Here is a 144,179-nt window from a genome sequence, read left to right on the forward strand (position 1 = left end):
GCTTCTTTATGAGCAGAAGGGGTTATTCTTAAATGGTGCCAGTTGCTTTCTCCTTTATGGGGAATAGTGAGAGAAACGTTTATTACTGAGCTGGGAAGGTGGACAAAAGAGAGAAAACAATGACATGGTCTCTTTTGTGAATAAGACAATCCCTTCCTATGATAAATATTTACATCAGATAGGTGTATGGATTCTAGGTATGCCTGCAACTTATCTTCGGGTATTTGGAAATGTGTGTCTATTATTGTTTCTTTGAAAAGGAATGTGTAATCTTCAAACAGAAAAGGAACAGAGCCAACAATGCATCATCTCTTTCAAGATGAGCTACTTTGTGCTTTTGTTTGTTGTTTGTTTTAATATTTAGTATGCCAACAAGAGAATACTTAGTTTTACTGCATAAAGGCAAAAAACTATTTGAGGTGGTTGGGCTGAATAACCATACTGCATACTGTAAAGGAAGGTATTTCAGTTTATATAGGAATAGAACTGCACCTACCTAAGATCTCTACCTTAAAGCCTTAACTCTGTGCTACATGCTGGGGTCTGTCATTGATGATAAAACCAATATATAGGAAGACTGAATGCTAATTTTAGATAGCTCTCTCAACTTTTATTTTTTGTTTCTTTAAAACAAACAACCCTTTAACTTAATTTAGGATGCAGGATTTGCTCATAATACCGGTTTCTAAACTGAAAACCAGAAGTCAGAATCAGAACACCAGTTAGTGGGCATTGTGACAGTTAAAGGCTTAGCTGACATTTAAAATACATATAATGCTAGATTTAGCCATATCCCATAGCTGAACAATAAATAGACATTTTCCAGAACCTGTGATCTTGTCTTGGAATAGCAAATAATACAATATTTTGATATTGGATTTAAAAAATGTATATATAAAAACCTGAAAAAAGATAAAAAAATAAAGCAATAGACCAAGCATTTCGTTGATTATTCAGAAAAATCTACTCCGTGTGAGTCACAAAGAAAAGCTCGTATAGCTTATAAGATCATAGGCATTTATGTTTCATTGGCACTGCTGTGGAAGTGTGAAGATATTCCACTAAATAAAAAATATTATTCATTATTTGTTTGCTGCCCGAATTGTGTTGGATGCTTTCCAGATATTCAAGAAGAGATGGTGCTTTTCCCAGTGAGCTCTCACTCTAAGGATGACAGAGGACAGTCTTTCTAGTTTGGTTGTAAATGAGTTCAGTTTTTCTATCTGCATGAGATATAAAATATTAGCTAAACCTGTGTGTATTAAAGGAGTGCTTTAATCCTCCAAAGGTTGAGTGTTTTGGTTTTGACAGGCAAATACCAACCAGAAGCTTGCAAAAGTCTTGTAAAAACACACTCCTAGATTGTGCAGACCATAGATATATTCACAGGAGGCACTAGGAAAGCTACAAGCCTGAACTAGTAGAGTTTCCAATCAGTTGGCCTTGCAGGTAGGAGGAGCATAGAATCATAGAATATCAGGGTTGGAAGGGACCTCAGGAGGTCATCTAGTCCAACCCCCTGCTCAAAGCAGGACCAATCCCCAATTAAATCATCCCAGCCAGGGCTTTGTCAAGCCTGACCTTAAAAACTTCTAAGGAAGGAGATTCTACCACCTCCCTAGGTAACACATTCCAGTGTTTCACCACCCTCTTGGTGAAAAAGTTTTTCCTAATATCCAACCTAAACCTCCCCCACTGCAACTTGAGACCATTACTCCTTGTCCTGTCCTCTTCTACCACGGAGAATAGTCTAGAACCATCCTCTCTGGAACCCCCTTTCAGGTAGTTGAAAGTAGCTGTCAAATCCCCCCTCATTCTTCTCTTCTGCAGACTAAACAATCCCAGTTCCCTCAGCCTCTCCTCATAAGTCATGTGTTCCAGACCCCTAATCATTTATGTTGCCCTTCGCTGGACTCTCTCCAATTTATCCACATCCTTCTTGTAGTGTGGGGCCCCAAACTGGACACAGTACTCCAGATGAGGCCTCACCAATGTCGAATAGAGGGGAACGATCACGTCCCTCGATCTGCTCGCTGTGCCCCTACTTATACATCCCAAAATGCCATTGGCCTTCTTGGCAACAAGGCCATACTGCTGACTCATATCCAGCTTCTCGTCCACTTATCCTTATTGAACCTCATCAGATTTCTTTTGGCCCAATCCTCCAATTTGTCTAGGTCCCTCTGTATCCTATCCCTGCCCTCCAGCGTATCTACCTCTCCTCCCAGTTTAGTATCATCCGTAAATTTGCTGAGGGTGCAATCCACACCATCCTCCAGATCATTTATGAAGATATTGAACAAAACCAGCCCCAGGACCGACCTCCCCTTGACACCGGCTGCCAACTAGACATGGAGCCATTGATCACTACCCGTTGAGCCCGACAATCTAGCCAACTTTCTACCCACCTTATAGTGCATTCATCCAGCCCATACTTCTTTAACTTGCTGACAAGAATACTGTGGGAGACCGTGTCAAAAGCTTTGCTAAAGTCAAGAAACAATACATCCACTGCTTTCCCTTCATCCACAGAACCAGTAATCTCATCATAAAAGGCGATTAGATTAGTCAGGCATGACCTTCCCTTGGTGAATCCATGCTGACTGTTCCTGATCACTTTCCTCTCATGTAAGTGCTTCAGGATTAATTCTTTGAAGACCTGCTCCATGATTTTTCCGGGGACTGAGGTGAGGCTGACTGGCCTGTAGTTCCCAGGATCCTCCTTCTTCCCTTTTTTAAAGATGGGCACTTTTCCAGTCGTCCGGGACTTCCCCCGATCGCCATGAGTTTTCAAAGATAATGGCCAATGGCTCTGAATCACATCCGCCAACTCCTTTAGCACTCTCGGATGCAACGCATCCGGCCCCATGGACTTGTGCACGTCCAGCTTTTCTAAATAGTCCCGAACCACTTCTTTCTCCACAGAGGGCTGGTCACCTCCTCCCTATGCTGTGCTGCCCAGTGCAGTAGTCTGGGAGCTGACCTTGTTCGTGAAGACAGAGGCAAAAAAAGCATTGAGTACATTAGCTTTTTCCACATCCTCTGTCACTAGGTTGCCTCCCTCATTCAGTAAGGGGCCCACACTTTCCTTGACTTTCTTCTTGTTGCTAACATACCTGAAGAAATCCTTCTTGTTACTCTTAACATCTCTTGCTAGCTGCAACTGCAGGTGTGATTTGGCCTTCCTGATTTCACTCCTGCATGCCCAAGCAATATTTTTATACTCATCCCTGGTCATTTGTCCAATCTTCCACTTCTTGTAAGCTTCTTTTTTGTATTTAAGATCAGCAAGGATTTCACAAAATATTGTTAAACACCTCTTAAACATACTTCTAACAAGTAATTTATAAAATCTTTATAGTTTTTTTTTAAAGCAATCCTGCCACAATGAAAAACAGTTAAGGGTCAGTGAAACTTTCTGAAAAGCTCAGCGATTACTGTCCAAAAATACTCATGCTGAGTTACACTTCCATATTTATTACTGTGTGTGACATATATTGTTTGTATGTGAAGATTCTTTCTGTCTAGCAACTCTGGAAAGTCAGAAAAGGCAGAAAATCTTAGTGTAAATCTCTCTTGATTTTTCTTGATTTCTCAGAAATCTAATATAGATGACCCCTGCTATGTTGAACTTTTCCACAGTGAATTCCTTAGGATTGTAAACTTTTCCTCAAGGTCTACTACCTTTCAGTCTATCCCACCAAATCACAAGCACTTTGTAATGAGATACTATTACAATGAGGAATCGTTAGCAACATAGACTCCTTGTCCAAGGAGTAATGGACAAATTACTCCTTAATTAAGCTTTTACCGTCTGTTCCATTCCCATTTAAGACTGCAAGAAGAACATATTTTACAATTACATCAGTAAGAAAATTAAATGATTGGAGTACACAGTATGGTTTATACGTATTCATTTAGACAGTGTAACATATAATGGTAATGGTGATGTTTTCTCCTTGCTCTGGGCCTCTATGAAGGAGAGCAGTTAATTTCTGACACAATAAATTTGGAGTTATTTTGATGCATTAAGTACATGACAGACTTTTTTTTCCCTCCAGGTTTCATTGGATGTACATCTTTGTCTCAGAGCATCCTGGCGGGATCCTGGAAGCAAAGCTTAGCTCGTTCTACAACACGTGGAGAATTAAAGGATATCAGAGGCATTAAAAACTGACAACTGCAATTTTAATATGCCAGGTAAATGGAGCTATTTTGTGTCACTTTCTAAAGTTGTTAACAGTTATGCCATGACCACGATTTACAGAAAAAGGACCTGCTTTTATTTAGAGGGAAAACAATGATTTTTCCTGCAAACTTGTGCCCTGGTAAATTACAGTAAAGACTGATAGAACAGCAATTAAATGAAAGAAAATCCAGTGGCATCATTAAAGGATGCAGTTGGGGAAAACTTTATGTGATAAATATGCAAGTAAATTCTTTTCCTTTCATTCTCTTTTTCCACTGTTTCTTCCTCTCCAGGCTTTTAAAGTATTGTTTCAGTATTTTAATAGCTATACAACATGTACAAAATCTCTTTGCTGCTGTTTTTGAGTTCAAAATAAATTAATACCCGCAGCAATAATGTACAGCAGATTTATCTCTGAATTAACTTCACAGTTACATTTGATCAGGAGAGCATCACTAGAACCAGGCTAAGACCAGTTGTTCTACTTTCCATGAAGATTCTCTTTTCTGATCAAAAAGATTGGGCCAGATTCTGAACTCGGTTACCTTGGTGTACCTTGATTGAAGTCAGGTGAAACTAAGATTCAAATTCTTCTTCTTGTAGCAACTAAGAGTCCTAGTCATAAATTACGACCCCATTGTGCTAGGTGCTGTACAAGCAGTATGGCCTGCTGTCTGTTAATTACCAATTCTGCCTAAGTGCTTAGTCATAACAGATTTAATACCACCTTTGTAGTGCTATAATGGACTGACATCAACCATTTGCGAGGGGAAGCTCTTCTGATGGTTTTAGGAGGCACTGACTCTAGAATGACTGGTTCAGCCATATGAAGAATAGAAATGGCAGGCTTAGCAGAACAAGACAAAATACATTAGAGAGAGATTTGTGGCAACCATGAAAACCACCTGTAACAGAAATGGAAAAGTGGAAAGACAATCAAACCAGAATATACAGAAGCTGATTGCTAGATCATTCCTACAATTTTTATCTTACTGAAGACAGATTTTAAAGATTGCCCAATATGAGCTATTTTCAATATTTTATGGACGTACTTTTGGCTAGTACCTTTCCCCTCAATATACATAAGTACTTTTCTTGGGGGGGTTGGTTTTCTTTGGAAGAGAGGTGCCACAGGGGCTTATGTGTTTAGTTTAGAGAAGGCAAGGTAGAAGAAGTGAGTCCTGTGCTTGGCAAAGTCTGTGACGGTCCTTAGATCCTGTAGGAATTTGTTCCACAGTCTCAGACTGGTCCCTGAGAAAACTCTGTCTCCTGTGTAGACAAACTTTATCCTTATGAGAGAAAATCCCACTGTGCCAGAGGAGTGGCATTGTCGACCACAGTCTTCATCCCAGAACAAAACTCTTTCAAACATCCCTTTCAAAACAAAACCTCCTGAGCCCAATTATTCAATTATTTTCTTTCTGTAAATCATCTTTTATGTTTCAGTCTGGGTCCCACAGACCCCCACCAGTGGAGGCTGCCTGACTGTTTGAAGTGATCGGAGGTTTGGCTTGTTAGTAGTCTGAGGAGAGATGGATTAGTGGGCAGAATGCCGATGAGGTGGTTACAAGTTCATGATAAATACAATTTATGATTTTGTTCTATAATTTATAACATAGATCATGGATATAACCACTGGATATAACCACTATGTGTGTGTGGGCACAGTACATATACATGGGGTATCTATAGATGTGGGTTGTTTATGTATGGGTTCTATAGTAAAAAAGAATTAAACAGTTGTAACTGGTTTCAGAGTAGCAGCCGTGTTAGTCTGTATTCACAAAAAGAAAAGGCGTACTTGTGGCACCTTAGTGGTAGCTGACATTTTGCTGATATAGTACAGAATCAGCTTGGGTGTCCTGTTTAGAAGTAGATAGCTTGACATAGGAAATACATCCCACAATTGGAATGAATGGAAAAGTCAGAAACTTTCAAAATCTTGAAAAGTTCTATTTTTTTTTTTTAAGAAACTTGTTTTATTTAACAGTGGTTTAAGTGTATAACATTGTTTATTTTGCCTAAGTGAAGGTTCTCTTCTAGTGGAGAAATCAAAGTTCTTCTCTTTTCCTGTGTCGATTTTATATTTTGTATTTAGGAGGTGATAACATTTGGGCCATACTGGCTATAACTATTCTTTACTGTGTCCCTTGGGAGTTCAAGCTCTGAAATGAAACCAGAGCTGCAGCTGTGGCAGTAACCATGTGGCTTTTCTAAGGAGAAACAACTTGCTGTTTTTTCCCCCTCAGGCTAAACTTGTGCTCTACACAAAAAAATAAAGACTCCAAATCATGGTTAGGCTACAGTCTTCTGAAATCTTTCATTTGGATCAAAGAATGTATCCTTAAATTGGACTTAATGACAACTTGGTGGGAGGGGGGAATGTTGGGCTATGAATGACACGTTTGTATGTTGAGATGCCGCTGTAGAAAAAATAACATCTTTTGTCTATTCTGTTTGTTAATCCCCAAACTTCCTATGAAATAGAAATATTTTTTAAAACAGTATTCGATACAAATACATCGTCTTTTTATACAAATTGTAGATATTTAAATAAGTGGATTTATTGGAAAAAAGTTTAAATTCTTCAGATTTAGCTTTGCGATAAAAAATTGGTTAATTTTCTGCAGAGTTTGAATACCACATACTGTTTAATTAATTCTAACACATCACCCATTGATGGGTTAATTTTATGTATATGGAATTCTATGCTAGACATAATTTTGCTTTGGCAGCTGTATTTACTCCAGTAGGCTAATTGCTGGGAATCCCAGTTGTTAAGATGAGTTTATGATGTGTTAGCAAAAACCAAAAAAACAGCTGACAACCACACACTTTGTTTTCAGGACAAAATTTATATTTACACTCATTTTTTAAAGTGATGTTGAACTATTAGAACACAGAAGAATTCACTTAAGAACAATGTTTTGTTATAAAATACTACTTTTTAAAATTTCTTTTGTACTACAGTTTACTTAATACTTCTGTCTATAATACAGCTAAATGGAGTAAACTAGGTAAACCTAAGATAATAGTCTATTTTTGTAGGTTCTTATATTGCCCTCATCACCATATTATCTGAACACCTTCCAGTACAGAATTAAGCAACATGACTAACATCTGTGATTATTCTCTCTCACGTCCTATCTTATACCACAAAGCTAAATTCTGATAGGGGCTCAATCTTTCAGGGAAAGGCATAACAATAGCAAGTGGCTGTGTAGCTCCTTCCTGGAAGGCCCTAAAACAGCCCTGGGAGAGAGCTGGGCAGGGGAAAAGCTGGGCTGATTGGCAGAGCAGCCGCAGCTGGGACCATGCCCAAAACAGACCCAGCAGGCCTTATAAAAGCCAGGGAGGCCAGGAGCAGAGGAACTCTCTCTCTAGCCCTGAGAGGGAGGGACCTGGCTGCACAGACCTGAATAGAGGACCTAGTTTGGAGCAGGGCTGGGGAAAGGCCAAGGGAGCCGGGGAGCTCGGGCCTAGGAAAGCCCCAGGCTGCAGGCCTGGGAAGGCCTGTTAGGTATGAGGGTTGCAGAGGCAGCAGGTCCAAACCCCCTCACCTGTGATGAGTGACTTATAGTGCAGTCTGCCCCAGGGAGCAGGGGCTAGTTGGTGACTGGCAGTAGCCCATGACTGAGGTGAGGTGGGGATAGTGGGGGGGGTTCCCCTGGGAGGCGGAGACCCAGAAGTGTGGGGGTACTGCCAGGGGGAAGTACCCAGTTAAAGGGGCACTGGGGTCCTGGGAGGGACACTGGAGCCAGCAGGAGGCGAGACACCGGCCAACAGAGGGCGCTCCGGAGTCTGGAATGCTAATTCCCTGAGACAACGAGCAGGAGGCGCTGCCGGTGAGTCTGCGCCCTGTTACAGAGTGATGGAGAATGCAGGCACGTGCGGTCTGCCCCTGATACTAGGGGCTGAGGCAAGGACTGTGGACTATTGCCCAAACATTTGAATTTGCCAAGAAAAATCATGCCAAACCAACCTAATTTCCTTCTTTGATGGGGTTACTGGCTTAGTGCATAAGGGGAAGCTGTAGAGGTGATATCTTAATTTTTAGTTATGCCTTTGACACTCCCATGTGATATTTTCATAAGCAAACTAGGGAAACATGGTCTAGATGAAATTACTATAAGGTGGGTGCACACAACTGATCAAAATACCATTCTAAAAGAGCCGTTATTAATGGTTTGCTGTCAAACTTGGAGGATGTGTCTAGTGGGATCCAGCAGGGCTTTGGTACTAGTCAATATTTTTATGACTTGGATGATGGAGTCGAGAGTATGCTTATAAAATTTGTGGATGACACCAAGCTAGGAGGTGTTGCAAGCACTTTGGAGGGCAGGATTAGAATTCAAAATAACCCTGACCAATTGGAAAATAGGTCTGAACTCACCAAGATGAAAATCAATAAAGACAAATGCAAAGTACTACACTTGGGAAGGAAACATCAAATTCACAACTACACACTGGGGAATAACCGTCTAGGCAAAAAAGGATCCGGGGGCTATGGTGGGTCGCAAATTGAATACGAGTCAACAATGTGATGCAGTTGCTAAAAAGGCTGAAAACATTGTGGGGTGTATTAACAGGAATGCCATAAAACAAGGGAGACAATTGTCCTGCTTTACCCAGCACTGGTGAGGGCTCCACTGTAGTTAAGTGTTCAGTTCTAGGTGCCACACTTTAGGAAAGATGTGGACAAATTGGAAAAAGCAACACAAATGATAAGTTTTAGAAAACCTGGCCTATGAGGAAAGACTAAAACACCTGGGCAAGTTTAGTCTTAAAGAAAGAAGATGGTGGAGGTATCTGATTAGCCTTTACCTATATTCAGGACTGTTATAAAGAGGACAGTGATCAGTTGTTCTCTATGTCCACTGAAGATGGGACAACAAGTAATCAGATTAATCTGCAGGAAGATGATTTGGGTTAGGTATTAAGAAATCCTTTCTATCTAAAAGGATAGTTAAGCATTGGAATAAGCTTCCAAGTCAGGTTGTAGAATCTCCGTCACTGGGGGTTTTAAGAACAGGTTAGAGAAACAGCCTTCAGGGATGGTCTAGATATACGTCATCCCGCCTCAGTGCAGGGGGCTGGACTAGCTGACCTCTGAAAGTCCTCTCCACCAATACATTTCTGTGAACATACATCAGAGAGGGTAACTTATAACTGAAACGCTTACCAAGCAAAGTGGCAAATTCATCATCACTTGGAGTCTTTATCATAGGCATAGTTTGACTGCTATATTTGTGTGGGGGAGGGGAAAGCACGGGTGTGCATGCACGCATGTTCTGTTGGTTCACTGGCTTTCTCCCCCTGCCCAGAGTGGTACCTGGGCTACCAGTGCTGGATGGGGGCGGGAGACAGACGACAGGCCGGATTCATGGGGGAGTCTCAGCTGCTGCTGTCTCCTGTGGTGACCTGAGCAGCTTGGCTCACAGAAATGGGGGCTGGGGAGGGAGTGGAATGTGACTCCACATGACCCTCAATGCTTTGCCTCTGTTTGGGGGAGCAATGCCTCCCCTGCACCACCCCCAAACTATGTCCATGGTCTGTATCTTTTCAAAAGACAACCAATCTTGATTTAATCTGTAGCTCAACCACAAGTTCTTGAGGTTGATGGTATTCTCTTATGGGCCAGAGAAGAAAAATTCCCTCCACTGCAGGAATTGCTGGGTGAAATTCTATGGCCAGAGTGGTGTAGAAGCTAGATTAAATGAACACACTGGACCACTATGGCCTTAAATATCTGTGAATCTATAAAAAAAAAAGTTCAGATATAAATCTAAGCAAATGGAGCAGTCTCTTGAAATGTGCAGTCACACTTTGGAAGCAGTTTGGTCTAGCAGTTTTTACATGGGACCATAAATCAGAAATTTTAGGTTTTATTACCTGATATACCATTGATTAACAAGACATACTAGAATTTATTATCAAAAGACAGACATACAACTGATTGCTTAATTAATACAAACAATTATAACTTCATTAGCAAATCATGCATGCAAGTTTAGGCTTTGGCCTAGATTTAATCATGATTTATTAATGCATAATCTGTCTCTACGTACTTATATGGCCCCCATTACTCAATCTAATGCATTTATCCTCACAATGCTTCTGAGATAGGGAAGTACTAACATCTCCATTTTTCACAAATTATTGAGGTTCATAGTATTCTATCAACTTCAGTGAACCTGGAGCTGAGGCCCAGAGATTAAGGGCTACATTCCCAAAGGTGTTTAGGCATCTAATGGGACTTTCAAAGGCACTTAAGCAGGTTAAATGCCCACTTCCCATTGGAATCAGTTTTATCAACCTGCTTAGGCACTTTTGAAAATTCACCTAGGCACCTAGCTGCATCTTTAGGTACCTAAATACCTTTGGAAAAAAAACACGACTGCTAGTTTAAATACCTTTGAGAATCTGGCCCTAAATCTGTGATGTTTGATTCTCCGATCTAAGACCCAGGCTGAAACCCTAACCGCTGTACCATCTTTCCGCTCTTACCACTCTTTAAAACATTGGATTCCTCCCCAAGAAAGTATGGGGTTTTCATTTCCTCATCTACAAAGCTAAATCTTTCAGAAACCATGATGGGGAAGGTCAGGCCTAGGAGCTGGAGCTTGGGGTCAGAACCAGAATCAGGTGCCCAGTGTGCTTTTGGAAAAAGGCTGGACCAGAAGCAGCACCGGAGCAAGAGCAAAGCTGGAGCTGGCTAAGGCTTGTGGAGTCTGCAACCACTAAAAAGCAAGGGAGAAATCCAGACCAGGGAGTGATGTTGAGCAGTCTGAGCTGCTGTTTCTCCTGTGAGGCTTATATACCTGCCCTGAGAGTCACCAGACTAGCTCTTGACTTCTGGATTGGCTAGAGCATGGCCTAGGAATGACTCATCAACACATGTGGCTTAATCAGGGTCTAGTTGCTTTTAAGAACAGCTTCTCACCTTACAAGGCCTGCCAATGTGTGTGGATTTGTTTTGTTTTTTTGGTCTGAAAAGATGTGGGAGGGTTGACAATAATATCTTCCCCAACCAGCTGGAAAAGAAGGGTTAACATTCTAATTAAATAATGTATTTCTTAGATTCCATAGAAATCTTAGTCTGCTTTGAAGAACACAAAAATAGTAAACACATGTCCAACCTTGAAAATCTGGTCCTACTGTATGAGTCTTATAGCAAATATTCTGATTTTCTAGGAACCAGATTTGAGAGGAAATAAGTGATTCTTACTTCCTCTACTTTCTTGCTTTCCACCCACTCTTTTTCCTTCCTTTCTTGCATTTTAAATAGTTTATTTTTATGACAAAATGAAAACTAAAAACGTCATCTTCTGTTTCTGAATTTATATAAATCGGATTAAATTAAATTTAAACCTACTGGTATGTGTTGAGTTGAAAGAGACTGAGATTATAAAGAGGAAAACTGCCTCAGAATAAAATAGGTGAATACCTCAAGGACCCCAAATAATTAGGAGAGAGCAAAACTTATTATTTCATGCAATCGCATTGACTCATGTCAACATTCTAATTTCATGACAACTGGCAAGAGATGTCACACGTTAATGTGAATTACTGTGTCAGCGGAACAAAATTTCTAACCTGAATAATGGCTCATGTTGCGTCACCCCACCGGCTTATCTGTTCCAGAATCTACAGATATAATACTGTGTTGATGAAATGAACTCTGTTGACATTGTAAAGACAAAATCAAGCACCTATCTCTAAGTTACCTTCCGCAGCTGTAGGAGTGCCATTAGGGCCCCGCCCCGACACATTGCTTAATACTGAGATGTGGAAATAATGGCTATAGGTCAGTATCTCCTCACGAGACCTCAGCAGAAGAATGTATAGCTGAAAACAACATTGAGTTTAAAGCAGGGCCCTAATAAACTTCCCATGCACCGGAATATCACACCAGGATTTTAGACATGCAGGATACAAACAGCAGATGCTGAAGTACTTAAATGAAAATCATAGTGTAGATCTTCAGCAGATGAATACGAAGTATCTGTAGGCATTTTAGAAGGAAAAAATAATTTCCCTCCCTAGTTATATCAAATTTTACTTGTTTTTATTTCAAAGCCCGCAGTTATAATCCCAATAACCATTACTAGGAGTTTACACTACCTTGCCATGTTCCTTCATGCAAGGATTTTTTTTCTACTTTTCCCCTTGCTAAATATAAACTACTAGCATTATATATATTTTAATACACATTTTCTACAGAGAATAAGTATAATAATGACTTGCACAAAATAGCATGGCTAACATGGGAGATATGCTTACATCAACTCTAGAAAATTAATGTTTCTAGAGATTTTCCAGATGCCACAACGATTTCTGATATCATTAGAAGTTTCTCCAATGCCTGCTAGTCAGACTATATAAATTAGAGCAGATGGGATTTTAAAATTGTTTCCCCTTAGTGTTGCATATTCTCTGAAAGTTACAGAACACCTCACCCATTCTTTTCGGATAAGTACAGTAGTTAATATGCCTTCCATCTGCCTCATTAGTGTAGCCTGGCATGTGATTTACAAGATTCAAAACGAATATTCCATATTAGTCCCATCTCATAAAAAATGTATTTAAAGTAAAAAAATACATGTTCTTCCTTTATAATTGATAATTAAACTCATATTTTACTTTGTTTAATCTTCTAACATTTCCTAGATATTAGTCAATTTGGCATATCTAATTTTTCCATGTTTTAAAACAAATGCTTTCATTAAATTTTTGAAGTCTTCCAGATTCGGAGGCTCTATTGATCTTGGTATCATTCTCTTCCTAACATGGGGTCAGATTGCCCCCCCACCTGCAAAGGGAGAAAAATAGTTGAAACTCAGAAATTCCAAGGTTAAGTGTTTACTATTGCTTTGCCATTTGTAAATAACGTGGCTATTCCATACTCATGACAATCAAACCTTTGTACCACACAACTCCTTTGAAGAGGGAAATCTAATTTTCATTTTAAAACATGCAATAATCTGAACTATATTAAAGAAATTGCCACTTGATGCCAGTAACCTTGCAAACTATCACCCAGTTTCCAACCATCGCAGCAAATTAAATGAGAAGCTAGCTAAAAATACCGTTCAACACCACCATCTGCATCCAACAGCCTGGATCTACCCCCTAATCAGGTTTCAGACCAGGGCAAGGTACAGAGAGGGCACCTGTTCTTTGGTGTCCACAATGGAAGTGCGTCCTGCTGGAACTGTCTGTCCCATTCAGTGGAATTGATCACCAAATACCTGTTGGGCCTTCAAGAGGCTGCAAGAATGAACAGAAATATTCTTCAATGGTTCAGGATCCGGTGCTTCCTCTCAGACCGAACCCACAGAGTTGTAATGAGTAAACTGTTCCTCCATGCCTATTGCATTCAGAACTAAATTTCAAACCCAGCTCTTTGAGTTTTCCTCCAATAGTACATACACCAGCTCACTCACACATTTAATATTTTAAAAAATTGTTTATCTCCATAGAAGGAAAAAAGAGAGAGACAGAGAGAGAAATGACCATTATGTCTTTATCAGGGGAGGCACTCAGATGGTATGGCTTTGGGCGCTAAGGTTTGAAACTAGGCACATAATTATTTTATAAAATCCTATAAGAAGTGACTACAGGAATTGTATCAGACATCAACAACAGATGTTAAAATATCCATCCATTCTTTTGAATATTGTCTAACACAGAGCCTATCTGGTGGTGCTGGGTGCCCTGAATTCAGTCTTCACTAGAGCTTGGGGGGTGCCTTATACCTCACACGGTCTGACCCTTAAATTATGAGCTCTTTGGGGCAAAGACTTTTTATTTGTAAAGTACCATGTACATCTAAAGCACTGCAGAAATAAAGGTAACTAATACTAATAAATACTTCCTGGTGTAACTACTTTGGTCAGGCTTGCAATGGACTGAATTCTGTAGCAGGAGACGGGCAGCTACTATAATAGATAAGGGATCCTGGAAAGACACTTTGCTGGATAAATTCTACAAGTTGTTCTAACTTGCAATGATACCTGTCAGAGACAGAGGTTTAATAACATACTCTTTTGTTTCCAGTTGCCCCTAACTTCTGTCTACTTGTTTGTCTGTCTTCAGAATGTTAGCTCTTTGTGGCAGCAACTTTTAACTTTTTGCCTGTCTGGAAAGAACTTAGTGCATAATAGGCAAAACCACAGACAAATAACAAACCGTGTCTTTCACTCTATTCATCGGGTAAGTAATTTGTTGTGGTTCTACATTACAAATTCACATGCAGACTTCCAGTCACAGAATGGACCATATCCTTTGTTAACCTGTGCCTCCATAGAATTCTACTGAAATCTCAGCAAAGTAAATGTATGAGTTGAGTTGAATATTGCGTACCTGTGCATCAGTATAATATTGCTTTAGGTAGCCACAGATGCAGAGCTAACAATCTCTCTCCCCTCCAACTTTAAATGGGTGACAGACAGCCTGACTACACACAGTCAAAAAAAAAAGAGGATGGCGTTCCAGATTCCTGGCTCCCTTAAACATGCCACAACCTTCTGCTCTGCAGAATTATTATATTTGGTTGATCCCTTGTATGTCTATAGACCATATTAGCTGGCCAAAAATTTGAAGTGCCATTTTGGAAACTGCAAAGATGCCTAATATTTTTCTTCTGCTTATCCCAGTTCGAGGTATGTCCCAAGGTGTTTGCAGATGATGGGAAGCTGCTTTGGAACCCACAGAATGGTTGGCAATGAGTGGTTCATTCAGATTCACCCTGGCAGTCCGACTCCCAAAAACTGATGGTGTTGCCAAAGTGCCTGGCAAAGGAAGCATGTAAATAATTCCCAACTGTGCAGTTACATCTGTGATATTGGGCTCAGCTTAGTGACACAACATACCTACTTTTACCCACAAATTACTTTGCAGAGTCACAAGTGGATTTAGCACGCTATTATTTTCACAGATGTAAGTGGTATGTTAATTAACTTTATTATGATGGGGGGGGGGAAATCATATCAAGCACAGCCATTTCCATATAAGTAGCACTGAATGCAGCTTCCTGTGCTTGATTATCATGGAAGGGCTACTTGGTTGTACAGACAGGGAAATATGTATTTTTATGTAACTCTATTTGTATAACTATTGGAATAGCCATTAGTGCAGAAACATTTATGTTGCTACTGGGGATGCTGTACAGCTTGAAAAAAATCAATACATTTTGAAATTATTCTGCTGTTTGTGTCCTGGTATTTCTGACACTTCCCTGAGGGAGTAATAGGCAAAAAGTCAGGGTGCTTCCTTACTTAATCTGATCCTCTGAAAGCAAAGGGCTTGGTCCTACATTCCATGTAGACACAAAACCCAGATTTATTTTAGTTGCAGTTTTTGAGTGCTCACTATCCCTGAAAATTAGGCTATTTATTTAGATGACTAATTTCAGGTATTTTAGGCACTCAGGCATTTTCATACCGCTGTACATTCATCTAAGTACTAGAGGCGTGACAATTACATGCAAGAGATTTTGGTACCTATTATAGTCCACACGGCTAACTGGGGAGGGGGTTGAGGAAGAGGGCATTGTGGATCATCACTGAAGTCTTTTTGTCCAGTCCTTGTGCCTATCCAACCTTAGCAGTTATTAAATATTAATACTTTTTTTCTAGTTATTCCTTTCCTTCAAGGATCTCAAAGTGCTTTCCAAACATTTAGAAAGACAAGGTGGGTGAAGTAATATCTTTTACTGGACCAATGTCTGTTGGTGAGAGAGAGGCTCTTTCGAGCCACACAGAGCTCTTCTTCAGGTCTGGGAAAGGTATTCCAAGGGTCACAGCTAAATGCAAGATGGAACACATTGTTTAGGGTAAGTAGTTAGTACCTATTCTAAGGGATCAGTCAAGATAGAGTGACCCATTAACACCTCTTCAGTCATAGGACAAAAAGGGGGATTAGTAGTTACAGATTGTTTTAATAAACCATAAATACAGTGTCTCTGTTCAGTCCATGATTTTTAGTGTGTAGCAGAGTTATGTGCTAACTACTTATGCTAAACAATCTGTTCCATCTTGCATTTAGCTGTGATGCTCTGAATACCTTTCCTAGACCTAGGGAATGCATCCGATGAAGTGAGCTGTAGCTCACGAAAGCTTATGCTCAAATAAATTGGTTAATCTCTAAGGTGCCACAAGTACTCCTTTTCTTTTTGCGAATACAGACTAACACGGCTGTTACTCTGAAACCTTTCCTAGACCTGAAGAAGAGCTCTTTGTGGCTTGAAAGTTTGTCTCTCTTTCCAACAGAAGTTGGTCTAATAAAAGATACTACTTCATCCATCTTGTCTCTCTAATATCCTGGGACCGAGATGCCTACAACTGCATTCCAAACATTTGTTAGGTAAGCTTCATAACAGGATATAAGTGGTAGGGACTGCATTGCCCAGCCATTAAAATGCAGCCACCTCTAAAGTGAAATGCAATAGTAGTTTAACAGTGTGTTCACCAACATTACCCAACAGGTTAGGTCAGGAAGCAAAAGAAAAAGAAAAGAATATCCTCTTTCATTGAATCTGCAGGAGGAACTCAGAGGTAGAATATTATCTAAATTACAGTTTGGCCAGAACAACTGATATTTAACATGTCTACTATACAGAAAAGTGATATGGAATCTTTACTGACAAAAGAAGTCAGGATCTCAGTTTTACATGTCATATGAAAGACAGCAGGCCAGATTCTGACCACCGTTACGTTGTTGTAATCCTCGGGCACCTCTACTGAAGTAACTATATTCATATCAGTGTAACTGAATATAGAATCTAGTCCTGCACCAGACAGGCACATTGATTCAGAAATGACTCAGAAGTAAGAACTACTTGGTAAGTTATCAGAACTAATTCCTGCAGCACTTGAAGTTTAATTTGGAATTTAAATTAACATCAGTTTCTACTTGCAATATATATAACTCACAGAGAAAATACATTTAATCATAAACCACTTTGGTAAATTCAGTTATCACTAATAGGCAATGCCATCTTAAAATCAAAGTCAAAATTGTCAGTATTTCATACTATTGGTGCTTAAGAAATATGTAATAATACAATAATGAGAGAGACAAGATAGGTAAGGTAATATGTTTTACTGGACCGTCTTCTCTGGGTGGAAGGTATAAGGTGGTCCAGTAAGAGATATTACCTTGCCTCTCTCATCCTTGGACCAATATGATTACAACACTGGAAGTGCAATAACAGTTACAAGGAATTATGCAGCCCACTGCTTTAATGGATAGTCCACCTTTTCTTCCATTTCAGAATTATATGATTTTTTTTTGGCAATAAATGCCTGGCATAAGTCATGACCTAGAAAATATGACGTCTCCTTTCACAGTCCCCTGGGTTTTGTTGGGAAGCAAAGGGCAGTAGGAACATTTTCCCCAGTCATTTTTTTCTGAAGAGGCGCAAGTTGTTTTAGCTTGAGCTGTTGGACTAAGATCAGAAACAATATTTAGTTTCTGTTACACAATACTGTAGTTGCTCCTCTTCTTTACCACTTCTAAGACCTTCTCATGCTTTTGAATGTATGGCATACCAGAGTTCCTCCACTGTCTTATTCAACTGATCTCTCTGTTCAGGATTAACAAATGCTCTAACTTTTCTCAATGTATATTGGATCATTTTCATATCCAAGTAAAGCAGTGATGACAAAATATATTTATATATATGCAGTATGTGAACTTAAACGCCCAACAAGAACCTCTCACATACAAAATTTATGGACTTTGCCTGATGCCTGAAGTTTTTTTTTCTTTTTTTTTTTTAAATATTTGTATATGCTCTAGGCCTTTGTTTAGTTCAGTTTTAATGTCTTAAATGATGTGACTACCATTGGCAGTCTATTCCAATCTAAAAACTCCAATAGGATATTGTTACCAGTTCTCTCAATTTTTATGAATATCAATATGAAAGAAGCTGATGTTACAGCATGTTAAGATGCCCCGGTCATCCAGTCTCATGAAAATACCTATGGGAGAATGCTGGTGTGAAGAAAATTTCCGCAAGGATTTCCTCATGAGGTTTCCCACAAACCATTCTGAGGGGATGGAATTTGTGTCTCCACAGAATGGGCTGTGGTCGTCCCCCCACCCCCTGTCCCCTGAGGACAAAGTAGATTCTGAGATTCTCCTGCATAACTCTAGAAAATTATGTCTCTGTTAGGCCCTCTGATCTCCTTGGCAAGTCAGGCCCCCTTTGCAAGTCATCCTCTGGTAATGACAATCCCCAGAATTACTCTGAGGGGACATTCCTTGGTGTGGAGAGGGCTTAAGAGAAATGTAATATAGATTACAGCTGAACTACCTTTTCTGATCTCCATGGAGCTAGCGGGGGAAAATGTTGGTCCCCCTGTTACTGGCCCAACCTTCCCCAGTCCAGGTTCACCCTCTATTCTGTATTGATCTTGATTCTTGAACAGGTACAGGAGGGTCAGTGTACAATGGTACATAAAACCCCTTTTATACATGGATTAGATCTGTTTCCAGATCCTGAGCCTATGAAAGAGTCAATTTTTCACAGTGCATTATTATTTGAGGTCTGAAACTGATTTTTTTTTTAATATGGATCCCTCTTTTCTATAATACTATTTAAGACTGGCTTTAAAAAGTGAGGACAACAAACTTAATTAGCCTGTAAAGCAAGAGACGTTCAGAAGTGAAATGTGTTGTGGTAATGAGTGGATTAGCAATATAGATTAGGTTTGGTAGTCTTGTGGAGTGGTGCCAAAGAAATAAAAGACTGGCATATTTTACTAAATAGCATATTTCATGTATAAGTGGTATTGTCTAATGCCTACTTATCCCTGCATAAAGGTTCAACAGCAAAAAGGAGGGTACAACATTTAACACAGAGGCTTACTCCATTTCAGCAAAGAAGTTTTTAGAAGATGAAACAGAAGTTTTCTACAAAAATACCTTAACTTCAGCAACTTTTCTCTGTGTGAATGATCTTGTTGTTTTCTGCCCTGTTATCTCTCACCACAAACTCATTTTGAATTATCTTTTTTCCCCCCAGACTATTCTGTAGAGTATTATCTCTGATGCACCTCATGAAATGACATTCCTGCCTTAGATTCAACTAGTGAATTTACAAACATATGAGGAGTAGAAAGAAGGAAAATCCATTAGCAAGATGAGAATGTGAGAAAAGGGTGGAGGGAAAAAACTGAACAAGGAAAACTAAACTTTAAAAACATGTTAAATGATGCAGATTAAAAGCCAAACAGTTACCCTCTTTAACCCACGTTCAGTGAATGTGAAAGCAACTATATCGGAATGGGTATAAAGTTTCCTTATACCATGCTGTTTGCCAAGTCCAACCTAGAAATTATGGACATGAAATAATGTATTAATCTTTAGATCATGTTTACATTATCTGGATGTATGGTATTTTGAGTATCATGTCAAGTTATTTAAATGAAGTTTCAATGCAAAACTCTGAATTCTGTCCAAATCTTTTTTCTTCAGTGAAGTGTGCAAAACACATCTCTTCTAGTCTTTCAAACACAGCAAATTAAAAAAATATGGAGATAGTGTCCCATTGATCTTCACTCAGCTCTGTAAGCTTTAGCTGATGGCTCTTTGGAGCCATCTAAATGTTCAGTTCATTTCAGAGTTTTTCTAGGTCATACTTATTATATAGTTCATTGAATCAACATTGTGGAACAGTCACGCCACAGATTAGCAACAGCACTGTGAAAAAGGTCTTGCCCCTAGAGCCCTGGTTGGCAGGGCAATGTGCAGACAGGAGAAACTGGGATCTACGCCCCCTCCCCTCCCACTGAGCTCTAGTAGGGTAGAGAAATGGAGGGAAGTCCCTCCCCATCTTCCTTTTGCAAGCTCTCCTGAGAAGAAGGGGTAATGTGGGTAATGGTGGTTGTGGCTGCTGCCACTGCTATTGTTACCAGGGACGCAGAAGGATGAAAACCGGGAATTCAGGCTGGGAAATAGGTCCAGGAAACAGTGAGTGTGGTCCTGGTGAGCCTGCACTGCATGTAAGGATCAGGCAGAGCCCAAAAGGAAGTTGGCCCCTGATTAGTGACCAAGGAGCTGATCCTAGAGGGGCACTGGGGCTATTTTTGATTGACAAAGGAGACTGTTGCTGATAAAGCTGACTGCTTGTTGCTGATAATGGCATTGGCATGATTTCTGGATGAATCCCGCCTCCCCAAAGGCTGTTGAAAGGTTGTACTCCCAAAGGTAAGGGGTAAGATTTTGGGAATTCGTAACCTGGAAGGGACTCCCCCCATCACAACATAATGCATGATCTCCTTTTCACATGATATGCTACTTAGAAGGCTCTAGTACTACACCACTATTTATCATACAAAAATATTCTGCTGCTTACGTCACTCCTATTGAGGTTTTACTGTTTAACTCAGACTGAAGGACTCAGATTGAACGTAAACCTTTTGGCATTGTTGAGTATCCATCATAGTATGTGTATCCATGGTAACTACAAGAGAAGGTATGGGTGTATAAGTGCTCTTTAAGTAATACAGATTTATGTTTCTTTTGGAAGACGAGAAATGCTAGATATTTATAGGCTTATTAAAACAGCTTGTGCACATTCAAGGATGCGCACACATTCTTTAGCAGCAAAATGGATGTCGTTATTGTAAATTTTTAATATGTGACAATAGTTCAGGAATATGGATAAAAACCACAAGTGGATTTCTCATTCTATTGCTTTGCATGTTGGCAAGCAAACAAACCTAAGAAATGGCAGATCTAATTTAGTCCCTGTTTCTTTATTTTCATCATATAATAAGCGTCATCATCACTACTTATGTCAGTCCTCCTGTTGCTTCTTATATAAGGGGTACAACAACGCCCTCCAGAGGTTCAGTTTACTTTGATCAAAGTAGAACTTGCACCCTTTAATGTGATCTGCAGCCAGGTAACTGAGGGCAGAATTGGCCTTACTATGTTCAGACATTTTTTTTCCATATTATATAAATTGATTGTTGAAACAATGACACGATATTGGCTATTCTTACAAAGCTATCCTGGATATTTTAAACTATTTTCTTGTTTTGTTGCTAGTTTAGGTTGGAAAAATAACCCCAATGGTTTAGAATTAAAATTATGACTAGAGTTTAAATGTTTGTTACAGCAAAGTCACAAATTATCCACACATCATTTGATCATGTATTTTTCCAACACTGATCTTGCAAAATCTTGTGTGAACAGCAGGAACTGTAACATTGCTGCTCTCCACCACCAGAATGAGCAGAAGCTGTGCATGGTCACATGTAAGCTAAAACACTAGGCATAGTCCTGTGTTGAAATAAACCTTAAACTCCTTGTGTGCCTACTCTCTTGCTATCAAGAACTCAGGGTAAAAAGAGGGCTGGATATGGATGGAAGCTAGGTATGCTGGAGGGAAACATCAGTTTAAGAAACAAAATACTTTTCTGATGCAAAAGAGGAAAGAAAAAAACGAAAATATTATATACAGGCAAAAGGGTTTCTAAATGGAAGATTTTTTACAAAGATTTCCATGAGGCTTCAGCTGCTCTTTAACTGGGCAAAAAAATTGAAAAAGGAATGCAAGCATAGGTTATGATCCCACAGAAATTTTCTTCTCCAGCTGCTGACCTACAGAAATTTGGCATGCGTGGCTTTCCAGCCATGAATAGTAAACCCTAGTCTTGAGTAGAAATCCACAATTTTCTGCAACTGTGGAATGCTGAAATAGGCATTGTGAGAGATGCCGTTTCACAAAGCTGGAAAGTCTGATTGTGTCTAGCCCAACTATTATTCAAGGGAATAAGACACAGGGACTCTATAGTCAACAGTCTCCTGACAACTGGAGGAGTTTTTCTCTGATTGACCAAACGTCAGTCACCAGTGTGTTGTTGTGTGTAAGAAAGATGACCATTTGTGTCATTGTTGCTACCACTGTTACACAATTACAACAAATCATGTACAAAATATGTCATATAAGGTGTTGATGGAAAAGTTATGATTTGCTAAGTATGATTATCCTGTGAGTATGTATGTATCATCATTGTATCTGAAGTTATGAATATTGGCTATGTGCTTGTATCTTACACATGTGTTGTATTCCTGGGTGACACTCCTCCAAGTAGATTTGCATCCAGGCTAGACAGCTATGTGTTGATGTCCCATTAAGAACACTTCACTCTAACAATGAAACTCATCCCACCCAGCAGTGTTCCCTCTAATTTTTTCCATCGTGTACGGAATTAATTTTGTTATGTGCACCAACATCAAAGTAATGTGCCGATGTGCACCGTCAGTAGAAACAAAAAAACCTAGATATAACATATATTTTTAAAAAGTTACTGTAGGGATAATTACTCCAGCCAGGACAGGTTAGACATTTTAGAACTCGCTACTCAAAGAATTAAATTTAAGCATAAAAGAGAAATAAAATTATGAAATGCATAGACAAGTCAAACTAAAATAATACACTTTGAAAGAATAAAATTACAGAGAATATATGTGCATTACAGGAAGTACCAAGAAGTAACAACAACAATAATACAAGTATGTGTTGGGAGGTGAGCGTGAGAGAGAGAGAGTGAGTGTGTGTGTGTGCGTGCGCGCTGGCTGCTGGGGAAGTCTATGAGAGACTGTGCACTGTCTCTTTAAGGCTCTCACACACCAGAAGGCTCAGACAACAGCTGAGCTCTCCTGCTCCTGAGCCCTGTGCCGCACTCTGCAGAGGTGGGTACATGGGTAGGGAGAGGTGCAGGAGGGGAACACTCTGACATCACCGCCCCTCCTTCCCCCCCACTCTGCACAGCAAGCAGGAGGGGCCCAGGAACAGCTGGCCAGGGGCTCCAAGGCAGAGGGCAGGAGCAATGTGGCTGTGGAGCAGTGGGGTGAGTACCTGAACACATGCCACCATGCATGGCTCTGCTAACCAAGTGCGCGGCACTAGATTCATTCCTGGGTGGCCGTGTGACCACGCACCTCAGAGGGAACACAGCCACACAGTAGCTCTTCCTGTAGATGCCTCAGACTCTGAGGGGGCCAGTGGCCACCTCCTGTAATTCAGTAAACTATGTATGGACATGTTATATGCTCAAGTGACACTGGACTCCATCTTGGACCAGTAATTCTCCACACCAGGGGCTGTGGACTTTCGTTGGGAAAGTAAATTTCCATGCACATGGCAGAAGATATAAAAAGGCACTTGAGACATCTCCATTTGGTTTTCATTTCCTGCTTCATTTCTCTGGACTGGATTTCTAACAAGGACTGATGACCCCCAATCTGTTTGGGTGGTTCCAGAGAGACTTTTGCAAACTAGCAGTTTATTCCATCTCTGCTACAAACCTGATATAAGGACTTTGCAACCACTTGTATGTATATGACTTGCAATCACTTGTATGTATATTATAATTCTCTTCTTTTCTTTTATTATTAAACCTTTAGTTTTTAGTAACTAAAGGACTGGTATCAGCGTAATAATTATGAGCCCCATTCCAGGCACCCAGTCACAGCCAGGTGGTATTTGGTAGTAGTTATAGTTTTGCCTGAGTGACCATTTTGTTATAGAGTGCAGGCACAGAGAGTAAGAAAGGGACCATAAGTCCTGCAGATTTTAACCCTTTCTGAAAGCCTTTTTAGTGTGGAGATGTGTCCCTAAACCTTTACAGCACAGGCTGGATAAGGGGAAACCTTCCTCACTCAGCATAAGAATGACAGGGGAGAAGGCCTCGAAACTACAGAAGGTGGAGGACTGAAGAGATGGTGAGCAGTGGGAAGAAGTCCTCCTGCAAGTCTTTCCAGTACTTGAGTGAAGAATCCATCCCCAGTTAATGCTGTAGATGCCCAATCATTAAAGGTTGGTCTGTATTCCAGTACAGAAGGAGATTTTGATGATTTAAGTCCCAGTACTACTGTTTGCTTAGAAAAGGTCAGTGTAGGAAGACTTGTAGGTGCTGGGGATGCTGCATGCTATGTTGACGGTGTCAGAAGGTCATCTGGCTGTAATATCAACTATAGCACCTACGTAATCCCAGTCAAATCCTGTTGCAGCAAAAGGATGTCTGGAATCAAAAGGCAAAGGAAATCTCATACTACTGCATAGACTTCCGGTGTCACTAGTACCAATAAAGTTTTGAGGCTGTGTTGAAGGTAGTGTGTCTAATACCTTAGCTGGAGCTGGTCTCAATGGTACATGCATCAGTACCAGAGCCTACAGCTAGCCTTCTTGATGTATGTCTGTCGTCATTTCTGGGGGGCCATGAGTCTCCATCTGTGCCCTAATCTCAGTCACTGGTTTTTGATGGACCTATCTTCCATGAACTTATCTATTTCTTTGTCTCTGAAAAATTGTGTATGTGGAGGCCCTGCCGTTAGAGCCTGCAGTTTGCTTACTCTCCTTGTGAATATTATGGCAATAAGAAAAGCTGTTTTTTGGCAAAAGGGACAGAGAACAAGTTGCTTGAGGCCCAAATGGAGGTTTGATGAGGGCAGCTAGTACAGTGTTGAGGTTCCACAATTGAACCGCTTCTTTCACAGGTGGAAAGAGATGGACAATATTTTTTTGAAATTGGACTACCATGGAGTTAAAAGAAATTGACTTCCCCAGGATTAGAGAATGGAATGCCAAGGTGGCTGCTAAGTGGACCCTCAAAAAGCTGAGAGAGGATTTAAGATGTATCAAGTAATCCAAAATGTCCTGAATGCATACTAGCATTGGCTGAATTCCATGAGACTGGATCAAACTAAAAAACACTTCCACTTGGCAGAATAGGGAAATATAGTAGCGGGTTTTCTATTGTTAAATAGGGCTAACTGAAGTGTTTCTGAACATCAACCTTCCTCCTCGTCTAACCATGCAGAGTCCATGCCACGAGGTACAGAGTGTTCAGTGTCAGGTGTCTGACCATGGTGTTGAGTCAGGAAGCGGGGGAAGAGGTGTGGGAGGCCGAACAGATAGACTATGACATTTGGAGAACCAACATTGTCTTGACCAAGCTGGCACAATGAGTATCCGTTTGGAATGATCCGCTTCAGTTTGAGAATAACCTGCAGGATGAGCGGATTGTGGGGGAAAGGCATATAGCAGTACTGATCCCCAGTTCAGATGGAAGGTGTTGGTGAAAGAGCCTAGACTGAGACTTGCTTGTGACCAAAACTGATGGCACTTCTTGGTTTTTTCTTTTTTTTTTTTTTTATTTATTGCAAACAGGTCAACAGACAGAATGTCCCATTCTCTGAAGATGGGCCTCAGAACACTGCATTTCAAGGGCTACTTGTGATTCTGGGAGAAATACCTGCTGAGGTGATCAGCCAACTGCTTCTGGCTCCTGGTAAGTGAGTCAACATGAGAATAATGCATTCCTTGATGCAAAAAAGCCACAACTTTATTGCTTCTTGACAAAGCTGCTTGGAGTGAGCTTTCAAAGTCTCTAGATGCAGTCTCCAACCTATTGTGGAGATATCAGTAACTGTAGTCTTGATCGGTGGAGGATGGGCAATGGATACATCCTATCATACATTGTTTTGATCTGTCCACCACTCTAGGGGCTCCAGGATTGCCAGTGGCACCCTGAGAAAGCTGAACTCTGGAGATAGATAGCCACATTTTAACCAGCTTTGAAGTGGATGAAGGCGCAATCTCTCAGGGTGGACTAAATAACTGCATGTGCCCAGGCACACAGACTGAAGTTGAATGACGAGATTGGAAGGACAGACACAGGTGATGAATTGTTTGGAATCGCTTGTGCAGGGGAAAAGCTCTCAAACTTGTAGAGTCTAGTATGGCCCCGATGAACTCAATTTTTTTCTGTTCACTTTCCCCTGTTCAAAATCAGTCCCAACAAATTGATGAGATTCAGCATGAAGTGAAGTTTAAAGACTTGGTCTTCAAATTTGCCCTCACTAACCAATCATCCAGGTATGGGAAGAGGAGAAAGGCTGTGGCTGCAGTCATGCATTTGGTAAATATGCATGGGGCTGAGGACAGGCCAGACGGGAGTACTGTGTATTGATAATGTTGATCTGCCATTATAAGAAATTTCATGTGGCTTGGGAAAATCACATGTGGAAGTAGGAATTCTCAGATCGAGGATGGCAAACTAGTCATTTTGATCCAGTGCAGGGAGGATTGTAGCTACATACAGAATCTGATATATGATGTACTTGTTGATATCTCAGTGGTCAAGAATAGGTCTCAGCCCTCCCTTCGACTTGGGGATCAGGAAATAACATGAGTAGAATCCTTTTTCCCAAAACTGAAGGGTAACTTCTTCTATGGCTCCTGAATCTCAGAGTCTGAATCTGCTGACAAAGCAGTGACTCATGAGAGGGGTCCCTGAAAAGGGACAGTGTAGAGGAGTGGGAAGAGGGCGGATGGACAAGATTCAGATGGCATTACCTGATCACAGTTCTTAGGACCCGTTTGTCTGTGGTTATTGTTTCCCAAGTACTGTAGAAGTGGGACAGCCTGTTCCCAAATGGAGGCAGTACGGTCAGGAAGTTGATGACTGGTATGCTGCCCTTGAGAGGAGAGTCACATTGGCAGTTTGTGCAAAGCTGATGGAGGATGAGCTGGTAGTTGGTTGAAGTTGTAACCAGAGGGCCTTCTCCTTTCTGACTTGTCTCCTCAAGGAGAAGTCCTGCTGCCTAGCAGGATAAGCCATCTGCCTGAAGTACTTCTGGGAATATTGACAATATTGCTGCTGCGGTTGCTGAGCTCCATAATGATGACTCTTAACTTCTGGTATAGCCCCCAATGAACATACTGTGGCCGGAGAGTCCTGAAAGGAATGCAGCGTGTCATTAGTCTTTTCAGAAAACAAGAACTGACCATTGAAGGGTAAATCCTTTATACTTTGTTGAACCTTGAGAGCTGTGGCAGAGTTCTGTAACATAAGAACATTAGAATTGCCCTACTGGGTCAGACCAAAGGTCCATCTAGTCCAGTATCCTGTCTTGCGACAGTGGTCAGTGCCAGGTGCCACAGAGGGAATGAACAGAACAGGTAATCATCAAGTGATCCATCCCCTGTTGCTCATTCCCAGCTTCTAGCAAACAGAGGCTAGGGACACCATTCCTGCCCATCCAGGTTAATAGCCATTGATGGACCTATTCTCCATGAATTTATGTAGTTCTTTTTTGAACCCTGTTGTGGTCTTGGCTTTCACAACATCCTCTGGCAAGGAGTTCCACAGGTTGATTGTGCGTTGTGTGAAGAAATACTTCCTTTTATTTGTTTTAAACCTGCTGCCTATTAATTTAATTTGGTGACCCTTAGTTCTTGTGTTATGAGAAGTAGTAAACAACACTTCCTTATCTACTTTCTCTACACCAGTCATAATTTTATACACCTCAATCATATCTCTCCTTAGCCGTCTTTTTTCCAAGCTGAAAAGTCCCAGTCTTATTAATCTCTCCTCATATGGAAGCCATTCCATACCCGTAATAATTTGTGTTGCCCTTTTCCAATTCCAATATATCTTTTTTGAGATGGGCTGATCACATTTGCACACAGTATTCAAGATGCAGGTGTACCATGGATTTATATAGAGGCAACGTCATATTTTCTGTCCTATTATTTATCCCTTTTTAAATTATTCCCAGCATTCTGTTTGCTTTTTTGACTGCCACTGCACATTGAGTGGATGTTTTCAGAGAACAATCCACAATGACTCCAAGCGCTCTTTTTTGCGTGGTAACAGCTAATTTAGACCCCATCATTTTATATGTATAGTTGGGATTATGCTTTCCAATGTGCACTACTTTGCATTTATCAACATTACATTTCATCTGCCGCTTTGTTGCCCAGTCACCCAGCTTTGAGAGATCCTTTTGTAGTTCTACTAGTCTGCCTGGGTTTTAACTATCTTTAGTAATTTTGTATCATCTGCAAATTTTGTCACCTCACTGTTTACCCCTTTTTCCAGATCATTTATGAATATGTTGAATAGGACTGGTCCCAGAACAAACCCCTGGGGGACACCACTATTTACCTCTCTCCATTCTGAAAACTGATTATTTATACCTACTCTTTGTTTTCTATCTTTTAACCAGTTACTACTCCATGAGAGCACCTTCCCTCTTATCCCGTGGCAGCCTACTCTGGTAAGAGCTTTTGGTGAGGGACCTTCTCAAAGGCTTTCTGAAAATCTAAGAACACTATATCCACTGGATACCCTTGGTCCACATGCTTGTTGACCCCCTCAAAGAATTCTAGTAGATTGGTGAGCCATGATTTCCCTTTACTAAAACCATTTTTTCATGGTCTGTGTGTATAAAAATATCCTCACTGCATTTTCCACTTTTATGCATCCGATGAAGTGAGCTGTAGCTCACGAAAGCTTATGCTCAAATAAATTGTCTCTAAGGTGCCACAAGTACTCCTTTTCTTTTTGCGAATACAGACTAACACGGCTGCTACTCTAAAACCATGTTGACTCTTTCCCAACAAACTATGTTCATCTATGTGTCTGACAATTTTGTTCTTTATTATAGTTTCAACAAGTTTGCCCAGTACTGAAGTCAGGCTTACAGGCCCGTAATTGCCCGGGATCACCTCTGGAGCCCTTTTTAAAAATTGTCACGTTAGCTATCCTCCAGTCATCTGGTACAGAAGCTGATTTAAATGATAGGTTACAGACTACAGTTAGTAATTCTGAAATTTCACATTTGAGTTCCTTTAGAGCTCTTGGGTGAATATTATTGCTGTTTAATTTATCACTTTGTTCCAAAACCTCCCCTAATGATACCTCAATCTGGGACAGTTCCTTAGATCTGTCACCTAAAAAGACCAAAAAGAATGGCTCAGGTTTGGCAATCTCCCTCACATCCTCAGCCATGGAGACCGATGCAAAGAATTAATTTAGTTTCTCCGTAATGGCCTTATCGTCCTTGAGTGCTCCTTTAGCACCTCGATTGTCCAGTGGCCCCACTGGTTGTTTAGCAGGCTTCCTGCTTCTGATGTACTTTAAAAAAAAATTGCTATTACTTTTTGAGTCTTTGGCTAACTGTTCCTCAGATTCTTTTTTGGCCTTCCTAATTGTAATTTTACACTTCATTTGCCAGTGTTTATGCTCCTTTCTATTTTCCTCACTAGGATTTAACTTCCACTTTTTAAAGGATGCCTTTTTGCCTCTCACTGCTTCTTTTACTTTTTTGTTTAGCTATGGTGGCCCTTTTTTGGTTCTCTTACTATTTTTTTAATTTGGGGTATACATTTAAGTTGAGCCTCTATTACGGTGTCTTTAAAAAGTTTCCATGCAGCTTGCAGAGATTTCATTCTTGGCACTGTACCCTTTAATTTCTGTTTAACTAACCCCCTCATTTTTGTGTAGTTCCCCTTTCTGAAATTAAATGCTACAGTGTTGGACCGCTGTGGTGTTTTTCCTGCCACAGGGATATTAAATTTAATTATATTATGGTCACTATTACCAAGTGGTCCAGCTATAGTCACCTCTTGGACCAGATCCTGTGCTCCACTTAGGACTAAATCAAGAATTGTCCCTCCTCTGGTGGGTTCCAGGACCAGCTGCTCCAAGAAGCAGTCATTTAAGGTGTCAAGAAACTTTATCTCGGCATCCTGTCCTGAAGTGACATGTACCCAGTCAATATGGGGATAATTGAAACCCCCCGTTATTATTATTGAGTTTTTTATTTCCATAGCCTCTCTAATCTCCCTGAGCATTTCACAGTCACTATCACCGTCCTGGTCAAGTGGTCGGTAAGATGTCCCTACCGCTATATTCTTATTCTTAAAGCATGGAATTTCTATCCATAGAGATTCTATGGTACAGTTTGATTCATTTATGATTTTTACTTCATTTGATTCTATGCTTTCTTTCACAAATGCCACTCCCCCACCAGCACGACGTGTTCTGTCCTTCCGATATATTTTGTACCATGGTATTACTGTATCCCATTGATTATCCTCATTCCATCAAGTTGAAAAAGTGGCTCTGGTCATATGTTGATAATACATATTATTATTGATTAGCCTGTTGATTAGCAATGGACATCTATAGTGCGGAGATAAAATAAATCTTCCTTCCCATTAAATCTAACCTCTTTGACTTCTTTAGGTGTAAACTTATACCTCCCTTTTTACAACCTCTCATTTGCCACTGTTACAACAAGAGAGTTAGGGGCCAAATGGGACTAAACACACTCATACCCCTGCATGGGGACATAGTACCACTTATCTGTATGGTTCACTATAGAAGGTAAGGAAGCTGGGGGATGCCACAAGGCCTTTGTGGGTTCCAAAATAGGTTTATTTATAGGGAGAGCTACCCTCCCTGGTGCCAACAGTTGAATAATGTCCACCAATTTATGGCTATTCTACTGAACAAACTCATCCTGAATGCCCAAGGCTGTAGCCATTTGCCTCAGGAGTTCTTGAGAACACCTACAATCCTCAGGCATAGGAGAAGACAAATCCAGCACTGTGGAATCATCTGGCGAGGAAAAAGAGGAAGAAAATAGAGCCAATCAGACCTCCTGCATCAATACCTGCTCTTGGACAATGGTTCAGGCTGAACCAGTTCAGATGGAGCAACATCAGTCTGCGTCTCCAGCCTGGGCGGCTTGGAGGCAAGATTACCGAAGAGTTCATTGACCTTCCTCTGGTCTGGGCAGAGGATTGTGACCTTGCAGATAGAGGAACATCCCAAGAGTTCCACAGAGGCCACTGAGGAACAGGATACAGCACTGGATGACTCGTAGGAAGTGGGCCAAGAGCCCTGACCCCTACTGTGAGAGCAGTGCCAATCCCAGTATCTATGTTGATCCCCCAGAAGACTCAAAGGCTTTCAAGAATGGTACTTGGAAGGAGAGGGAGAGGCAGAAAATGAGCTTGAGTGTGAAGAACATTCCAAGTAGTCTGATGTCAACAAAGGGGCCGTTCCTGGTGGAGTAAGCAAACATCCAAACTCAGATGATGTCCAGTAGGCAGGCTGTGTTTGTACCGAAGGCAACCCGTGCCTTCAGTACTAGTAGGGGAATTGTACTAACACTTGGCACCAAAACAGATGTCAGTACCGCAGTCAGAGTAGTACCAATCCTGCAAATCCCAAAATTGTTGTTGGTACAGAAGACAGTATCTGCCCCAACAAGCCCATTGGTACCAATAAAGAGTCCAATCTCAGCTCCATGTCCTAGCGTTTACACAGTGCTGAAGATGGTAACAACATATACTCTGCAACTAGTCCAGGTGGTGCCAAGGCTGCAGAAGAGACCACCATGGCAGAGTGCTCCTGATTTGAGAGAGTCAGGAACAGAACAAGTTTGATGCTACCTGATATATCTGTGGAGTTCAAATTTTTGATGCTGACACCAATGTTATTCGTGCTGGACACCACACGGATGGTACCAGAATGACAACATGGTGTTCGGTTGCTCTGGTCTCAGTACCAGAGAACAGGTAGATGGCTCAGCTCTATCCTGTGCATCAGAGGAATCCTGGTGCCAGCCTGCACTCCTCTTAGAAGAGGAGGAGGAATCTCTCTGAGCTGTGGAGTGGCTCTGGTTAGTTTTGTGAGTCCTTTTCCTTGGAGGGCCCAGTGAAGGAAAATGAGCTCTCTTTCTCCTCAGAGACGAATCAGACTCTGGCTGTGGAACAACAGCCAATGCCAGTTCTGAAGTTCTTTGAAGGGGCAGATGATCTGTGGAGGCCCCTCGTGCCAAAGTGGGCCACGCTGCCTGCTACAAAAGGTGTTGCTTCAAGCACAGGTCTCTAGACACCTGCATTCTCTTTTTGAATGACCTACAAATGAAGCACTTTTCTTTAATGTGCCCTTCTCCAAGGCACAATAAGTACCAAGTGTGTAGGGATAACCACCCTCACACAATAGGCAGTGCTTAAAACCTGGTGAGGGCATTGTACCAAGCTAAATTCTCCTTAACTAAATTACTACTAACTAAATACTAAGGGTACTACTGTAACTTACTATAACTATGCACATGCATTCACAGAAAAAGTACTGTGATAGCAAAACATGAGCTGAGCACTGGAATCGGTTGCCCAAGGAGGTTGTGGAATATCCATCATTGGAAATTTTGAAGAGCAGGTTAGACAAACACCTGTCAGGGATGGTCTAGATAATCCTTAGTCCTGCCATGAGTGAAGGTGACTGGACTAGATGATCTCTCAAGGTCCCTTCCAATCCTACGATTCTATACCACATGGAATGCTCTGACTCAAGCCATAGGTGGTGAGAAAGAACTGAGGGGAGTTGAGGTGGTGTGGCCCTTAAATAGCCATGGAAGAGGTTATGGAGTTCCAAGGGCACATGTGTCGCCCCAACAGATACTGCTCAGCAAAGTACTCTGGCTTTGGGCACACTAGGTGTGTGCATACCTGTGTGGAATAAACATTTGCAATCACTCAAAGAAGCACCTTACATGACACCCTTTGGTGAACTAGAATGTAAATACCAGATCCAGGGGATCCTTGTAACCCTTATGCACCTCTGTGCCCTCTGCCAGTCAGCATCAAGAGGTCCTTAGATCACACCATGCACAGATGGCCCTAGCTGCCAGTGAATTTCATGAAATCCATGTAAATGTTCAGGAATTGTGGGTACTGGTGGCTGACACCTCCACTGTTCAGCTGCCTCATTACAAACCCCACTCCCCAGACAGAATAATCTAGGTAAACTTCATGACATAAATCTCAGTTTTCCTCCCCACTTCCAATGGGTTTTCCATGGAAGGGGCAATCTGTCCCTAGTTTTAGTAATGCCTTTGAGCTAAAACTAGCTGTCTGGAAACCTCCTTGCAGAATATAAAATGCAGGGTTTAACCTATAAACCTATCATAACGTGGGGTTTTGCTAACTGAGAAATGATTGCCTTTGTCCTGTGCTCTAATGCTTGTGATCAGAGGAAATGTTCACACTAGATACCCCACAATTTCAATGGGAAGGTCTCCTGGAACGGCATTTTTCATGATGTGTACTTGACTTTTGAACTGACTCTTGATCAGTCACGCTTCCAGACATTCTAACAAGCCCTTTTTTCCTAAGGGCATTTGGAAAGGCAGTGGGGAAAGAATTAAAAATGAGTATTAACTGTTTAACTTAACTGTGCTTAATATTTATAGCTTTTTGCATAGAAAACAAATATGTTTAGTGATGTGAGTGTATGTATGTCACTACAGAATACGTATGATTTAACTACTACTAAGATTATCTAGGATTTTTACTTTAAAGAGTAGACAGCTAAGAAAAATCTTGAAGAAGCTTCCAAAAACCACTCCTTCCAAATAAACCACAATATTACAGAGCCCTTTCATCATACAGTGTCCAGTATTGTTGCCAATAAAGATATATACTGTTCTATTTTAAATTAATTTGTGTTTGCAGTGTTGATATGTGTGACTATATAAAATGATTTAAGTCTCTTTCCCTAGATTTGTTTAGCTGTTTTCACCTTCTTATTTGAACATGTACATATGGTATGTGAGAGTGAGAGCGCTCTCTGTAAATGTTTGGAAGCAGCATCTGTCAGACAATAAAACTTACTAGGAAATATGTTTCTCATTTAAAGCATTTCCACCAGAAAAATTTTAGTTTTGGACTCAGTTTATTTTTATAGCTTAGAAGCATTAATAAGATGTACAGAGAACTATACAGTCACCAGAAAACCTGAGTTGTTGGTAATAATCTAAGATAGTTTTAAAAAGCATTCTGTGTCTAGTCAGCACCACAGTTTCCCAATAGAAACCTGAAGCAACCGGCATCCAGGAGATTCTGGAAGTCCATAAAAAAAAATCAAGCAACAGTATGGAATTCATTTTGTTAAACTGGAAAGTCTAAAGGTTACGATAACTGTTGGACCAAACGGACCCTCTTCAGGCATAAATAGCAAGACTCCTACTGTCCTCTCTTGCAGAACAGCTCAGCTGCCAGCAAAAGCAGGTGCTCTCACCGTATATGAGCTCCAGAGGAAATATTTAGTGAGTACTCAAACCTCTCTTAATGAATTAATGTATTATACAACTATTAGTGTTTCAATTATGTTTATGCAGTTTTCTCTAAGGACAAAAGCATTTAAAAAGAAGGATTTTGAACAACTGAGTTTCAGTCCTATGCAAGGATGTTTGCAATTATGTTAATTTTTAAACGTTTTTTTCATAGCAAATATGATAGCAAAGTAACATATTATATTTGTAATGTATTTGACTTTAAATCTGTTCTAAAAATTCTGCTTCAACTTTTATGTTACTTCTCCATGATTTATTTAATTTAATTTAATCTTTAAAATAATAAATGTATCATTAATGTTTTTACAGCAACATTTACCAGTCTAATTAAGTCAAGATGTGATTCTAATAAGATTTTAAAAGAAAATCAAAAACATATTTCCTCATATTACCATGAACAAGTTTAAGATATTTTTTATTTTCCATTAGAAACAGTTGTCCTAGATAGAGTTACAGCTTTGTAACTTACTGCATGGAAACTTCAATTCTGGGAGTCCTATATGTTCTTAGATGCATTAGGTTTTTAAATGCTTTGGATGTATATTTTCTTTTAGTTCAAAACTTATGCTATATTAAATTTCATTGGGCTACAGTTATTCCGTCTTGAGTTTACAGTGACTAATAAGGCTAACATGGACACTTTTTTTTTTCCTTTCCATGTGTAGGGAAATGGAAAACCTGATGCTTGGCAACAGATCCTGTAAAGTTATCTGGACGCTGCTTATAACAATTTTAGGCTATACCAGCTGTCTGCCTGTGGGTGATGATTCTGTTTGCACAGCAGAGGAAGTTGCTAAGTACAGCATACTCTTTGTAGGGAAATGGAGTCAGGCTGCTTTCCCTAAGCAGTATCCCCTCTATAGGCCTCCAGCACAGTGGTCTTCCTTGCTAGGTAAGTGAAGTGTGCACAGTGTCAAGACCAGACAAAACTCTTTACAGTTGTGGGGGGGGTTGTTTGAATTTATTGAGAATTCCCTTTAGTAAAATGAAAGTCAAAACTAATGTAGCTTGACAGCTAAACAATAACATACAGAACTTGCAGCATTCAAAATACTTAGAGAATCTACAAATGTTTTCAATTGGCTTCAGTTTTCAATTGGCTACAGCTGAGGTAAACAGTGATAAGTTAAATGTTTTACAAAATCCTAAATGTTAATCCCCAAATTGTTCCACATCAGAAATAAAACAGAGAAACTGTATCAATTAAGATAATCCAAAGCAGACTTTTATATTGAGCAATGTGTTCCCTTAAATAGGTGTTACCCATAGTTCTGACTATAACATGTGGAAAAAGGATGAATATGCCAGCAATGGTGTGCGTGATTTTGCTGAAAAGGGTGAAGCATGGACATTAATGAAGGAAATAGAAGCAGCTGGAGAAAAAATTCAAAGTGTGCATGGAATCTTCTCAGCTCCTGCCATTTCCAGTGGTACAGGACAAACCTTCACGGAATTAGAAGCACATTCAAGACACTCCTTAGTACGTACATTTACATTTTCATTTTAAGGGTTGCTTACTAGTTTTATACTAGCAGGATGCAAAAGGAGATATTTGAAATGCCACTGATAACTATCAATATAATGCAAGGAATTGCTAAGAGAATCCAGTTTTAAAGAACTTTTTGAACATAAAATGAAATAAAAAAGCAGTCTGGAATATTTTCTTTTAGAAACCCTCAAATAAAATAGTCAGAAATATGTTTGACCCATTGCCATACTAGAAATCAGACCCTGATAGCCAAGCCTGTAGAGACTGGCAGGTGACCGTTATTTTTTATGATGTTTTTCTTTCACTTCCTAGGTTTCTTTTGTTGTACGAATTGTGCCCAGCCCTGATTGGTTTGTGGGTGTTGACAGTCTAAATCTATGTGAAGGAGATCATTGGAAAGAACAAGAAACAGTAGAACTTTTTCCATATGATGCTGGAACAGACAGTGGTTTCACATTTTCCTCACCAAACTTTGCCACTATTCCACAGGACACTGTTACAGAAGTAAGTGTATGTATGTTATATACATATGCATATGTATTATGTCATACCTGTATATTATGATTTTTTTCTTTTAAAAATAACTTATGAAATTATAACATGAACTTTTTTTTCTTTGCAAAATGATTTTAATATTTAGTGCTGTATCTGGATTTATGACTTAGCTGGAGCTCCACAGTGATAGCACTTAGCATTCGTTTGGTTGATGTCCGTTTATTTTCTGTGTGTTTGCAAATCCATGTGTCTGAAATGTTATTTGTTATATCTAGGATCATAATACTTCTATTTTGCACTGTCATCTAAAATTCTGTAAAACAGAAATGCATGCTTTTTTGATTACATGCTTTTAAAAAAGCTAGATATATTTATAAAACTAAAACAATGCTGAAAAGAGCTTGCTGGGTTGGTCTGGGCTAGATATTTATCTGTATTAGGGAATCTCTGGGGATTGCAACTGCCATGTGGCCTGCAGCGGGGGAGGGGAAGTTTTCTGAGAGAATTGCCAAAACTTGGCAGCTGCTAGCATCTAAGGGAAATGAGCTAATGGAAATGAAGAGGAAGCTTTGCTCAAACTTTTTTTTCCTATTGCTACTGCCCTTCCCCTGCTGTAAGTCTTGTCTGCCCTTTCCACGCTTGGTCTATGCCTTACTTTGTTTCAGGGAGCTGTTGTTTAAAGGTGGAGAGAAACGGACTACCTAGCCCCTACATCCCTTAATAAAGTCAGCACTCAGCCAATTCCTTCTCATGTTTAATAAGTGCTTTCCTAGAGCAGAATGTAGTGCTTACGGGAGTGGGAAAGAATAGAGAAGCTGAAGCACAATCCTCTGTGACCCCTTATAACCATACCACATCTACTACAGCACCCATTATGCCCCAGTCAGTAACCTTGCCACTGCCAGCATTCCCTACCTACAACTTCCTGTCTCCTCCATCAACCTGCTCCAAGTATTATTGTGCATGCTGACTACCCTCCATCCAGTGTCTCCATCCAAAAATAGCCACAATTTCTTGTGTGATCTCAGTCCCAGAATCCTTCCACAAAAGTTAGTGGGATTATCTTCACGACAAGAAATCACAGCTTTTTTGTGGGGCTCGGGTGCATAAAGGCTGTACACCCCCCGTTCATATACGTTTTACTTGCCCAGAAGCATAATTAAAACATGATATTCTGTTTAAAATTTCTATCCTTACTAACATGGCAATACTATTTCTATAAACTTCCTTTTATTTTTAATTCATAGATCACTTGTTCCTCTCCAAGTCACCCAGCAAACTCATTTTATTATCCCAAGCTAAAAAGTTTGCCACCTATTGCTCGAGTAACCATTGTGAAACTTAAAAGAAACCAGCTGGGTCTTCCTGGTCCTGAGCCTAACCTGACTGCTATAGGCAATGAAATAGATGACTCTGTCTCAGGTAAGTGGTTAGTACTTTGATCAACTAGATCCTTTTGTTCCCATTCACTGAGCAGCAAGGAGGGAAGCAAAATTTTAGAAAAGTTCAAATCTGGCAGGCCATGTGGAAGAGAATGTGGTTATGCAGAATATTCCTGCTCCAGGCAGCAGCAACTCTTCCCTTTAAAAAATCCTGCACAGAAAAGGGGGTCATGCCTAGTCAAATAACAGCTGATCATTATATTTCTCTGTACCCTTTTCTATGTGGAACAGCATTAACTATTCCTCTGTATTCTGGATCTAACTCTAATATCACTTACACTTGCATAAATTGGGAGTCATTCTACCAAAGCCAATGGAGTTCCACAAGTGTAAACATAGCGTAGGTAAGATTAGAATTGGGCCCTCTGTGACAGAGACCAGAGACCACAACAACAGTATAGGCAATAAACTAGTCCAGATGTCATAGGAAAAGGATACCGAAAGAAACACTGGGGGCTGGGGGAAAGCCTCCATGTCTGGCCAGGGATCCACAGGTTTGGGTTAGATCCACAGCATGTCTTATTCAAACCATAGAACTTCCACAGAACCACCAGTCTTGTGTGAAAGAGATTCTCTGTCAGACTCTCAGCTCCCCAAATCCTGTGCAAATACTAAAGAAAGGGGTTCCTTCCTCTGAGTTCTTACATAATGGAGCAAAGCGATTATACTTACTGTATTCTCCTTGGTAAGAAGTATTTTGATAGTGATATGAAATAAGAAAACAAAATTCAGTTCACCAGCTTGAATAGAATTATGATGGCAACTGATACCTACAGAACAAGATACCCGAGGAGAGTTTAAAATTTTTATTGAAATGTTCAAGTGAAGCCAAGATTTAATTTCAAACAATAATATATTTATCCCATCACAGCTTGCTTGCTTTCCCTTTTTTTTTTTTTTAACTGTCAGTGAATGTTAGTGCTCATGTAAGTGAAGGTTCATAGCACTGATTTGACCCGGTCTTAGTGACAACTTCTAAGCTTCAAACTCCGCATAAATGCTACATCTCCTCTGACTGGCGGAAAGAGGACAGATGGCAGAGAGCCCCATGCAGGTTTACTCTATGCACCCTCTGGTGACTTTCTGTACAGGAATGTGAAAAGGGGAATGTGGAGGACTTCTTAAGAGAGGAGTGCAGAGACCAAAATCCTGCACAGGAAAGATCCATGGGATACATTCCCTCATATTCTGTAGTAGCAACCATGGCCCAAGTGCATGCCAGCTGCTTCAGATTGGGATTGAAGAGTCTATTTCTCTGGCTTTGTCTCTGTGCCAGGAGTTTGGACCATAAGGTGGGCTTCACAAATTTCCTCACAATTAATAAATAACCATGGTAAGGTACGTTTTCTTTAATAAGGCCTGACTTGTACACTTAAAACGAGCAGATTTCTAGTTTAAAAAATGTTTTCTCAGTAAACAAGAGCTGATCATCCATCATTCAAATTGGGTGACACAGATTACATATAGAATAATATCCTTTCCTCCACAACATTTGAGAAGGGATTATTACTTACTCTGGCCCCAATTCAGGAAAGGAGCTTAAGTATGTACTTAAGTGCTTTCCTTACTGGGGTGGTCTTTAAAACATGCGTAAGTGCTTCCTGTACTGGGTCCTTAGTATGCTACTTTGAAGATATCATGCAGGATTCTCATTCTTGGGTCTCAGCTCCCTAGCCTAAGACAGATGGGTTTGTCTTGTCCTGAAAGCTTAAGATCCAAGAGTTGGAAGTCAGCCAATATGGTATTTTTAGAGACTATTTATTTATTTTATTTTATTTCCCCATAAATGTGAGTAACTGGAAGTGCTAGCTAGAGCAACATGCTGTATTAACTTCCCCACAAAGTTAATTAATGTGCCTCAGTGTAAGTTGTTAAACCCCTCTGCCCCCACCCTCAAGTGTTCCAATACTGGGCATCCCCATAGTAGATACTATAAATCAGTGGTTCTCAAACTGGATGTTGGGACCCCTCAGGGCATCACAAGGTTATTACCTGGGGGGTTGCGAGCTGTCAGCCTTCACCCCAAACCCCACTTTGTCTCCAGCATTTATAGTAATGCTAAATATATTTTAAAAGTGTTTTTAATTTATAAGGGGGTTCACACTCAGAGGCTTGCTGTCTGAAAGGGGTCACCAATACAAAAGTTTGAGAACCACTGCTGTAAATAGTACCAAACTACAACAGATTATGTAATATATTTGTAATACATTTGATGAGATAATAGTAATTGTTTAGCCAAACTACACATTTCGTTCTTTTAAGCTTTCTATACAAGTCCATTTCTCTAATCCATTAAAAATTTTAGTAATTCAGGAGATATTATAAAATAAGAGCAACACATACTGAATCAGAGCAATTCATTGTAAGTAAAGCATTTGTTGGACATTCATAGAAGTCCCCACTTTGTGTATATACCAGTACCTTAATCCATATAAAAAAAGTTACTCCAGAGGCATAAGGAAAGATTTAATTTCCAAAGGTCAAACCATGTTCCCCATCCACTCAAGGTCCATAGAGATCCGTGACTACAGACATATTTCCTCCCAACTGCAGAGGGAGAGAGTATCTGTATATTTTCTTTGAGAATTTTATAACTCGCATATCATTCATATTCCTATATTACTTTACAGAATTTCTGATTTATTTGGTTGTACTAAATTTACAGTATATTAGTGTTAAAAGGCTTTCAGTTATACAATATATTTTATTGGCAAAGGGAAGACTGTGTATAAAAGGCGCTTTAACTTTTCTTGCCAAAAACTAACTACAAGAAGATTTAGCCATAAAAAGAATTAGCATTTTCTTTACTCATGAGGAAGAATAGACTAGGACTTAAATGGAAAATGAAATGAATAGGAACAATATATACAAAGAAGTCCCAGAGTATATAAATAAACTTGATAAAAATCTTAATCCTGGTATTATCCAGCAAGCCATGCAAGGGCAAATGAGTTATTAGTAGTGAGATGACAGTAAAATATAATTATATTTTCGGAGCATGCTCATTTTAAACAGTTTTCCATTTAAAATTCTCAACTAAATAACTATTATACCATAATTAATGCAGTACCTCAAACAACCTCTACATTAAAGTAAAAAAGTCTACCTTTTCAGGAGCTGAAAACAGATGTCTTTATTTACTGAACATATGGCTTTTATTAAAGGAATGTAAAATTAAAATCACGTTAATTCATTTTTTTAAGTAGATCTTTTTAATATCATCAGTAATGATGATATTAGCAAAACAAACATCAGCCTTATATTTGTATAAGTAAGGACAATTTGATAATATTTTTGTACATTTTGCCAACTATGTGTTTGCCTTAAGCACATATTTCTGTCAAATCACCTCTTCTTATATATGTTACAGAAACACCACTGGACTGTGAGATTTCACTGTGGTCTTCCTGGGGTCTTTGCAGAGGTACTTGTGGAAAGATAGGGACCAAAACCAGAACTCGTTATGTACGCCTTCAACCTGCCAATAATGGAACTCCTTGTCCAAACCTGGATGAAGAAATAGAATGTGAACCAGACAATTGTGTCTGAAATCTCCTTTCCAGTGGAATAAAGAATAGACAATAATTTAGATCATTTAAATTAAGGTTAGATTTAGTTGAATCTATGCTCCATGTCAGTCACTATTCCTTATAATTCAGGTATGATGTAATGTTTTATTGCAGTGTTTAATTAGACTGGATGCTGATTCTATTGTTTGATATCAAGACTTTTTTTAAAATTAGTTAATTTTAGTCCAGCAGTTCTTGATCATTTACAGGGAAAACAAAACAAAATCCACTGAATCCATTCCTTCCTACAAATATTGTGTAAGTTCTTGCAGTACCATCTAGTGGCAGAAAAGAAATTTTTGGACATACTGCACAGTTCTTTTAAGTTAACAAATCTTTTGAATACAATCTAGATTATCATATACATTCTTAAATATTAGAATTTGTAGATTTAAATTTGTTTATTTATACCTATAAAGCTAATTATTATGTTTTATGTTTTATTATAATTTATTGGCATTAAGGTTGACTTCTTGTAATCATGGTTAATTGAGTACACTTCTTTGGAAAACACTTACATAAACCAGAGTGACCAGATGTGTAACATAGTTAGGACAATAAAATAACTGAGTAAACTTGTCTTGAATCCTATGCATGCAGAGGAGGAGGTTTGTTTTTCCTCAGACATTGGAAAAATGCCAACTACAAAACTATTCAGCCCACAAGCTTCATATAAGCACTAAAAAGTTTGGATACTAATGGAGAGCCACTGAACTCAGTTGAGTTGAATCTCTTTTCAGATTTAAAAACTGACTGATCTTTGGTGTGGATCCCTACATAAGTAAACTGACTGGGAAATAACTGGTGAAAAATTGTAAAGTCTGTTCAGCTGACTATAAATTTTACCATTTTCTACATGTATGAAATAAATGTGTCCATGTTTCTTTAAAAGCATATGTGGATGTGAATTATTTGTTTATGTAAAAATCACAAATATTTGAGGCATAAATGAGAAATTATAGATTTGTTTTTAAATGACTCAAAACAGAATTCTGTATGGATTTCATAAAGCATAATATAACAAAAACTGTTCCACACTGTGAGTATTGTTACTCAAATAGCTAATTGGTTGAAAAAATGATAGCCCGTGGATTATGCAGAGTTTTTAGTTATAACATAGGGAAAGGATTTTTGAAATGTAAGAGTTCAACAGAAAACTTTTAAGCTGGGTGTTTTTAGGTCTACAGTTCACTGTCCTAGAAAATGTACAAAAATAAGAAAGGCACAGATATGAACAAGAAAGATTTTGGATGGGGCTGTGCAGGTTCATTTTGAAACATGCCATCTCTGAAAACCATTTTTGGACACTAAAAGGGACACAGCACACTGCATTCTCTCTAGGTACAGGAACACTTAAAGGTTCTGACACTTTTTTTTTTATAGGACTCAGATGAGGATCCTGATGAGTCCTGAAGAAATTAGAACTTTTATCAGCATAGTACATACTGGTCCTCCAAACACTGAATAAACAATTAAAACAAACACTCGGCTACAGTCGAATACAGCTAAGTATTTTTAAAAAAACCCTAACTTTTGTCATTTCTGGATGCCTTGTATTCTTCTGATTATCACTCTCCTGTCCTCCATGTCTCCTCGTTTCACTTATTCTTGTTTATAACATCTTCGTTTTTTCTCCACGTTCCTCCTGTGTCCACATTCGTACAGGTTCATTAGCGCTCAAATATCCTGATTTTGGGGAGAAAAGAACTTTTCTCAGGTCTCTCCACATTCTGTATTATGTTTGTCCTTTTCCATTCTTTGTTTATTTTCTATACAGAAGTCTTCCTTATTTTCTGTTTTGGGTTTTTTTTTTTAATTTAACTGTATAAATACCTAGATAAACAATTACATCCAGGGTATAAGAACAACTTTAAAATGTTTTAAAATATACACGTGAAGTATGCTTTCTGCTTTTATATATCCTGTTCCCTCGCTCCTTCCCCAATCCATTTTCATTGCTCTTTGCCCCATTCATTTCATGGCTGTGAGACAGCCATGTTACTGCAAGGCATGAATTTAGCCTCCAGCACCATTCCTATTAATGGACAGAATTTGAACTGTTGACTGATAAATGGCTAAAGGCTCCAAGTCCTATTACTAGTCCATGTTCCTGGACTGATGATAGAACCCAAGTGAAAACATAATATGTGATAGTTACAAACACTAGGAATGAGAGGATAAGGAGAAACTTGTAATATTTTCCACGCGATGTCATGACGACAGCTGTAACTTATAACAACATGAAATATATAATAAAGGCCAGATTTTTCAAGTACTCAGCACCGCAAATTGAGGCTGGTTTTTCAAAAGCACTCAACCACTGCTTCCATTATGGCATTTATGTAACCCCCTTGGGGTTTAGAGAGCTTGGCCCTTTAAAACCTTGTCCGGAGGCAGAGGGAGTGCTGATTGTTGCAGCAAGAGGAAGTGTTGGTTGTTCCAGGGGTGTGGAGAGAGGTAGAGTGACAGGGTAGGTCTGTCTGTTGCTACAGAGAGAACGACTATAACAAGCAGGCCCTCGCATAATGAAGCAACCGAGAATCAGCCCGAAGCCTGGGAGGGACAGAATGACCAACCAGGGACGCCCCAGGACAGGAGACAGGAGGAACACCATGTTAAGGAGGAATCACTTGAGAAGGACAAACCGGACCTGGACGCAGTATCACAGTTGCCCAGAGCTGGATGGGGCCGTGAGTACTGGGGCATGTGACCTTGCATTGGACATAAGGAGGGAGGCTATAGCTAGCTAAGTGGGGAGGCTGTCACTCTGTGTGGGTTTGCAGAGAGTGGCAGAAAAGGGACCGGAGGGGTTTATTGTTGAAAGGTTACTGACACTGAAGACGAGCAAGAGCACCCAAGACTCACTGCTGTACTGGAACTCTGCACAGGATTCCTGGACTCTTAGTGTAGACACATTGCTTCGTGTCTGTCCTTTTGTATTGTGGTTCCACTGGACCTGTGGAGCCTTGTGTTTGGATGTAACACTGTTTTACCACTATCCCTATCTTCCCTTCTGTTGTTTTGCTTCAATCATCCTTCTGTAAATAAATATTTCCTTTTCCTATATTAATTGTACTCTTCCGGTGTGTGTGTTTACACCAGGGGGTTTGGAACAGGTGGGGGAGAATTTCCCTGATGCACTCCTGCAGATGCCTTTTGTTGGCCGGAGCTACCTGAAGAGCAGACTCAATCTTGGCCATGAGGGTGCATTTATAACCAGGTTTCCTAGCATGCAGGAGATGGTCACTTATTTGTATGGTAAATCTGCTGTGTTGAAGGTTTTGCTTTTCACATACATGTTGTTTGTATCCCCAGATCAGGATGAAGGATAGTCCCTTGACACAGGAGGTGGGAATCCTGAGGTAAATGCCTGTATTTGTCTATTAAACTCAGAGGGAGTTTGCCTGGGATCTGTCTGAGAGGAGGTATGCTAAGTGCTGCCTTAGGAGGGCTGTGTTGGTGAGTATCTGAATGTCTGTTGTGGGGACAGTTTGACCGTGTGCTTGATTGTTTGAAAAGTGTCAGTTGGGAGTGCTTTGTTCCAGGTGAGCCTTGAGTGGGCCTGACTGTTAAAGAAAGCCAGTCAGCTGAGAACCAGCTGAGCGGGGAACAGCAGAGAGGCTAACAGAGGGAGTTTGCCTGGGAGTTCGCCTGGGGAGAGCCCACTGAGGCTTACATCTTGCTGGCTTCTCTGAGTAGTTGCTGCAACTCCTGAGGAAGCTCGTAGAAGGAAGGTAATATGGATGGTGAGCATTCAGCTGTTGTGACCTTAATTGGATATGCCATATTTGTCTTTCTTCCAGAGGACAGAAGCGACTTTGTCTGTACAAAGTGCAAACTGGTCTCCATATTGGAAGAGAAGGTTCAAGGCCTGGAGAAACAAGTATCGACCCTGCGTTGCATAAGAGAAACTGAAGATTTCCTGGACAGACGTCAGGATATGCTTCTACAGACACAACATTCTGAAGATTCAGAGCAGGCTGCGCAGCGGGGACAGAAGGACGGTGAAGAAATTTGGCAGCATGTGACCTCCAGAAGAAGAAAGGGGAGCGTCCATGTACCAGCAACACAGATACAGGTAAGCAACCGTTTTCATGTTCTCTCCACAGGTACCATTGTGGGGAGTGGCCCAGATGATACGTCTGGGAGAAGGGAGCAGAAGAAGACTCCGCCAGTTGAAAGGCATGAGATGCACTGTCCTTGGGATGGGGGTTCCATGACCACCACTCCCAAGAGAAGGAGGCGGGTGGTGGTGGTCAGGGACTCTCTCCTCGGGGACTGAGTCATAGAATCATAGAATATCAGGGTTGGAAGGGACCCCAGAAGGTCATCTAGTCCAACCCCCTGCTCGAAGCAGGACCAATTCCCAGTTAAATCATCCCAGCCAGGGCTTTGTCAAGCCTGACCTTAAAAACCTCTAAGGAAGGAGATTCTACCACCTCCCTAGGTAACGCATTCCAGTGTTTCACCACCCTCTTAGTGAAAAAGTTTTTCCTAATATCCAATCTAAAACCTCCCCCACTGCAACTTGACACCATTACTCCTCGTTCTGTCATCTGCTACCATTGAGAACAGTCTAGAGCCATCCTCTTTGGAACCCCCTTTCAGGTAGTTGAAAGCAGCTATCAAATCCCCCCTCATTCTTCTCTTCTGCAGACTAAACAATCCCAGCTCCCTCAGCCTCTCCTCATAAGTCATGTGCTCTAGACCCCTAATCATTTTTGTTGCCCTTCGCTGGACTCTCTCCAATTTATCCACATCCTTCTTGTAGTGTGGGGCCCAAAACTGGACACAGTACTCCAGATGAGGCCTCACCAGTGTCGAATAGAGGGGAACGATCACGTCCCTCGATCTGCTCGCTATGCCCCTACTTATACATCCCAAAATGCCATTGGCCTTCTTGGCAACAAGGGCACACTGTTGACTCATATCCAGCTTCTCGTCCACTGTCACCCCTAGGTCCTTTTCCGCAGAACTGCTGCCTAGCCATTCGGTCCCTAGTCTGTAGCGGTGCATTGGATTCTTCCATCCTAAGTGCAGGACCCTGCACTTATCCTTATTGAACCTCATCAGATTTCTTTTGGCCCAATCCTCCAATTTGTCTAGGTCCTTCTGTATCCTATCCCTCCCCTCCAGCGTATCTACCACTCCTCCCAGTTTAGTATCATCCGCAAATTTGCTGAGAGTGCAATCCACACCATCCTCCAGATCATTTATGAAGATATTGAACAAAACCGGCCCCGGACCGACCCCTGGGGCACTCCACTTGACACCGGCTGCCAACTAGACATGGAGCCATTGATCACTACCCGTTGAGCCCGACAATCTAGCCAGCTTTCTACCCACCTTATAGTGCATTCATCCAGCCCATACTTCCTTAACTTGCTGACAAGAATACTGTGGGAGACCATGTCAAAAGCTTTGCTAAAGTCAAGAAACAATACATCCACTGCTTTCCCTTCATCCACAGAACCAGTAATCTCATCATAAAAGGCGATTAGATTAGTCAGGCATGACCTTCCCTTGGTGAATCCATGCTGACTGTTCCTGATCACTTTCCTCTCATGTAAGTGCTTCAGGATTGATTCTTTGAGGACCTGCTCCATGATTTTTCCAGGGACTGAGGTGAGGCTGACTGGCCTGTAGTTCCCAGGATCCTCCTCCTTCCCTTTTTTAAAGATTGGCACTACATTAGCCTTTTTCCAGTCATCCGGGACTTCCCCCGTTCGCCACGAGTTTTCAAAGATAATGGCCAAGGGCTCTGCAATCACAGCCGCCAATTCCTTCAGCACTCTCGGATGCAACTCGTCCGGCCCCATGGACTTGTGCACGTCCAGCTTTTCTAAATAGTCCCTAACCACCTCTATCTCCACAGAGTCATCTATCTGCCGCCCTGACCGGGAAAACCGAGAAATCTGCTGCTTGCCAGGAGCTAGGATTCACGATGTGACAGAGAGACTGCCAAGAATCATCAAGCCCTCGGATCGCTACCCCTTCCTGCTTCTCCACATAGGCACCAATGATACTGCCAAGAATGACCTTGCGCGAATCACTGTGGACTACGTGGCTCTGGGAAGAAGGGTAAAGGAGTTTGAGATGCAAGTGGTGTTCTCGTCCATCCTCCCCGTGGAAGGAAAAGGCTGGGTAGAGACCGTCGAATCGTGGAAGTCAACAAATGGCTACGCAGGTGGTGTCGGAGAGAAGGCTTTGAATTCTTTGACCATGGGATGGTGTTCCAAGAAGGAGGAGTGCTAGGCAGAGATGAGCTCCACCTAACGAAGAGAGGGAAGAGCATCTTCGCAAGCAGGCTGGCTAACCTAGTGAGGAGGGCTTTAAACTAGGTTCACCGGGGGAAGGAGACCAAAGCCCTGAGTTAAGTGGGGACGTAGGATACCGGGAGGAAGCATGAGCAGGAGAGCACGAGAGGGGAGGGCTCCTGCCTCATACTGAGAAAGAGGGACGATCAGCGAGTTATCTCAAGTGCCTATACACAAATGCAAGAAGCCTGGGAAAGAAGCAGGGAGAACCGGAAAGCCTGGCACAGTCAAGGAACTATGATGTGATTGGAATAACAGAGACTTGGTGGGATAACTCACATGACTGGAGTACTGTCATGGATGGATATAAACTGTTCAGGAAGGACAGGTAGGGCAGAAAAGGTGGGGGAGTTGCACTGTATGTAAGAGAGCAGAATGACTGCTCAGAGCTCCGGTATGAAACTGCAGAAAAACCTGAGAGTCTCTAGATTAAGTTTAGAAGTGTGAGCAACAAAGGTGATGTCGTGGTGGGAGTCTGCTATAGACCACCAGACCAGGGGGATGAGGTGGACGAGGCTTTCTTCCGGCAACTAACGGAATTTACTAGATCGCAGGCCCTGGTTCTCATGGGAGACTTCAATCACCCTGATATCTGCTGGGAGAGCAATACAGAGGTGCACAGACAATCCAGGAAGTTTTTGGAAAGTGTAGGGGACAATTTCCTGGTGCAAGTGCTGGAGGAACCAACTAGAGGCAGAGCTCTTCTTGACTTGCTGCTCACAAATTGGGAAGAATTAGTAAGGGAAGCAAAAGTGGATGGGAACCTAGGAGGCAGTGACCATGAGATGGTCGAGTTCAGGATCCTGACACAAGGAAGAAAGGAGCGCAGCAGAATACAGACCCTGGACTTCAGAAAAGCAGACTTTGACTCCCTCAGGGAACTGATGGGCAGGATACCCTGGGAGAATAACATGAGGGGGAAAGGAGTCCAGGAGAGCTGGCTGTATTTTAAAGAATCCTTATTGAGGTTACAGGGACAAACCATCCCGATATGTAGAAAGTATAGTAAATATGGCAGGTGACCAGCTTGGCTTAACAGTGAAATCCTTGCTGATCATTAACACAAAAAAGAAGCTTACAAAAAGTGGAAGATTGGACAAATGACCAGGGAAGTGTATAAAGATATTGCTCAGGCATGCAGGAGTGAAATCAGGAAGGCCAAATCACAATTGGAGTTGCAGCTAGCAAGAGATGTTAAGAGTAACAGGAAGGGTTTCTTCAGGTATGTTAGCAACAAAAAGAAAGTCAAGGAAAGTGTGGGCCCCTTACTGAATGAGAGGGGCAACATAGAGACAGAAGATGTGGAAAAAGCTAATATACTCAATGCTTTTTTTGCCTCTGTCTTCACAAACAAGGTCAGCTCCCAGACTACTGCACTGGGCAGTACAGCATGGGGAGGAGGTGAGCAGCCCTCTGTGGAGAAAGAAGTGGTTCGGGACTATTTAGAAAAGCTGGACGAGCAAAAGTCCATGGGGCCGGATGCGCTGCATCCGAGAGTGCTAAAGGAGTTGGCGGATGTGATTGCAGAGCCATTGGCCATTATCTTTGAAAACTCATGGGGAGTGGGGGAGGTCCCGGATGACTGGAAAAAGGCTAATGTAGTGCCCATCTTTAAAAACGGGAAGAAGGAGGTTCCGGGGAGCTACAGGCCAGACAGCCTCACGTCAGTCCCTGGAAAAATCATGGAGCAGGTCCTCAAGAAATCAATTCTGAAGCACTTAGAGGAGAGGAAAGTGATCAGGAATAGTCAGCATGGATTCACCAAGGGCAAGTCATGCCTGACTAATCTAATTGCCTTCTATGACGAGATAACTGGCTCGATAACTGCATGAGGGGGAAGCAGTGGACGTGTTATTCCTTGACTTTAGCAAAGCTTTTGACACCGTCTCCCACAGTATTCTTGCCAGCAAGTTAAAGAAGTATGGGCTGGATGAATGGACTATAAGGTGGATAGAAAGCTGGCTAGATTGTTGGGCTCAACGGGTAGTGATCAATGGCTCCATGTCTAGTTGGCAGCCGGTATCAAGTACAGTGCCCCAAGGGTTGGTCCTGGGGCCGGTTTTGTTCAATATCTTCATTAATAATCTGGAGGATGGCGTGGATTGCACCCTCAGCAAAGTTTGCAGATGACACTAAACTGGGAGGAGAGAAAAATACTCTGGAGGGTAGGGATAGGATACAGAGGGACCTAGACAAATTAGAGGATTGGGCCAAAGGAAATTTGATGAGGTTCAACAAAGACAAGGGCAGAGTCCTGCACTTAGGACGGAAGAATCCCATGCACCGCTATAGACTAGGGTCCGAATGGCTAGTCAGCAGTTCTGCAGAAAAGGACTTAGGGGTTACAGTGGACGAGAAGCTGTCTGAGAGTCAACAGTGTGCCCTTGTTGCCAAGAAGGCCAATGGCGTTTTGGGCTGTATAGTAGGGGCATTACCAGCAGATTGAGGGACGTGGTCGTTCCCCTCTATTCAACATTGGTGAGGCCTCATCTGGAGTATTGTGTCCAGTTTTGGGCCCCACACTACAAGAAGGATGTGAAAAAATTGGAATACGTCCAGCGGAGGGCAACAAAAATGATTAGGGGATTGGAACACATGACTTATGAGGAGAGGCTGAGGGAACTGGGATTGTTTAGTCTGTGGAAGAGAAGAATGCAGGGGGATTTGACAGCTGCTTTCAACTACCTGAAAGGGGGTTCCAAAGAGGATGGATCTAGACTGTTCTCAGTGGTAGCAGATGACAGAACAAGGAGTAATGGTCTCAAGTTGCAGTGGGGGAGGTGTAGGTTGGATATTAGGAAAAACTTTTTCACTAGGAGGGTGGTGAAGCACTGGAATGCGTTACCTAGGGAGGTGTGGAATCTCCTTCCTTTTGAAGTTTTTATGGTTAGGCTTGACAAAGCCCTGACTGGGATGATTTAGTTGGGGATTGGTCCTGCTTTGAGCAGGGGGTTGGATTAGATGACCTCCTGAGGTCCCTTCCAACCCTGCTATTCTATGGTTCTATGATTAACAACTGAAGCAGCTATTGTGAAACAAACTTATCCTGGGAAGTCAACTGTGAAGGCACTGTCTCCCAGAATCTTGCGGATCACCTTGTGGAAACTGTAGAGGACACTATGATACTGGGGCATCACAAAGATATCCAAGTGTGTCATTTGCAGATTGTGACAGAGGCTGCAAAAAATTTCTGTGGGTAGGTGTCCTTTCGTGGAGATTAAGGGCTGGTACAGTGAAGGAAGGAAACTCCATATGGCTCAGAAAACTACTCTGGGTTTACAACATACCTGGTGGTTGTTCTTTCCTCACCTCACCTTATGGCACAATCTAGATTCAGGCCAGGCTTTAGAGGAACTGATGGATGATTCCTGCAACCAATGCATAGAGGAGAGACTCTCATCCTCCTGAATGTCTCTGCAGCTTTGATAAGAAACTGCACCTCTATTTTAGACCACTCACTTGTGGAGTCTCAAAAGGATCAACTCTGTCTTTGTTCTATTCAACAGCTACATACATGCACAGAGTGAACTGGTCAGATGCCAAGTGCCAGCAATATGCAGATGATACACTGCTCTGCATGTGTTTCACAATATATGATACCACTACCACCAAGATGGCCCACAATTTGAACGACATCAGCTCATGGAAAAAAACCAACAGGTTGAAGCTGAACTCAAGCAAGAGAGAGGTTATGTTAATAGGCAGAGGAAAGCATTTTTAAAGGTTTGCAACCACAGTGGAATGTCTCCTTTGGTTGATGGTACTCCCTCACTATAGGTCAATTTAGTCTGTAGCTTAGGAATGTTCCTGGATTCCTCACTGATGTTAAGATCTCACATAGCAGCATCGACGAGTGCGAGGAGTTTCTGTCTCATCCTGGCAAACAATGACCTAATCACAGTTACTCACATGTTTGTCACCTCTTGGCTGGACTACAGCAATGCAATATACCTGGGAATGAAGCCTTTAGTGCTTAGTTACACAACATTGCACCATGTCTGCTCAGCAACACTGGCTACTGCGAACACATCAGTCCTGTCCTCCACTCCCTACATTGTCTTCTCATAGAATATCATATCAAGTGCAAGGACCCAGTCTTTATCTGCAAGGTGCTCAATGGTCTGTGCCCAGAGTAACTAAAAGGTTGACTAAAGCTCCGGGATGAGGATGTGGTCGACAATTTTGCTCCTCTGGCACAATGGAACTTTCTGCAATAAAAATAAAGTTTGTCTGTGCAGGAGACAGAGCTTTCCTGGGGCTGGGCAAAGCCTAGGGAAGGAACTCCAATAGGAACTGCAGGCCATTACAAGCCTCACCACCTTCCACTCTAAATGCAAGGCATATTTTTCCTTATCTTTTCTATCATAAATGTACCAACATGTGTGTGTCCAGTGCACACTTGTCCACTTGGGGAGAAGATGAGTGAACCAACTATTGGAAGGGGCTCTCGTACTATGATGAATGCTGCATTAAGAGGGATGTGTTGTGAGCTGGTGGGGTGAATATCCGAGTGTCTGTCTGCTGTGACCATTTGACTGGAGCTAGTTGCAGGGACTGTTTGACCATGTATTTGTTTGTTTGAAAAGTGTGAATTGGGAGTGCTTTGTTCCAGGTGGGCCTTGAGTGGTTGATTGGCGGGAAGGCTTTAAGGTGGGCCAAGTGCTTCGAGCCAGGAGCCTTATAAAAAGGCAGCCAGTTGCGAACAGAGGACAGGCAAATGGAGTTCGCCTGGGAGTTTGCTTGCGGGGGAGTTCCCACAGAGTTTTTGTTTGCCTTTCAGGCTTCTGTCGGCAGTAAATACAACATCTGAAGAGGCTCTTAGAAGAAAGAGATTATGGACAGTGAGCAATCAGTGGTTGTGACCTGCACAGGATATGCCATGTTTGTCTTTCTCCCAGAGGATAGAAGCAACTTCGTCTGTACGAAGTGCAAGCTGGTCTCCATATTGGAAGAGAAGGTTAAAGGACTAGAGACCCAAGTATCGACCCTGCATTGCCTCAGAGAAAATGAAGATTTTCTGGATAGAAGTCGGCATTTGGTATTGCAGGCACAGCATGCTGAAGAATCTGAGAGGGCAGTGCAGAACGGGGAAGAAAATTGGCAGCATGTGACCTCCAGAAGATGAGGAGAACCCATGTATCTCCACTGCAGATAGAGGTAAGAAACCGTTTTCAGGTTCTCTGCACAGGTACTATGGCAGAGAATGGTTTGGAAGAGTCATTTGAGGGAAGGGATCAGAAGGAGACCCCCATTGACTGGAAGGCATGGGATGTATTGTCCTAGGGATGGCAGTTCCACAACCACAACTCCCAAGAGGAGGAGATGGGTGGTGATGGTCAGAGACTCCCTCCTAAGGGGGACGGAGTCATCAATCTGCCGTCCAGACCAGGAAACTCAGGAAGTGTGCTGCTTGCCTGGAGCTAGAATTCAGGATGTGATGGAATGTCTGCTAGGAATGCTACCCCTTCCTACTCCTCCATGTGGGCACCAATGATACTGCCAAGAATGACCTTGAGCAGGTCACTGCAGACTGTGTGGCTCTGGGAAGAAGGATAAAGGAATTTGAGGCGCAAGTTGTGTTCTTCTCCATCCTCCCTGTTGAAGGAAAAGGCCCAGGTAGGGACCATCGAATTGTGGAGGTAAATGCATGGTTACGCAGGTGGTGTCTGAGAGAGGGCTTTGGATTCTTCGACCATGGGATGGTGTTCCAGGAAGAAAGATTGCTAGGAAGAGATGGAATCCACCTAATGAAGAGAGGGAAGAGCATCTTTGCAGGCAGGCTTGCTAACCTAGTGAGGAGGGCTTTAAACTAGGTTAGCCAGGGGATGGTGACCTAAGCCTGGAGGTAAGTGGGGAAGTGGGATACCGGAAGGAAGCATGAGCAGGAGAGCGCGTGAGGGGAGGGCTCCTGCCTCATACTGAGAAAGAGGGACGATCAGCGAGTTATCTCAAGTGCCTATACACAAATGCAAGAAGCCTGGGAAACAAGCAGGGAGAACTGGAAGTCCTGGCACAGTCAAGGAACTATGATGTGATTGGAATAACAGAGACTTGGTGGAGTAACTCACATGACTGGAGCACTGTCATGGATGGGTATAAACTGTTCAGGAAGGACAGGCGGGGGAGAAAAGGTGGAGGAGTTGCACTGTATGTAAGAGAGCAGTACGATTGCTCAGAGCTCCAATATGAAACTGGAGAAAAGCCTGTTGAGAGTCTTTGGGTTAAGTTTAGAGGCGAGAGCAACCAGGGTGGGCATCTGCTATAGACCACCAGGCCAGGAGGATGAGGTAGACAAGGCTTTCTTTGGACAACTATCAGAAGTTTCCAGATCACTGGCCCTGGTTCTCATGGGAGACTTCAATCACCCTGACATCTGCTGGGAGAGCAATACAGCAGTGCACAGACAATCCAGGAAGTTTTTGGAAAGTGTAGGGGACAACTTCCTGGTGCAAGTGCTGGAGGAACCAACTAGGGGCTGTGCTCCTCTTGACCTGCTGCTCACAAACAGGGAACAATTGGTAGGGGAAGTAGAAGTGGGTGGAACCTGGGCAGCAGTGACCATGAGATGGTCGAGTTCAGGATCCTGACAAAAGGAAGAAAAGAGAGCAGCAGAATACTGACCCTGGATGTCAGAAAAGCAGAATCTGACTCCCTCAGGGAACTGATGGGCAGGATCCCCTGTGAGGCAAATATGAGGGGGAAGGGAGTCCAGGAGAGCTGTCTGTATTTTAAAGAAGCCTTACTGAGGGTGCAGGAATAAACCATCCCAATGTGCAGAAAGTATAGCGAATATGGCAGGCAACCAGCTTGGCTTAACAGAGAAATCTTTGGTGAGCTTATACACAAAAAAGAAGCTTACAAGAAGTGGAAACTTGGACAGATGACTAGGGAGGAGAATAAATATATTGCTCAAGCCTGCTGGGGTGTAATCAGGAAGGCCAAAGCACAACTGGAGTTGCAGCTAGCAAGGGATGAGAAGGGTAACAAGAAGGGTTTCTACAGGTATGTTAGCAACAAAAAGAAGGTCAGGGAAAGTGTGGGACCCTTACTGAATGGGGCAGGCAACCTAGTGAGAGATGATGTGGAAAAAGCTGAAGTACTCAATGCTTTTTTTGCCTTGGTCTTCACAGACAAGGTCAGCTCCCAGACTGCTGCACTGGGGAGCACAGTATGGGGAGGAGGTGAGCAGCCCTCACTAGTGAAGGAACAGGTTAAGGACTATATTGAAAATCTGGACATGCACAAGTCCATGGGGTCAGAGATAATACATCCGAGAGTGCTGAGAGAGTTGGCTGATGTGATTGCAGAGCCACTGGCCATTATCTTTGAAAACTCGGGGCAAACGGGGGAGGTCCCGGACTATTGGAAAGAGGCAAAAATAGTGCCCATCTTTAAAAAAGGTAAGAAAGAGAACCCAGGGAACTATAGACAGGTCAGCCTCACCTCAGTGCCTGGAAAAATCATGGAGCAGGTCCTCAAGGAACCCATTTCAAAGCACCTGGAGAAGAGGAAGGTGATCAGGAACAGTCCACATGGATTTACCAAGGGCAAGTCATGCCCGACCAACCTGATTGCCTTCTATGATGAGATAACTGGCTCTGTGGATATGGGGAAAGCAGTGGACGTGATATACCTTGACTTTAGCAAAGCTTTTGATATGGTCTCCCACAGTTTTGATATGGTCTCTTGCCAGCAAGTTAAAAAAGTATGGATTGGATGAATGGACTATAAGGTGAATAGAAAGCTGGCTAGATCATCGGGCTCAATGGGTAGTGATCAACAGTTTGATGTCTAGTTGGCAGCCGGTATCAAGAGGAGTGCCCCAGGGGTCTGTCCTGGGGCTGGTTTTGTTCAACATCTTCATTAATGATCTGGATGATGGGATGGATTGCACCTTTGGCAAATTCGTAGATGACACTAAGCTGTGGGGAGAGGTAGATATGCTGGAGGGTAGGGATAAGGTCCAGAGTGACCTAGACAAATTGGAGCATTGGGTCAGAAGAAATCTGATGAGGTTCAACAAGGACAAGTGAAGAGTCCTGCACTTAGGACAGAAGAATCCCATGCACTGCTACAGGCTGTGGACCGACTGGCTAAGCGGCAGTTCTGCAGAAAAGGACCCGGGGATTACAGTGGATGAGAAGCTGGATATGAGTCAAGAGTGTTCCCTTGTTCCCTTGTTGCCAAGAAGGCTAACGGCATATTGGGCTGAATTAGTAGGAGCATTGCTAGCAGATCGAGGGAAGTGATTATTCCCCTCTATTCGGCACTGATGAAGTCACATCTGCAATATTGCATCCAGTTTTGGGCCTCCCACTACAAAAAGCATGTGGACAAATTGGAGAGAGTCCAGCGGTGGGTAAAGAAAATGATTAGTGGGCTGAGGTACATGACTTATGAGGAGAGGCTGAGGGAACTGAGCTTATTTAGTCTGCAGAAGAGAAGAGTGAGGTGGGATTTGATAGCAACCTTCAGTTACCTGAAGGGGGTCTCCAAAGAGGATGGAGGTAGGCTGTTCTCATTGGTGGCAGATGACAGAACAAGGAGCAATAGTCTCAAGTTGCAGTGGGGGAGGTCGAGGTTGGATATTAGGAAAAACTAGGAGGGTGGTGAAGCACTGCAATGGGTTACCTAAGGAGGTGCTAGAATCTCCATCCTTAGAGGTTTTTAAGGCCCAGCTTGACAAAGCCGAGGCTGCGATGATTTCGTTGGAGTGGTCCTGCTTTGAGCAGGGGTTTGGACTAGATGACCTCCTGAGGTGTCTTCCAACCCTAATGTCTTATTCTATGATGAATGTTTTATAAGAATCTGAATAGAATAGAGGCCCTCAGTGCAAAAATCTGTTCTCTTCCCATGAAATGAAGGCACAACAAAAAGAAGGCATCTGGAGTGTCCGAATGTGAGAAGAATCCACTAAATTATTGTCCATCCTGCCTAGCAATGCCTTGCCTCCCAGGCTATGTCTGAACATCAATGGTCCAATCCAATGTCCACTGAAACCAGTGGGAATATTTCCGTGGATTTCAGTGGGCTTTGAATTAGACCCTAAGATAGCTTTCTTCAAGCTATGACTATGGCAGCCACCTCACTACCTACTCATACTGGGGAAGCAAGAGGCAGAGTTGAGCCCTGCGGTGACTGAGACCCCAGACGAGCACAGAGACACACAAACAGGGAAAGAGGACTGCCAAAAATGTTTGCCTTGTCCTGGGCTGAGCGAAGCCCCAGCAAAACGTAAAGCTGCATTATACTGCAAAATACATCCTTTCCATAGAAAATACTATTTTTTTTTGAATGATCCTGTGCCATAGAAGGAGACCTTTCCTGGAAAAAGGTATTTTTGGTCACTAGCACATACACAACAGAGATCCCTTTTGACAGATGAACAGAAATAATAACACAGCAAAACTTTGAGATGTTGCCAGGCAACTCAATAGACAGAAACTATCCCACACAGTGCAGTGATGCTGGAATTGGAAGCAGAGAATAGTTTATTTTAATCTATTTTTCTCTTATTTGTTGAACCTAGGAGCAAGAGAGAAATTTAATTTATCTACATCCCTCCCCAAACAATTTTGATTTCTCATAATGACAACATCCATTGATAGGGACATTCCACTACTAAGTGATCTTGGTCATCTTATTGACTATGAAGCCAGCTGGGCTGGATTTTATTTTTAAATACACACAGAGTGAATACTCAGCTGACCCATTGGACCAAAAACCCAGCAGTAACTGGCAGATCTGACAAACACAGTAAAAACATATTTAACTTTAGCGCCCTTGTGGCCAAGATGGAGTCTGCTCTGCAGGCAGCTCTGGCCAAGAGACGGCGCGCACAGGAATGCAGCAGGAAAAATTTCTTCCACCCCAGGGGCACCTGTTCCAAACCCCCCAGAGTGAACACACACACCCACAAGAAAAGAACAATGGATATAACAAAGGGAAATGTTTATTTACAGAGCGATGAGAGGAGAAAAACAACAAGGGAAAATGTAGGGGGAGCAGTAGAACAGGGTTGCATCCAAATCAAGGCCCCACAGGCCCAGTGGCAGCACAGTCTGAAAGGGCAGACAGCGAGTAATGTATCTGCACACGGAGTTCAGGAGTCCTGAGCAAAGTTCCAGTCCACTGCTGAATCTTGGGTGCTCCTGGTTGTCTTCGGCACCAGTGAACTTTCCCCAACAACCAGTCTGGTGCCCTCTTCTGCCGCTCTCTGCAAAGCCACACAGAGCGACAACCTCCCCACTTAACTAACTAGCAGCCCCCCCTCCTTATTTCCAATGCAGAGTCTCAAGCCCCAGTACTCACAGCCCAATGCAGCTCTGGGCAGCAGTGATACTGGGTCCAGCTCTGGCCTGTCCTTCTCGGGCAATTCCTCCCTGGCACAGTGCTCCTCCTGGCTCCTGTCCTGGGGTGTCCCCGATCGGCCGCCCTGTCCTTCCCAGGCTTCAGGCAGGTTCTCTCCTGTTCACTTTGTCCAGGGCCTCCCTGCTGCAGACCTTCTCTCCCTGGGCTCCAGAGCCACACCCCCAAGTTTCCCTCCTTTTTCTCACTGCTCCCCCTCCCCAATAGGAAAAAGATTTAAAGGGGCCATGCTCTCTAAACCCCAAAGGGTTACACATACAACTCAGAAAAAAATGAAGTATTGCATTTTCCCATTGTGGCACTTTCAGTCCTAATGTAGTTCGTGTGTGTGTGAGTGAGAGAGAGTGTGTGTGTGTGTGCGCACACACACACAAAGAATTATAAATTAGTCCTATAAAACTTCATATATCTGAGCTACAAAATAAAAGTTTGCTCCTTTCATGTTAGGAAAGACTTCACAAATTATCTTTTTCTTATCTCATTCGATGGCGCATACACATATATAAATAACTGAAGTAACTAGCAGATGTCTTTTCTCACATTTTTTCCCAAAACCACACTGATAAACAGCAAACAAGGAGTGAGCACAGAGCTGTGCTCATTTCTAACTAATCATTTCCAAAAGTAGTACAATAAGGATACACCAAAATCATGAAGAGCCACTTAATAGGAATTCTTTTGAGCGTCTGGGTTGCTGTCTCACCTGCTTTGTATTTTCATTCAGGAGAAAGAGAGGAGAAATGCATAATAGAAGACATTCCAAGTGATACCTTGATTACTGGTAGGTAGATGTTGCTACATAATGGTCAATGTGTTTAATATTTAAAATGTTAATCTATGAAGTTCTAATACTGACAGCCTGATTTATAATGCCAAAGCCCTGTGGCTGGCCCTGCTTAGGTGAATGAGTGGTGGTGATGGTGTGTAGGGCACTGTGACAGACCCAGACCAGTGGGGTACAGGAGTCTGGTCCTATTGGGATCCAGGAAGTGGGCGGGCAAAGCTCACCCACTGCTAAAGGATCCCCCCCGCAGCCTAAGGGGGAGATCCACAAGACCTGGAAGCCAAGTAATTACGGGGGACAACTAATGAAGAACAGGGACGGGAGTGCGGTCAAAGGGTCAAAAGAAGGGAACCGGATGGGGACACCGAGCAGAGGACCCCGGACAGCGCCCACTGCTCCTCAAAGCTGGTCTATTGGGATCCAGGAAGTGGGCGGGCAAAGCTCACCCGCTGCTAAAGGATCCCCCCCGCAGCCTAAGGGGGAGATCCACAAGACCTGGAAACCAAGTAATTATGGGGGACAACTAATGAAGAACAGGGACGGGAGTGCGGTCAAAGGGTCAAAAGAAGGGAACCGGACGGGGACACCGAGCAGAGGACCCTGGACAGCGCCCACTGCTCCTCAAAGCTGGTGGAAGGCAAATATACTGGCCACTGGATGAAGAGTTTTCTGTTCCCTGAATGACCAGAGCAGGAGCTGCACTAGAGCAATCAAGAACCTGCTAGAACCAATTAAGACAGGCAAGCTAATTAAGACACCTGGAGCCAATTAAGAACATACTAGAACCAGTTATGGCATGCAGTCTAATCAGGACACCTGGTTTAAAAAGGACCTCCCATCAGTTAGGGGAGGTTGTGCAAGGAGCAGGGAGTGAGAACGTGTGCTGCTGGGGGACTGAGGAGTACAAGTGTGATCAGGCTTCAGGAAGAAGATCCTGTGGTGAGAGTAAAGAAGGTGTTGGGAGGAGGCCATGGGGAAGTAGCCCAGGGAGTTGTAGCTGTCACACAGCTGTTACAAGAGACACTGTAGACAGTTGTAATCCACAGGGCCCTGGGCTGGATCCCGGAGTAGAGGGCAGGCCCGGGTTCCCCCCATCCCCCTCAACTCCCTATTTGAGACAAGAGGAGGTGACCTGATCTGTGGGTCCCACCAGAGGGGAAGGTCCTTGGCCTATTCCCCGACCCACTAGGTGGGTCAGTAGAGACTGTGGGGATTGTTCACCTCCCTTTCCCCATGCTGGCCAGTGATGAGGTTAGCTGAGTGAACAGCAGGTTTGAGTCACTAGCAAAAGTGGCCAAACTGAGGGCAGCCGTGAATCTCTGAGGCAAGCAAATCTGCCAATAAGCGCAGGACCCACCAAGGCAGAGGAGGAACTTTGTCACACGGCACAAAGAGTTTTTCCTTCTTTACTCCCAAAACAAGGGCCGGTCACAATATGGAAATGCACTATAGCTACTGCTCCATGCTAGCCATGCAAGTGTTACAGTTGTGTCGTGTATTGCATGCTGAGTAATAACATGAGAGAACTCCATGTTTCTGAATTTAAACTAGCTCTTTATTAAGAGAATCAGTTACAGAATTGCTGTGACAGCAGCTAGCATTCAAGCTGTGTGCGCACAGAATGGCTTCTTGATGCCATCTCCAAACTCTTCCCTTCTATCTCCTGTGCTCGTCCCTCCAAGTTCCATGCAGGTTGCTACAAGAGTCCTCTGCACTGACCAGAAGAGCTGGCTGAGCTAAGATGGAAAGCACACAAAGCACCTATTTCTACAGATGCCATTGCAGTATGTGCTTCCTTGGAGGAATTCTGGTTTAGTCAACCATTACTCCTACAACCTATTACAGCTCGGTTTTGCCACTCTCCCCACCAACGTGAGATCTGCATTTTCTGTTTAGCAGTGCTCAGGACCTCATTCAACACCTGCTTAAAAAACAAACAAACAAAAAAAACCATTCTACTAGGTGTTTTATACTGAGTGCATTAAAATCTTCCCAGATAATGAGAAAGCAAAAAGCCCTTATTTGAGAAGGAGAAATATGCAAAATTGCCAGGGAACCATCAAAGAGCTGATAGCTTGTTGTTCATCAGTGCTGGGGGCTGCATAAAAGACAATCATACAAACGTAACTAGAGTAATGGATACCTGAACTTTTGGGACGATCTGCCATGTGCCATGGCTTGCTAACCAGGCCAGAGCATGCAAGGCAATGATAATAAATTGTCACTTTTCTTTCATTAGTTTATAACTTCTTGCTCACTCCATTGTGGTGCAAAATGCCACAATCTGATTATATGGTGAACTGAACAAAATCATAATTCTATTAAATATGTAAGTTATCTTGCACTTAATTTTGTTTTTATAGTGACTTGATGTGAAATGAAAAAGTGAAAGATATTTAATATACTAACTTGTAAGTAACAGATTTGTATCTGTCTTCTCAGGGAGTTACAAGGTACAGCAATGGGGCATACATGAACACAGGTTTCTTGAATCTGCTCCTGGTTTGGGAATGTTTGTGACTGTTACAACTCCTACTAAGGAGGTAAAACTTATTATTCACGTTTTTGGAGGCATTTGTACTGACTCTTGGAACAGGAAGGTCATATAATCTAAGGGGAATGGACAATATTTTTAAAAATAGGTGCCTAAATTAGGTTCCTAAATCCATATTTAAGCAGCTAAATAAGTGGTCTGATTTTCAAAAGTGCAGAGCACATGTTGGTTGTCATTACGGTCAATAAGAGAAGAAGGGTACTCAGTACTAGAAAAGGAGATGATAAATTAAACCAAAAATATTAGATTAATCATCAGGATGCATATACCAGCAATCCACAACAACTGCCTTCATTGCCATTGGATGTTCTACGTTTTTGAAAATCAGGCTAGTTATTTATGTGCCAAAGTCAGGACTTAGGAGCTATGCTTAAACACACAATTTTGACTTTAATTTAGTGTCTATAGACAAGTTTTAGTCCTCAGTGTGGACCACATTTTTTCTAGTTTTTATTCCCTAAATAAAATGTGAAACTTAGGTTATTTGTATTTATATTAATAATATAATATAATTAATATTCAAGTTTAAAATGTTAAATATATTCTGAGGTATGATACATAGAATTTTATTTTTATGTTAATATCTATAGTTCATAAATAAAAAAATACACTTAACACATTACAGCTACTGTTGTCAAAATTGTATGGTCCACAAGGAACATTCTCTTTTACGTCACACTCACCTGGGGAGCATAATATCTGTTTGCAGTCTAACTCCACAAAGCTTATCTCATTTGGAGGAAGTAAACTGGTAAGAGTATTTCTTGAATATTTTTTTTAATGATGATATCTGTCCTATCTAAATACAGGCTCTGGAAGACAAATGGACATACAGTATAGAGGTCTAGGAGCATAATTAATGACGAGTGAAGGGATTATGAAAGTATCGCAGTCGATCCATTTGTTCAATGTTGCTCTTTGATCTTGCAAAGCAATTCCACATAGGTGGACCTTTGGACTTCCTGAATTCAATGGAGCTCCACCCATGCAGAGCATCCTGTATTATTTGGCTGTGGTCAGTGTTTGAAACTAGAAGAATCTTGCTTTGATGAATTATCTCAGATATTGCAAATGACACTTTAGCCAATATATGGCGTTTCCTAGTGATTGCAAAATATAATGCTGGAGCTCAGAAGATGAAGAGATGAAACAGACTTTCCTTTCATGTCCAAGGAGTCAGGGCATAGTCAGTCTAATACAGTGCAGATTAATTAATGCTTGTACAGCACCTTGATTATGTAAAGCTTCAAAGTCCTGATTAATATGATGAAATGTTATAAGGGGAATAGTTTATCAACCCAGATGCAGGTACAAAAGCGCACTTATCTGAAAGCTATTACATTTCTAAAAAGAAAAAAGAAAAGGAGTACTTGTGGCACCTTAGAGACTAACCAGTTTATTTGAGCATGAGCTTTCGTGAGCTACAGCTCACTTCATCGGATGCATAGCATATCGTGGAAACTGCAGAAGACATTATATACACACAGAGACCATGAAACAAAACTTCCTCCCACCCCACTGTCCTGCTGCTAACAGCTTATCTAAAGTGATCATCAAGTGATCATCAAGGAAGGCCATTTCCAGCACAAATCAAGGTTTTCTCACTCTTCCCCCCCCCCACACACACACACAGACACACATACAAACTCACTCTCCTGCTGGTAATAGCCCATCCCTCTTTGAAACCTCTCTTTATAATGCGCATGATAATCAAGATGGGTCATTTCCAGCACTAATCCAGGTTTTCTCACCACCCCCCCACCCCAGGTTTCAAAGAGGGATGGGCTATTACCAGCAGGAGAGTGAGTTTGTATGTGTGTCTGTGTGTGGGGGGGGGGGGGAAGAGTGAGAAAACCTTGATTTGTGCTGGAAATGGCCTTCCTTGATGATCACTTGATGATCACTTTAGATAAGCTGTTAGCAGCAGGACAGTGGGGTGGGAGGAAGTTTTGTTTCATGGTCTCTGTGTGTATATAATGTCTTCTGCAGTTTCCACGATATGCTATGCATCCGATGAAGTGAGCTGTAGCTCACGAAAGCTCATGCTCAAATAAACTGGTTAGTCTCTAAGGTGCCACAAGTACTCCTTTTCTTTTTTCTTTTTACGAATACAGACTAACACGGCTGTTACTCTGAAACCTGTCATATTACATTTCTGTCACTCCAATTTCTTTGAGCAATAACTATAAACTTTGACAGCTTTCAGAGTAGCAGCCGTGTTAGTCTGTATCCGCAAAATAGAAAAGGAGTACTTGTGGCACCTTAGAGACTAACAAATTTATTTGAGCATAAGCTTTCGTGAGTTCACGAAAGCTTATGCTCAAATAAATTTGTTAGTCTCTAAGGTGCCACAAGTACTCCTTTTCTTTCAAAACTTTAAAGAATTAAAATCTATGGGATAGAGCCACACATGAATTATATATTTATTGTTCTTTTTATCATTATAAACTAAGCTAAACTTTGGAAGTTACTGGAGGAAATTGCCTTTAGATGCATCTTTAATAACCTACTAGAAGTGCTACACTATGCCGGGTGGAAGACCTAGGACTGATTCTCATTATCTCTGTTTCTGACTTTGCTTCAGCTACAACCTGACTAAGTGGGAAGAGTATTAAACAAAAGGATTGATAATGGTATCAATTTTTAATTAGAGTGGTTAGTCCTAAGAATGTTCTTTTTTTGCCGTTTGTTGGACACAGTATAATAAATAGTTCATACTGGTCGAATCAATAGCATCCGTATAAAATACAACACTAATAACAAAGTATGTAAATTTGTGTAATTAAAGATTAAAACCTTGAAATACATTAATTTTAAATATCTTATCTCTTTAGTAAGGACACCTATAAATAAGTTAAATACCATTCCTACAAGAAGGCTAAAAGGAAACCTTTGTTATTTATGACTCACTTTGTTTCTGAAGACTTTTTTTAAAAAAAAAAAAACAAAAACCCCACACCATAAATCCATGGGACTAATAATTGTTGTTGTTGTTGTGTTCATAGCGTATCCACTTGGACATTAGAGTTGGAGAGCATTTTCTTGATGAAGCTATCGCTCAAGCCAAGGACAAAGTTAATGAAGTTAACTTTAGACTCGGACATCTAATTGAGCAAATTCATCACATATCCAAAGAACAAAACTATCACAGAGTATGTTTGTTCCCTAATAGAAATATGAAAGAATAATGCATGGAAACATCTGGATTTGGAAAGTAAAATGTTGGGTGGCATATTACAATATTTAGTTGTAGTATTATTTTAAATTAAATGTTATTAAAAGTACTATTAATATTTAACCAAAATGATTCTACAGTATGTAAGTTATTACTTAAAACTGAACAATACACATTAAGGTTTGTAAAACGCTTTGAAGCTGTAAAGCAAAATACAGTACATAAGCTAAGCATTGATTTTTAATTATTCTTTATATAACGATCAGTTTTACTCAACAGTACTTTCCACTAATTAAATCATTTGGTTAATTTTAGTTTTGCTGGTCATAACTTCTATAATTCAAGTTGTATGTGCTTCAGATTTTCATTTAAATTCTATTTTCACTTGCTCATAACTTTGTGATAAATTACTATTTTGGGCTGAGATTCTCAATACTTAATCTCAACCTAAAAGTGAATTTGTTTTAGAAGGACTGAGTAAAATCCTTCCATTTGCAACAGCAATTTGTAGACACTTTTTGGTTAACAGAACACAAGAATGGTAATTTCAGTTTCACTCCTCTTCACAGAGGACAAGGGCCTCTCATTATTTTCACAAAAATTAAATAAGGGATAGATTATAGCATTTAGCTACGCCCACTCTATTCATCTTCTCTGACCAGTTGCTTGCAAGGGAGAAAGTATCTCCCTTGTACATGTCTGAGCCATGGTTTCAACAGTCCTAATATGGATGCACAGGATGGAAAAGGAGGACACTTACAAGATCTAGTTGTATATAAATAAAGCAATGAAATAAATAAATGTGAGCTGCAATGTTAAAAAAGCTGTTTGAGCATGCATAGTAGTAATTTTTGCTAATAATAGGAACTACAATGCTAACTGTGGTGCTTAGCATCATAAACCCCTATTCTAACAACACAGATGTGAGTGATTTTGCACACATGCACTATTTGTAGGATCAATATCTATGAAGAATGTTTTAAACACAGACATTTTCTTTGGACAGAGATTGCAATGTAGGAATTAATTCTATGAGTGTTATTACTATACAGTGCATATTGAATATATGATTGAAATCTTTGTGCCTGTGCCAGCTATAAGCTCATTAAGCATAACAACACTGGATTTTTGCAGTGTGTTCTAATTTTTCTATCTAGAACAATTCTCTCTAAAATAGAAGAAAAAGTAATTAAGGAAGCCCCGTGAGACTTTCTGAGCTTGATCCTGCATGACGCTTGTGCAGAGTAGTGCATATGCACATACAAGGTAAAAAAAACAAGTCTGTTAGGCTGGAAAAGGGAACTCAATCCTGCGGTCATGAGAGTGGAGGTGTATGCAAGTTGCTCCAATTTAGTAGTAGGAATAAAGCCCAGGACGTGATCCAATACCTTTGAAATCAGTGGTGTTTTGTCATTGTCTTTAACAGGGGCCGGAGCAGGTCCCAGAGAAGGAAATTTGGAGTGAAGGGTCAGATTGCAGTGTTGCAACATCTAAGTCCCTTTTGTGAATCTAGTTCCAGGCACCTAGTTGCTTCTTCAGATGCCTAAATACCTTTAAATATATGGCCCTAAGTGCCTTATTGTGGTTCCAATTCAGGGGGAAAAAAAAGTCTGTGCTTAAGTCCATCCCTGTTCAGCAGAGCACATAAGCATATGTTTAACATTATGAATGTGTTTTAGTCCCCCTGACTTCAATAGGATGTATGCATGTGCTTAAAGAACTATACCTAATGCCCAGCCCAATCCATGACCATATGAAACTTCAGCTCACATTTTCACTGCAGCACAAAAGCCAACCTTACATAACTTGTTGTTCAGCGCTCAAGCGGTGATTTGCAACCCTGATAGTAATATGGATAAGAGTAAGTTCAAACTCTTATTTTCATCAAATTGATAATAGTTAAGAAGAGAACATTGTATAGGGCTTGTTCATTCTCCCCAGTACGTGGACAGACAACACATGCCTTGATACCAGGTGGCAGCATCAAGTACTGTACTTAGATTTTTTTTTAAATCAAATAATTATGCCTTTTCCCTTTTTTCAACAGGAACGTGAGGAGTACTTTCGATTGACAAGTGAAGAAACCAACAGCAATATCCTGTGGTGGGCTCTTGCACAAACATTAATCCTTATGTTAGTTGGAGTCTGGCAAATGAAATGTCTTAAAGATTTCTTTATAGCTAAAAAGCTTGTTTAAGACTGATAGAAGTGAATACACTTCTAAATAATTCAACATATAATGCATAATGTCTACATTAATAAAGCACAAAATGCAAAAATGTGCACTATTTCTGATGTCTTATCATATACATAAAAAGGTGAAATGAAACTAGTTTTCAAGTAGCTGAATATAGTAATCCTCTGGTAAGAAAAATATTACAAGAAAATATGAAGTATATGAATTGAGTGGGGGGAGGGAGGAAATTGGCAATATACTCTTCTCAAGCGTCACTCATGCCTCCCACTCTCAATAATTACTACTCCCAGATTCACACTGTTGGATCTCCCCTCCCATTTCCTTCTGCAGAATCCCAACTGTAGTTCCCCCCACTTCGTTCTAAAGATTTAATTTATATCTTAATCTGACTAGCACCATACATATATAAATCTAAATGGCATACAGTTGGCAGTCCATCCTGCCTTTTGGCAGTTTTGTAGTCCCACTCCAAGTAATCTTGAATAGTTATGTAAATTATCACATGTGAGAACTATTTTATTCAGTCTGGATTATAGAATTCCTGGCAATCCCTGGATTTGTGACTCTCAACTTTATGTAAGATTATTCATACAGTTTCAATTCTTCAGTATGTTTCTTTGTTGGAAAGCTATTTTTATTTTAATTAAGAGGCCACAGATGTTACTTTTGAGTACAGATCATAGTGGATTTATCAGGAGCTTTGCAGTGTATGACTTAATAATGTAGTTCCCCTCCAATTGGATTAACAGATGGGTTGAGAGAGTTTCTTCTATAATTTGACACGTTTTATTTAGTTATAGTTTATGGAGAACTTGATTTAAAAGCAGAAGATGGGTGGTGTGCATCTATCACAGCAAACATCTAGCAACTTACTTCCTTACTAATTTATGTCTATTCTCTTCTGTGAAGAAAATAGCTTGAAAGAACATATAGACCGTTTATAAAATTTAAAGTTATATATTTCAAATGGGTTTCATCCTCATCAGCTTTCAAGTAATTTTTCTCTATCAAGCTTTTGGCTTGTGTACGTAGCCCCGCAGTGCGGACTATGGGGGGTTATGAACGGCAGTGTGCAATGTGTCTGCCCTCATGTAGACCCTACTAGGGGGAACTAATAGGAACCTAGTTCATATTAACCTAACTCCCATTGAAATCAATGGTTATAGGTCAGACAGTTTGTCTTCTGAAATCAGTGGGAATTAGGGACCTAGGTACTTTTGAAAATCCCACTATCTGCATCTTTAGGTACCTAAGTAGTTTTTAAAATGTGTCCTATACAATCTTTTTAAAACATTTGATGCAAGCAGTCTGTGCATCTGAATTTTTTATGTTTTGGGAGGGGTCCCAGACTAAGTCTGTGGGATATGGAATATGCTAAATATTTTTAAAACTGGTCATTTAAGTAGTACTTTTCTAACTTGATGCTTGCTAATTATGACCTAATTCAGACTTGATAGGACCAAGTTGCATGGTTCCCAGGTAGGCCTCACCCCTGATTTGTCCATAGACCTTGAAGGTAGGTACTGAAAAGTGAGTGAGAGAAATCTGTAAACCATAAGAATCAAAGATCAGGCCAAGAAGCCTCAACTTTCAGATCAACAAGCCATCTGAGGAAAAACTCATGTTCCAGAGTCTCCAAAACTGATCAGCTTAGAGAGAGGAATGACATCAACGTCTCTCCCTGCACCCGAAGAAGGTCTATTACTGCCAGCAGAATATCACCATTTGGCAACTTTTCTGCAGTTCCAGCTCCTACACAATGAAAGTCCAGAAAACACAACCCCTCTATAATTTTAAGTATCATATTTCATCTTTTTGTATTGTTTAGTCTTTTGGTTTTAATTCCCTGGAAGCTGTTCCATCCTTTATTTTTAGCATGTGAAAATAAAAGTGTGGTTGTATGCGCACAGGTATGTGTAGAGCTAAGCAATTGTTTTTGACTAATTGTTTTTCAACATAAAAATTCATTTTGGGGGGGGGGGGGGTTTCCTGAAACTATTTGCCTAATTTGGGTCAAATTCAACTGATAGGGAGGGGGCAAATCCAAAGCCTGACTGCCTCAGGCTGGGTGGGACAAAGCCGAATCCCAAGGGCTTCAGCCGCAGGCTGCGGGACTATAACCTTAGCCCCACTGCCCAGGGCTGAAGCGCTTGGGCTTTAACCCTGAGTCCCAACAAGTCTAAGCCAGCCCTGGCGACCCCATTAAAACAGGGCCGTGACCAGTGGTGAGCTGGAGCCGGTTGTTAAATTTAGAAGCCCTTGGGACAACTGGTTCTAAAAGGGCTTCGAAATTTAACTGGCCAAAAGTGGCGCCTTAGGCGCCGACTCCATGGGTGCTCCAGCCCTGGAGCACCCAAGGGGAAAATTTGGTGGGTGCAGAGCTCACCTCCGCTCCGCCTCTGCCTCCTCCCCTGAACGTACCGCACTGCACCGCTCTGCTCCGCCCCACCCCCTCTGGCTTCCCGTGAATCAGCTGTTCGCGCGGGAAGCCGGGGCGGGCTGAGAAGCAGGCAGCGGCTTCGCACTCAGGCCCAGGGAGGCAGAGGTGAGCTGAGGCGGGGGCGCGCAGGGGAACCACTCCATGCCCCAACTCACCTCCGCCACCCTCGGCCTGAGCGGGAAGCCGCTGCCTGCTTCTCAGCCCTCCCAGGCTTCCCGCTGAACAGCTGATTTGAGGGGAACCAGGGGGGCGTGGAGAAGCAGAGTGGGGCGGTACGTTCAGGGGCGGAGCGGAGGTGAGCTGGGGCCAGGCACGGGGTAGAGAGCAAATTTTCCTGGTGGGTGCTCCAGCCCTGGAGCACCCACTGAGTAGGTGCCTAAGGCACCACTTTTGATGTGATCAGTGGGGGGAGCAACCGCTCCCCCTGCTCCCCCCCTAGCTACGCTCCCCCGCCCCTAGGAGCCAGAGGGACCTGCCAGATGCTTCCTGGGAGCTGCCCCAGGTAAGCACCGCCGGGACTCCCCACCTCGCCCCCCGGCAGGTCCCTCTGGCTCTTAGGGGTGGGGTGGGCATCAACTACGGTGGCCCACGAGACCCTCCTGTCCGGTTCTGAGGGCAGTCAGGGGACAGGGGAGGTGGGTGGATGGGGCAGGGGTCCTGTGGGGGGGGGATCAAAGAACACGGGGGGTTGAATGGGGCAGGAGTCCCGGGGGTGTGGGGGTGGGCAACAACCCCCTCGTGGGGTGAGGAGGGAACCAGTTGTTAAGATTTTGGCACCTCATCACTGGCCTTGACCCACAGTGTGAGAACCGCTGGGTTAGATACCGCATACTAATTGAAGGTTAAGAAGGAAGTTTTATAATTGGCTCTAAGGTTGTGGTGCAAACATTAGATAATAATTTGGTTTCAGTATTAAGCTATTTAGCCAGATACAAATTATTTATTTGATTGACATTAGTAAAATTCCTTCTTTGGGATTTATAAATAAATGGACAGCCACCTTCTTAGCCTCCCTCTTAAAAGTTATATAACGGTTGATTATATCTCTGGCATTAATTTGATGATTTAACTTCAGTCCACCATTGAGACTACCTGGCTTGATTAGATTATGATATGACAGTGTTTTATTCTTAGTTTACTTTATTATTACTAATATCTTAGCTTTGGTGACATGTTTTCTTGATTCTATTTTAATTTAAGATTTTTAATAAGATTTAGAAATTGATACTGAATCATGTTTCTTTCAATAAGCAACATGAGTCCAGAACCTTTGAGGACCTATGCTGGATAGCAGCAGTTCAACCTAAAAGCCTGACCAATTCCTCCTGGTAAGTTTATGGTTCTCACATTTCTCTATCTTATATTCAGAACAGCATTTAGAGTAGAGATTAGAGATGGTTGAGAATTTTCTATTGAAATTTTTTTTCAACCAAAATGACCTTTGTTTTCCTCAATGTAAAAAAACCTAAAATAAGTTTTTACTAAAAAAACAAAATCCTCAAAAATTAAAAAAAGTTTTCATGGAAAAGTTTTACCATTTTCTAACTATCTGTAGTTGTGATTATTGTACCCATCTACTGATTTAGCAAGTTTGTCTTGATAAAATTCTATTATAAAATACTACCTATATTCAGCTATTTAAATTAATTGGCTGAACATTCTAATATTTTTCCTTTTAAAAGAGTTGCCAGATGCAACTGATTGTTCTATTGCTACAGATCATGGGAGAGTTTCTAACATTATATTTTTGAAATGCAGTTATTGAAAGATGTAAATCAGTAGGTGCTTAATAAAATTAAGTAAATAGATGCAATGAATGATGTCTTTTTTCATAATACAAAATATTCCTTTAAAAAGCACTTTTGGCACTGTGAGACAAATTGCAGGAATTTTTAGTTTTGTTGTCTTTTCACCATTAATACAAATAAAAAAGGAATACATACAACTGTTTAGAAAGCACTTAACGGATCTTAAATCACTAACAGTTTCCACCACTATTCTGAAAATTAAGAAAGGTATTCTAAAAGTAATTATTTTTTTGTCTCATACCTTCCAGGACCTGAGTTCTGGGATCTGTGTTTCCCATTCATATGCTGATAATATCAACAACACATGCAGCTGAGCAGACCAGTGAAGTGCCTTTCTTAGCATGATTTAACTGTTAGTGATGTCATCAGCTGTAGCAGAAACCTGAGCTCAGACTCTAGCAAGTAAAAGAGAGTGATTCTTGAATATCATTTAAGCCTGATTTGTCATAGAAGGAATATATTTATGCCAGTACGTGGTTATTAATTTATCTGGCCCTGGACAAAGTCAGTATTTGCATGCTCATAACTGTTAAGAGCTGCACACAGGAAACAAAAATTTGTGGTACCTTTTAACTAGAGTTAGTTTAAAAGAAAAAAACAAACAAACAGAATTTCCGTCCTGTGGGAAATTGAGATTTTGAAATTTGGATTTATCCCAAATAGGGATGAAAAGTCAAAGTCTCAGAATTATTCACAAAATAATAGATTCCAAAATATTTTGTTTTGACCTTATCAGAGCACTTCATTTTAACAAGGCCAAAAAAATTTCATTTCTGCTATATTATACTATAGTAGAAACAATAAAGTCAAATGAGATGATTACGTCAAAATGAAATGTTTCAAGTTTACATGAATAAAATGTTTTGCCATTATAGAAACAAAACATTTTGATAATTACCCACAAAAGTTAGATGAAATTGATACATTCCAGCAAAATGTTTTGATTTAACTGAAAACTGTTCTGTTGGAAAATTTTGGCTAGCTCTAATATTAACAATCTTATTGAACCCACAAACTTATGAATGAGATCATGGATACTGTTGTTCCAATATGCCATCAGATGGTAATGTTTAGATATAAACCGCCCTGGTAGGGGGTCAGATGTGCATAAATCCATCCCACCTCATCACCCTGCTAGGGAGAGGAGTGGATAAATCCTGCCCCTCTCACCACTCTGTTGGGGGCTAGGAGCAAGGTGGGAAAATCTCTGCCCCTCACCCAGCTCGGTGGCAAGGTCAGGTAAATCCCCCCTGACCGTCCCGTTGTGGGGGGAGGTGGTGAAACCCCTCATCTGCTCACCGCCTCATTGGGAGTGAGGGGAAAAAAGACTCTTAGGCTCATTGCCCTCTTGGGGGGTGGGGTTGGTGAATCCCCCCTCACACACGCTCAGTGCCCTCTTGAGGCGGGAGGGGTTGGTGAATGCCCCCTCACACACGCTCACCGCCCTCTTGGGGGCGGGACGGGTTGGTGAATGCCCCCTCACACACGCTCACCGCCCTCTTGGGGCGGGACGGGTTGGTGAATGCCCCCTGACACGCGCTCACCGCCCTCTTGGGGCGGGACGGGTTGGTGAATGCCCCCTGACACGCGCTCACGGCCCTCTTGGGGCGGGACGGGTTGGTGAATGCCCCCTCACACGCGCTCACCGCCCTCTTGGGGCGGGACGGGTTGGTGAATGCCCCCTCACACGCGCTCACCGCCCTCTTGGGGCGGGACGGGTTGGTGAATGCCCCCTCACACGTGCTCACCGCCCTCTTGTGGGGGGACGGGTTGGTGAATGCCCCCTCACACGCGCTCACCGCCCTCTTGTGGGGGGACGGGTTGGTGAATGCCCCCTCACACGCGCTCACCGCCCTCTTGTGGGGGGACGGGTTGGTGAATGCCCCCTCACACGCGCTCACCGCCCTCTTGGGGCGGGACGGGTTGGTGAATGCCCCCTCACATGCGCTCACCGCCCTCTTGTGGGGGGACGGGTTGGTGAATGCCCCCTCACACGCGCTCACCGCCCTCTTGTGGGGGGACGGGTTGGTGAATGCCCCCTCACACGCGCTCACGGCCCTCTTGGGGCGGGACGGGTTGGTGAATGCCCCCTCACATGCGCTCACTGCCCTCTTGGGGCGGGACGGGTTGGTGAATCCCCCCTCACACGCGCTCCCCACCCTCTTGGGGCGGGACGGGTTGGTGAATCCCCCCTCACACACGCTCACCGCCCTCTTGGGGCGGGACGGGTTGGTGAATCCCCCCTCACACACGCTCACCGCCCTCTTGTGGGGGAGGGGCGGGTGACTGGCAGCTGGAATTCCCTCCTCTCATAACTGCCACTCACTTCCAGCCCTGAACTGCCACCGCGCCGGGTAGGAGGAACAGGAGTGGGGCTCTGGGTGCAGCTGCCAAATGCTGCCTGCTGCGGATGGAAGGCCAGGAGACGAGACAGCCTCCATCGTGGTTGGGCTCTCCGGGCCCATTAGCTCCCTTGCTCCCCCATTAAGATGGCTGCCCTGGTGTTCTGCAACGTGTGTTTCCAACAGCCCCGAACGGCCACGCCAAGGTTCTGCCTGACCAATTGCGGCCACGTTATCTGTGAGCCGTGTCTTCAGAAAGGTAACGTCCTATCACGAGAGGGAGATGTGCCCTGGTCTGCCCTGTCCCAGGCCATGCAGCTCCCTGGCCTAAAGGCTCAGGCAGGGAGAGAGGGTGGCAGGTCTGGTGGCGCTTCAACCCATCAGGGTCACATCAAGAGCTGTGCAATATTTCCCACTGGCCACCAGGGTGCTGGAACAATGTGTACAGTGGGGGTGCTGAGAGCCATTGAACCAAACTGTAAACTCTGTATATAATGGAAACCACTGCAAGGCAGAGGGTGCAGTAGCACCCCTAGTTCCAGCACCTATGCTGGCCACACTAGCAAATTAGCTTGTGGCTGAAGGGCATTGTGAGTTTAATCAGTGTGAAACAGAGCAGACTAGCCACTAAGTCTTTTTATGAGGAGAATGTGCAGCCCCCCGCCCTGCCCCTTCCCCCGGGCAGCCTCCACCTTCATATAATCAAAAGATCACAGAGCTGCATGGTATTTGTCCACTGAAATTGAAAAGCCTGAGAGTTTCCTTTTTTAAAAAAAATCACCTAACTTTCCTACCGCAGGTATCGTTAAAACAAATATTAAATGTTTTCTAAATTAAAATTTTTTTAAAATGAATTTAAAAACTCCTTATCTGACTATAGTGTTACTCAAAGTCTTGATACTTTGGAAACATGCCTTATGCATCCCAAATCTGAGGCTTTAGTAAAAAGTCTGAGGCAAGACAGATATGGTCCCCACATTCACTGCCTCATTCACTCTGAAGCACTGTTTCATTTTGCTTTAATTTTAGAACAGTTTTCAACATATGGGATTTACATTATAAGATAGATTTTGCTAGTTGCTTCAGACATTTTAAACCCCACTACAATATTATTATTATGAAATTTTCCTTAGTTAAATCATAACTGTTCAACAGCTACAGGACCTTTTAAAAAAGGGGAGTTCCTGCAACATTTTTTGACCTCCATCTTGGAAGCCTTCCAATGTATATTTAGGAGCTGTGGCAGAAGCATAGGGGAGGCAGATTTCTCTTGGAAATATCAAGCTCGTAAAGTGGGATCCACAACGGGATTTAAGCGTTGCAATGCTCAGTGTCACAGCAGCTAACGCTTAGGTGTCTAGAAAATCCACAAAGCTGAGTTAGTTGTCTAGGCTCCTCCTACAATAAATGGGGAGAGACACATGCTTCAGAATGGAATTCACAAAAGCCAGCGGAGTAGGCAAGGAGCTGCCTAAGTTAGCCAATGGGAGATGCTAACAAGAAGGGTGTGTGCTAGGCCCTGCTCCTCTCTCAGAGATAGGCACATAAGTCCAGGTTGCAGGGAGATGCCTATTTCTACTTTGTGATCCATGAACTGGTATACACCACTTGGAGTGAGGCAGCTTAGGCACCTAAGCCTCTTTGAGGGAATGAATTATGCACCTCGCTCCACACAAAATGGGCCAATTATGTTTTAAGTATTTATCCACAGTGGAATAGTCATTGGGCCAGAGAGAGAGAGAGCGAGCATGGGAATGACTCTTGTCCAGTGGTTGGGGCACCCAGATGGTACGTGGGAGACCATGGGTCCAGTGCCGCAGCTCCACACACTCTGTCATTATTTATCCAATAGTGCCACAGCTTCAACAAGAGAAACTGAGGGAGTCACCACATCAGAATATGTAATATCTCAGTGGTTAGAGCATGTCCCACAGAGGATTTGAATAGGGGTACCTATTCAAACCCTCCCTTTCTCCCCAGCTGGCAGAAAATTGGGAATTGAATGTAGGTCTCCCACATCCTAGCTGAGTGCTCTAGCCACTGGGCTAAACATTATAAGGCAGGCACCATCTTGTCCTTTGTATGCATTTTGAATGGAAGCCCATCCAGTCAATGGTCTGTGCATGCACCTGTTTGCCCCTGCTTCGCAAGTTGCTCTGGGACTTAGGCACTGCCGGACAGATAGACGAAGGCACTAGTGCGTATGCCCAGACTCTGAAACATAGGTGCCTAGAAAATGTTTACTCTGAAAATGTTTACTCTCCTAGGATTTTACTGGTGTGAATTCAGATACCATTTCTACTTGTTATAATACCATTTTTACAGTGTTCTTCATCTCCAAACATCATTATAAACATCGATACTCAACACATTAGGCAGTAAGCAAATAGTTATTGTATAAATACCTAAGACATATCTAGTCAACTGTCAAGGAAGATAAGGAGTGTATTTAAATATTATGATTGTGTGTATCTATTTAAAATAATTGTTAATGTGTTTCAAATAATAAACAGGTTCAGTCTCTACGTAAAAGAATAAATGGACACAAATCAGATGTCAAGAATTATAACATTTCATAAACCAGTTGGAGAACACTTCACTTCAATCTCTCTGGTCACTCGATTTCTGACCTAAAAGTGACTAATCTTCAACAAAAAAACTTCAGAAACAGACTCCAACGAGAGACTGCTGAATTGGAATTAATTTGCAAATTGGATACAATTAACTTAGGCTTGAATAGAGACTGGGAGTGGTTGAGTCATTATACAAAGTAAAACTATTTCCCCTTGTTTATTCCCCCCTTCCCGCACTGTTCCTCAGACGTTCTTGTTAACTCCTGGAAATGTGCTGGAAATGGCCCATCTTGATAATACTTCAAAAGGTTTTCTCTCCCCTCACCCCACTCTCCTGCTGGTAATAGCTCATCTTAAGTGATTGCTCTCCTTACAATGTGTATGATAAACACCCATTTTTTCATGGTCTGTGTGTGTATATAAATCTCCTCACTGTATTTTCCACTTTATGCATCCAATGAAGTGAGCTGTAGCTCACGAAAGCTTATGCTCAAATAAATTGGTTAGTCTCTAAGGTGCCACAAGTACTCCTTTTCTTTTTTCAAATAATAAAGACATATTTTAGAAAATGGTTACTTTTATGCTCAGGAATAAAGTCTGATCCTGCTTCTATTGAAGTTACAGACAAAAAAACACAAAGGGTGAAATTCTGGCTCTACTGAAGTCAAAACTTCACAAATCACCCACTGAGTTCAGTGGGAGCAGAATTGGTCCCAAAATATCTTAAAGTCATTCCTCTGGTTAGCTCTCGTCCATCAAATCATTTGAGCATGAACTTAAATTTAAGCATGTGAGTAGTCTCACTGAAGTCAACAGAAGTACTCAAACAACAGGATTCAGTGAGACTACTCTTGTGCATAAAGTTGCTTGCATACATAAGTGTCTGTAGGATTCAGGCCTGGGAGCCATTTGCACATTTTTCCCTGTGCAATTGTGTGTTCACATTTTTGAAAAATCAAACCATTTTTAAGATTTTATTTGCAATTATGTACAGCCTCTCTGATTCTTGATACAAACAAGGTCTAAGCATCAAAACAAGTTGCGTATACTGTATGACATACACTCATATGACATTCATTTTATTTTACAGGCAAAAAAGATGAATGTTTAATTTGTAGAGCTCCTTGCCGTACAATATTTCTTTCTAAAAAGGTAAATTAAGGCTTTCATAATATTTGTATTATACTAATTTGTAGTTTCCTTAACAGTAGAGTTATTTCATTATAATATACTTTCCTTTTGTCTATCAGCTGTACATGGACATTCGCTAACATTTTGACAGTAGTCTTAGATGCTCTGTTACTATATAGTGTACACTTATGGATTTCTTCAGATACAACTATATATAGCCTGGAGTTTGTACACCCCAGAATTCAGCAGCAAATCAGTCCAACTTCTTCAGGAACCAAGTTGGTGACTAATGTAAGAGGTTAGAGGTGATTGTCAAAAAGTAGAAAGTTCCATGTCATTATCAGATTTCACGTAAATTAACCCTGTCCTCCTGTGCACTACAGTTCGCTATACTGAGTGTGGCCTTTTTGCCCTCCACAAAAGTGTGCAACCTGCGCCAGTTACTGTGGCTCTTGGATTGGAAGAAAAACTCATGTACAGTCCAAGCAGTGTTTAGACATATGGATATTAGCTCTAGCCTTCCCTTTTTTAATAATCCACTCAACCCTGTATTATTTTCCTTTGTTGTGATAGAGCTGAATAGAAGTATTCATAGGGGTTCTTGCCCTCACTCACCAGAGGATTGTGCAGCCTCCACTTCCTATTTTTGTTAAGATGGGGTGGAAAAGTTTATCCTTCCTCTTCCTACCTAGACACCTTCTTCTCCTTAGCTAAATTCATATTTGGGTTGTGGAGGCACTTTATATTTCCTCCCTGACTAACTACCAGCCAAGTAAAGGCCACACCTTCCTTATGAGGGTAAGGGGGACATCATGAGCATGCTTAGTGAAAACAGCATTCCTATAAGCCCATATGGCAATCATGCCCCTGGAACAGAGGCAGAGTTGGGCAGAAATCAGTATTACATTCCTGGGCCTTGTACTAGTGTTTAGTATCCCTAGAAGTATTTAACAGCAGGTTAACATACATCTACTAAGTATGCCAATAATACAAAGGTAACTCTGTATTTATGAATAAAGTACAGAGTGAAAAATACTGCTGAACTGGAGGAAGGACAGGATGATATCACAGAGGCACATTACAGAAAAGTAATAGGGTGTCAGATAAAAGAGTCTGACACTTGGCCAGAATAAAAAACTCTAAGGGTGTGATTTTCAGAAATACTTAGGAATGTTAATACTCCCATTGACTTCAGTGGGGCAGAATTAAGCCAACACTAAGTGCTTTTAAAAACCCCACCCTAAATGTGTGTATATATCTATATCAACATATATGTGCGAAGCTTAAAAGGAAATAAGTAAACTAGACTGTCAGGCAATTGAAGATCTTTATGGTCTAGGCGTTTCTGAAACTTGGTGGCATGACAAACAAAAGTCTATGGAATACTCTATTATTAAGGTCTAAGTCATACAATAAGGACAGATTAGGTTGTAGAGCTGAGGGAAGTACCATTATACCAAAAATAATATAAAATCTATTGAACTAAAATGTATTAGTGTTGAGTAGACTATGTATGAATATAAAACTCAAGTCAGAAGAATGTAAATATATGATAATAGTTTTACTACTGTCCTCTATAACAGGAGGAGAGACTTTTCTTGACATAGTCCTAAGCAACACACAAGAACGAGGCCAAGGAATAACAACAGATGAATCACTAAGGCTCATTATAATAGCTGATCGCAAGATAATTAAGTTCAACATCATGATACTAAACTTTCAAAATGGTTTAACTGAGGAAGCTAATCAAGAAGACCCTAAAGACAAAAATGAAAATCTTTAAACTTAGTATGGAGGCTATTTAAGCATACCAAAATAGAGTGAGTAGGCATGCATATACAGACCAAAAAAAAGGACACATAATTAGATGGCAAAGCACAAAACGTTATTAGAGCAAAACATTTATCTTTCAAAAATGGATATCCAGCCCAACTGAAGCCAGCAGAAGGAGACAGACTCTGGCAGGTAACATGTAAAATGAGATTAAGAAGCATAAGAATTTGAACAGCAAATAGCCAAAACATAAGAACAAATAAGATTTTTTTTTTATAAATATATCATCAGTAGAAAGCCTGCAAGAATCTGTGGGTCTGCTGGACTACCAGGGAGTAATTAAGATGGGCAGAATATTGCAGAGAAGTTTCATTATTTCTTAGCATCAGTTTTCACCACAAATGGTGTTGGGAGTTACATGCCCAGACCCATACCCACTATTTTCAGGTAACGTCAATGAATCACTGTCAGAGATTGAGATGTCAACAAACTGATAAAGTATAGTGAATTCTGGCTCCATTGCAATCCATGGGAGTTGTGTCATTGAAGTCAGTAGGGCCAGGATTTCAGTCTTAAATTGGAACACATCAACAGAACTGGATGGAAGACATCAAGCATTCTAAAGGAATTCAAGAATGTAGTGGCTGAGCAGTTAACAAAAGGATTACTGTTTCATTAAAATCTGCCACTGTATTGGAGTACTGAAAGGTAGCTAATTACTGTATCTTTTAAAAAGGTACTAGTGGTGATCAGTAAGCCTTGCTTAAGTAAATCAATGGGAATGATAATTAAGGATCCACACAAAAAAATGGTGGAGCTCCATAATTTAGGGATCCGAGAGGAAAAATGGCGAGTAAGTTTTATGGGTATGATGCTGACCCCATTGATACTAAGGGCAAAACTCCCAACTGACTTCAGTGAAAGCAGGATAGAGCCCTATAAATGTGCTAAAACTCCTCATTACATTGTTTATTTGGGGTAGTTGAAGGGTCACATTTTTCAATTAGTGCATGATTGTCATTTATCGCTTTACATTTCTACTATTTTTGTACTTCAGTCACCAAACTGGTCATTATTTCAGAACAGGCTTAAGTACTTTGCTGAATCAAAGCCTCAGTGTTTATTATTTTGGGATATTATGAAAACATCCAATATTGCTTTATACAATAATAATCTAAACATTTGTTACAAACCCTTATTTTTGATGGTTTGTAAATCTCTTCCTAGTGGAATTCTTCATTTGTGTCTATATCTTTTAATAGATTTCTAGCATGAATTCAATCTAGAGACCTCTTTCTTTGCTAGAACATTAAATAGATTTTATAACTTGTCCACAAAATGTATTTTAAATATGCATACTGCACTTGTATGAATATGACGGTTGCTCACTGGATGAAATTTTATTTTCTTATATTGGTGAATAAAGGTCACTGAGATTTGCTAGCACAAGTTTCAGTTTGAATAAAAGATAGGTTAGAGTGCATTAGTTTATATTTATATAGGTCTACAAAATGTCCACTCAGTGAGAACTAGATAACTGCTTCCTAACTTACATGGTAAAACAATAGGGGGTCAACCATGTCATTATGTTAGGAGACAGTGTGGAGGGCACTGCCCCAGCAGAAGCTTCAGGAAAGAAAATTTTATCAAAGAAATTATATCTCAGAGTCTATTCAATCTTTCTTGAATAGCACTACTTACCAGCCTCTACAATCTAGTCTGTCTTTCCTTTATGTTTCATAGGCAAGTACTCCATTATCCAACTTATATTTGTCATTCCACTATGTTTCTATACAGGCTCATCCCTCCCCTAAAAAGTTACAACAGCTAATAAATTTACAGCCCCACCTCTTTACATCATTTATTCATTCATGAATTGAAATCCTGTCTAGTTGTCCCTGAACACAGAACCAGAAACATTTCAGAGAAAGCTATCATCATGTATTATGTTATTTATGTTAAATTCAGTTTATTATACACTACCTCCAAATTTTAAAATGCACTACATTTTCTTAAGAGAAAATACTTAATTGCACTGTAGACATTTTTTAGTAAAACTCAGGAGGTTTCATAATGGAGTAGGGAACAGATGGGGTTTTTGGCATCAAAGTAACTATGAGAGGTGGTGTTTTTCTTTTGGCATTCAGGAGACAGCTGAAATTTTCTTACTGGGGAATGGATAGAATTCTAATTTTCCAACTTTTTGGGAACAGAGCTGACTTATAATTTGGGGGAGAAAATTACCCACCTCAGCAAGTAGCTGTCCCACTGCAAAATGTTTAATGTATGCTACTGCATCCAACAACAGTGGATAGTCACATTATCTTGCAATTTCTGCTGAAATGCTCAGCTCTGAAATAGTTCATATGGCTATGTAGACCATTCGTCTTCAGCTTCAGAGTCAGCACCCTTTACAGATGAATGAAAATATCCCATACTTCTCTCTGATTTCTTGTTTCAGGCTCTTCAGGCATCAGTTTTAAACTCAGTTCCAATTAGGGTTCCTTGCCACTATATGGAGGTATTCACTTTTTGAATGAGAGCTTAAAATATGGAACACAATTATGCAGAATATTTAAAAATTTCAGCACATCATCAATGTTATATTAGGGGCCTCACTTATAAAATACCAGGTTAAGAAAACTGTCACTTCTTCAGATATTACTCTCCATGAAGGTTTACTTTTAAATTTTCACTCTTACATGTATGAAGCCCATTTCTTTAATAGATTATCTAGAGTGTTTAAATATATTTTTTTAAAATCTTCCAGATTATTAAAAAGATACTGAATGAAACCAGACTTAATCTCAATCCCTGCATTTTCCTACTAGATACCACCCTACAAATTATTGCATTAACATTTATTATCCATGTATAGCTGTTCAATCAATCAGTTTATGGAACATTTAATGTAATGCTGTATTTTAAAGCTTTTCTAAGTACCACGGGTAAAATTTTCAAGCGTGCCTTATTAAAAGTCAATGAAATTTAGGCTTCTAAGTACATAAGTCACTTTTGAAAATGCTCTATTGTAGATATTAATTTTGGTAATATTTAGTTACTCTTTCTCTGCAGACAAATCCTGAAATTCAGTCACTGTTTATGGGAATAGATATGTTATGCAAAAAATATTCAAGAGAAATTACACAGGTGAGTCTTACGAAACTTGCGAGATTTGATTGCCATCTGTCAATAAGAATCCAGATTTTTTTTTGTGCTTTTTCTTCTTTTTTAGAAACTGACTTATTTTCATTCCCAACCCTTTTTTTTTCCTTTGTCAGTATAGTTGTAGGTCTAGCAGTTCCAGTTTTCATTTCTTTTCTCTGTTTTTTTGTTTGTTTAGTTGGTTGATTTTTGTTCTGTTTTGTGTTTTTTGGCATTTTTGGACTGAGCAACTCATTATGGCCTGATTTTCAAAGTGCTAAGCATTTAGCAGCTTCTATTGACTTCAGTGTAAAGGAAACATTGTATGAATAGTTCAACTTTCACATTTTCTTTCTTCAAACAAACAGTACACAGTTCCAAGGTGCTTAAGAAAGCATCAGGGTTACTGTTTGTGTCTTAATTTCATACTAATTATCACTACTTCTTATTTTAATGATGCATAAATATTTGCAATGGAAAAGTATCAAATATTAGCTATATCAGAAATTAAACAGGTACATTTAAATCACTGTTGGCACCACATGCTATGGCTAAAAAAAAAATACAAGCCACAAAATGTTTCAAAGGGAAAGAGAAGGAAAATATGATGTAGAAACTCGTGAGCATTTGAATGTTGTCTAGATGAGTAGTCTATAGAAAATGTTTCAATGTGCACAATTCAGAATCCATTCAGAAATTTTCAAGACTACAGTCAGAATCAAAAGACAGTTATTCAGACGTCTGTTCAATAGTTTCCAGTAAACTCTTAGCTTTCTTAATTTTCCAGAAAATGAAGTTTCATGTGACAAAATCCAAGTTTCATTTAGGACATGGCACATGGCCTGGGTACTGAGCCGCAGATCTGGATATATTAGAATATGTTTTTTATTGTACAATATATTTCTTTTTTCCCTGTAAGGGGCACAGAGCGGTTGGTTATTCTTGCTTCTCTTCTATTTTATACTCACAGCCTCCTTATCAGTAACATTTAATCAGGCACCCAAGCCTTTGTTTTTCTCCTGTGCCTAATACTTTACTCCCAAAACACCTCATGCCATTTTGACACAGTCACAAGAAATTAGCATAAAGAGAGTCACTCATTTCTCTTCCAGCCCAGCTGAAATATACAGTTAACAGTTTATCTTTCACCCCCTCCCATTATGAGCTTGGCTTCACAGACTATGCATTGTAATATCTTCTTATAGAAATAAAAGGATTTATTGGAACACTGCAAGTAACAACTCCAGCACACAGAGACAGGACTGAACTTCCTCCTAGCCACCCCTCCCCCACAACTATGACAACAACATAATATAAAAATAAGACAACTTAAACCTAAGATAAAGATACATTTCCACCTACAAGTAGAAGTGCTATCTGCACTGACGATACAGATCACATCCTAGCCACATTAGTATTTTGACAATTGGATTTTTCAAGCCCCAAATAAAATGTTATTTTAATTTAAAAAATTGTGAAATTCACTGCTAGGTTATGTGTTCTTTTTACTGCCTTTCAATAAGTTCTGAAAACAAAAACAACATATACCTGGCAGGATGAAATCATTGTAGATGTGCCGTAGTTTTCCAGCTGCTGGAAAAATACATTATGTGTTTAACCCAACTATAAAAATAAAACTGATGCTATTGTGTGTAAATTTATACTCTGCTACTTCATATTAGTGAGATTTGCCACAATATGCCAGTTTCCAAGTAGCTGGAAATTATTCTTTGAGTTCAGCAAGAGTTACTATTGACTAAAGAAGTACTAACAACTAAGCAGGATGTCTCACTCTGACCGGGGTCCTAGTGGGAGCCAGCTATGGTCACTCAATTCGGGTGAACTGCAAAGAATGGGGCAGACAATCCCCACAAACTGGTGGATATTCCAATACTTATATTTACCAAGCCAGCATAAAACAGCTTCTTTATTAGCTCACTGGTTACTCAGAAGTCCAAACAACACAGTTCCCTTAAAGTGATCCGGCCTCAGGCCTCCATCCAGGTACCTAAGTCAAATATGATGATTTCTGAAAATCTTATTTCATCATATAAAAGAAAAGGTTCTACCAATCCCAACGGATTGGACACATTACCTCTGAGGTTATTGAATATTCCAGATCTTACCCAAATTCACGCTACAGCCAATTCTTATTAACTAAACTAAGCTTTATTAAAAAACAAGAGAGAGACAGTATGGTTAAAAGATCAATATACATACAGACATGAGTTCAATTCATTTAGGTGCAGATTCATAGCAGAGATGGTGAGCTTTGTAGTTGCAAAGAGTTCTTTTAGACATAGTTCATAGGTTATAGTCCAATGTCCAAATATCATATTCAGGGCGTACCAGCATAACTGGGACCTCGGTCTTGCGACTCAAACTTCCCCTGATGAAGCCTAAGCAGATCTGAGATGACAGAATCACTTCAGTTTTTTTTTTCCTTCAAGTTTTAGAAATGTACTATAGCTGAAGTGATTTCAGTTTGTCCATATGATTAGTTGAAGACCATTACTACACAAGTTTTATTTTTAGATTTCAGAATTTCAAGAAAAACACAGAAGACGCTTATTAGCATACTATAGAGGAAAGGTAACTAAGCTTGACTTTGGATGGGAAGGAGGATTGTTTTGTGTGCCTTATTTCTTTGGTTTATATTTAGAAAACAACTTTTGATTGAACTTTCCTACTTATTAAGAGGGGGCTGTTAGCACCTGTCATGCTGTCTGGAGTGGCTCACAACCATGAATGCCTACCTCAGGGTAGGTTGTCAGAAAACAGGGCAGACACCGCAAACTGGTTGTGTAGTCTATAATTAGATTTCACCAAGCCAGTAACAGATGTGAACTGCTGGATCACTATACTAGTTTTACCATGGAGTCACAGACTCCTGAGAGTCTCCTGTCTATCTTGCCACCCAAACAAACTGGACATTGTGATGAAACAGTTACTTAGACGAAAAATCACACCACAGTCAGTTTGCTTCCGGTTCCTAGAGACAAATCACTTTACCCAGATCAGTTGGTACCCTAGATCTTACACCAAAGACAATGCTGGTAGCAAATGTTATAGTAAACTAACTAAAGGTTTATTAGCTAAGAAAAGGAAATTAGAGTTATTGAGAGGTCAAAGCAGGTGAGTCACAGTCTGTAATTCCAAATGGTAGCAGAGATGTTGTAAACTGCCAGTTTCCCAAAAGTCTCTCAGGGCTACCCAGAATAACTCTGAGGACCACCAAATGCTGCAAGCAATTCTCAGTTCAGATTTTCTTTTAGCCTGGGACCACTCCCTTTACTTCAGTGTTCTTCAAGTATTCATTGATGTTATGTGCAGAGTGATATAAGGTGGACAGGAGAGGAGAGGTGGCTAGAGGAATTTTTCCCCTACTTATTATACTCCAACCCTTTTGTGCTGGAAAAATCCTTGCTGGGTCATAGGGCCAGGCAGTTCCATTGTCTACGTGAACTCCAAGATGTCCTTCAGATGAACTGTAAATTTCTTATTCACACCTCCCGCCCCCCACAGAGGAATGTCTGATTAAACAGTCAATGGCTCCTTAGCACCTTGCTGGCATGCCAGTGTGCCTTTTTCTCTGAGAAAACGGTTTGTGGGAGTCACGCAGTACTACAACACATTTCAGTAACAATCATATAGCAAAAATCTCATAATTTTATCTGCAGTGATGTTACACACATCTTAATAGGACAATGCTGTTCAGCAGATTATGAGTTTTTAAATGATACCTCACAAGGCATCCTTTCTACAAAACATATCATCATAACCATATAAAAGAGGTACAGGGTATCACATCGGGTATAGGGTGTCACAGAGGATAACCTGCTATTGCTACCAGTTATTCCATTAGCTCAAGGGGCAGAGGTTTTTTCAGTTTGCCTTTATAGAAACCTGGGCAATTATATACGAAAAAACTATGTTAAAAGAACGTCATTAAGGTTGCAAATCAAACACTCCAAAGTTAGGAAATGCCAGGATTAAGCTTGTTTGTATAACCTTAATTCAACCTATTTATGCACATGCACTATGATAGAATCTTTAATTATATGATTGTGATAGAAAGCTTAAACTTCATTATCATACTTCGTCACTAGGTGTTGCTGTTTGAAGATTACTGCAGCACATCTTCTCTGAATGCTAGATTCTAGAGACAGTCTACATTTTTTTTTTACAATAAAGTTGTTGCTAGCATCCATTTTTCTCTGTCTCTGTGTGACTAAGCTGACATGGTGTCAGAGTAACAATAGAAACTGCAGAATTTCATCATAATTCCTTATGCACGAGAGAACTTAATCTTTGACAGACCATCATACTGGAAGGAACAGTGTACATGATTTCGCATCGCAGCTGAACTCCACAAGGTAAATAGGGAGATGCAGGCTAGGGTCTTAATCTATGCCAGGGTTCGGCAATCTTCGGCAAGTGGCCCATCAGGGAAATCTGTTGGCGGGCTGCGAGATGTTTTGTTTATGTTGACCCCCGCAGCTCCAGTGGCTGGGAACGGCGAACCGCAGCCACTGGGAGCTGCGGGGGGACCGGGCCTGCGGACAGTTAATATAAACAAAATGTCTCGTGGCCCGCCAACGGATTACCCTGATGGGCCGCGTGCCAGAGGTTGCCAGCCCCTGGCATACTCTGTTGAGACAGATAGGCAACAGAAACTGTCGACATCTTCAGTTCGTTCCAGAGTTTGAACAATCAACTGAGCAAATTCTACAAGCTGCAAATGCAGAACCAGGAGGAGATGATTCACCTATTCCAGAGCTGTCAGAGACAACCGTTGCAAATAAAAGGCAGCTTAGCCACCAAGTTGTTACCCGTTCTGGCTGTATAGTTAAAACAAACAGTATGATTTAAGGATGAATAGCAGATGGACACATGTGGTTTAAAAAAAATAGTTTCATGGTTTTAAAATTGTTAAAAAGCAGAAAGAAAAAAATAAGGGTAGTTGTGGTGGAAAACTTAAACTGCATTATAATGTTTAATTACTAAGTGGTGCCATGTGAAGAATACGGCAGCACATCTTTACTGAATGCTGGAGACACTCTACGTTCCTTTTTTACCAATAAAATTGTTATTGTTGCTCACATCCATTTTTCCTCTGTCTCTGTGTGACTAACCTGGCACACCTAACCTGATTACATATTATTTTTCCACAGACCCCCTGCCTTAACAATGTTCTTCTATCATAGTTTTTGTGCGAATGTTTGATTTCCTAGATATCTACTAAAGCAAACTGGAAAAAAATCATATTGACATGCAAGTGATTCACTGAAGTTGTGACCTTTAGAGTGCTTGACTTTGCAAATCTTAATGTTCTTTTAATGTATTTTGTGTGTGTAATACAATCTATTGTATCTCTTGAAAATTCTTTTTGAATCAAGTCAGAGTACAAAGAAGGACTCTAAAAAGCTAATTGCATTTCAGATCTCAGAAAGGAAATCTGTGATAACACTTTTTATATTTGGGTTTTTCATTTATTCTTTCATTCATTCTTATTCACTCCAATTTTATATCAGGGACAAAAATTAGAAGAAAGATAGAAACTTCCTTTAAACTCTCTTCTCAGTATCCCTTTACCAAAGCTTTGTAAAATGGCAGTGCATTCTAGAATCAAAATCGAAGTTTATGTCAGCCAAAAAACATGGACATGTAGATCTTCAGAAATAAAATTGACTGTGATCCATATACCCACTACTCTGCTGACTCTTTCTGTGTACTGGTATGCCAATAGTATCTAAGAATAAATGTGATGCAATCCGTAAACTCTCTATAAAACTATGTGTTTGACAATCAAACTGTGTCTCGCATAAATAGAATTTTTATAAGTCTTTGATTATGTCATATAGATTGCAAAATTGGAAGAATCTCTTAAGAAGGCAACACAACAGATACATCAGATTCAATGGTAAGAGGCTTAGCATAGCAAAGATAAGTTTGAGGTACGCTTTGCATTTGGAATACCGCATGTTTAACAAGAAGTTATATAAATTAAAATTCAAAAAGAATCATGCTTATTTGCCTCTCTCGTCTATGACGCATACTTGTGCGAGTAGATGAATTTATTATTTAGCTTTCTAGAAATGAATGAATGAATATTTTCTGTCATCCTACCTCTTCCCACTGATATGAACATAACATGACAGGAAACAAGTTTTTTATTTTAACATTCAAATCAGTAAGTATTCTAAGAAGTTAACTTTTTTTTGCTGTCCATATTTTATGTTTGTACCAGGCAATGACTCAGATCTGAATAGATGTACATTTGAAAATTACTTTTTTTAAAAGTAATTGAAAATTACAATTTTTAAAACTTCACCATGTTAACTAGAAATATTTGCAAAAAGTCTGACGGGCCTGGCAAGTTTTCCATGTGACTTACGGTTTTCTGAATAAAGCTTCTGTGCTCAACAAGGATTCCACTGGACATTAGAAGTTCAGAAACACAAACAGCAGATCCTCCTGCATCTCATATGCAGGATGATATGTTAATGAATAAACACATGCATGTCAATATTTTTTCTTGAAAACTTTATTTAAAAAGGCTGAGGAAATTCACAAAGCTAAGGTTGCAGAGTTAATTGCAATTACTTGTACTTTAATATTGAGCCTTTTAATAAGATAGTCTGCCAGATGTTACCATAAGTAGATATTGCTATGCATAGAGGAATTGGTGTGGACAATATAATACACATACAATAGACTTTATAGCTAATCATATGCATTTTTATGAGCAACTTTGGCACGTTAAAAGAGCAATAGATGGTAGTTATATAACTCAAACACATTTTTTGTTTAATTTTTGTCCATTGTAACTTTTGTTTTGCATTTAGCATGAGGCCTCCCCAACAAACTACTCGACCTGCAGTTTCCGCTACAGTTAGAAATCCCATTTCCAGTAAGAGAAGTACTAATTTAAAACATTAACTATGAAATATGTACCATTGATTGTAACAGTGCTCTAACATTCAGTTTAATTACTTTACTTCCTTCAGCAAAACAGAATGGATATTCTCCGTACTCACTTCATCCCAGCTGCCCATCAACCTCAGAAATGTAGGTTATTAATTATCACTGAAAACCTTAGGAACAATGGGAGGTTTAAAATTAGTATTTGTCCGAAGCCTCTTATATTTACTTTAGAAGAATATATGTCCTATTGGCTATGAGCCCAAACACTAATATATATTTTAAGTTTAGTATCTAGTCTCTCCTCAGTAGTGAGACTAAAGAATTGATGAGAACGACAGCTATTTATGGTACAGTAGTCAATGAATTCAGGATGCAATTAGTTTAGTCAGCTAAGTACTAAATATTGTTGTATTACTGGTATAGGCCTCAGTTCTGCAATGTATTAAAGCATGTCTTGAAGTCTTTAAACCACGATTTGAGGACTTCAATAGCTCAGACATAGGTGGGAGGTTTATTGCAGGAGTGGGTGGGTGAGATTCGGTAGCCTGCATTGTGCAGGAGGTCAGACTAGATGATCATAATGGTCCCTTCTGACCTTAATATCTATGAATCTATGTGCCCAACAATAAGCACGTGAGTAGTTTAATTGATTTCAGTGGATCTACTCACATCTTTAAAGTTAGGCATGTACTTAAGCCATGCTGAATTGGGACCATAATTCCTACCTATATTTTTGTTTCAATCTCTAAAATAATTTAACCCCAAATTCTTTATTGACTTACTTCTGTGTAAACCCCACACTGTCTTTAATGGAATTGCACAAGTTATCATTCAGAGCAGAATTTGGTCCGAGAGAGACCAATATCATGTCAGAATCTGCATTTCTAATATTTAAGTTGTACATGACAATACAATGAACATTAATTTCTTAAAAAGATTTTCAAAAGTGTAGTCTCTTAATTTTGAGAGACTTAATTTTTGGAGCTCCATTTGAGGTGACTTAAAGAGGTCTGATTTTCCGAGTGTAGGAGATCAGCACTTTCTGAAAATCAGGATCCCCTTAATGTGTCTCAAGTTAGGAACCTCAAATTATTAATCACTTTTTAAAATATTGGCCATATTTTTCATATCTGTTTCTAATGCTGTTTTTAATCTGCTTTCCTCTCATTTATACACATAAACTGGGATTTTCAACAGAGTTTACAGGAGTTAGATGCCCAAATCCCATTACATTTCAAAGGGATTTGGCACCTCATTCCTTTAGGCATCTTTCAAAATCCCAGCCATAACTCTTCATGTTTTGACAGCAGAGCAGATCTCATAACCTGTAACTGATACTCTTTAAAACAGCATGTTTTATTCATAATTCAGAATAATATTATTGTCTATACAAATGAAGGAGCTGTAAATAAATGTATTTATATTAACTAAAATAGTACAATAAACACTGCAATAATATATTATTTGTCATTCATGGATGTGAGGATATAACATAATTTTCAATAATATTATTTTAATTAGAATACATTTGTTATTTATTACTACAACATGCAAATTTATTTTGTATTATTAGGATAGAATCCATGGAGGTTGACCCTGTACCTTCCCCAGTGAGGAAAGTGAGTTCATTTCTATGTATACAAACCTGGGTTCTCCTATATGCTGATAATCATTGTATAAAGCAACTCTTAGACTCCCGGGCTCTGATTCAGGAAAATGCTTAATCACATGCTTATTTTTAAGCAAGTGTCAAGGCTGATTCCACAAGCCATAAAGAAATAAAATCAGGAACAGTCAACATGGATTCACCAAGGGCAGGTCATGCCTGACCAACCTGATTGCCTTCTATGATGAGATAACTGGCTCTCTGGATAGGGGGAAAGTGGTGGACGTGATATATCTTGACTTTAGCAAAGCTTTTGAGAATATTGTCCCCCACAATATTCTTGTCAGCAAGTTAAAAAAGTATGGATTGGATGAATGGATTATAAGGTGAATAGAAAGCTGGCTAGATTGTTGGGCTCAAGGGGTAGTGATCAATGGCTCGATGTCTAGTTGGCAGCTGGTATCAAGAGGAGTACCCCAGGGGCCGGCTTTGTTCAACATCTTTATTACTGATCTGGATGATGGGATGGATTGTCCCCTCAGCAAGTTAGCAGATGACACTAAGCTGTGGGGGGAGGTAGATACGCTAGAGGGTAGGGATAGGGTCCAGAGTGACCTAGAGAAATTGGAGGATTGGGCCAAAAGAAATCTGATGAGGTTCAACAAGGACAAGTGCAGAGTCCTGCCCTTAGGACGGAAGAATCCCATGCACCGCTATAGGCTGGGGACCGACTGGCTAAGGAGCAGTTCAGCAGAAAAGGACCTGGGGATTACAGTGGATGAGAAGCTGGATATAAGTAGCAGTGTGCCCTTGTTCCCAAGAAGGCTAACAGCGTACTGGGCTGCATTAGTAGGAGCATTGCCAGCCGATCAAGTGAAGTGATTTTCCCCTCTATTCGGCACTGGTGAGGCCACATCTGGAGTATTGCATCCAGTTTTGGGCCCCCCACTACGGAAAGGATGTGGTCAAATTGGAGAGAGTCCAGCAGAGGGTAACAAAAATGATCAAGGGGCTGGGGCACATGAAAGGCTGAGGGAACTGGGCTTGTTTAGTCTGCAGAAGAGAAGAGTGAGGGGGATTTGATAGCAGCCTTCAACTATCTGCAGAGGGGTTCCAAAAAGAATGGAGCTCAGCCGTTCTCAGTGGTGCAGATGACAGAACAAGGAGCAATGGTCTCAAGTTGCAGTGTGGGAGATCAAGGTTGGATATTAGGAAACACTATTTCACTAGGAGGGTGGTGAAGCACTGAAATGGGTTATCTAGGGAGGTGGTGGAATCTCCATCCTTAGAGGTTTTTAAGGCCTGGCTTGACAAAGTTGGTGTTGGTCCTGCTTTGAGCAGGGGGTTGGACTAGATGAGGTCTCTTCCAACCCTAATCTTCTATGATTCTATGAAAAGAGATAAACCTAATCACGTCTTCCTAGACATTTCCTGATCTACTTACATATCTGGGGTTTCAAATGAGTAATTTCTTGGTATGATTTGATGATTTTTCATACCTTGGGCAAGCTCTTACAGTATTGTTCCAGCCGTGACCCTGCTCTCTGGGAGAAGAACCACATACAGACAAAGGGGTGTCTTATTTCAATTTTGAAAAGTTCTAGCCTTCCCATTGACTCTTTTGGCCAGGTGCCCACTCAATTCCTTTTACCTATGCATGCAGTCAGTCTTTTTAACCCTTTACAGGTAAAGCAAGTAGAGAACAGCTACCAAGAGGAATTTTATAGCTGGCTGGGTGTCCATAAAAGGGAGTTCCCTCCCCCCCCACCACTTCATTTATCACAGCATGTTTAAGTGCTTGCATGCTTTTCAGAACAAGGATGTTTTTTGAAGCACTAGTTGTTAAATTCTAGCAGTTAGTTTCTAATAGTCCATCCTTTGAATACAATAAATAGAGATGTAGCCACGTGCCATTACCAAGTCATATAGCAAAATGCTTGAAATCTGTTCTGAAATGAATCCCAAAATGTTAACATTACAAGAATGTTGTAATCATCCTCTATCATCCGTATGCAGGAACTTCAGAGTTAAGGTTAAACTTAAAAGAAATCTCAACATTTTAAGGGATGCAAATGCACAGTTAAGGCACCCAGACAACCTTAACTTTTTGCTGTAGTGGCACTAGCCTCCAATCTTTCCTTGTTTTTATCTTACATAAGGTCTGAACAATCTTGTAATTTTTTTTATCCTTAACTTACTAATATATACTATCAACCCTGTCTCCAGTATTTTGTCTGAGAGTTTTTGCTTTATAGCTACATATGTTAAATGAAAATATCTCTGAAGCCCAGTTGAAAAGAGCTATTTTGTTGAATTACTGTAAGTGCTGGTTGCCAGAAAAAGAGAGGGCTACTGAGTAGAGAAATGAGGCATGGAAGGGAAATAGAAATCACTATGTGTGAGCATCATTTTGAAAATGAAGGCAGCATATATATGTGCTGTACTACATTCAAACTACATGAATGCTGCATACACCCGTACCATTGTGCATTAAGTATTATGCATGAAGAGTAGTCTCACATTTGAGCAGTATTTATCAAAATATTTAAAATGTTTTACCTTAATGTTTTATAAAATATCTATAATTTATTGTTAAAGTGCATTAATAAATAGCGCATGTATTATACTATTATTAATACCTTTCCATGCACTTAGCCTGAGACAGTGACTGGTCCAACAAGACTGTCATTGATAAGCCCACCTCATGATGGACGTATGGGTAAGATTTTTTTTTAAGTACCTGTCTAGACATAATGCATTATATATCTATAATGCTTAGTTTTAAGCATATGTGTAAAGTTAAATACATGCCTGAGTGATTTGTGGAATAGGGATGGATTGCTGATTTGAGCCCTCTGAGCTGTAAGGAAGGTATTGTGGAGAGATCAGTCCAGTAAGAAGGAGCTAGTTAAGAAGCAGAAATGAAGTGGTCAGTGGGTGACCTCCTTTAAACTAAGTAATGTTTGCTAAACAACCATTGTTAATAGTTGCAGAACAATTAGACTAATGTAATGCTCAGAAACAGAAGTGATTTACTTGTGGTGCATGCACAGCCTTTCACTTGATTTGTATACTCTCTTATGAGTTATTACAGATTAACATTGTCTTAGTACAGACATTTGGTGTGAAAAGGAAAAAATGAAGTTTGTTAATGAAAGTCCAAATTGGAAGCTTCATAAGAGTTGATTTCTGCTAGCACAAGGGTGGGGTGAGAATGGGGAATGGCTATGGTGGCTTTAAGTCACCTTTGCACCTTCCCAATAGTGGGTAGTTCTGGGGTTGGAGAGGTCCCTGGGTAAACTAGACAACCCTGGAGGCATGTGTATGTTATGGAAACCTTCCTGGGATGTACTGTGTGCCACAATGTTTCCCAGATCTTCCGCAGTGCTGTATCCTGTAGACCCATCTCCAATATGCCTCTCTCACCTCCAGCCTTATCCCCAACATGCTTCCTTATATCACAGCTTGTGGGGGAGTCCTCAGGAGGCAGCCTTATGGCTGGGTTCTGCAGTTCCTGCACCAGGGTAATTCTCTACCAGCTGGATAAAGAATTTTTAGGGGCCCTTTACGCTCCTCTAGCCATTTTACATGATGTAAAAAAGCTGGAGCAAAGGTGCTCCAGGGCTGCAATGGCATTCCTCATATTTTAAAGTTCTGCACATGCTTAAGTGTTTCACAGGATCAGGGCTAGATTGTTCAGCACCTTGCTGGATTGAGTCCTTAGTTTGTGTGCAATACACATGATTTTGTAATTGTAATACACATACTTTTCTTACTACTTATCAGTAACCAATAATGATTTTATCATCTATTTCATATTTTATTTAAATGTTCAGATCCTCCAAAGCTACATATTTCCTTTCAAGATGTCTGTATGTCTAGAGCTTTGGATAACCATTTTCTCATGATGTTTAAATATAAATAAATGCATGAAATGAATTAAATAATAAAATTGAGCATAAATGTAAACCAGAGTCAGCGCTAGGCATGAGCACACTAAGCAATTGCTTAGGGCCCTGAGCAGCTCAAAGGGGTCCCTATTCGCTTTTTATTATGTGTTAGGGGGGAGTATTCCTGTTTAGAGCCCCTAATGGGCTAGCACCGCCTCTGACATAAATAAAATTAAATGCTTTGCACTTTTCAGGATTCAGCCCAAAGAAAACAAAGGTTTGCAGTTGACAAAGTTCAGTGAATCAAAGCAAGCTGGTACAATACGCATAATGTTTGCAAAACTGAATATTAATACGGAGAGCAATTTCTTGGTAAACTAAGGAAAGCTTCTTAAGAAAGGATGGGTGAAAGAGAGAAACAATAATTGGAGAATTGAAGCAGCTCGTGGATACTATTTTAATATTTTAATTGACAAGAGCAGGAAAAAGAAACTAACAAAAGAGGTGGGCAAATTTTTTCACCCAAAACCTTTTTTTACCAAAAAATGTAGATTTGGTTTGATCAACATTTCACAAATTGATGTAGAATTTGTCAGATTATTTCAGTTGGAAAAAAAACCCTTAAACTTTTTTTTATTTATTGAAAAACTCCAAAAAAAAAATTGTGTTGGGTCAACTGAAATAAATTTTTGTTTAAAATTTTTTGTATGGTGAGTGAACTGAAAAATTAGCTATTCACACAGCTGTACACAATTTTAATACTATGTTACTCCCTCATCCACATACTAGTTGTCACTTTCTGCCGCCACAACGTGCCTACCTCTATCCTTCACTTTTTGTCCTCAGGGCTCTCCACCATTGTTTATGCTGGCATAAACCTGTGATGAATTTGACCCAAACTTTATAAACTAAGATTCTTACCTTTGTCTCCAAAAATGATACCTTCAGTAAAGGGTGCACTTAATTTTTAATATAGTTTTTAAATCATTATAGGTAGTGTTTCTTATAAAAGTTGTCAATCATCGGGACCAACTGCAAGTCAAAATAGCACAGCAGGATCTCTAAGGTAACTAGATACAGCTCATGCTTTTCAAAATGTTACAGCTTTTGTAAAGAGAATGAAATTAAATCTTGCCTTACTTCATAATCAATCTATGTAGTGTAATGGCTGAATTGTGTATTTTGCCTTTCCAAAAAAGAAAAGATATTGTGCAAGCTAACTGTAATTTATACACGTTTTTATTCTTGTTGGGTGGCCTGATTTTGAAACTATGGGTTCCAAAATTTGCACAGGCAGTTAGAGTATATATAGCTGTTTGCACCTGCAATCGTGGTATTTGCACACAAAAATCTGTCTCTAATGTGAACAAAGTGGCCAAAATCTTTGTTTTATGTCTCATCTGAAAGGCAGCACTTCCACCAGCACAATATTCCATTCATTATACTTGGGATATGGCTTCTGTAATTACTCAGAGAGAATAGTGCTACTCACTAAGTCACCTGAAACACTTCCTGCAGCACCTACATCTCACTTAGAACTTTCTCATCCAAGTATTGACCAGCCTCATTTTTAAACTTGCATGAACTGTGGAAATCACAGAACAATGCGATATGGTTCCAGACCATGCAAGTGCATTGCATCCACAATTTTCAATCATAAGAACAGAAAAATGGCCATACTGGGTTAGACCACTGGTCCATCTAGCCCAGTAGCTTGTCTTCCCACTGTGGCTGGTGCCAGATGCTTCAGAGGGAATGAACAGAAATGGGAATTATCAAGTGATCTGTTACTTGTCATCCAGTCCAGCTTCTGGCAGTCAGAGGCTTGGAGGACACCCAGAGGATGACTATCTTGGCTAATAGCCATTGGTGGACCTATCGTCCATGAACTTGTCTAATTCTTTTTTGAACCCAGTTAGACTTTTGGAGGTGTGTTGTGTGACCTTATGTTTGTTTTAAACCTGCTACCTATTAATTTCATATTATTATACATTTTCAGATTGATGTGAAAATACATAATACAAATATAAAAATGTCCTTTTTTCCTGTTTCATCACTTTCTCCCTTGTCTTGTCTTTCAGTTGTTTGCAAAAATGTCACCTAACAGTCTAACATTCTGATAAATAATACATGTGTGTGTGAAATAACTGATAATAATTTTTTCCTTTAAAATATAAACTTTGAGAATTTCTTTAACAATTTTTGAAATCTATTGAAGTATAAAAATGTTTCAGATCTTTTCACTGATTGCATTAACAGATCAACACCATTAAGAATACCAAATAACGGACATTCGTTCAGTTCATCATCTGGATCACAAAGTACTAGAATAGGCTTATGGGATACTCCTCGTTTCAGAACTCCTCAGTTGTATGCATGTACACCACCTTTCTCACAGGCATCTGTAACAAGACAGCCAATCACCATCTCCAGTCTTCTACAGAGGCAACATATAGGCAAGTAAATTCTATGAATTATCAAAATTAAATTATTTGCCTTGAAAAGTTTTCAAGGTACAATATAAATTATTGATTATGCAATGCACAGTTTATAATTTTGGAAAATTTGGGGTATAATATCAACACAATGTGAAGCCTTCCATACAATATTTAGAGTAGTTGAGAATGTACCTTTTGTTTTGATTTGCATGATGATATTATCATAAAGATATAGAGAAGCTTAAATCTAGTAATTTTAATATTTGCTTTTAAGCAAAGTTCCAGTTTTGAAAAATTCAATCTATATAATAATTTGGTAAAAGCTATTGTGATTGCAACTTTAATGTACTTCTTTTTCCCTTAGTTAATCCCTTGAAATCTGTAATTATTCCGAGGCAAAAAACTTGAATAAGAAGTTATTACCACTGACCTTTTTGGCAAATACCCTAAGAGATTTTTTAAAATGTAATGTTATTTGAATATAAGGCTACATTAAGCCCCCATGGCTGGCCTATGTCAGCTGACTTGGGCTCGCAGGGTTTGGGCTGTGGGGTTATAAAATTGCAGAGTAGACATTTGGGTTTGGGCTGGAGTCCAGGGTCTGGGACTATTCCCACTCGTGGGGTCCCAGAGCTCAGCCTGCAGCCCAAGCCCAAACATCTACACCTCAATTTTACACCCCTGCAACCTGAACCCCATGAGCCAGGTCAGCTGCAGGTGTTTAATTGCAGTGTAGGCATGCTCTGAAAGTCTTGAAATCAACAGCAGTGGTGGCCTTACCTTCTTGAAGAAACTGCAGATACAGATGATAAACATGCAAGAGCGAGTGGTTCTAATTGGCTGCAGTTTAGTTTTCATAAATAGCATGCACTTGGCGTCTACGGATTATTGGGACTTCAGATGCTGGACAACATGAGGCTGTTTATGGTCCTTCTTCAGTTGGCACCCAGATAGTAGCAGGGAGAAGCTGGTGCCAGCTCTGGTACCTCCCTTCCCCCACCCTCCTCTTCCCCAGCATCACCAGTGGTAACATCAAAACCTTCCTTCCTCCAAAGTTTCAGTTATGGTAAGGGCTAGGGAAAGAAAACAGAGCACATAAGGGGGTATCCTGGAAGGAGTTCTATAGGACCTGGGGAAGAGTAATGAACCAGGTGAACTGGAGGTAAAAATGTGGTAGGAGTATTCTGAAGAGATGAACTAGAGGCCCTGGGAGGACAAAGGTATTAAATGTAGGCCTGAATGGGAACCCTGAAGAGACAGAGGAGGGTTTCAGCTGTGAACCTTCAGCAGTGAATTTAGGAATGTCTGGCGTAGGTAGAGAGAATCTCTTAGTGCAGGGATGAACAGTAGTGGTGGGGATAAACTGAGGGAGTGTGTGTAATGAACTGAAGGGTCTGTAGGTAGTAGTTGGAAGGATGGATAGGATGTTGCTGGAGAGTGAGGGGCAGTTGGGAGGTCCTGAGGAGGAAGAGGAACTGTGTGGAAAAGAAACCAGGAGATCCTGAGAGTCAAGGAAAAAAAGAACTGGTAGTGATCTGGATAGGAGCTGGGGGGAACTAATGGAGGAGCTGATGAATGAGAGCCCCTGGGACTGAGCATGGAGGACTGGAAGGAATTCAGAAAGGATGGGGTAGAATAATTAGCAGGTAAGAGAAAGAAGGAAGAAAGGAGTCCAAAGATGGAAGAGAGAGAAGTGATGACACCCAGGGGAGACAGAAAATAAGGAGAGAAGGGGAAATTGAAGAGGAAGAGAAAGTTCTTCTTCAAGAGATGTCCCTGTGGGTGCTCCACTTCAGGTCAAGGTGCGTTCCCAGCGCCTTCGTTCGGAGATACTGCTGACTGCTTCTTATTTAAAATGTCACCTGAAAGTGAGAAAAGGCATTCACATGGCACTTTTGTAGCCGGCGTTGCAAAGTATTTATGTGGCAGATATGCTAAACATTCGTATGCCCCTTCATGCTTCGGCCACCATTCCAGAGGACATGCTTCCATGCTGATAATGCTCGTTAAAAAAATAATGCGTTAATTAAATTTGTGACTGAATTCCTTGGGGGAGAATTGTATGTCCCCTGCTCTGTTTTACCCGCATTCTGCCATATATTTCATGTTATAGCAGTCTCGGATGATGACCCAGCACATGTTCGTTTTAAGAACACTTTCACAGCAGATTTGACAAAACACAAAGAAGGTACCTGTCAAGGTTCCTTCCCCACTCTGAACTCTAGGGTACAGATGTGGGGACCTGCATGAAAGACCCCCTAAGCTTATTCTTACCAGCTTAGGTTAAAAACTTCCTCAAGGTACAAACTTTGCCTTGTCCTTGAACCCTATGCTGCCACCACCAAGTGTGTTAAACAAAGAACAGGGAAAGAGACCACTTGGAGATGTCTTCCCACCAAAATATCCCCCCAAGCCCTACACCCCCTTTCCTGGGGAAGGCTTGATAAAAATCCTCACCAATTTGTACATGTGAACACAGACCCAAACCCTTGGATCTTAAGAACAATGAAAAATCAATCGGGTTCTTAAAAGAAGAATTTTAATTAAAGAAAAGGTAAAAGAATCACCTCTGTAAAATCAGGATGGTAAATACCTTACAGGGTAATCAGATGCAAAACCTAGAGAATCCCTCTAGGCAAAACCTTAAGTTACAAAAAGACACAAAAACAGGAGTATACATTCTATTCAGCACAGCCTATTTTACCAGCCATTGAACAAAAATAAATCTAACGCATTTCTAGCTAGATTACTTACTAACTTTTTACAGGAGTTCTGAGCTGCATTCCTGATCTGTTCCCGGCAAAAGCATCACACAGACAGACAGACCCTTTAGTCCCCCCACTCCAGCTTTGAAAGTATCTTGTCTCCTCATTGGTCATTTTGGTCAGGTGCCAGCGAGGTTATTTTACCTTCTTAACCCTTTACAGGTGAAAGGGTTTTGCCTCTGGCCAGGAGGGATTTTATAGCACTGTGGACAGAAAGGTGGTTACCCTTCCCCTTATATTTATGACAGCACCAATGTGAGATTTCTAAGAATAGATAAAGCACTCGACCCAAGGTTTAAGAATCTGAAGTCCCTTCCAAAATCTGAGAGGTGTGGCGAATGCTTTCAGATATCTTAAAAGAGCAACACTCCGATGCGGAAACTACAGAACCTGAACTACCAAAAAAGAAAATCAACCTTCTGTTGGTGGCTTGTGGCTCGATTGATGAAAATGAACCACTCTGCTTTGGATCGTTATCGAGCAGAAGCCGTCATCAGCATGGATGCATATATTCTGGAATGGTGGTTGAAGCATGAAGGGACATATGAATCTTTAGTGCATCTGGCATGTAAATATTTTGCGATGCCAGCTACAACAGTGCCATGTGAATGCCTGTTCTCACTTTCAGGTGACATTGTAAACAAGACATGGGCAGCATTATCTCCTGCAAATTGTAACCAAACTTGTTTGTCTGAGCAATTGGCTGAAGTAGGACTGAGTGAACTAGTAGGTTCTAAAGTTTTACATTGTTTTATTTTTGAATGCAGTTATTTTTTGTACATAATTCTACATTTGTAAGTTCAACTTTCATGATAAAGAGATTGAACTACAGTACTTGTATTAGGTGAATAGAAATATACTATTTCTTGTTTTTTACAGTGCAAATATTTGTAATAAAAATAAATATAAAGTGAACACTGTACACTTTGTATTCTGTGTTGTAATTTAAATCAATATATTTGAAAATGTAGAAAACATCAAAAATATTTAAATAAATGGTATTCTATTATTGTTTAACTGTGCGATTAATCGTGATACATTTTTTAAATTGAGTGATTAATCACAATTAATTTTTTTAATCGCTTGACAGCCCTATTTATGATGTATTCAAAAATTGCAATTCAGATGTAAAATTGCAAGCTTCCTTCCCAAAGCTAGTAAGAAGCACCATTCTGTCCCCAAGACCAACAGTCAGAAAAATTTGGAGTTTGTAGGCCAAGCAGTTTTGGAAATATGACAAGCCAGAAAGAAAGAAAGATTAAATTGACCTTAATTGTTGAACCCCCATATCTTCCAAAAACATTATGCAATTTGCCCCAGAAATGTCTTCTTGTGGGCTATGATCTGGCTTGTGAAATGACATATGCATGTGATGGATTCGGGAAAAATGGGTGATAGAGGATTGGGTAGAAAACTGGACATGTAATCATGGAAAGATATCTTGAGCTTCAATTAAAGGAACAAGGATCTGATCTCAGTTTCTGGTGTAAATCCAGTAATTTAAATGTAGTGTAATACGGTTTCTCTGAATAATGCTTCTGTTCATTGGTATAACTGAGATGAGAGTCTTACCTTAGCGTCTTTTAAACAATTAGAATCCTAATTCTAAGTATGGGGCTCAATCCTGTTCACAAGTACACTGACACTTATTTTCATGTTCCCTGTAAAATCACTTACCATATTTGCACTTGCATACATAGAAACAGCTTTGCCAAAATTCATAACAACATGTGTTCCTTTATGTTTGTTTTTTATATTAATATTTATAATGATTTTTCATTTTTGATTTTTTTTATTTTTCTTAACAAAATAGATTTTACTTAAATGAATGCAATGATTCTTTAGCTTTATGTAAAAATATTTATACCTTTGTATTTTTAAATCTTCCTTATAGGATCTACTAATCTTGGAGGATATTCAGTAGAAAGATAAGCAAATGTCTGGAATCTATATTGTTCAATAAGCATCTGGAGAAACCCTCCACTAGCTTGTGTACATCGGAGAGTATATGTAATTTCTATAAAATGTCATGTTGGAATAAAACAACAAACTGGTCACCTTGGTGAAAGCACTCTTAAAATAATATTGTTAATTAAAATCCACAGTTCTTTTAAATGGAAATGGAAAATGTTTTACTGTTCTTAAAATCTTTGACCAAAAATGTATTGCATAAATATTCACGCTTTTGTAACCAGGCATCAAGACTAACATGACTGCATATTCAATAAGCACTTCTTTAAAGTACTCTTCTGTTGGTGAGAGCTTATAAATTCTCTGAATCGCCAAACTAGCTATACTTGTGGCACCTTAGAGACTAACCAGTTTATTTGCGCATGAGCTTTCGTGAGCTACAGCTCACTTCATCGGATGCATAGCATATCGTGGAAACTGCAGAAGACATTATATACACACAGAGACCATGAAACAAAACTTCCTCCCACCCCACTGTCCTGCTGCTAACAGCTTATCTAAAGTGATCATCAAGTGATCATCAAGGAAGGCCATTTCCAGCACAAATCAAGGTTTTCTCACTCTTCCCCCCCACACACACACACACAGACACACATACAAACTCACTCTCCTGCTGGTAATAGCCCATCCCTCTTTGAAACCTCTCTTTATAATGCGCATGATAATCAAGGTGGGTCACTCTGAGTTTGTGTGGGTTGGTTTTGGAGGGGGTGTGTGGGGGGGGGGGGTGAGAAAACCTGGATTAGTGCTGGAAATGACCCACCTTGATTATCATGCGCATTATAAAGAGAGGTTTCAAAGAGGGATGGGCTATTACCAGCAGGAGAGTGAGTTTGTATGTGTGTCTGTGTGTGGGGGGGGGGGGGGGAAGAGTGAGAAAACCTTGATTTGTGCTGGAAATGGCCTTCCTTGATGATCACTTGATGATCACTTTAGATAAGCTGTTAGCAGCAGGACAGTGGGGTGGGAGGAAGTTTTGTTTCATGGTCTCTGTGTGTATATAATGTCTTCTGCAGTTTCCACGATATGCTATGCATCCGATGAAGTGAGCTGTAGCTCACGAAAGCTCATGCTCAAATAAACTGGTTAGTCTCTAAGGTGCCACAAGTACTCCTTTTCTTTTTTCTTTTTACGAATACAGACTAACACGGCTGTTACTCTCAAACTAGCTATGTATATGAGTAGCTTCAAAGTGCATATTTGTTTAAATGGTTGTGCACATATACACTATTGTGTGCATGCTCTGTATTAGAGATGGGTCTAAATCAAAACTCCAGATCCTAACATCTTAATAGTTGGTGGTATTTGAATCCAGGATTCCAGATCTAGATTCCTATTCAAAAGACCACTGTTGGCTTCCACTAGAGAAATGCACAAATTTTCTGGGATTTTAAATTCTGGCAGGCACTGCTGTGCCCATGAGTATAATAAAGTAAGAGATTCAACACTCCACAAAGTCCACCACTGGATTTGGTTGGCACTCCTCACTTGCCAGACAGCACAGAGTAAAGTGGGAGAAGAGCAGCAGGTACTCCCATGAAGAGACTGGAAGTCTGTCTGCTACCGTGATAAAACACTGCAATAATGAATGGGGGTCTGGAGACCAGCAGGGTGCCTGGGTGGTAGAGGTCTTTTGAGAACAGCTCTTGGTCTTGTAAGAACAGCTGTTCTTACGAAATTTCCACCATTTTAGTTCAGATGCTTGGTCTGAATTTGGATCCAAACTGCTACCCTGGTTTGAATAAAAATCTCAATTCCAACTTTGACAGCATCCAATTTTAAGTACATCTGGGTCAGCCCATTTCAATTCAATACACAATTTTCTATTGCTCATAACTGATACATTGAAAAAACATTTTTTCAAACCAAGTAAAGGCTTCATTGAGGCTTATGTCCATAACAAGTTTCAAGCTACACATCTGAGATGTTTTTATTGCAGACGTGTTCAGAAATGTGTGGCTAATATTATGTTACTTTATTTATTTTACAGTAGAAAGTTTTGTCCCCACTCTCCTTTAACTCAAATAGCAGAAAAGATTCCCAAATAATCCATCTTCAGGCAGAATTTTATCCCAAACTGAATGATTTAGAAAGATATTAACATAAAAACAAAGGATTATAATGAAAATTACCGGTAATTGACATACTTCCACTCTGCTTACAATACCTCTGAGAGGTGAAGTCATAAAAATGGCATTGCAAGCTTCCATACTAAATAGGTGTCAATGATTTCCATATCAGATTAGTTCAGAGTACAAGTAAAAGATATTTTTCTGAACTGCCTTTTCATCTCACTGCAAATTCATCCTGGGATCTGAAAGTCAAGCTGTGTTCTTTCTGGCTTCTGAAAGCCAAATTCTGCCCTTTGTTATAACTGTTGAACTTCATTGCTTTCTGTGGAATTGCACAGGTGTAACTGAAGGCAGAATGGAACACAATGACATTGCACAGTTGGCTCTTCAAATGGAACTTACTTAACAGTTTTGTTGATGTTGAACACATCTGGAAAGAATCCAGTTCACTCTTAGAGCTGTTGATTCTGCAGAGCTGGCAGTAATTAAAAGTAGTAAAAACTTACTTCTGTCATTAAAATAAGCAGGTGTGACTCTGAATACACACAGGGAGCAGATTGTGTGAGTAGGAAGGTACCATATTTACATAGTTTACTTTTATAATGAAAAATGACTAACTAAACTGTGCCTCAGCCAAGCTTGTCCCCTTCTACCTTTTGGATGGTAGCACTATAACCCTGCTGGTTTCCTTTAGCGAATCTTCTTACCCTTCAGATGAGTTCTTAGGCCCCCAGTTAGGCCTGCGTGGTAAAAGGCAGCATATAGTGAGGAAGGCCTGTGATCCTCCTCTTCCCCTCAGGCAGCAGTAGGGTGACCAGACAGCAAATGTGAAAAATCGGGACGGGGTGTGTGTGTGTGTGGGGGGGGAGGAATAGGAGCCTAGATAAGAAAAAGACCCAGAAATCGCGAGTGTCCCTATAAAATCGGGACATCTGGTCACCCTAGGCAGCAGCAAAACTTTTGGTGCGCAACATGAAGTTCCCCTTCCCAACACACACATGGCCTTGAAGGAGGCAGCCTGAGTCCTCTCTTCCCTCACTCCTTTTCCCAGGCAGCAGCATAACTTCTATAGGAATGCTCACCCACACAGTTTGAGTTTCTCTCTCGATCTTAGTAATACTTCTGAAAGGTAATTTACTTAATGAAATGTGCCATATTGCACCAAGTTGCACCATACTGCAAGCATAGCATATTTTCAGAACACTTTATCAGGGGAAAATACGCCTGGAACCCCTTACTAGGGTAGTATCGATCTTAGAGTTTTATACTGCTGCCCATCCCTGAAGTATATGGGTGCCTTCCACGTAAAATCAATAGCAATAGCTAAGTTCCTATTGGACGTCATGGAGTCCCTGGCGCATCTCCCCTTTCAAAGTCAAAACACTGACTGGGGAAGGTTTGGGGAATTTATTTATTTTTTAACATTGACGTTGACAGGGATTTGGGAATAGAATGGAGGGCTCATATTATTTATGGTTCTGCTACAAATTGCTCCATATTATAAATGGTCAAAAGCTATCATCTAGTCCACTTGGTGGCTGCCAGTCCAACCCTACCTTCAGCAGTGGTAATGAGTTTAAAGGGAGAAGAAAAGGAAATCCAGTTTGATTCAAAATTAATAAATGGCATTGACAGAGAGGCTGCAAATTTTGGGAAATATTCTTAATAGGTGCCTGTGGGCTCAAGGTTGATGAGAACTTAAACTGTGTATGTGCATTATTCAAGAGCTTATAATTAGGTCATGTGAAATTTAAAACCACAACAACAACATCATAGTGGATCTTATTTACAATACAGACTAATTACTTGCAAAAATTATTTTTTTTAATGGAAACCATGTGTGGCATAAGCAAAGGAAAAAAGGGGCATCTTAAATTGGTTAACTTCCATGTTGTCGTTTTTTGTTTGTGTTTTTTTAGCATTGTACAACACAAAAATGATTAAAATATTTAAAAGAGAATGTCTAAAAAAATCAGGAAGGTGTTCTCTGTAATACACTGTACAGAAAGATCTAAACATTATGCTCATATTTAAGCATCTTCTATTGAAGTCAATGGAAGTTTAACTTTTAGCCACATGTTGCCGTCCTGAGCAGTTTTCTAATGAGCCATAAGTTCCTGAATACAAACATAAATAATAAAACTGCTGAACCACCCATAACTATTGCTTCACAAACATTAACATGAAAACGTATACAGTATTGTTTCTCTGGATATTTCACTCTCCTTCGTCTAAAATGAAATTTGCAATAGAGCAACGGTACACCAGAGGGTGCTAAATTACCTTTAAACAAAATAATTTCAGTCATCAGATTTTTGTAGGCAATTCATGGCTTGCTAGTATAAAAGCTGTGAAGTGTTCTGGTCCCCTCAGTTCAGAGAATGTTTAGACAAGCTAGAAATCATACAGAGAAAGGCAACAAAATGATACAAGGCTTTGAAGATAAAACATACAAGAAGTGACTGAAGGGACTATATTTAAATTCAGAAAAAATACTCTGAGAGAGCATGATCTATAGTCTACAAATACCTTAAAGGTAATAATAGCAATGGAAGCAGAGAATTAGTGGCACTGGTAGGGCAAGGAGCAGTGACCTGAAGGAGAGAAATATTTAGGCTAGATATAGGAAAACATTCTTACAGAATAATTTGGCAATGGAGTAGACTCCCAGGGGATAGGGTCAAGGCACCATCACTGTGGATATTCAAGAATACATGAGATAAGATGTTGGTGGGAAGATGTAGTGTATAGTTCTGAAAAATGCAGGGGTCAGCCTGAATGACCTAAGAGTTTTTAGTCTGGCCTTTTTAGCTACAATTCTATGAATTTCAGCTCTTTATTCCTTACTTAAATACAAATTCTACCAAAGGGCTAAATTGTGTCTTTTTGAGTTTCAGTTGTCAGTTGCAATCGTGTGTGTGTGAAAATGTACTGTACCAGCCATAGGAACCTCCAGTGGGAGTTGGGAGCACTCTGAGGTGGCACCACTACTTCTTTTTAAAAGGAGTGTAACGTGCACTCTTTCCAGCGCTGGCTTTCCTTTGCTACTACATAAAGGACGGGGTATCTGTGGCATGGCCCTATCCTCACTCCAACTCCTTTTGGATGTGTATTTATTTTGATGTAAGTAAATCTTAAAAGTGAATCTTAAAACAGCACAGTATACCCAGCAACATTTAAACAACAAATATTTAAACAGGAGCAAATTTACCTGGCCAACCAATAAATCAGCTGCAAAAAAAAAAAAAGCTCTTTTTTACACCCACCATTATATAGTGCTGCTTTTGGTACCAACACTTCCCTATGCCTTGCATCCACGATTTTAGCTCCTCCCTGCACAAAAGAAGGAGCTTGACTTGCATCGTCAGTCCCCTGAAGTCTCATACTTATTTGAGGTACTCAAACAAAGGTGTGAGCTGAAGTGGATCTCAAGAGCCACAACCCTACCCTGTTCTTCAGTTTCTTTGAGAGGCAGGAGCATCTGATCAGAACCTCCCTAGCTTCCTTTTTCTGCTTTCTCTCAATCACACATCTTATTGTGTGTATTTTCTTCCTTTATTTATTGTAGTATAGTTTAGGGTAGAGTGTAAAGTTCAACTATTGATTGTTTTTTACTCTGTTTTTAGTTTTGATGATGCCACAGGCACTTCTCTGCAAAACTTGAAGAGTGGAACAATCCAGTAAGGTAAAAATTAGGGCCGCCAAGGGATTAAAAAAATTAATTGTGATTAATTGCACTGTTAAACAATAATAGAATATCATTTATTAAAATATTTTTGGATGTTTTCTACATTTTCAAATATATTGATTTCAATTACAACACAAAACACGAAGTGCTCACTTTACATTTATTTTTGATTACAAGTATTTGCACTGTAAAAAAACAAAAAAAACCAGTATTTTCAGTTCACCTAATACAAGTACTGTAGTGCAATCTCTTTATCATGAAAGTTGAACTTACAAATGTAGAATTATATACAAAAAAACCTGCCTTCAAAAATAAAACAATATAAAATTTTAGAGCCTACAAGACCACTGAGTCCTACTTCTTGTTCAGCCAATCGCTCAGACAAACAAGTTTGTTTATATTTGGAGATAATGCTGCCCTCTTCTTGCTCACAATGTCACTTGAAAGTGAGAACAGGCATTCTCATGGCACTGTTGTAGCCGGCATTGCAAGATATTTATGTGCCAGATTCGCTAAAGATTCATATGTCCCTTCATGCTTGAACCACCATTCCAGGGGACATACGTCCATGCTGATGATGGGTTCTGCTCAATAATAATCCAAAGCAGTGCGGACCGATGCATGTTCATTTTCATTATCTGAGTCAGATGCCACAAGCAGAAGTTGATTTTCTTTTTTGGTGGTTCAGGTTCTGTAGTTTCCGCATCGGAGCGTTGCTCTTTTAAGACTTCTGAAAGTATGCTCCTCTACACCTTGTCCCTCTCAGATTTTGGAAGGCACTTCAGATTTTTAAACCTTGGGTCGAGTGCTGTAGCTATCTTTAGAAATCTCACATTGGTATCTTCTTTGTGTTTTGTCAAATCTGCAGTGAAAGCGTTCTTAAAATGAACATGTGCTGGGTCATCATCCGAGATTGCTATAACATGAAATATATGGCAGAATGCCTGTAAAACAGAGCAGGGGACATACAATTCTCCCCCAAGAAGTTCATTCACAAATTTAATTAACACATTTTTTTAATGAGCATCATCAGCATGGAAGCATGTCCTCTAGAATGGTGGCTGAAGCATGAAGGGGCATACAAATGTTTAGCATATCTGGCACAGAAATACCTTGCAATGCTGGCTACAAAAGTGCCATGCAAATGTCTGTTCTCACTTTCTGGTGACATTGTAAATAAGAAGAGGGCAGCATTGTAAGAAGAGGGCCTGTAAATGTAAACAAACTCTTTTGTCTTAGCAATGGGCTGAACAAGAAGTAGGACTGAGTGGACTTGTAGGCTCTGAAGTTTTCCATTGTTTTGTTTTTGAGTGCAATTATGGAACAAAAAAAAAATCTACATTTGTAAGTAGCACTTTCATGACCAAGAGATTACATAAAGTACTTGTATGAAGTGACTTAAAAAATACTATTTCTTTTGTTTATCATTTTTACAGTGTAAATATTTGTAATAAAAAATAATATATACTTTGATTTCAATTACAACACAGAATACAATATATATGAAATGTAGAAAAACATCCAAAATATTTAATAAATTTCAATTGGTATTCTATTCTTTAACAGTATGATAAAAACTGTGATTAATCACAATTAATTTTTTTGAGTTAATCACGAGTTAACTGCGATTAATTGGCAGCCCTAGTAAAAAGCTTCAAATGGTGCCCTTTGCATAATATTTATTATTTATATTATTTGTACAGTTACACCAATAGCCCCATTATACTAGGCACTGTACAGATATATAGTAAATGACCCTTCCCCCAAAGAGTTTAAGATCTGAGGGCCAGATTTATTAAAGTCATTTAGGTAGCTTAAGATGCAGTAGGAGTGAGATTTTGAAAAGTGCCTACTTGCCTAAGTCCTGTTGAAATCAATGGGGGCTAGATGCCGAGCACTTTTGAAAATCCCACAAGGTGCCTACTGCATCTTTAGGCACCTAAATACCTGTAAAAATCTGGCCCAAGAGCCTAACTTCCACTGATTTCAAGAGAACCTGGCCCTAAGTGGACAAGATGTAATGTGGTTGAAACAAAGAAAGAGATAGGGATCTGTTCAGGCAATACTCAGTGGAGAAGAACAGGTTACTCACCTGTATCCGGAGGGCTTTTTAGTTGATTTCATGTGCAGATCCACATGACCTGCCCTGTCCCCCACGCTAGGCTAGGTAATGGACTTTCAGGTAATGGAAGGAACAGGACAGCACCACACCTCTTTATACACTCTCAGGTCCAAACAAGCAATGGCACAAATATCTGGTAATAGAAGGAAGCATATACACAGCCCCAAGAGCCAAAGCTTACTGAAGGATCCTGGCAAAGCATGGAGAGTGCATGTGTACCCAAGTGGAGTTGTACAAGCTTTTATCTGAAAAAACTTGTTACAGATGAGTAACCTGTAATCAACAGATCTGAACTCTATATGTATGGAAAGCATATCTGCTTCTTTACTGATAAATCTATAGTTTTACCATTGTCTCCTTGTTAGTCATGCAGCTACAAGAGCTTGAGTCTGTTCTGCCTTTCATATTATCAGCAGAATTGTTAACTAAATTACTTTAGTACTGAGTGTAGAGGATGCGGAAGCTAGAAAAGAAACCACTGCTTGAGTTTTCAATCTCAAGTAGAGTTTGCAAGGTTGACTGTTAGAAAAAAGCAGGTTTTTACTTGTTAACCGAGAAAATTTGATCTGGAGCTTGCTGACAGATAATAAATGTGGAACTGCACAGTGCCAGTTTTAGAGAGTCACTTTTCAGAGCAAAACCAAACTTAGGACCTAGTTGTGATCAAGAGACCCACAGAATCTTTTCCATAGCAGTCTGTTCATGGGTCTGGGATCTGTGGGGGGAGTGGCCAGGCTAGGCAGTCCACCTCAACCCCCCAGAGTGACACACAGAAAAATAATATGGCCCCTGACTGTGCTATCTTTCCATGCCTTCTGTACTGAGGAATCTTCCTTTAAGGGAGATTCCACTTCCCAGGAGCAACTACCAACTGCCTGAGACTTGTCAGCACGGCTACACTGAGCACTGCGCTAAGGAGTGGGGCCTAGGATGTCACAGAGCCAGCCTGGAACCAGACCTCCCAGTGATCCTAGGGGATCCATGTTCCCCCAACAGAACAATGAGGGAGTAAACTCTGTAAGAAGAAGGTTATAGAGTTTTCCTCCCCTTTTACCCCCTCTCTTGGGAAGGAATGATAGGGTGCTTATCCATTTTCGTTTGGTGGAAAGTTCCAGTAAACCAAGGGTGTTTTAAATACATGTAAACAAAAAAACGAGTATAATTTTTATAACGAATTAGAGTGGTATATCATGAGTTAATAGATGTCATTGGGGTTACTGCTTGTGTTACAGGTGTAGCAGTTATTTGCAGTGTCTGCACCAAGTTACTTCATTTTCCCTGTGTAGTTTTCTCACTTACCTTTCTCACAAGATGACACTCTCATACAATCCTCTCAATTATTTATTACTTTGTAATGGAGGGGAAGTCTGCAGCAGACAAATGTTTAGTCTGTGAGTTAACGCTTGCCAAGTAGCATTTTGTACAATCAAGCTGATTAAGATGCCAAATTGCCACTGCTTATTTCTGTACTGTCAGGTTCTGCCAGTCAGATCTCGTCACAAGATTGACAAGAGAGAGTAACTAAACAGGGTACAGCATTTTTTGGCACCATCTATCCATAACACTCCCTTTCTCAGCTAGCACTTAATCGGCCTCTGATCTGAAGAAGTGCAGTTCAGTAGTTCACTCCTTCCATGACTTCTGAGACAGAACTCTATTTTGTTTCTTTCCCAGGCCAGCATGGATAAAATAAAAGTTAGAAAGGGCTGAAAGTACCCTACCTGCAAATCAGCATTATGTGCCTTTAGCCCTGGCCAATTCCTGTAGAGACTTAAACAGAAGCTGAAGTCTCCTAATAAATCCCCTCCCACCATTCACCCTGTCCAAGGCCAGGAAATAATTTTGGCTTCCCTTAATCCTCTTGGCAACAGGGGAGTTCCTAAAAGGAGAAGATATTGGCTGATAATATTCAGGTCAGAGACACTTTTTACTCTACTTTGGGTACTTTCAACCTTCCAGATCTCAGCATCCCTGGAGAATTATGGTTCCAAGGGGCTCCCAAATCAGATAGTCCTTTTGTCTATGTTAGGCCCTTTTAGGTCCCAGGGTGAAAGAAAGATGGTTTCAGTGATTCAGGGACTAGTTGGAGGCCATCCGCATAGGCCATGAACTTTGTTTTTATATGCTTTGGGATTATCACATTGATTTTTTAATCCCGTTTTCTGCCCATGTGTGGGACTGTTTATCCATTCCACAGAAAAGAGATTTTTCTGTGGTTTCACACCTGCTCTTTATCAGGGCAGTAGTACTACTTCTTCCTTTTCAGGCATAGAATGGTTGTAATGGTTGCCAGCCACACTGTGGTATCAGATACTGTTGTTATTTCTCATTATATGTAGCAATGTTGACTTTTTAATAGTGACTACAGTTCTTACTGTATTTGATATTTTCAGGTTAATGTCTGTGTCCTATCAGGCATCTGATGTAACAAGAAATACTTCTGGCCCCAATCTGCCCTCAGTTATTTGAGTGCAGCTCCAAGTGACATCTATTGGAGTTGCACCCATGCAAGTGGAGATGTAATTGGGTATTTTGTAACTCAAAGAGAGTTTCAGATGAAAACACCAAACTTTCTGATGTCATTTGAGCTCTGGAATAGTTATCTCCAACTTCCCATATACCCCTGAACAGGAGACCCTTTCTAATTCACACTAGTGGCCAGGAGACCTACTGCAAATTACTGAATTTTGCAAATTATTGAGTAAATGGACAGAGTTAAAAAGCAAGGGTAATGCACCTCAAGATATCTAAGACTTTGTGCTTTTTTCACAAGTGCAGTTTAGTTTTCATTATTTATGGTAACAATTCATGCAAATGGCTGTTATGCATATATTTTGTAAACACAACAAAGCCTTAGTAATGGTATGACACTACAGTACACTTATTAAATTTTTGCTGAGATGTGGGAAGAGACCATGAGTTTTTTGTGTGTGAGAATTATAGGGTGAGCAGATTAGTGAAGTGTGAATGATCAAGGTTCTAGCCTTTAATACTGTACTTTGGTTTACATATTTTTCTTAGATACGGGGTCTCTTATCTGTGTGTTTTGGGGAGGGGACCATTTTGCCAGTTTCATGCTTCCTTCATATTCTCTGCCTTTGGTGCAACTGCAACTCTAAAGTTATAAGGTAAGTGGCTAGAGTACAGTATATTGAATACTCACACTATATTTTCAGTGCTAAATTACCAGTGTATAACAATGTCAGTTCTTTGACACAGCACTCTGTGAGTGAAATTATTTAAAGAAAACATGACAGTCTGTATTCATGAAATATGCATTTTAGTTGCTCTTCATTCAGTTTCCATTTTTTTTTCTAGCTGTTGCAGGAAGTATGTGAACGAAATGTAGGGAAACCTTTTACGTGGATACATGCATACTTAATGGTATTCCTTTTATCTTTTCATTTTTATTCTCACATCAGTGAATCTGACATGAAATAATAACAACATGCAGTCCTCACATTTGACACAAAAGGTGGAATTATAAAATAAACACAATAAAATTAAATAATTCTGTTTTTCAAATATTTCATACATTTGCAGTTTCTGGGCCAAATATGAGACGATGTATGTATGTATGTATGTGTAAGACAAACACCTGATCAACTGGTATTCATAATCCCCATCCTGTTCACTAGTGGCCACTGCAGGCATATATCTTCATTTGCTCCTGCAAGTGTGCTGGAGTAACTATTTGAACAACATGGCTGTGGCATACCTGAGATTACATTCGGGGGGGAGGGAGGGAGCCAAAGAGAGATGCCCATGGTCACAAGCTTTCTCTGCCCATACCACAAACCTTTTAGAATACTAATATTGATCCAAACTGTGGGTATGTCTACACTACAAAATTAGGTCGAATTTATAGAAGTCAGTTTTTTAGAAATCGTTTTTATATAGTCAGTTGTGTGTGTCCCCACACAAAATGCTCTAAGTGCATTAACTCGGCGGAGTGCTTCCACAATATCGAGGCTAGCATCGATTTCAAGAGCGTTGCACTGTGGGTAGCTATCCCACAGTTCCCGCAGTCTCCGCTGCCCTTGGAATTCTGGGTTGAGATCCCAATGCCTAATGGGGCAAAAACATTGTCGGGGGTGGTTCTGGGTACATGTCAGGCCCTCCCTCCCTCCGTGAAAAGCAATGGCAGACAATCGTTTCACGCCTTTTTTCCTGAGTTACCTGTGCAGACGCCATACCACGGCAAGCATGGAGCCCGCTCAGCTCACTGTCACCCTATGTCTCCTGGGTGCCCACTCTGTGTGACAGTTGTTTTTGTTTCTCCTTGATGTAAAGCCACCCCCTTTACTGATTTTAATTCCCTGTAAGCCATGTCGTCAGTCGCCCCTCCCTCCGTCAGAGCAACAGCAGACAATCGTTCCGTGCCTTTTTTCTGTGCAGACGCCATACCACAGCAAGCATGGAGCCCGCTCAGATCACTTTGGCAATTAGGAGCACATTAAACACCACGTGCATTATCCAGCAGTATATGCAGCACCAGAACCTGGCAAAGCGAAACCAGGCGACGTCAGCGCGGTGACGAGAGTGATGAGGACATGGACACAGACTTCTCTCAAAGCACGGGCCCTGGCAATGTGGGCATCATGGTGCTAATGAGGCAGGTTCATGCTGTGGAACGCCGATTCTGGACCCGGGAAACAAGCACAGAGTGGTGGGACCGCATATTGTTGCAGGTCTGGGATGATTCCCAGTGGCCGCGAAACTTTTGCATTCGTAAGGGCACTTTCATGGAACTTTGTGACTTGCTTTCCCCTGCCCTGAGGCACAAGAATACCAAGATGAGAGCAGCCCTCACAGTTGAGAAGCGAGTGGCGATAGCCCTGTGGAAACTTGCAATGCCAGACAGCTACCGATCAGTCAGGAATCAATTTGGAGTGGGCAAATCTACTGTGGCTGCTGTGATGCAAGTAGCCAATGCAATCAAAGATCTGCTGATATCAAGGGTAGTAACCCTGGGAAATGTGCAGGTCATAGTGGATGGCTTTGCTGCAATGGGATTCCCTAACTGTGGTGGGGCCATAGACGGAACCCATATCCCTATCTTGGCACCGGAGCACCAAGCCGGTGAGTACATAAACCGCAAGGGGTACTTTTCAATAGTGCTGCAAGCACTGGTGGATCACAAGGGACATTTCACCAACATCAACGTGGGATGGCTGGGAAAGGTACATGATGCTTGCATCTTCAGGAACTCTGGCCTGTTTCAAAAGCTGCAGGAAGGGACTTTGTCATAAATATAAAGGGAAGGGTAAACCCCTTTAAAATCCCTCCTGGCCAGAGGAAAAATCCTCTCACCTGTAAAGGGTTAAGAAGCTAAAGGTAACCTCGCTGGCACCTCACCAAAATGACCAATGAGGAGACAAGATACTTTCCAAAGCTGGGAGGAGGGAGAGAAACAAAGGGTCTGTGTCTGTCTATATGCTGCTTTTGCCGGGGATAGACCAGGAATGGAGTCTTAGAACTTTTAGTAAGTAATCTAGCTAGGTATGTGTTAGATTATGATTTCTTTAAATGGCTGAGAAAAGAATTTTGCTGAATAGAATGACTATTTCTGCCTGTGTGTCTTTTTTGTAACTTAAGGTTTTGCCTAGAGGGATTCTCTATGTTTTGAATCTAATTACCCTGTAAGGTATCTACCATCCTGATTTTACAGGGGTGATTCCTTTACTTCTATTTCTATTAAAAGTCTTCTTGTAAGAAAACTGAATGCTTTTTCATTGTTCTCAGATCCAAGGGTTTGGGTCTGTGGTCACCTATGCAAATTGGTGAGGATTTTTACCAAACCTTTCCCAGGAAGTGGGGTGCAAGGGTTGGGAGGATTTTGGGGGGAAAGACGTGTCCAAACTACATTTCCCAGTAAACCCAGTTAGAGTTTGGTGGTGGCAGTGGATATTCCAAGGACAAAGGATAAAATTAATTTGTACCTTGGGGAAGTTTTAACCTAAGCTGGTAAAAGTAAGCTTAGGAGGTTTTCATGCAGGTCCCCACATCTGTACCCTAGAGTTCAGAGTGGGGGAGGAACCTTGACAGACTTTATTCCCAGACCAGAAAATAACCATTGGGACTATTGAAATGCCTATAGTTATCCTTGGGGGCCCAGCCTACCCCTTAATGCCATGGCTCATGAAGCCATACACAGGCAGCCTGGACAGTAGTCAGGAGCTATTAAACTGCAGGCTGAGCAAGTGCAGAATGGCGGTAGAATGTGCATTTGGATGTTTAAAAGCACGCTGGCGCAGTTTACTGACTCGCTTAGACCTCAGTGAAACCAGTATTCCCATTGTTATTACTGCTTGCTGTGCACTCCACAATATCTGTGAGAGTAAGGGGGAGACATTTATGGCAGGGTGGGAGGTTGAGGCAAATCACCTGGCCGCTGGTTACGCGCAGCCAGACACCAGGGCAGTTAGAAGAGCACAGGAGGGCGTGGTGTACATCAGAGAAGCTTGAAAACTAGTTTAATGACTGGCCAGGCTACTGTGTGAAAGTTCTGTTTGTTTCTCCTTGATGAAACCCCCCACCCCTTGGTTCACTCTACTTCCCTGTAAGCTAACCACCCTCCCCTCCTCCCTTCGATCACCGCTTGCAGAGGCAATAAAGTCATTGTTGCATCACATTCATGCATTCTTTATTAATTCATCACACAAATAGGGGGATAACTGCCAAGGTAGCCCAGGACGGGTGGTGGAGGAGGGAAGCACCGGGTGGGGTGGTGGAGGAGGGAAGGACAAGGCCACACAGCACTTTAAAAGTTTAAAACGTATTGAATGCCAGCCTTCTGTTGCTTGGGGAATCCTCTGGGGTGGAGTGGCTGGGTGGCCGGAGCCGCCCCCACAGCATTCTTGGGCGTCTGGGTGAGGAGGCCTTGGAACTTTGGGAGGAGGGCGGTTGGGTACACAGGGGCTGTAGCGGCGGTCTGTGCTCCTGCTGCCTTTCCTGCCACTCAACCATACGCTGGAGCATATTAGTTTGATCCTCCAGCAGCATCAGTATTGAATCCTGCCTCCTCTCATCATGCTGCCAACACCGATCAGCTTCAGCCCTCTCTTCAGCCCGCCACCTGTCCTCACGTTCATTTTGTGTTTTCCTGAACTCACATTGTCTGCATCCACGCATTCGTCTGTGCTCTGTCAGTGTGGGAGGACAGCATGAGGTCAGAGAACATTTAATCACAAGTGCGTTTTTTTCACCTTCTAATTTTCGCTAGCCTCTGGGAAGAAGAAGATCCTGTGATCCTTGAAACACATGCAGCTGGTGGAGAAAAAAAGGGACAGCGGCATTTAAAAAGACACATTTTATAGAACAATGGGTACGCTCTTTCACGGTAAACCTTGCTGTTAACATTACTTACATAGCACATGTGCTTTCGTTACAAGGTCGCATTTTGCCTCCCCCCACCACATGATTAACCCCTCCCACCTCCCTGTGGCTAACAGCGGGGAGCATTTCTGTTCAGCCACAGGCAAACAGCCCAGCAGGAATGGGCACCTCTGAATGTCCCCTTAAGAAAAGCACCCTAATTCAACCAGGTGACCATGAATAATATCACTCTCCTGAGGATAACACAGAGAGATAAAGAACAGATGTTGTTTGAATGCCAGCAAACATACGCTGCAATGCTTTGTTCTGCAATGATTCCCGAGTATGTGCTACTGGCCTGGTGTGGTAAAGTGTCCTACCATGGTGGACGGAATAAGGCTGCCCTCCCCAGAAACCTTTTGCAAAGACTTTGGGAGTACATCCAGGAGAGCTTTATGAAGATGTCCCTGGAGGATTTCCGCTCCATCCCCAGACACAAGTAGCTGTACTGGCCGCGAATGCCAGGGCAAATTAATCATTAAACACGCTTGCTTTTAAACCATGCATACTATTTAAAAAGGTACACTCACCAGAGGTCCCTTCTCCACCTGGCGGGTCCGGGAGGCAGCCTTGGGTGGGTTCGGGGGGTACTGGCTCCAGGTCCAGGGTGAGAAACAGTTCCTGGCTGTCAGGAAAACTGGTTTCTCCACTTGCTTGCTGTGAGCTATCTTCCTCATTCCCCAAACCTGCTTCCATGCTGCCTCCCTCTCCATTGAAGGGGTGAAAGCACAGAGTTGGGGTAGTGGTGGCTGAACCCCCTAAAATGGCATGCAGCTCATCATAGAAGCGGCATGTTTGGGGCTCTGACCTGGAGTGGCCCTTTGCCTCTCTGGTTTTTTGGTAGGCTTGCCTCAGCTCCTTAAGTTTCACGTGGCACTGCTTCAGGTCCCTGTTATGGCCTCTGTCCTTCATGCCCTGGGAGATTTTGCCAAATGTTTTGGCATTTCAAAAACTGGAACAGAGTTCTGATAGCACAGATTCCTCTTCCCATACAGCAATCAGATCCCATACCTCCCGTTCGGTCCATGCTGGAGTTTTTTTGTGATTCTGGGACTCCATCATGGTCACCTCTGCTAATGAGCTCTGCACTCACCTGCAGCTCACCACGCTGGCCAAACAAAATGAAATTGAAAAGTTCGTGGGCCTTTTCCTGTCTACCTGGTCAGTGCATCTGAGCTGAGAGTGCTGTCCGGAGTGGTCATGTGCCAGCAATGCCCCTCTGCCATGTACATTGGTCAAACTAGACAGTCTCTACGTAAAAGAATAAATGGACACAAATCAGATGTCAAGAATTATAACATTCATAAACCAGTGGGAGAACACTTCAATCTCTCTGGTCACTCGATTTCTGACCTAAAGGTCGCAATATTACAACAAAAAGACTTCAAAAACAGACTCCAACGAGAGACTACTGAATTGGAATTAATTTGCAAACTGGATACAATTAACTTAGGCTGGAATAGAGACTGGGAGTTAATGTGTCATTACACAAAGTAAAACTATTTCCCCATGTTTATTCTCCCCCCACCCCCCCACTGCTCCTCGGACGTTCCTGTTAACTGCTGGAAATGGCTCATCTTGATTCTCACTACAAAAGGTTTTCTCCCCCCCCCCCCCCCGGCTCTCCTGCTGGTAATAGCTCATCTTAAGTGATCACTCTCCTTACAGTGTGTATGATAACACCCATTTTTTCATGGTCTGTGTGTATATAAATCTCCTTACTGTATTTTCCACTGAATGCATTCGATGAAGTGAGCTGTAGCTCACGAAAGCTTATGCTCAAATAAATTGGTTAGTCTCTAAGGTGCTACTAGTATTCATCATCATACTAGTTATATATTTTCCCTGGACTGATCATTTACAATTTCTTTTGTGTTTTGTCCAGTTTTACATAGAACTGAGTCCTGAATTCTACATGTGCCCAAGACAGTGAACATTCTGGCTGAGCAAAGAATATAAGACCAACCACTTAAATTGTGCTATTAAATACTCAGGGCTAGATGGTGAGAATTAGTGTAGCTTAATTAAAGTCAATAAAGATTTGCTAATTAATATTAGGTGAGGATCTGATACCAAGAGAATGAAATTTACTCAAGGAAAGAGTGCCAGCAAAAGGCATATGCACTACTTAATTCCCATGCAAGCCTCAAAATAGAGATTAAGTGGGACGAAAGTTGTGCATGGGGTTTATGCTGGCTCTCTGCATAGACTTTGTAGTGGCCTTCTGCAAAGGGTGAATTTTACTCAATGCAAACTCTTTGGGCAGAAATACTTAGTGTATATTTATTTGCTTCTTAACAATTATTTTTACTAAAGAACAACAAAAATGTGTTATAATATCCAAAACATTAATTTCTGTAGAGGTCACTTTTGAGTGAACCATGGTCAGTTTTATTTGCATCTAAGAACACTGTGGACTTTGGCATCTAGCAAGATATGTATGTATACATCTTGCCAGATAATTTGATAATTAACCAATTTTCTGGCAACTGGGTTCTTATAAAAAGAGAGAGAACAAACATTTATGACTTGGTAGCTAATGGAGCTTACGACTGAAATGTTTCCAAAAAGTCTGATTATATCTTTATATCTTTATAATCTGGTGCTGATTACTTGGGTAAAGAGTGATCTACTGTAACTTTGTCAAAATGATTTAGTAAAGCTAGAAGAAAATTAGATTAAGGTGTAGCAGTAGAATATCCTTTCTTGGGGTGCCAACTATCCACACTACTTAGGGCCCTATTCTGTCATAAATACTTAGATCCCACATAACCCTTTTTCATATTTTTTTAAAATAGCTATTGTTAACGATTACTTTAAAAATAAACTACAGTACATTAAAAAAGTTAATTAGAGCAGGAATTTCAAAAGTGCCTAAGGAAGTGAGGTGACACTGTTTTTTAACACAAACTGGAATATTGAGTAAATAAATTTCTTGGGGGAAAATGGTCTGTTTGCTGTGGATTTTGTTTGTTTTGTTTTTTGTGAAAAAAACTCAATATCCCAAATCCAGAAAGTTATTGGTTTTCAGCTAAAAAATTAATTTTTTTCTAAGAACTAAAAAAATATATTTGGAAAGTTAACTGATAGAAGTTGTAGTCCAGGTGCCTCAAGCCACCTTCTCCTCTATGTCTACGGCTACACAGATGCAGCTACGCCTCTGGAAGCTCTCTAGTGTAGCCACTCTAAGCCAACAGGAGAGAGATCTCCAGGGGCGAAAGTAAGTTAAAGGACTTACCAGTACGCCGGAGCCCTGAGCAGGGGGCATGGCCTCAACCGGAAGAGGTATGGCCTGAACCAGAAGAGGCAGGGCCTTGGAGCCCCGGACCCTTTAAATCAAGATTTAATGCCGTAGTGGCAGCTGGGAGCCGCAGGCCCTTTAAATCACCCACGAGCTACCAGCTGAAGAGGCGGCTGGGAGTCCCAGGGCTCAGGGGCGATTTAAAGGGCCCAGGACTCCAGCTGCTGCTACCACAGTGGAGCCCTGGACCCTTTAAATCACTGAGGAGCCCTGGGGGCTCCTGCCTGCCACTGCTACCCCCCGGCTCTGGGCTCTGGCAGAGCATTAAATGGCCTGGGGCTCCACTGTGGTAGCGGCTGCCGGAGCCCTGCTGCCCGAGCCCTGGGCTTCGGCTGCAGGGCTCCGGCGGGGATTTAAAGGGCCCGGGCGGCAGCAGCTGCTGGAGCCCTAGGGCCCTTTAAATCCCCGCTGCTGCTACCCCAGGCTTTAAATTGCCATGTGGGAAAGCCGGTCCCAGTACGGCACACCGGCTCTTGCCAGAATGCCGTACAGGGACTACCGGCTTATTTTCACCTCTGGAGATCTCCCATCAACTTAATGAATCCACCCCCAATGAGTGCTGGTAGCTGTGTCGACAGGAGAGGCTCTCCTGCCAACATAGCACTGTCATAGAATCATAGGACTGGAAGGGACCTCAAGAGGTCATCTAGTCCAGTCCTCTACATTCGTGGCAGGATTAAGTATTCTCTAGACCTGTCTGCACATGCGCTTAGGTCAGTATAACTTATGTCGCTCAGGGGGGTTGCTTAAGGCTAGTCTACACTGGCAACATTAAAGTGCTGCTGTGGCTTGTGTGATTGTGAGAAGAGAGCTCTCCCAGCGCTCTAAAAAACCCACCTCCACTGTGGCACTGTCCACACTGGCGCTTTGCAGCACTGAAACTTGCTGCTCTCAAGCGGGTGTTTTCTCACACCCCTGAGCAAGAAAGTTGCAGTGCTGTAAAGTGCCAGTGTAGACAAGCCCTTATTCACACTCTTGAGTGACATAAGTTATACTAACATAAGTGGTAGCGTAGAGAGTGAATGTGTTGTAACAGGAGATGAAGAGCTTGTGCATTTCAGCAACTGTGGGATTGGCAGAGTAAAGTTAACAGGGTGTATTACCAAAAGAGGGCAGAGATCAGTTTGTATGGGCAACTTTAACTGCCTTTCCCGGCTTTCAGACATTTGAATTTTGCTCAACTCAATGTTCTGCAAGGGTATGACATACCACCAAGCAACCTTAATTCTGCATTAACTACCATGGGGCTGGGGTGCACTGGCAGAGCTTTGGGGTGTATGAAGGTTGGGGTGAAGGGGCTGGGGTGAACAGTTGGAGTGCACTGGCAGAACTGTGGAGTGCAGGTAGGTTGGGGTACACACTGGCAGAGCTGGAGATGCAGGCAAGTTGCGGTGCAGGGTGGGTGGGTGGGATACATTGGCCACGCTGGGGTTGCAGGGTGCTTGGGGTACAGGTTAATTGGGGTGCACTGGCAGATCTGGGGAATGTATGGGGGTTGGGGAGCATTAGCAGAACTGGAGAGTCGGGTGCATTGACAAACCGGTGGAATGCATGGGGGTTGGGGTGAGCTGGCAGAGCTGAGGTGTACCATGCCTCCCTTACCCAAGCCCTTACCCTCTCTCACCTCCTCTATATCCATCCCCCTATAAATCCGCCTCCTCTTACTGCAACTCCAAACCCCCTATTTGTCCACTGACCATCCCTCCACTCCCTTCCCCTCATTACCTCCCCACCCAGGAAGCATTCAAGTGTCTAATTATTTTCCACTAAAGACTTTGATTACATTCGCACCAAAATAAAATGTGTCACCCATGACTCTCAAATTACAGTTTTCAGAGTAGCAGCCCTGTTAGTCTGTATCCGCAAAAAGAAAAGGGGGACTTGTGGCACCTTAGAGACTAATACATTTATTTGAGCATAAGCTTTTGTGAGCTACAGCTCACTTCATCAGATGCATCCACTGAATTTTTTTTTTAAAACACAAATTATAGCAACATCCAGCCAACATCAGTCCAAAACTCCTTTCTCTTAAGTGGTGGTGTGTGATTACCTGGTCCTTAGTTATGTTAATTGAAGGGTGAGATTACAGCAATCAAGATTAATCCAGTCATTAGGACCTCTCAGTTTAACAATACAAGGTAATAGATGGAAACTGTTTGCAGGGGAAACTGATGGAATAGAATAGATGGAAACTGTAACTCAGGGACCCCTTAGTCAAATAATGCCAAATTTGAGTCAATAACGCAACCTTGCACCCCCATGAGGCACACCAAATTTCAAAGCAATTAAATTAACTGTTCAGATTGTAGAGCACTTGCAAGAGTCAAGCTTTAAAGCATATAAAATGGTGGCAATGGAAACCATCTAGCTGTTTTTCTGTATTGGAGCATGCAGAGTGTAGAAGTGTACATTTTCTTAAATACCATTCTCAGTTTGGGTCTGTCAAGGTTTCTTCCCCACTCTGAACTCTAGGGTACAGATGTGGGGACCTGCATGAAAAACCCCCTAAGCTTATTTTTACCGGCTTAGATTAAAACTTCCCCAAGGTACAAACTATTTTACCTTTTGTCCCTGGATCTTATTGCTGCCACCACCAAGCATTGAACAAAAACAACAGGGAAAGAGCCCACTTGGAAACGTCTTTCCCCCCAAAATCCCCCCCCCAGCCCTACACCCCCTTTCCTGGGGAAGGCTTGATAAAAATCCTCACCAATTTGCATAGGTGAACACAGACCCAAACCCTTGGATCTTAAGAACAATGAAAAAGCAATCAGGTTCTTAAAAGAAGAATTTTAATTAAAGAATCACCTCTGTAAAATCAGGATGGTAAATATCTTACAGGGTAATCAGATTCAAAACCTAGAGAATCCCTCTAGGCAAAACCTTAAGTTACAAAAAGACACAAAAACAGGAATATACATTCCATTCAGCACAACTTATTTTATCAGCCATTTTAAACAAAACAGAATCCAAAGCATATCTAACTAGATTGTTTATTAACTCTTTACAGGAGTTCTGACGTGCATTCCTGCTCTGGTCCAAGCAACAGCAACACCCCAGCTTTGAAAGTATCTTGTCTCCTCATTGGTCATTTTGGTCAGGTGCCAGCGAGGTTATCTTATCTTCCTAACCCTTTACAGGTGAAAAGGTTTTTCCTCTGGCCAGGAGGGATTTAAAGGTGTTTACCCTTCCCTATATATTTATGACAGGGTCCCCAAAGATTTAATGAGTACTGTAATCAGCAGACTGATGCCATTTTAAGCCACAGCACCTCAATAGCTCTATCTCTAGCTCTGGGGAAGCAAACAAAAAACCAGAACCCCACCATGCAGAATTTTTTTTTAAATAAATATTTTATGTGGGGCTTACATCTCCAGAACCGTGGGCTCAAACAACTCCAAATTTGGGTTACTAACCCTATTCTGAACCCTCCTGAGACACAAGTAATTTCAAAGAAATCTGACTCAGCATTGTTAGGGGGCTTATTCCTTCACCCACTTACTTTCCTGGTCCTTCTCGCATGAACAGAAAGCAACAATACCCAAAGTCCAAAGGTGCAAACAATTCAATGTTTATTGGGGTGAACTTCCAGCAAGCATGATTCCAGTTTCCTTCCTTAGTGTCCCCCTTCCCAGCTCTGACACCATAGAGCCTTACCTGTGTCCCTGTTCCCATTCCCCCCCCCCCTTAGCAAAACATGATTATGATTCCAATTCCCCACTCCCATTTCCCCCACCCACCTGCTTCCTGATTGACTGCAGACTATATAGTAAAACTTGAGTTCTGCTTAGCTATACCTTAACCAATCATTTTCCTGAAATTTAACTAACCAATCCTAACATATTGGAACATGATTATGTAACCAATTATATCCCACCACCTTAATTAGTTTACACCCAGCAAAATTAATTATACAGTAGATAGAAACAATCACAGAACCAGACAGAGATTATACAGACAAACAATAGGGAAATGGGGACTACAGTGATAGAACAACAAAGAAATGAGAATTTCAGATCCCAGCTATTGATAAGTGAGTTCTTGTCAGACAGGATACTATGAAACTAAGTTTCCTTTTACATCTTCTAGGCACTTCCCTTTCTCTGGAGGCAATAGGCATTATCAGGACAGGATTGTATTCCTAACAGCCCAATAGCACCTTATTTCAATGTGACTAGTTTGGAATGTGAGGAGGTGACCGGTCGCTTCCCAGCTTATGGCTGCCTCTGCTGCTTAGCCAAAGATCTTAGCCTAAGCACAGGGCCTCAGACTCTCACAGTAAGAGAAGGCCCTTACACCGGCAGACAGTGATTTTGATTCTTTCTTTTATACCTCTATAACTAGCTAAGTGATAAAAATACACCTAAATTCTTAGAGTTTAGGCCTTTACAAACAGGCCTGCATATCTGCATAGGCCTGCATAACAAGCATGTTGATTTTAGAGGACTTGAAATGTTGACTTTTAAACAGATATCATGATGCAACCTTAACAATAGTGGCCCCCGTGCCATTTTGATACATGGTTATGTAAATATACTGTGACTGCTATAATCAGTGTAAAGGCAAAACATAAGCAAAGTACAAATTGTTGCATAATACTGAAGTTAAGATTTCAGTGTATGTATTGTATTGGTTATCAGCATGCAATATGTTAAATGTAATTGTCTCTGAAAAATGTATTCAGTCAGGGTAGTCACCTTACCTGTTGCTCATTAACAAGATTAAGTCCTTATGCAAAGTGACAGTATTGTTTGTTTAGGCACAAGCTTTCTGTCTTTGCAGTTTTTGGCATACTCAGCTGGCTTTAACAATGTGGAACTGAGACAACTAGTGTAGCTTTCATGTTAAATTAGCCAGGATTAAAAGTGTGCCAAGGCCAAGCAGAAACAGCGTGTTCTTTTTTGCAAAGCTGGCACATGTGGCTAATTTCATGTCAGTAGCACCCTTTAGTCATCTGGTAGATACTATATTCCCTGTATTCACGGCTGTGTCATTCTAGATATTAAATGTCATTTGTTATAATAGATGTGCTCTTATCATAATATGAGGGAGACTTTGCATTCTTTGACGTAACAAACCCCACAAAAGCTGTTTAATTATTGTGAAATAGTTTCCAGTGCTTATCAGGCATGTAAGCGACTGAACACAAGTTGAAAATTAAAGACCTTTAGAGAATTTAGCAGAGAATCACACTGTAGAATCCACTTCAGGACAATGTCTGATGTCTATTTTGAATTAAGTAAAAGATAAAGAGCGAGACCTTCAGCTGGTATAAATCAGTATAGCGACTGTGAAGTCTCTGGAGCTACTCAGATTTACACAAGCTGAGGGCCTGGCCCGTAATATGGAATGATGGCTGATTCATGGCTGTGTTACTCCAGTTTTACCCTGGAATAAATCCACTGATGAGTCAGTCCCTGAAAGTGTATTAAAGTTCAAGCTCACATTCTGTGTCTGCTAAATATGGATATTGGTTAGGATCTAACTAGTGATAATAAATATTAAACATAATTGCAGCAGTTTTGTCCATTGTTATTTTAAATCAAACTTGCTTTGGCTTAAACCTTATTTTATATTATGAGGCTGTGACATGCTTATTCTCTATAGATTTACTTGTTTATGGATGTAAGAAATGATAGGTCTGGCAGCTGTGTCAAGGGTATTAAGATGAATGGATTTTGATGGACCTTTGCATTACTATATACAAAGAGAGGTGTTCAATATCAACATTATCAGTAACATGCACTTCCCTTTTTAAGTATTAGCTGGCAAATGTCGCTCCCTCACACGCTGTTTCCCAACACCATTCTCCACAAAACCAGAAAAAACATAGGCTATATCTACACTGGCAATTGAACGACAAAACGTTTGTCTTTCAGAGTGTTAAACACCACCCTCTCCCCCGAAAGACAAAAGTTTTGCCGCGACAAGCGCCAATGTGAACAGCGCGTTGTTGGCAGAAGTGCTCTCCTGCTGACAATGCAAATGCTGCGTTGGGGTAGGAGTTTTTTGTCAGCAAGAGAGCTGACAAACAGTGGCTACACTGCTCAACTTTTAACGGCACATCTGTGGCGACACATCCATGTCGCTAAAAGCTGTGTCATGTAGACATTAGCCTTAGTATCTTTCCCCACAAAAAACTCTATCTGATTCTCCCATTCTTTGCCACTGCTCACAGCCACCCTCCCAGTCACTGTGGGGTGGTAGTTTAAGAAAGGTGATGGGCCCAGGCACTCAAGTTGTGTATTAAGGTCTGTTGGAGTACAATAGAGTAAGGAAAAAAGTACAATTAACAGCGTTTCACAAGTGATAGAAGATTATTCTGGAGAAGGATCTGTTGTGTGCAAGGAGGAAGAATGTGATAGTACTAACATATCGTATGCATATTGTATGTTGCTGTATGCAGTGTTGTCATTCCCAAGATATTAGAGAGACAAGGTGGGTGAGGTAATATCTTTTATTGGTCTATCTTGTTTTTCTAGTACTGCACATGGTCATGCCATTTAATAGTCAGGGAGATATAAAAAGAAGAGAGCCTGGAGACCACCACTAGGGAGGAAAGGGTACATATGGGTAACACAAATATCCAAGTTATAGTAGTAAGAATTTTGTAAAAAAAAGTTTTGGAAGGAATATAAACTTTCATGGTTTGGGGTGCAAACTAATCTCTAATTAATTGGGGGTTAAGAAGGAACTTTCCCAGGAGGCAGGTTATTGCATAACTTCTATTGCAGGATTTGTTGCACGTTCCTCTGAAGCAGCTAGTGTTAACTCCTGTCAGAGACAGGATGCAGAACTAGATGGTCCACTGCCAGTTCTGGCCAAGAGTATTGGAAGTTGCCATGTTCCTGTATTCATTGCCCAGCAAAGTTTGAAATAATCTAGTCTGAGATATGGAGTGTTGTGATTTCTGGTGCTCATTTGAATTTTAAATTTAAACCCTAAACCATTTTACGCATGGAACATGATGTATTGATGGAACCAGTTTAAATGTAATATGAGCTGAGCAAGGCAAATTAAATCTCTAAACTCTTTCTGAACCTGGGCATTAAATGGGGAGAAACTACTGGCAACACTGATTAATGTCCAAGCTTAGTTACATACTGGCAACTAAGAATCAGACATGCAAGGAAAGAGGGTCTTGTTTTAAAAAAGTAAGACATTCTAAGAGTTTGATCAATAAGCACAGTATATTCTTTGTAATATAGAGAGACTGAGAGTAGTCTAATTAAAAAACAGACAGATAGTAAGCCAGATTCTGCCCTCTTTTATACTCTGAGCAAACCCACTGACAGTTAGCTAGATTCTGATCAGAGTTAAATGGATGTAAATCCAAAGTAAGTAACTCCAGTTAAATCCATGGAAGTACTCTAGAATTACAGCAGAGAGACAGAACAGAAGTTGGCCCAATGTGTGAGTTTGAGGTGGGAGGGTATTCATTAATATGATAGTCCATAGTAGTAAAAAACTAGCTGTGCCAATGGACCTCAGTTGCTCAAGATAGTACATCCCTGCTTATTGGTTCTGGGCTTTGCATAAAAAATAGCCAGCCATAATCAATTGTGCAAAATTCTGTGTCGGTTTGTGTATGTATGTACAAGCAGTAAGACATTAATAACTTAACCCATGATCCCAAAGATGGAAAATTATTGCATTAATCCACTGTGTCATATCCATCACAGTAAGACAGATAGAAATGATCACAACTAGTTTCCGAGAAAGTAATATATGAAACTGCAAAAAGCAGGAGAGTTTGTAAGGCACTTTGCTCTGAGGGCTAACACCTTATTGAAATAAGTTTCTTAGCCAGGTACCATCATATCTAAAGAGAAACTTCTGCAATCAACCAGTGAAGCCAAAAATGTCTTTGAATATTGAAGAATATCAATTGTACCCCTATATTTCACTCTCAAAATGTGGAGGGTGATTTATCTATTTGAGGAGAAACCAGGGAAATTTACCTTGCTACACCCCAGAAATTATCTGTTTCCAAATGCTACATGTATTCAATAAAATCTTACAGAATTTATTTTCCCCTCTTCTGTATATCCATGGTTTTCATTACTACCTGCTAAATATCATAATTATTTGTCTTAGTCTGCAGGTCTGTTACTATTCTGTGGTTCCACATCCTCTAAAAATTTCACAAATGAAGCATTGAACCTGGGCCAAAATATTCTGACATGCAGTCTTGTTACCTGTCAGCTCTGTATTCTTGGGGAACCAGGACGCTGTATCCAGCCTGTCTGACTCACGAAGGACGCCCCACCCCCACCCCCGCCCAGCCTCTGCTTGAACCAAAACCGATCAGAAGAAAGACTTACAAAAAGCAACGAAAAGGCAGTAGGAGACACACCTAAACCCCTCTGGACCAGGGTGACAGGATTAAGGCAACACCCCTAGCCACATTTTCATCGAAGATGGGACAGGGAGGCATCTCCATTAGCATACAGAATGGAGAACAGAGATTCCAAGGCAAGAACCCCACTGAACTCTGGGACCAAAAAAGCAGGGAAGCACTGCATGATGGGGGATCTCTGCTCCAGATGTTAATGAACCCACACCTGCACACACCCAGCTCAGTACTTATCAGACCAATACTAGTAATAAATCCTTTATTGGTATCCAAAATACTGAAGCTGCCTAATTGGATTGTGAACTCCCTCGAAGGAACACTGTCTATAGCCAGGAATGATCAGTTCCTATTGTCTAGCCTGAACAAAACAACTTTGGTATACTCCCTTGAGCCATCAGTTTACCCATAAACCAATCTAGTGTTCTCCCTTGAACCATTGTTTCTCTACAAAAAACCCCTATCCACACTCAAGTAAGTGTTCTGATGCCTGGAACCAAAATCTGCATCAATTCCATTGGGACTTCATCTTCTCCTGACTGATCATGCTGGGATCTCTGCCTGTCTCCAGCACTCCAGACCCTCAGCTGCCACCACCACCTGGGAACTCCGACCGGTTCAAGCCTCACAGAGTGGTGAAAACCCAGCTCTCTCGCTCTGTTTTTTTTCTATTCTAGGTATAGCTTTCTAACCCTGACTTGTGTGATCAGGTATAGTTTTCTAAACCTGACTTTTGTAATCAGATTTAAGCTAGATTTAATATTGTAACTGTTTTGTTTGTTTGGCTCTCCTTGTATGGTGGTTACCTGGCAATACATAACTTTTATTGTTAAGCTGGTTGCTTCCTTCCCTCCCTCCCTCCCTCTCCCTCTCTCTCTCTCTCTCTTCCTCTTCTGTTTTTGGCTTCCCCATTTGCTCTGCAGCAACGCTCCTCTTACCTAAGCTAAAGATCCCTGCTGCACACAAAAATCCTGTAGGGTTTGCTCATGAAGTGGGTTACTACTCGAACAATTGTAATGTGAAAGTGGGGATAGGGACGTGCTGAACCTGTGGCATAGGAGGGTGGCAGCGTGGAAGTGCTGTTCGACCCAGCCTGCTGAGTCCAGGGACATATAAGGGGTTCAGCTTGGGTGTGCTGATTGTCCCGATCCACTCAGACGTGCTGTGTTAGTGTGTGTGTGTGTTTGTCAGATTCTGGGGCTGGAGGAACCCAGCCCTGGGGAACCCTGGTCCTGCAGGATAGCTCCATAGGGAGAGAACTTGCAGCAGGGAGAAGTAGAGCTCCGTATGACAACACAAGTGACACAAACAGTACATTGACAGAATTACAGGAACTGCCCCCACCCCAGGAGAGTAACCCTAATAAATGAGTGTACCCCAAAGCAACAGGCAAATCTGGTAACAATCTGGCTATATCATCTCCTATAACCCATACTTGAAAAGCTTGACTGAATCTCTAGATGTTGAAAAATAATAATAAATTGCAGTGGAGTGATCTCTTTTTTTTTTTAAGGTGATATTCAAAAAGAGGTTTGTGGACTGGACTATATCATTACTTAAAGTATCAAAATTAATTGTCACTACAAACAGCTTTGGAGCAGGAACATTTAAAAAAAACTTTAAAAAGCAGGATGTTTCAGAGGCTATGCTTCAGGAAATGGAACAGGAGTACTTGTGGCACCTTAGAGACTAACCAATTTATTTGAGCATAAGCTTTCATGAGCTACAGCTCACTTCATCAGATGCATAGAATGGAACATAGAGTAAGATAGATAGATATATATATACACACACACATACAGATAAGTTGGAAGTTACCATATAAACTGTGAGAGGCTAATTAGTTAAGACGAGCGATTATCAGCAGGAGAAAAAAAACTTTTGTAGTGATAATCAAGATGGCCCATTTAGACAGTTGACAAGATGGTGCGAGGATACTTAACTTAAGGAAATAAATTCAATATGTGTAATGACCCTGCCACTCCCAGGCTCTATTCAAATCCAAGTTAATGGTATCTAGTTTGCATATTAATTCAAGCTCAGCAGTTTCTCGTTGGAGTCTGTTTTTGAAGCTTTTCTGTTGCAAAATTGCCACCCTTAAATCTTTTACTGAGTAGCCACAGAGGTTGAAGTGTTCTCCTACCGGTTTTTGAATGTTAGGATTCCTGATGTCAGATTTGTGTCCATTTATTCTTTTGCATAGAGACTGTCCAGTTTGGCCAATGTACACGGCAGAAGGGCATTGCTGGCACATGATGGCATATATCACATTGGTAGATGTGCAGGTGAACGAGCCCCTGATGGCATGGCTAATGTGATTAGGTCCTATGATGGTGTCACTTGAATAAATATGTGGACAGAATTGGCATCGGGCTTTGTTGCAAGGATAGGTTCCTGGGTTAGTGTTTTTGTTGTGTGGTGTGTGGTTGCTGGTGAGTATTTTGGTTCAGGTTGGGGGGCTGTCTGTAAGTGAGGACTGGTCTGTCTCCCACGATCTGTGAGAGTGAGGGATCATTTTTCAGGATAGGTTGTAGATCTTTGATGATGCGCTGGAGAGGTTTTAATTGGGGGCTGTAGGTGATAGCTAGTGGCGTTCTGTTATTTTTTTTATTGGGCCTGTCCTGTAGGAGGTGACTTCTGGGTATTCTTTTGGCTCTGTCAATCTGTTTCTTCACTTCAGCAGATGGGTATTGTAGTTTTAAGAATGCTTGATAGAGATCTTGTAGGTGTTTGTCTCTGTCTGAGGGGTTGGAGCAAATGTGGTTGTATCGTAGAGCTTGTCTGTAGACAATGGATCGTGTGGTGTGGTCTGGATGAAAGCTTGGAGGCATGTAGGTAGGAATAGCGGTCAGTAGGTTTCCGGTATGGGGTGGTGTTTATGTGACCATCGCTTATTAGTACAGTAATGTCCAGGAAATGGACCGCTTGTGTGGATTGGTCTAGGCTGAGGTTGATGGTGGGATGGAAATGGTTGAAATCATGGTGGAATTCCTCAAGGGTCCAGAGGATGAAGATGTCATCAATGTAGTGCAAGTAGATTAGGGGTGTTAGGGGACGAGAGCTGAGGAAGCCATAAAAATCTTGGCATACTGTGGGGCCATGCGGGTACCCATAGCAGTGCCACTGACTTGAAGGTGTATATTGTCCCCAAATGTGAAATAGTTGTGGGCGAGGACAAAGTCACAAAGGTCAGCCACCAGGTTTGCTGTAATGTTATAGGGGATACTGTTCCTGATAGCTTGTAGTCCATCTTTGTGTAGAATGTTGGTGAAGAGGGCTTCTATATCCATAGTGGCCAGGAGGGTGTTTTCTGGAAGATCACTGATGGATTGTAGTTTCCTCAGGAAGTCAGTGGTGTCTCGAAGATAGCTGGGAGTGCTGGTAGCGTAGGGCCTGAGGAGAGAGTCCACATAGCCAGACAATCCTGCTGTCAGGGTGCCAATGCCTGAGATGATGGGGCGCCCAGGATTCCCAGGTTTATGGATCTTGGGTAGCAGATAGAATACCCCTGGTCAGGGTTCTAGGCATGTGTCTTCACAGATCTGTTCCTGTGCTTTTTTCAGGGAGTTTCTTGAGCAGATGGTGTAGCAGGAAATGAAGTCTTTTACTTCTAGACACTGTTGCCAATGTGTTTATAGGTTGGCAGTGATCAAAGGGTTGCTGTTCAGGGCCTATGAGAAGTGACTTAGGGTACATCTACACAGGGATAAAAGACCTGCACAGCTGTGGCTGGCCTGGGTCAGCTGACTCGGGCAAAGGCTCCAAACGTTTGGGCTTGGGCTGCAGCCTGAGCTCTGGGACCCACTGCCCTTGTAGGGTTCCAGAGCTTTGGCTCCAGTCCAAGTGATTTTTCAGCCCGGAAGCCCAAGCCCGTGAGCCCAAGTTAGCTGATCCCAGCCAGCCGCAGGCTTTTTATCCCTGTTGTAGACATAGCCTTAGTGGTCTCAGTCCAGTTCTTAATGCATAGACAGACAACACAGAAGCCATCACCACAATTGGCATCTTTGCATCAGCAATCCATATGGGGGGAATTTTTATGGTTATTTGGGGTGCTAAGGAAAGGAATCCTTTAATCCCTGGTTTGATTGATTTTAGCTACTATATGTTGGGGGCATTCAGCAGGAACATGATATGAGCACAGATGATCTCTTTATTAATTGGTTTTATCCCAAACATTTGATTCCAGCTATCTTCACAGTGTTCCACAACGGTACTTAGTTGTCCGTTAGCTGTAATATATGTGTGGAAAAATCATAAGCTTTGCCATAAGCTAGTTGCATTAATTGCATATGGAGATGGATTTTTCTCGTCTTTTTTCATGGCCAGAAGGCATTGCGTGTAACTCTTTTCAGTAGAGTTACCCCAAGAGTAACCTACTACTTATTTTTAGACTGGTAAAACAATATTGATTACTATAAGTTTGGCTTACATTACATTACATTAAATTAAATACAGGAGGGTGTAAACTGATGGCATGGGCTGCCTTTGTGACTTCCTGGCAGAGCAAGCCTCATGAAAATGGCAATTTTGCTGAAGCTTTTGTAAGCAATTATTAAAGTCGCCAAAACTTTTAAATAGGCAGAGTTTCAAAATTATACTTGGGATGTTTTCCAAATGTATCTGGCACAGTACGGAGCTTCACGTTAGACTTATAAAGCTGCATGTTTCAGAGAAGAAAGGAGATCTTTCATTTACCCAGTGGGCACTTTTATCATTTCATATGTCATCTGTTGTACTTGCAAGAATGTTTGTTTCCCTCCAAGGAAAATAGTTGGATTGATGTAGCAAGGGATTAGTTAGTGAGTATTATGATTTTAGAAGGCTTTTATACCATAGAACTTTCTTCCTACCTTGGTCAAAAATAGAGCTGGATAAAAATATTCTCACCAGTGAAAAGTCACAATTTAGTGTGGTCAAGAGAAGAAGATATATTTTTCATGACGATGAAGTGCAACTTTCATGAGAGACACAGCAACATGATATGGAGAAAATGGCCAAATTTTCTTCAGAGTGCAATTTTACTGTTTTTTGCTGTGAGACATGGTGTTTGCTGGCAGAAAGAGCAACATTCTTGTTGGTTGAATTAATGAATATTTGCAAAAGCATCAGTATTTATTGCAGAGAGGATTTGTGGATTGCACTGGGACTCAAGCAGTCTGGCTTCTATTGCTGGCTCTACCACAGGCTTCCAATGTCACCTTGGGAAAGTCACTTAATCTCACTGTTCCTCATTTTTTCATCCTTTGTTTATTTGTGGGGGTGCACATTTAATATGAGAGCTAGATGAGGTAAAATTGGTTAGGGGATAAAAGTGCTAGAGAGGCATTATTAACTGACATGGAGCTAGGGGATGGGCAGATATGAGGCTGGAGGGGAACAGAATTATTTGGCATTTGGGGAGAAGCTCCGTCACCAACAGGGAGCACTTTATGCAAATGTATATAATGTTATACAAATTAAAAATCTAGTGTGTGTGGTTTTGTTTCGTTTGTTTGCTTTTGTGACAAGGAGTTAGTTGGCAGGTACGTAGGCTCCAAGCGAAGATCTGACGGGAAGAGGTATTGTGTCAAAACTCAAATTAATTTGTTTAAAGGATAACTTATTTGGACTTGGTAAACTGGGTCTACTTGGAGAAAACCAATTTTTTTCAAGGCCTCAAATATGTATCAAACAGTTTAATTCCCTGGGTTCAGTGAATACTATAAACAGATAACAATGAAAGCCGTGGAGTTTTATATACAGTATCTGGCTTTGTGAAGGAGATTATGTTTGCACATGTGTTCTGTCTATCCATAGTAAATGACATATGAGAAACGGAGTTTTAATGGTTTCACAGATTATTTATTACAGGAGCAGAACATCATAAATTTGATAAGCAGACCTCTATAATTTCCCAGAAAAATGTAAGAAACACATTGCTGCAATTGTGTTTGTGCTTTATTCACTTGTGTGGAACAGTTTTACTTCACATTTATGGGAAATCTCAATTTGAAGGTGGATCATGCAACAAGATGTGTTTCTGTGCATGAGCATAGGCTATTTCAAGTATATGTAAAATCACAAAACACTAATATTGCCAGGAGAAAAGACAGACTGTTTTACCATTAGAAATTGCAAACTTCTCCTGAATTAGCAGCTCTTGGCTGTTACTTCTTTTCTTGTCTTGCACAAAAGTAGTGTTTATAGCAACACGTAGAAAAAAAGGAGCCCAACAGTAAAGCTAAAAATAAAAAGCTATAAAATGTAAAGGGCTCCGTCTCTATCGTTGATGCACGGGCAGTGAAAACAAACCTACAGGGCATAATCCTGCTCCCTTTAAAGTCAGTGGGAGCAGGAGAAGACCCGTAATGATTTTGGGCCCACTCTGGATGCATTACTTGATCAAGGGTTTAGTTTGGTCAAGGGTTTAGTTTGAGGGTGTTGTGTAAGACTGGGAACTTTATATTCTGCTGCTTTTTAGATTTTGTGGCTGAATACAGTAATAATAAGAAAGGGTCTCATAGTACTGCTAAAAGCAGCGCTGGGCCATTAGCTACTGTATAAACATGTTTGCACAGCCCTGTATTTGGTAAAAAATACAAAATCATTACTTCTAGGCAAAGATACCTCCAGTCCTTGAAGGTGATGCAAGAAACACATTTAAATTAGCTTTATGAAGTGTTAATTATACCTAGTTCCACAAGGTTATTATTTCAGCTGCTACACAGAGGATGGAGGAAAGGAACTCAGCAGAGCTGTGCAAAGCTACCACATTGGGAATATTTGCATGTGAAAAAAACATTTGCATGTATTTATACATGTGATCCAGGGTGAAATTTGCTATTGAGTTCATGAAAGGATTATGCCATCCTCAGGAAAGGCCTCTTGGTTTTCACAGAAAGAATATTACATCCTTTCACTTAACCAAAAACATCTAATTGGCTCAATAGATGTTTTTATGTAACATAACTATGATATACAAGATTTGCTGTCTAAAACAAATGCACACACAGATGTGATACAGATAATATAAAGATTGATTCATTCCTTTTTAATTCACAATTATTGTTTGATGGTCAATTTTCAGCAGTAACCAGGACAACTTTTCATTTTCATCATGCTAGGAGATTGCAACCTTTTCTCTCTGATGAGAACTTCACTTTCTGGTGAGAGATTCATGCCTTTTGTGAGGAACGTGGGAATTTTGATAATGTTTTTATGATTCTTATGCATACCTCAGTTTCCCTCTGTGCTTTGCATTGCTATGGACTGAACATAAAGGGAAGGGATGAAGTATTATATTCACATACCAGCCTAGTTGGAGACCAGAGTCATTAACAAACTGAATAGTCTGCACATGTAAATGGAGGATCCAGAAGAGACAACGGAAACCCACAGGGCTGAGGCATTCATACCTAGTGATCCACAGTCCAGAGATTTCCCCCCACCTCTCTGCAAGGAAGCAGAATAAAAGCCTCAGGGCTGAAGGACAGAGGGGAGAGGTTTCAGGAGGTTGTTTTAAGAGCTGAGCTCTGAGACACAGGGCCCACCAGCCAGGGACTGACAGAAAAAGTGACGGATACTCTGGGCTTGTCTACACCATGCAGCTTTTAGCGACAAGGCTGTGTTGATACAGCCTTGTCCTAAAAGTCAGCATGTATAAACGCTCTTTGTCAGTACTTTGTCAGCATTTTTGCCGACAAAATACTTCCAGCCCCATGAGTGGCGTTAGCTTTGTCGGCAGGAGACGCGGGGCTGCTTTTTTAAGTACATGTGAGAGACAAAAGTTTTGTCGACAACTTCACAGTGTAGACATATGCAGAGAGAGGAAGCAAAGATGGTTCCTAAAGCTTAAGCCAGCCTGAACTCAGTTTTATCCTCTACTTTTTCATGCTATCCTCAGGGAGCAGGGCTTATTTGGGAGCTTGAACAAATGGCTGCATTTAAAGGATTAGGGCTGGACTCTTTAATACCCCAGAAGGGTTTAATTTGAACTTTATGGTTGGAGTATCACGTCACTGAAGACCTGCTGTGGTTGGTTGGCAGGCTCCTGGGGGCACACGGGTCAAGAAAAGGACACTTGTACGTCTCCCAGCCTCTCAAAGGTGCCCAAGAGGTGAGTAGGGTGACCAGACGTCCTGATAAAATCGGGAGTATCCCAATATTTAGTTGTTTGTCCTGTGTCCCAACCGATGTACGGTCAGGATGCCATTTTTCCCAGTATTTTGCTTCAGCGGCGGCACTCCGTTTTTTGGGGGGGTTTTTTTGCTTCAGCAGCACTCCGGCTCTTTATTTATTTATTTATCTATTTTTGCTTGGGGTGGCAAAAAACCTAGAGCTGGCCCCGGTGGCAGGGAGGTGAGCCTGTGGCTGCCCTCCATGTGTCCCGATATTTTGTTCTTGTCATCTGGTCACCCTAGAGGTGAGTGCCCTTTTATGTGGATATGCATCATAGTCTAAAGGTAGGAGAATTGTGGAATTCCACCTCAGGATGGGTAAAGACCCAAGGCCTAAAACCTGAAGGGGTGTACTCAGAGACCCAAGAAAAGAAAGGGGATGGAGGTGCAACTAGACCTGCAACCATAACAGTAAAGTAATACAATATTTAACAGTTATTAAACAAAGGTATTTTACTGAGGAAACATGTATCAAAGCAAAACACAAACTGGACACTTACTTTAGGTTCCAGTGCTGCTGGAATCACAATTTTAGCAATGGGGAGCTGTTATCCATGTATAAGGAGATGCCAAATGTTTTACCTTCAGCCATTCAGATCACTCATCATGGCCTTCCTTTCTCCTGACTGAAGATTGCATGTTACTCCAACCCTCTTTCTTAACCAATCATTGGGGTAACTAGTTAGCCACAGGTTTCAGAGTAACAGCCGTGTTAGTCTGTATTCGCAAAAAGAAAAGGAGTACTTGTGGCACCTTAGAGACTAACCAATTTATTTGAGCATAAGCTTTCGTGAGCTACAGCTCACTTCATCGGATGCATACTGTGGAAAGTGTAGAAGATCTTATTATATACACACAAAGCATGAAAAAATACCTCCTCCCACCCCACTCTCCTGCTGGTAATAGCTTATCTAAAGTGATCACTCTCCTTACAATGTGTATGATAATCAAGTCGGGCCATTTCCAGCACAAATCCAGGTTTTCTCATCCCCCCCCCCCCCAAACTCACTCTTCTGCTTATCCAAAGTGACCACTCTCCTTACATTGTGTATGATAATCAAGGTGGGCCATTTCCAGCACAAATCCAGGGTTTAACAAGAACGTCTGGGGGGAGGGGGGGAGGAAAAAACAAGGGGAAATAGGCTACCTTGCATAATGACTAAGCCACTCCCAGTCTCTATTCAAACCTAAGTTAATTGTCAATTTGCAAATGAATTCCAATTCAGCAGTTTCTCACTGGAGTCTGGATTTGAAGTTTTTTTGTTGTAAAATAGCGACTTTCACAAAAACTTCACTTCCTTCACATTCAGAGACATAGCATTCTATATTTCACAATTTAACCTGGTTTCTTACTGAATATTTGGGTATCTGGTTGCTGCTCCGATGGAAACATATCTCTTACAAGGAATAAGAGTAGAGCTTTATTATACTCTTTATACTGCACTCCTCTTGCAATGATGTAAACTGAGAATAAATCTGTTGAAATCAACAGACTTACACCAGTATAAAACATATTTAAGAGGAGAATAGTGTCCAGTGTAGGGAGACTCCAGCTGGTCTGAATTAGCTTTCACAGCACAGCTACAGTGGATGCATTTGAGTGACCAGATTTACTGGTCTTAATTTTTAAGCCAGTGTTTCAGCTGCTTTGCATCACCACAGCAGTACAAGGCAGATAGTGTACCAGTGAATTTCTCCCTCCCACATTTATTTATTTTTGGAGAGCTATCACTGGTTCTAGTGGCATTCCCCATTTTAAGCATCTCTTTCAGATAGATAGAATCTTAGAAAAAGGAAGAAATGCTTTAAGTTTGACTTCCACCATATCCATGTAAGTGAGGCATTATCCAAAGATAAGACATTCTGGATACTCTGAAAGAATTTAAATACTAAACTCTATTACTCTGATTCTCATTTACACTAAGGCCCTTTTACACTCCTCTGGCAGTGTTAAAGGGACCTTAAAGTGAGCATAGACGTGTTTACACTCTTAAGGCCCCTTAATGTTGCCAGAGTGGTGTAAAGGGGCCTAGTGTAAATGAGAATCACAGCATAGTTAACAACATTTGGGTTCTGGGGTATACCATCCCCCTACTTTCCCCCCAAAGCACCCTTCCTTCACTCCATTGTAATCACCAGAAAGAATGAGTTTTGTGGAGATGGTTGGAAGAAAATCAAAAAGGCGAGGGAAAGAGAAGGAACGTTTTATAGGTCAATATTCCTGTCAAAAGCAAATATCTTCTCCTGTTTTGTTTGGCAAAGAGGTTTTTTGGAGGGATATTTTTAGGACATGTTACATGAATTTTTAATTACATTCAGAGAATTTTTTTCCTCCAAACAAAGGCATCATGTTCCTATAACCATAATGCAGCACTTACTATGGAGATGGCCAAATATTGCACATAATCATTTAGGTCATTTGCAAATAAAAGGCACCATACTCTGCGTACATTTTTATTTTAGATACTCTTACAACATTTCTATTTTATATTTTATGAAAGGCTCCCTGGGGCTGGCTCATTAGAACAAAACCGGCCTATTTTCCTATGATGCCTGCTGAGAAACAGTCTTTAATGTGCTTCTGTGCTTTTAACATTAATATGCTTTCTCTGGCTACTTAGATAACCATTTGCCTGTTTTAACCCATTACTTAAATTGCTTTACAATCACTTTGCTGGTTTGTTGCTGTATTCACTGTCTGATTTTTTTTTTAATTTCCTGTTTTTCTGATACTATTTGGATAACAGGTTGCCAGCACCTTTCCATTGTGCTCATCACCACACTTTTCTATCACTGTCTTCTTCCTCTTCTCCCTACCCAGCTGCAGGCTCCCTCCCCAACAGCTTTTTTACTCTTCTCTCATTCATTGGTCCCTCCACTCTGCCTACTCTATTCAATTATTTTTATACAGTTCCCATCACATTGGTACCTGAGCACCTTCTTTTCCCTCTCACCCCTCCTCCCCTGACCCAACTCAACCCTCAGATATCTATCCTACTTCTGCACCATCCTTGAGTGACATCTCCTCCAGTCCTGGCCCTCTCTCCATCCCCCTCCTTTCCACCTCTGTCCCAATAGCTTTTCCCTTCATATCTCCAATCCTATCCCCCTCCTCTTCTCTTCCTCCCTCTGGAATGCTGGCTCCATCTTCACCAACAGCCTTTTCATGTCTCTCTCCCTCCCTCTCTCTCTCTCTCTCTCTCTCTCTCCATATGCTGGTTCTCACTGAAACCTGGATCTCCCCACTCCTGACTCTGTTTCTGCAGCTGTCATCCTGTTCCCTCCTCCACCAAATCATCCCCAATGGAACAAGGGTTGGGCATCAGGCTTCTCCCCTCCTGCCACTTCCAGCTGCTCTCTTCCCTTTCCCCCCCGCCCCCCACTGCCTTCACTTATTCTTTTCCTTTGAGCAATACACACTCAGTCTTTCCTCTCTCTTCCTGTACCTGTCATATATTGCACCCTTGCTCCTGCCTTTCGGCTTTCAACCTCTAGCTCTCCCTCTTCCACTCCTCACAGTTCCTAACCTTCATCCTTAATAAATTCTTGATGCCACTTCCTTCACCTCAGTTCCTTGTTTATCTTTCACCCTGAGCCAACCTTTTGTCTATCTTGTCTATTTAGATTATAAGCTCTTTGGAACCTCGTCCTACCATGTGTTTGTACAGAACCCAGTACAATGGAGCCCTTACCAAGATTGGGTTCACTGAAAATTTTCATGTTATCCAATCCAAATAAATGATCACTAATAATGTATCATGATTAGTACTGTCACCAGAGACATTCAAGACATTATCCCATGACCTTCACTATACACATTACAAAGCCTAACACTGTTCTTCTGAGCCATTTGATTAATGAGTTTCTTATTTTCTACAAGATTTTATAGTGTTTCAGTAAGAAAATAAAACAAAACCCCTCTTTTGTGCATGTGACGGGATCCCCAGGGAACAACCTGGGACTGGGATACTGCCTTGACCCCTTAACTCTCCAGCCTGGGCTTTCTCTCACAATGTTTATATAGTGACAAGCAGCAAACCCCTCCAGGCACTATTATCACTCAGTACAATAGCATGTGGAGCCCCACACCCAGCTAAATTGCATGAATGCTCCCTGAGCCACTCACAAATCACTCAGAGAAAGGCACCAGCATATCTCCCAAGCCCCCAGCCTTGCACCCCAGAACTGTACTTTCTTGCACTGGTCAAGCCTGACCCATGTAAGTTTTTTTTACCCAGTCTGCTCCTCCCTCGATGTGGAAAGGACACACACCAGTCTTTGTAAACTGAGCTGAGATTTCCCAAACACTTCAACCAAAACACACTGTTTTAGGTAAAATATAAAACAGATTTATTAACTACAGAAAGATAGATTTTAAGTGATTATAAGTGGTAGGCACAAAAGGTCAGAGATAGTTACCAAAGAAAATGAAAGGTAAGTGCAAAGTTTAAATCTTAAACCTTATTAGGCTAGTCAGTATTCGGATCAAACGGTTTTTCTCACCCCTTCGGATGTTGCAGGTAGGTTATCGTTCTTAATACACAGGCTTCCCCTTTAATCCTGGGATGTGTCTCCTCAGTTCAAGTCTTTGTCTTTGTAGCATTCTTGTTGCTTCCAGCATAGATGGCGGGAGGAGAAAGGTAAAAGCATGATGCCACTGTCCCCTATTTTATATCCTCAGTCCAGGTGCTTGGAAAACACTAGTCCAGACATTTTCTGGTGGGCTTTGCGGGGTCACAGAGCTGAGCAATCCTCTACTGTGTGATGCTTGCGCAACTCTCTTACAGCCTTGTAAACCCCTTGTTTACAACTCCCCTGCTGATTAATGGTCATTTAACACCCTCTTAGGAGTGGATCACCTCCTTTGTTTTCACTGGAGAACTGGCAGTAGAGAACTCTCAAGCTTACAACATATTTCAGTAACAACCATACAGCAAAATCTCATAACTTCCTACTCACTGATGATATACATATCTTGACAGAACAATAAGTTTCAGTAGATCATAACCTTCCATATGATATCTTACATATCATGCCTTTTATGAAATATATGATAATTATATGATGGGGGAATATGGAGGTTCCAGGATGCTGCTTTGAGGTACAGAGTACCACAGTATAATTCAAGAAAAATTTTACCTACTTACTAGTTTTGAGCTGTGCACTAATATCATCCTTTTGCTTAAGAGATATCATGGCTAGTGGGTGAAATAGTTTTGAATACTTTGTGATTTTGTAGTGTATGTTTCCCATCCTTCATAGAATCATAGAATAACAGAGTTGGAAGGGACCTCTGGAGGCCATCTAGTCCAACCCCCTGCCCAGAGCAGGACAATCCCAACTAAATCATCCCAGCCAGGGCTTTGTCAAGCCTGACCTTAAAAACTTCTAAGGAAGGGGATTCCACCACCTCCCTAGGTAACGCATTCCAGTGTTTCAGCACCCTCTTAGTGAAAATTTATTTCCTAATATCCAACCTAAACCTCCCCCACTGCAACTTGAAACCATTACTCCTTGTCCTGTCATCTGCTATCACTGAGAATAGTCTAGATCCATCCTCTTTGGATCCATCTTTCAGGTAACTAAAAGCAGCTATCAAATTCCCCCTCATTCTTCTCTTCCGTAGACTAAACAATCCCAGTTCCCTCAGCCTCTCCTCATAACTCATGTGTTCCAGTCCCCTAATCATTTTTGTTGCCCTTTGCTGGACTCTCTCCAATTTCTCCACATCCTTCTTGTAGTGTGGGACCCAAAACTGGACACAGTACTCCAGATGAGGCCTCACCAATGTCAAATAGAGGGGAACGATCACGTCCCTCAGTCTGCTGGCAATGCCCCTACTTATACACCCCAAAATGCCATTGGCCTTCTTGGCAACAAGGGCACACTGTTGACTCATATCCAGCTTCTCGTCCACTGTCACCCCTAGCTCCTTCTCTGCAGAACTGCTGCCTAGCCATTTGGTCCCTAGTCTGTAGCGGTGCATTGGATTCTTCCGTCCTAAGTGCAGGACTCTGCACTTGTCCTTGTTGAACCTCATCAGATTTCTTTTGGCCCAATCCTCCAATTTTTCTAGGTCCCTCTGTATCCTATCCCTACCCTCCAGTGTATCTACCACTCCTCCCAGGTTAGTGTCATCCGCAAACTTGCTGAGGGTGCAATCCACACCATCCTCCAGATCATTAATGAAGATATTGAACAAAACCGGCCCCAGGACTGACCCTTGGGGCACTCCGCTAGATACCGGCTGCCAACTAGACGTGGAGCCATTGATCACTACCCATTGAGCCCGACAATCTAGCCAACTTTCTACCCACCTTGTAGTTCATCCATCCAGCCCATACTTCTTTAACTTGCTGACAAGAATACTGTGGGAGACCGTGTCAAAAGCTTTACTAAAGTCGAGGAATAACACGTCCACTGCTTTCCCTTCATCCACAGAACCCTTTATCTCATCATAGAAGGCAATTAGATTAGTCAGGCATGACTTTCCCTTGGTGAATCCATGCTGATTGTTCCTGATCACTTTCCTCTCGTCTAAGTGCTTCAGAATTGATTCCTTGAGGACATGCTCCATGATTTTTCCGGGGACTGAGGTGAGGCTGACCGGCCTGTAGTTCCCAGGATCATCCTTCTTCCCTTTTTTAAAGATGGGCACTACATTAGCCTTTTCCCAATCTTCTGGGACTTCCCCCGATTGCCATGAGTTTTCAAAGATAATGGCCAATGGCTCTGCAATCACATCCGCCAATTCCTTTAGCACTCTCAGATGCAAAGCATCTGGCCCTATGGACTTGTGCACGTCCAGTTTTTCTAAATAGTCCCGAACCACTTCTTTCTCCACAGAGGGCTGGCCACCTCCTCCCCATGCTGTGCTGCCCAGTGCAGTAGTCTGGGAGCTGACCTTGTTCTTGAAGACAGAGGCAAAAAAAGCATTGAGCACGTTAGCTTTTTCCACATCCTCTGTCACTAGGTTGCCTCCCTCATTTAGTAAGGGGCCCACACTTTCCTTGGCTTTCTTCTTATTGCCAACATACCTGAAGAGACCCTTCTTGTTACTCTTAACATCCCTCGCTAGCTGCAACTCCAGGTGTGATTTAGCCTTCCTGATTCCTGATTCCTGAAAGATGGGCACTACATTAGCCTTTTCCCAATCTTCTGGGACTTCCCCCGATTGCCATGAGTTTTCAAAGATAATGGCCAATGGCTCTGCAATCACATCCGCCAATTCCTTTAGCACTCTCAGATGCAAAGCATCTGGCCCTATGGACTTGTGCACGTCCAGTTTTTCTAAATAGTCCCGAACCACTTCTTTCTCCACAGAGGGCTGGCCACCTCCTCCCCATGCTGTGCTGCCCAGTGCAGTAGTCTGGGAGCTGACCTTGTTCTTGAAGACAGAGGCAAAAAAAGCATTGAGTACGTTAGCTTTTTCCACATCCTCTGTCACTAGGTTGCCTCCCTCATTTAGTAAGGGGCCCACACTTTCCTTGGCTTTCTTCTTATTGCCAACATACCTGAAGAGACCCTTCTTGTTACTCTTAACATCCCTCGCTAGCTGCAACTCCAGGTGTGATTTAGCCTTCCTGATTCCATTCCTACATGCCCGAGCAATATTTATATACTCATCCCTGGTCATTTGTCCAATCTTCCACTTCTTGTAAGCCTCTTTTTTGTGTTTAAGATCAGCAAGGATTTCACTGTTAAGCCAAGCTGGTCGCCTGCAAACTCCTCAGAAGCACTCACTCATATATTCACTCACTCTCAC

At 41.2% G+C, this 144,179-nt stretch overlaps 3 protein-coding genes across 5 annotated transcripts; all 3 read left to right on the plus strand.

Moving 5' to 3' along the window:
- Positions 1-4,067: 4,067 nt before the first annotated feature.
- Positions 4,068-45,219, plus strand: SPON2 (spondin 2). The gene is made up of 13 exons (XM_074951859.1): positions 4,068-4,200; positions 25,380-25,500; positions 25,715-25,889; positions 28,223-28,392; positions 34,057-34,120; positions 34,813-35,039; positions 35,404-35,627; positions 35,949-36,140; positions 37,379-37,553; positions 40,944-41,178; positions 42,526-43,832; positions 44,458-44,504; positions 44,946-45,219. Exons 6-10 carry the CDS (start codon positions 34,817-34,819, stop codon positions 41,120-41,122), a joined length of 993 nt encoding a protein of 330 aa, XP_074807960.1. The 5' UTR covers positions 4,068-4,200; positions 25,380-25,500; positions 25,715-25,889; positions 28,223-28,392; positions 34,057-34,120; positions 34,813-34,816; the 3' UTR covers positions 41,123-41,178; positions 42,526-43,832; positions 44,458-44,504; positions 44,946-45,219.
- LOC141986852 (transmembrane emp24 domain-containing protein 11-like) lies at positions 45,139-66,537 on the plus strand. Of its 3 annotated transcripts, none has more exons than XM_074951861.1 (6): positions 45,139-45,220; positions 58,552-58,608; positions 61,054-61,154; positions 61,791-61,916; positions 64,171-64,317; positions 66,388-66,537. In XM_074951861.1, the coding sequence occupies exons 3-6, from the start codon at positions 61,122-61,124 to the stop codon at positions 66,535-66,537; spliced, it is 456 nt and encodes a 151-aa protein (XP_074807962.1). In that variant the 5' UTR covers positions 45,139-45,220; positions 58,552-58,608; positions 61,054-61,121. The 3 variants fall into 3 exon arrangements, with proteins under 3 accessions (XP_074807962.1, XP_074807963.1, XP_074807961.1); XM_074951862.1 differs by lacking the exon at positions 45,139-45,220 and adding an exon at positions 52,359-52,616; XM_074951860.1 differs by lacking the exon at positions 45,139-45,220 and having other exon boundaries at positions 58,247-58,608.
- A 6,737-nt stretch (positions 66,538-73,274) lies between these two features.
- Positions 73,275-101,306, plus strand: RNF212 (ring finger protein 212). Its single transcript, XM_074950167.1, has 12 exons — positions 73,275-73,386; positions 76,791-76,852; positions 81,680-81,754; positions 84,284-84,340; positions 87,613-87,671; positions 88,597-88,661; positions 88,750-88,819; positions 90,249-90,294; positions 92,937-93,000; positions 95,165-95,237; positions 96,431-96,627; positions 101,269-101,306. The coding sequence occupies exons 1-12, from the start codon at positions 73,275-73,277 to the stop codon at positions 101,304-101,306; spliced, it is 918 nt and encodes a 305-aa protein (XP_074806268.1).
- Positions 101,307-144,179: the final 42,873 nt, after the last annotated feature.

The sequence above is a fragment of the Natator depressus genome, chromosome 4 (assembly GCF_965152275.1).
Source record: "Natator depressus isolate rNatDep1 chromosome 4, rNatDep2.hap1, whole genome shotgun sequence".
NCBI classification, from domain to species: domain Eukaryota; kingdom Metazoa; phylum Chordata; order Testudines; family Cheloniidae; genus Natator; species Natator depressus.

Coding starts and splice junctions, on each gene's coding strand:
- SPON2 (XM_074951859.1), top strand. CDS start 34,817: ATGGAAAACCTGATGCTTGGCAACAGATCCTGTAAAGTTATCTGGACG. Junction 35,040..35,403: donor ACAGTGGTCTTCCTTGCTAG/GTAAGTGAAGTG, acceptor TCCCTTAAATAG/GTGTTACCCATAGTTCTGAC. Junction 35,628..35,948: donor CACATTCAAGACACTCCTTA/GTACGTACATTT, acceptor TTCACTTCCTAG/GTTTCTTTTGTTGTACGAAT.
- LOC141986852 (XM_074951860.1), top strand. CDS start 58,479: ATGAAGAGCCACTTAATAGGAATTCTTTTGAGCGTCTGGGTTGCTGTC. Junction 58,609..61,053: donor AAGTGATACCTTGATTACTG/GTAGGTAGATGT, acceptor CTGTCTTCTCAG/GGAGTTACAAGGTACAGCAA. Junction 61,917..64,170: donor CATTTGGAGGAAGTAAACTG/GTAAGAGTATTT, acceptor TTGTGTTCATAG/CGTATCCACTTGGACATTAG.
- RNF212 (XM_074950167.1), top strand. CDS start 73,275: ATGGCTGCCCTGGTGTTCTGCAACGTGTGTTTCCAACAGCCCCGAACG. Junction 87,672..88,596: donor CAGATACATCAGATTCAATG/GTAAGAGGCTTA, acceptor TTTTGCATTTAG/CATGAGGCCTCCCCAACAAA. Junction 96,628..101,268: donor TCTACAGAGGCAACATATAG/GCAAGTAAATTC, acceptor TCTTCCTTATAG/GATCTACTAATCTTGGAGGA.